Genomic DNA, 121,896 nt, shown 5'->3' with positions numbered 1-121,896 from the left:
GCCTAAACATTTGAGTCTTTTTTGGAAAGTTGTAGCGACCCCAAATTCTCATGTCGGTGAGAGCACAGTGGGGTTTCAGACTCTGTTTAACCATCTGCCAAAACGCTCTGGTTGGAGTTTAGCTACTGGTGCCATCGCTCATTGCCCAGAATGTTTAGCTGCCATGTTGCATTCTGGTCCATTGAGGCAACAGTTGGATTTCTTTCAGAGAGAGGCTGCTACACTTTAATCCTCATGGGATACTATAGTATTAACTCCTCCTTAAACTGCTTTGAACCTGAATAATGAATATGTTGATATGATTTTTTCCTCTCTGTTTGGCCAGTTGGGAATAAGACAATTGAAAAACCAAGCTAAGAGTTTGTTTTAGTTTTGTCTTTATTTTCTTACTCATTCACAGTGGAGTGCATTATGAATAATATGTTTTAGTGCTTATGTTTTGGTATATCCGCCTCTGAAACTACGGCTGCACCACCAATACAATGACATGTGGAATTTAGTGTTTTTCCCTGACTGTATTCATAGAAACGATTTCTATGTTAAATACAATTTCAATGCTTTGAGCACCATAAAGCGACAAGATACTATCAGGAATCTAATATCTTAAAACATTAGCACATACAGCTAAACAGCATCAGGAGAAACAAGTCTTATTGAAAATTTGGTGAAGTGACCCTTTAACAGTGTTGGGATTAGGGATAGCATGCCATGTGTATGAAATGACATTTTTAAGATAGACACTTCAGTTATGCTGGAATGTGACTGAGCCATCCTGTGTGGCTCCCATGAGCACTTTTCATAGTTGGACTGAGTGGGAGAAAAAAAAGGAAGCAAGAGAAACGTGTGAAGCCCATAATGCATCAGATGTGCTGACAGTCAGGCAGCGTGTTTATATTCCAACAAAGTGCACTCGCACACTGTGCATCAGCCCCAGCCGCTGTGGCCTGTCTGATGTGTCAGAAGCTCCCGGGCTCTCTCCTCTCTCCCTTCGCTCTACGCTCATTCCAGGGGAACATGTGCGCTGGAATTCTCCCCCAATTAAGACAGGGATTAGCCGGGTCCACTGTGGGAACCGGCCGAGTGTGGGAAAGCAGAGGGTCTGTCCCTCTCTCCTTCCCTCACCGACACTCAGCCTCATTTTCACTCGCTCTTGTTCATCAAGCTGCCTCCCTCCCCTGTCTTTCTCACCCTTACTGTAACTCTTCCTCCCCTCTTTTCTCACCCTAAATTCTAAACTTTTTCCCCCCTCCACACTCCATTTTTTTTTTACCTTTAGCAGTTCACTGTTCACCCACACCCCCGAGAATCAATTTTTCATTGTTTCCCCCTCTCATCTTTTATAATTATGCACACTGATCCCCTTCATTTTTTCCCCCTTCTTTTCATGCTTTTTTTCCCCTTCTCGTAGCCACCCAGAATCTCCATAGCTTTCAGGCCTAATTCTTCAAGGTTTTCTGAAGTGCACGGTTCTTCTGTGCTCCCCTCTCCTGCCCCTTCCCTCCTCCCTCTTAATGCCTCTCCAGCCTTCATGCTGAAAGCTTGTCTGGAGGGAAGCTGGGGATTCCTGCATGAATAGTCTGAGACTGTCAGACTGAAAGAGGGGGCGAAAAGACAGCTCATCAGAAAAGAAAAGACAGGTGTCTCATAAAACAGAGTTACAGACAGTTTATGTTGGCACTTTTGCATTCATTAATTAGCACCCAACATGAGAAAAAAAAGTTGACTAACCCTATAACTAGTAGAGAGCACATACCATATACAGAAAGATAGAAATGTCTTATCTTAATAATATTATGGGAGGAGCTTTGACTAAACCTCCATGGGAACGTCCTGGTTAAACCTCATGCTCACTTTTCCATTGTTACTGCATTTCTTTCTCATGATCTTGCAATACTCGGACCATCACATCAGATTCCTCTCCCACTGCCTCCACATTCCTCGTACTCAGTGTCACCTTTTCTTCCTAGTTCCCACTCTCTCTTCTCTCCTTTCCTTGTGTTCCCATAAATCCCTTCCCGGTGCACTCCTCCACACAAGGCTTGTCCGTTCCAATTATGGCAGGGCCGTCCAGCCCCCCGGCTCACACACACTCTGCACACACAGCCCGCTCTCATTAAGCCTGTATCAATTAGGCATTAACCTCCTAAAACAAAGGGCCTCTTGACGAGCGGCCCATTGCAGGCCATGTGAGGTACTTCCTCTGCATCGCTCCACCCTGCTTCCCATCCTCAGAACGACACATTCATCCAACCTTTTTCCCACTGTTCTGCTCACAAAACAAATCTGGGCCCAAAGAAACAACAAAACAGACGAGAGTGGAGAAAGCATCGAATGTGTGGTTGCAGTTGTAATGTTGATTATAGGTCAGGGTCCATAACTATTTCACATCAACCAGAATGCATGTTTTATATTGAACTGACGTCTGCCAGTGCCTTCACAGCTCAGCAATCAACTATAAAATGCTCAAAAATGGTCTTTTTTCAAATTAGACTGGATAACTGGATAACACTGCATTGTGAAATTAATATTCTTAATTGCCCAAACATACATTTGAATTTGCAAAACAGCCACTTGTTTTATTTCACATGCCAAAAAGGGATCACAAGGATAGAAAGTAGAGAAAAATGTAATTCTTTGTGAAGAGCCTGACATGAGGTCATCAACATAACTGTAAGTGAATGTTTAAGTGATGCTTTCTTGAAATAATTAGATTTAAAAATGTTTCAGTAGTTGAGATTCAATGATTTTTTGAAAAGTGCTGGATAAGAACCAGCTGTATGAGATCAAAACGTGAAATGTAAAAGTCCTGATACCGCTGAAAGTGTTTAGTTCTCATGAATCAGGAAGAGGTTGATAAATCAGACATAACAGGACAATGTTTAAAATGTTGTAGTCTGCATTCTACTCGAGGACAAAATGCAACTTAACATGTAAGATATTAAAAGCATCACTTTAACAACCATTTCATATAAACTTCATAGTAATATTTGATCTTAATGTGCTATAATCCACAATGACACAAAAGATGCACAGCTCAGATTTATGCAGCATTTTGAATGATAAAATATATTCATATAAAGAGAAAATAATTGCTGAATATATCAGTGTTTTAGATACAGTTTTTAAAAGGACTGGGGAAATACTGTTGGGGGGATGATGGTGGTATAGAAAAACTCAATAGTGTCAAACATGTGTAACACAATATTGTGACAGGTGTGTTAATCTTCCAACACTAGATTTTATGTCTATGAAAAAATGTGTGATTCATTGTCAGTGGGATGGAAACAGTAAGACATGACATGATGCTGGTGCTGCTTCACATCTGGGACAAAACACCACGTGACTGTTTCCCAAATACAGGTTAATCAGATGGTTTGGGCCTTTCAGTGTAGTGTCACAGTATTGATATTGAAAATAACCACAAAATACAAAAAAAATTACAAATTGATATTGTGTCAATAATCCACATGTGTTAATATCATGGTGGCAGATGTTAGGCTTACTATTCTATTCTTATATTGTATTTTATTCCTACTCAACAGTTGAATTCATTTGCCAAAAAAAAGAGACAAAACACACAATAAACAAAGATGAATATGACAGATAGCATTATTTTTTCCTTTAAACTTTCTATGGCTATCATGATAACATGATTATTTATCATCCATTCTTTTGGCCATGATTATAATAGTAGTGAAAATCTGATAAGGTAACAGCCCCACTTAGTTGTTTCCCTGATCTCAGTGCTGTTAACCTAGCAACTGTGCTAACAGTGCTGCTGTAATAACCCTAGATGATCTCACTAAAACCTACTTTCTTTTGGATTTTTAAAACATTATGAAAATTGTTTTTTTTTCAGTTTCACTTTTGTTTCATATTCAAATTATCATTTAGATTTTTTTTTTGTCGTCGCAATTATTGGATCAAAAAAACTTGGCAGTTTGCTTCAGACACCAGCTGTGATGCACTAGACAAACTTGTCCCACAATGCATTTGTAGTGTTACAATTTCTACCCCTATTTTTTTTTTTTGCTTTTTATTTACTACTTACTTAGAGTACATTTCATACAGGTTTGCATTGGCCTCTGCAGACATATCACCTCTCTGTCTTTGTTGGCGGAGCAGCAAAGAACAACCTGGTTTTGATTTTCCCACAGATCTGCCGGTGAGAGGAGTGGTCCCCAGCACCCAGCGCTTTGGCACAGTGACTATGTTGGCACAGACCCAAGCTGAACACCCCCCACCCCTTTTCCCAGGGTCCTGGGAGTGTAATACATTACTAACAAAATCCCACTTCCCATTCCTCTCAAACTTTCACACCCCTGCTGCCCCCCTCCCATGCCTGGCATGCCCCCTGAAAAGGGGATTGGGGTGACATGCCTATGACTCTTTCCATGTCCTCTACTTTTCCCAGCATTCCCCTGAGGACTTTTACTCAACATGCAGCGTATTTTGACATAAACTTACCGACATGTTGGATCAATAACTGCCACGTTTAGAAGGACTTGTTATTCTAAAGATCTGTCAGCTGATCCGTAGCTATGACAGGAAACCCAGCTAGAAAGAAATAAGCAGTCTGTCACCATTAAAGGGATTTAAAGGGAATAGTTGTCTATTCAATGCAACACTGGGGTTATAAATATGAACCTTCATTCTGGAAAAAGCCTGGTTTGTTTGTGCCACAGTTCTCAGCACGGCACTGAGGGAAAGTATTCACAGGCGTGTACGTGTCTGGGTAACATGTAATGACATTATTCTCACCAGGGTGACCCCTCATTGTCACCGCGCTTTCTTCTCCCGAGCTCGTGAAATTGACATAAGCTTTACAAACATTCCAGGCATTTTTTTCTCAAGGCCGGATTTCTTTGGGGGCCTTTCATAGAGAAACCACCAGTATGAGCAGCACCACCTAGTGATGGTGCAAAACCACCAGGGATTCACACATCATGTTTAAATGCTCAAAAAAGCTTATTCAGTCAGATTTATGTGGATTGTCCCTTTAAACAGGAAACAAAGATGCTAATAATAATTGATTCGTGTAAGATATCACAAAAGTAAATGTGTACAATTTCATTTTCAAATCACACATGTATGATTTATAATTTAAATCTCTAAAATCTTAGTTATTCTGGATTATATGACTGGAGTTCAGATTTTAGTTTTCCAGGTTTTAACGGCGAGATGGATTAGCACTTTGGGAACGCCCTGCTTCCTGTGTCCCCTGCAGCCTGCGGAGATGTGTGATCTCTTCTTTATACCTGCAGATAGCGGGTTAGCTCAATATAAAACTCCTCTGGAATTAAACATGGTATGACTTCAACACTAAGTGATCTCCTGACCTGCCCAGGTGGTTGTCAATGTAGTCCTGCAGCTCCAACACCTGCGCTTCTGCAACTGTAGCTCTGGTGATGAGGACAGCGTGCTCCTTCTCAAAGTTCACCTGTTTGGAGAAAGAAAAGCTTCAAATCAGCTTCATCACATGAAGGAAGGCGAGGTCTTTCATTCTGAGAAGAAGCTGAACGTTTTTCTGTACCAGTGTGGAATCTGTGATTTCCTTCAGCTGTGTCCTCACCTCCAACCAGGAATCTTCACACATCTGCTCCAGTTGTGACGACCTAATAAAGTTTTGTCCACTTTTTTTACAACACGGGCCACAACTGATGACATTTTGTCATTTGATAAATTACAAGAATGACACTCACTTCTGACAGTTTACGTTCTGAACTGTTATTTTGAGGGCAGTCACCTGGAACAGAAAGTCAGAGTGAAGGTCTTGAATGACCATAAACACATAAAAGTACAAAAACCAACTAAAGGAATATCAGAGCTGTTACATGATCTACAATCCACCTCTGCAACAATAGTCCTTTATGCTGCCGCAGCACAATGCTCACATAACAAGTATTCTCCAGCTTTAAAATAAGGGAAGTATGGACACAAAGAAGAATCCCCCACAGACCACATGCAAGCATTCATCAGACAAAACAATAGCAGGTTGATTCACTTCAAAGCAGCCATGTTTCTTTCATATTACCTGCTCCAGGGCCGCCTGCAGCTGACCCTCCAGCCTGGCTTTATCCTGACGGAGGTGCTGCAGCTCGGTCTCGGTTTCATCTCTCAGCTCGGAGGACTCCAGGTTGAAGTGGGCCTCTGGAGGTCCAGGGTCAAGATCACTCTGTGGTTTGGCCAACATCTGCTCCCTCTGAACCCTGAAATCATTATAACACCATAAATCAGTCAGGATATACTTTCTTTATTTTTCTTATTGTCAACAAATCTAAAAAAAAAAAAGTTACTTACAAGTGCTGTCTAGGTACCTGTTACCACGCTAAGTGACTGTGATGTACAGGAGCAAAAAACTGAAGCTAAATTGCACCAAAAAATAGTCCCCAACAAAACTGAGCTATTTAATCTTATTTGTATAGGGTTTTCAATATCTATGATTTCTTTTATAAAACGGAAAGTAAACATTTTTAAAATAAGATAAAAGTCTACATAAAGATTGTAGTCTTCAGCAGAAATAAATGAGTGTCACAAACATGGTAAGAAAGTCAGAAAGAATTGGAAAATCTACATGTGTGGTTTGTCGCTCTTCATGTTATGGACTAGTAAAATCATTTTTTCACTATGATTAACTGTAATGTTCTTGCTTCAGTTTGGCTATACTCAGTTTGTTCAGCTCAATATTTGCATATGCATGTGTGTATATATGTGTTAACTTTTTAAACAGACAGGAATGCAACCTGTATGCAATGAGCAGAGCATGATGGGTCCTGGTGATCTTCTGCAGTCTCTTCTTGTAGGAGCGAGCAGCAGAAGCGAGCTGCTCCTCCCTCACCCTGTAGGACGAACGCACATCCTGCAGCATGCTTTCCACAAACGTCCTCATCTTAGTTCCCTCTGCTGGAGTTTTACCACCTCCACTTCCATCCATGTAACCCTGGATTTTAAAAGAGGCACAAATGAATGATACACCCAGAAATTGTCGTATTTCACTTGTCATCATTTCACATCCCAGTGCTCTGTGTTCACTACTCACAGATATGTCCTGTATGTAGCACACCAGCCTTGTACGGTATTCCTCATTCAGCTCTTTGACTTGAAGCTGCAGCTTTGAGTTCTGCTCTTCAGCTTCCTTCACTTGGTTCTGAGAGCACATCAGGGCCTTGGGATGGAAATTACATATTTTAATGTAAAACCTTTTATTTATTTTTAACTGTTACAATTATTCAAACATTCATTCAGATGGTATCTTCAGTAACTTTAGCAACATCCTGTAAACCAGTATCTGGGGCTGTTCAAGCTCACCGCACTCAGCTCAGACAGTTTCTGCTGGCCATTATGGACAGCTCTCTTGTTCTCCTGCTGCTCTTTACCAAAAGCCACCCTGGTGACCAAACACAAGCTCAGCCACAAGAGAGTAGTGACCAAAATCCACAGACAGCCACATCACAAAGAGACCACATCAGACGCACACACAGTAAATAGAACCAGAGCAAAGAATCAAAGAGCAAACCACAGAGCAGATGCATGTGGGATGAACACTGGGACAGACATCCTGAGACGGGTTTGGCTGTTTGATGACTGGAAATGGAAAGATAATGATGTTTCATCTTAATTAGGGCTGTGCAGCCCGTAAACGACAAACATCCTTTGGCCCTCACACTTTCTCCTCCAGCTTCTTCTGCTGCTCCTCGTAACTGTTCTTCATTTTCTCCAGCGTGTCTTTGATCTCATCCTGGTTTCCAAGAAGCTGGATGACAACACATGAATAACAGGGCACAGGGAGCGGCTACTGAAACTGTAGATGTATATACTTTACTAACAGATGCAAAACATATGCGTTGGCCACAGTTCCCCAAAAATATTAATTACACTGTATTTGATGCAGAAATACTCACGGTTCTTTCCATCGTTTTTTGCTCCTTCTCCAGTGCTGCCAGATCCTCAGGCTGTTAACGCAATCATATAAAACAGAATCTTAATTCGGAAAATATTCAACTTTGAAGATAGAGTTTAATCCAAAACAAAAGCCCAATGAAAATGTTTTAGAGATTGATTTTTTTTTTTACTGCCCCCCAAAGGCATTACTTAGTGTGCTAACATGGTTTTGTTTGCAAGTAAAACACAGGAAACTCTGAGGCAAATGTTTGACTTTTGCACCCTGAGGTAAATCATTTGGCGTTGGTTGCACAGTTTGGAGAAATGTGAGTAACATGTTCTGTTTATGTTGGAGCTGTGAGAGTCTCTGCAGACTGTCAGTGAATGATTCCCTTGAATGACCACCATTAAGACAAACATTAATAGTCTGTTTCACCTTGACTCTGCTGCTTGACGTGTGGCCGATCAGAGCCTTCACCCTGTCCAGCTCTCCGTGGAGGCCCTGGGTGGTGGTCCGGACGTCCTGCTGCTGCTCCTCCAGCTGCCTGCGGAGGGCGTCCTGGGCCTGGGCCAGTGCCAGCAGCTCAGCACTCAGCTCCTCGCTCTGGGCCAGCTCTTTGTCGTGGGCCGCAGCCAGCACCAGGTACTTCTCCTTCAGAGCGGCATGCTCTTCTGTCAGGTCTTGACCGCTCCTCTCTCCCACTTTTAGACGAGCCTCAGCTGCCTGGAGCTCCCTCCAGAGCTTGTCTCGCTCCATCTCGAGTTCTGTTATCACAGCGTCTTGGTTCAGTATCTAAACATGGGAAGGAACGAGCAGCACAGACAAGCTCAGTGATTTGGGATCACAAAAAAGTATGCCAAGGATCTAGAAGAGTTGACCTGCAAAAACTCAGTTTCAGCCTGGGAAAACATTTCCCTCTCATTTGTCTTCCATGTGTCTAAAATCCCACCATAAAAAGATAAATCAAATGTGTATAGCTAAGTACATGGAGCCTGATGGGAAATATCTTTTGATGAAAAATTACAAAATTAAAATCACTGAGCAGCATTTCCTCACAAGAATTTGTTATTACATCCCTTTAAGCTTATGTCACCTTGTTTTTCAGCTCAAACGTCTCCTCTTCAAAGAGCTCTCTCATCTTGTTGGTCTGAATTTTTTCCTCCACAAACTCTTTTGATATCTGAAAGGTGAGAAAGAGAAAATCCATCTGCTGCTATAAACTGACTCAACCTTTACCTATTGCTTATCAAAGGTTGTTTTACTCTACCCTTAGTTTTTCCTCTTCACTCTGGACCAGTCTGAGGGACAGATCAGTGTTGGAGCTGGCCAGGTGGCCCAGTCTGCTCTCCAGGTAGCCCACTTTGGTGAGAAAGCGTTCACTTTTGTCTCTCAGTTGAAGCTGATGAAGGTGAGGGGACAAAGGCACTTTTAACCTTCAGTAATTTTTACTGTAAACTTTATTTCAAGTTCAGTTAAAAAACATATTTAAAAATAGTATACAAATCAGAAAGGGCTTATAAATACACTATAGTGTAGCTGGCAAGATGTTTCAAAGTGTTTTTGTGTCCCTCCACTTCTGGAAGGCCTAAAGAAAGAGTTACTAACAAATAGACTGATTAACTGATATCTGCTTACTAACTAATGCTAACCATCTATGAAATGCAAATACTGTGTTACACACACACACAGGTTTTTCATTTCCAATTACCTGATCAACTAAATACCAGGCCGAAATAAGACCTAAATATAATTTTGAGAAGTGAAAGTAAGGGTAACAACTGCACATCAACAAGACCATGAAGTTTGCTTACATTTTCCTCTGTCAGAGCTCGAAGTCTCTCCTGGAGTTCTTCTGAAGTGAACTGGTCCTGCGTGTCCATCTGTATTCAGTGGCTGCTTAAATTATGGCACTCACTGTATCTATCCACAACAATATGTTGCCATGGATCCAAAACACAAACAAAACTGGTCTGTTCGCTGATTTTTTTTCTTTTCTCCCGTCATAACCAACACCAGATATTATTAAAACAGCACCTCAAATGCTGCTGTAAACTGCACTGATGCTCATTGTGACTTTCACCACTAACATCAAACTAATCCCGTTAAGGAATCATGTCAGCAGTTGGCTTAGTTCACGTTACCCTGCCCCCAAACTGTATCTAAGAAAGACTGCATAGACCTCTAACTACAATGTTGGCATTTTCTCATGTATCATTTCAGCCTGTCTGAGAATTCAACTGCAGCTCCAGACATTTCTCTGTAAAAATGAACTAGAGACTCTGTTTGGTGAATTTCATTGACAATAACGCCCTCTTGTGATAAGAGTTAAAACAACTGCTGACTTCTGGCAATACAGTGGGCAAAATTAGTATTTGACCCCCTGCTGATTTTTACTCGATCAAATGTAAACTAATTTATATCATTCATATGATGATATTATTTCTGGATGTTTTGCCGATATTCAGTCTCTCTCTGTTAAAATAAACTTAGCATAAAAACTATAGACTAGATTTCTCAATTAGCAGGGGATCAAATGGCATGAGGACAGATGTGGACATTGTCCATCAGTGGTAGCATTGACTTCATGTCATGGTCAAATGACAATGACACAGGAGTCAGCTAATTCAACCGAGTGATAGCCTTACATGTTTGGAGAGCTACACAATATGACATGTACGGTCTACTATGAGTTAATAACAGGCCGGTACTGACTGGAGATTAAAACGTCATACAATGCTATTTCATTTCAATATTTTATTGTAGGAACTTAATGTATAGAAACAGTTTGAATGTATTAATTCATGATATCATGTGCTGGGTATAAATTGGATAAAAGTTATCAAAAATAGCAAATTCTTTTCAGAGATATGTCTTTTGACATTGTGAGGATATTTACAATAAACAGTAACTGAATAGAAAAAAATAAATCATACCAAACACCTGCATTAGAGTTTAAATCTACATAAATTGGCCACGGAGGTTAAAATGTTTTTGTTTTTTTAATTACAGAAATCCTCGCAGGCCTTTATATGGAAGTGTGGAAGCCTCAAATCCTGTAGCTTTGCTTCCCCTTTCTGTCTTCACAGTGTCTCCTCAGTGATTGCCCTGTGTGATAAAGAAGTGCCTTCTGTTTATATGTAAGAGCCAATTGTAACTCATTCTGACAAAATTATGTCAGTAGTTGGTAGCTTACACATCCTATGTTGCTGTGTTGTTCAGGACCAACTGTGCCATCATTTGCAGTCTGAGAACGTTTAGACTAGAAAGTGAATATACAGTATATTTAAAATACTTTTTTGTAAAACATTTATTAGCAAGATATTTTAAAAAATTGTCAGTAACTAGTAGACTCCGTTAACCCAAATGTAAGTCCTCCTCCACTTCATCGTCCTCCTTCAAATTGAGCTTGTGGTCACCACGATCCATAGGAACACCCATCTCTTTCTGCAGGGCCTCTAGACTGGCCGGGCTAATGTAGTACCTAATGTTCTGTGACGGCAGCAGCTTCTGGAGCTCCTCCAGCTTACGATAGGCCTGGACAAGAAGGATGGAAGGAGACAGAGACCTGAGTTTCCAGGAACTTAGAAGACATTGGAGCCATTCACCGTCTTTGACCGGACAGATATACGTTTATTTAAAAGAAAAGATAGTTACCACTTGGAAGTTGCCTTGCTGACAGTGATGTTCCACTAAGAAACCAAATGCATCTCCAATCCTGACAGCAGGGTCCAGCTCTGGCTCCTGAAGCAGAGTTTCACACAACTGCACCGCCTCACCAGCATCTTCTGCATACAACCTGCACACAGAGGACAAAATCAAAGCTCAAGTGAAAACAACACTGTTTGCTCCAAAAGAAAACAAAAATACAGAAGACAACAATATGAGTTGTATTCTTGCCTTCGTGCGTGGACAAATTTCTTGATTAGGGTGATTTTATGGTGCAGGTCGGCCACTCTTGCTTCCTGCTGTCCAGTTGAGTCCTTTACTTTAGAAAGACACTTGGCAGCCTCGGTCAGTGCATCTAGTGCCTTCTCATAGTTTTGGTAATCATCAATCTCCACCTTAGGAAAGGTAACAACCAAAAAAATTGATTAGTTCATTCATATTTCTGCCTTACATTTTTTAAGGTTTTCACAAACTTAAGAACTCTCACTAACCGAATTCTTATAAAAAAAACTCTTAACACTTTTTTTTAATATAAGATTGAAGATCATGCAACAAAAATAATACTATATACTGTGAATAGATGAAAATTTCATTTTCAGACCAGGGCCGTCAAATAAACAGATGTCTCCCAAAATATCTGTAAACCTGTAAATGAAGAGAAGAGTGCTTGGTGTGTTTGTTTTACCTGAGCACAGGCTTCATAGAAGCCAGCGAGCAGGTCTGGAGCTCGGCCTTTAGTGTAGAAACCAATGATGGTCTTCAAGATCTCTGGATTTTTTCTCCAGTCCAGTGACTGCAGATAGTTGGCAGCCATGATGAAAAGCTCCTTCTGACGGCAAACATTGGCAAAGAAGACTATTTTCTCTGTGTCGCCCGACTTCAGGAGGGCCCTCATAGCCTATTTTAAAAAAAGATACGATGAAACCTTTAAGACTAAACGTATTTCAAATAATATGCATGTATTTGTGTCTTTAAGTGTTGCAGATGTTGCTGTTGGTGTATGACAGATCAGGTGGAGTAACACTGCAGCATCACCTTGAGCTTGTTGCCCGCCTGCGTATATTTCTTGGTGGCCAGGTGGTAGTTGCCCTGACGCATGCAGCAGTCGGCGATCTTCTCCAGCACCTCCTTGCGGGCCTCCTCAGACATGTCTCTTGAATCAGTTACAGTCATTCTCTCAGCCAGCTCCTCTGTGATGGTCAAGTTCTGAGTCAAACACAGCTCCAGGGCTTGGTGGTACTGGACACACACACATGCACAAGTATGAGGACACACACACACAAACACAAGTACTCACGGATGAACTGGTATTTCCATTTATAGCCAACATTGTGGGGCAAACAGGTACCTTCTTGGCTGCTACCAGTAACTCCACAGCCTTCTCAAACTGGGAGTGTGTGATGAAGAAGTCGGAGCAGCGGGCCAGGAGGGCGGGGTCGGAGTTCTCATCCAGATCGTCAGCGATCAGCTGAAGTGCAGCGAACTGTTGGGTGGCGAAGGCCAACTCAAGAGCTTTGGAGACATAACCAGCCTGCAGTGGAGGAAGTAATACAAAAACTCAGTTTAAATACATGGCGCAACATTGCCCCCTTGTGGAATATTTTAGAATGCACCGATCCAAGCGTGATCTCGGTCATTCAGAAAAAACAGACGCTTGTTGATGAACCTTGTGGTAGAGTGCGACAGCTCGGTCCATGTGGGTGCCTTTCTCCTCATAGTAACAGGCCGCTTCCATCATGTCCTCTGGGTTACTGAGCAGAGCCAAGTTCATCAGCTGGTCGTCCAGACCATTCTCCTGTTTACAGACAATACAAGTCAAGAAGCAACTAAGAGAGACAGACTAAAAACGCACTAATAAGATGAGAGGATCAGTGTAAAGTGGGAAATATCACTTCTATGCGTCCAGTAAAAATCTGCTCTGGTGTTTATGAGGTGCACAGTGGAGAACTTTACCTTACAAAGTCGTATAGCATTGTTGTAGGCCTGGGCTCGTGTGTAGAAGTGGACAGCCTGTTTGATATCATCATGACCCTCATAGTGTCTGGCCAAGTGGTACGATGCTGCTCTGTCACCTGTGTCATTGGCTATTTCAGATGCCTGGTGTAGAAACAAGTCACATTTGTGAGTCAGGATGATTATCCTTCAAATTAAACTCAGAACAAAAGACTTAAAATTAATATAGTATATACTAACACTATAGCAAAACACTCAGATAGATGTAATTTCTCACGCAATAACAAATATTGATTGTTTAAAATGTTTCTATAAAGTTTTATAATTACTAAATGACTGATAATCCCAATGGAGTCACCTTCTGGATGTTCCCCATGTAGCAGTGGACTCGAACCAGGGAGAGGTAATCCTGAGCACATTCATAAAAACGTAGTGCTGAATCCATGTCTGACTGGCTCTCCAGGTACTGGGCCCACCACTTGTAGATGTTCCTGGATTGATTGAGTTTGGATGTAATTTTGTGCATGTATGTAGCATGAGAATCATGTGATTCTTTTCAGATGACAAGGTTTGCACTATGAAGAAAAGGTCCAGACTTACTTGTCCTTCATTTTGTTAACATAGATCTCTAGAGACGCTGTGTCGTCCTGGAGCATTCTGGGAACCTCGGCTCTGTGTGTGTCTGATTTTTCATAACTGCAACAAAAGAAACAACACTGGCAATCACACTTTTTTTTCCAGGGAAAATTTACACAGAGCAGCACAGTTATAAAACATAAAATGCTAATCTACTGTATCGTCAACACAGAACCAAGATAGATTGTGTCTCACTATGCGAGGGCCAGGGTCTTGTCGCCCATGGACTCCAGGTATTTGGCATAGCTGTAGTAGGTGGTGCGCAGATGGATGCGATCATGGGTTTCAGCTGTTTCCAGAGCTTGCCACCATTGGCCAGAAGCCTGGTAGAAATTGTTCAGCAGGTCATAGCGTTGACAGCTCTTATACAACTTCTCTGCATCTTCCTGTTAGAAGACAGGAAAAGATGATGGAAAGATAAATGCGTTAGATTTGGAAAGTCCCGAGGTCTTTGTGCGGTGAAATGCTTAGACCTAAAAAAGAGGACATGTTATTTGTAGCCAAAGGATGTGGCGTTATTTTGTACTCGCACTATGTATGGTAAGCTGAGAAAAAATATTCCCCAGCTTGATTTTATTTGCTGAAGTGAGGGGATGACCTTATCTATTTTGAAGGACACAAAAACCAAGGAACAGACATTGCTTCAATTTTTGAAGCAGTCCATTCCTGGGGCAGGGAAAATGAGCGTTGGTTGTGAATGTCCCATACGTCATTCACACTGTTCCTTATATATCCTACCAGCATGCCGAGCTGAATGGCCAACATCGCCACTTGGGCCTCTGGTTCAGGCTGAGCCTCCGCCTCCTTCAGTGCTTTAGCTGCCCTGGCATTTCCCATATTCCCAAGGCACACACGTGCAACATCCAGCCGGCAGGTTTTCACACACATCCGTGCCATGTTTTCCCATACTGTTTTACTGCAGAGAAAAAAAGAGAAACGTTGGTTTGCATGGGTCATTGTACTCATGTACTGTGTACATTTCAGGAATTTCTTATTGGAGAAAAAAAAAAAGAATCATGTTGGCAGATGTTAAAATAGTTTTCTATTCACATTAACATACAGTTTAGTTTTTGTTTATAGTTTATTTCTTAGACCCAATTTTTAAGTACTCTTAAGAACATGAAAAGGCGAATACCCTCTAGTCATGTATTGTTATTTTAACATTTATCATGATCATAACAAAAAATCCACCACAACACTGACACAAGCACAATCAAGCAAGAATATGTGTTGGACTCTTAACTCAAAACAAGAGGCGTGCTCTTCTCTCTCTTTCTTTTTTTCTTTTGTCTTGCTGACGTAAAGCACCCCCTCTACCCCCTTTTTTCTTTCTCTTCATTTCCAAATTTAAGATTCCACAGCCATCTGGTCTCTATTTGTGTCCCCTCCCTCCTCCTTGCTTTAGCTGATACAGATGTGGGCTGTTTATTAAAGTTAGGCAACAGGAAATACCCCAAATCTTTAGGGGCCCTGCTTTAAGAGGGGGAATAGAGGCCAAGTCAAGTAAAAGAAAGCAAGAGTAACAAGTGTAAGCCAAAATCTTGCTCTATATGGTCACAGAAAAAACAACTCTGAAAATGAAAAAGCGTGATACTATAAAAGACTGAGAAAAGTTGTGCCCACCGCACACAGAGCGGCAAGATCTAGAGAGCCAGAAAAGGAAAGACAAGAGAAGGAACAGGTCTACATTTGGCCTCTCTTCCCATCCTCTTTTCCTCTCAGGAAACACATCCTGTTGCAGGCGGACTGCAGTGGGCCAATATGTTTGTTGCACACGATAGAGAGGACTTTAGCGAACGCCCCCTGGGCTCCAGACAAAAGAGTACACAACAGTGACGTCTAACAGGCGTCTTTTGGACATTCTCTCACACAAACACACTGACATACAGACTCACACACACATTTAAAGTGATCATGAAGGAAGGGGCCGTCTGTTTAGAGCGTGCTGCATTCGCGAACTGATGTCTCGGAGTATAACCGACTGCAGCTCCCCCACGTCTCAACTCTGACCTCTAGGATTGCAGAGAAAAAGTGTGCGAGAGAGAGAAAAAGAAAGAGAGAGAGAGCGAGAGACAGAGAGCGAGAGAGAGAGAGGGGTAAGACCAATAGAAGCAGAGGGAGTCGGGCTTGAGGACTTCTTGTTCCAGTCAGGCAGTGGGAGCTCTTCTAGTCGAGTCGAGTCTTGGTGAGCTTAGGCAAAGCCACTGACATTTTAGCTCCTAGCAACGCTGTCAGGAGTATCTATGCTCTCTTTGCATCAATGTGAAGGCAATGGGAAGTGACTGAAGAGAAAAGAAGAACGATCCACTGCCCACACAGAGTAGCCAGCTGCACACGCAGGAGTCCGAGCAGCACAATAAGCAAAGCACTGAAGATCGCAAGAGGAACAGATAAAGTTCAAAAAGAAAAACAGAGGGGAAAGCAAAGGAGCAACAACCAAGAGTCAAGCTGCAGCCAGCCAGAGTCAGTGGAATGGACCTCGGTGCCAGCTGGATTAATCCTCGTGTACCCGCGGTGCTGTCTGAGGAGGAGGGGTGAGGATCTGCTGCAACGACAACAAACTCCTGAATGAGGATGAATGGAGATGTTCTTTAGCAAAGCCTGAAGAAAACACTCTTGCCAAGTCCATCTCTGTGTGAGCTGGGACAAGACAAGTGAACAGCTGGAGGAGGAGGAGGAGGAGGAGGTGGCGGCGGAGGAGCGGAGCCAGGGGCCCCAGAGCGCCGGCGGTGCTCCAGAGGAGACGCACAGGAGCGGGCAGGACACCGAGGACGAACAGGGTCCCGGGGACGGACAGCGGGGAGGGGGCGAGGTGGCGGGCGGCGGCGGGCGGCGCATGGCAGTGCAGAGGCTGGTGGCGGCGGCGGTGGCAGTAGCCCTGCTGTCCCTGGTCTTAAACAATGTCGCAGCCTTCACCCCCAGCTGGGTCCTGCAAGCGCTGGAGGACGGACGCAAGCGGAGCGTGGGACTTTGGAGGATGTGCCCCACTGGTGGGGAAAGGGGCCGTGAGGGGCAAGGGCCACAGCGACAGTGTGAAAGTCTTGGATGGGGGTCTGAGTTTGCAGGCTACCAAGAGTCCCGCAGCACTGTCAAATGTAAGTTGTTACTTTAATTTAGCTTAACAATTACACTGTGACATCTACTCTCCAAAAACTTAAAAGCGTCTCTTTTGACTGAATAATTTGTCTGTCTGAAATGCAGTAGTAGTTTTGTTGTTTTCCAGATGGAAATAAAGATAATAAAGAAATAACTTCTCTGCTCAGGGGCCTCTGATTAAGGGCCAAACATGATTAGTATATACTGTATGTGTATATATAAAAATAAGTGTATGACAAAAACATAACACTGACTAAAATCACACCACTAGACTTGATATGTGCACCAACAAATCAAATTTAAGTGCTTTAGTGTTTTTTTCCCTTCTAATGTATTAATGTAAACATGAGTCCATGGCAGCCGGCCAAGAATTTTTTTGTGGGCTATAATGTTGCCAACAGAGTCTGAGTATAAACTGAGTCTGGAGTAACTTTGAGGCAGAAGGAGAGTTGAGATGGGTTTATGTGCTTTCCTGAATTAAACACCAGTGAGAAATTCTCATTCAAGAACATCCACTCACCATCCTTACAGGGCACAATGGGCAGTACTGACTGGCAATGACTGACAAAGACGTGCCTCCTCCATTCATGATAATTACTAATCCCGTCCATGTCATCTTACTAAAAATAAGTCTGACTAACAGATAAGTAAAATATCCTTTTAAAGATCAAGTCTAAGGATATACTGGAGCCTCTATCCATCCTGCTGTGAATGAATTAAGATGACGTAGTGGGAAATATGACACAACTCTTCTTTTTCTCCCTCAAGTGCAGTTTGACATGATGCGAGCATGCAACCTGATGGCGACGGTGGCCCTCACTGCTGGTCAGCTGATCTTCCTTCTAGGCCTGATAGGGCTGCCTTTCATCACGCAGGAATCACAGTGGTGGGAGGAAGCAATCGCTGCACTCTTCCAGCTAGCCAGTGAGTACCTGTGTTCCTCCAGCTTGTCTGTTTCTGTTGCTTTGCAACAGCAGAAACACTGCATCCAGAGGATGACCTTACTGATGAAGAGGGAATACTAAGTATCCATGCAGCTAAAATCTTGTGCACATTATACATATAGAGAGAGAAATATGTATGCAGCAGAGCAAGGTTCACATGCTCTTTGGTAGCGTGCCAAACAAGACAGGGATTAAATCCCTGATGCAGCTAGTTGTTGATCAACCTCTGAACAAACTTTCAGATACAAGAAAAATGCTAAAATCTACTGTAGCTAAGATAATATCATTTTTAATATAAATATAAATCCGAGGCAACATGTATATAACAAAAAAACTGACTTTGATTCACCACAAATCAATAAAATAAAACATTCTAATTTCCTGAAATCACCATTTGTGATGTTCGCCAAAAATGGATAGAATAAAAAAAGTACCTAAACTCAGAGAGAGAGAGATGAAAATAGGGAAATCTGAGGAAAGCAGAAAAACTAAGAGTGTCATCCTTGTGGGACATGGGTTAAAGCAGTCACGGTAACAAAACCTCTCTTCCACACATTCATCCATCCCACTGTGCCACTTTAAAGAGTTGGCTGGCATGACCTGTCCCAGTGCCCCTGCTGAGGAAGTGTGTTGTGCTGTGTGCAGTGGTCGCTCAGCCACTTGGTATCATTGTGGCAGAGCGGAATGAAGGGGGTCTGTTCGGGGTCTAAATTTAGTCCCAGTTCAGAATCCATGGGCCAGAGCCGCAGCGAGCCAGGGAGCGACTGTCAGGCGCCAGGATATCCCTGCTCAGGACGAGGAAATGTCTGTGACTACCTGTTATGCAAACCCCCGAGCTGAAGAAGGAAAAAGAAGGGAGGGGAGAATGGACGGGAAAGACAGTTTCGACAGGGACTGTGTGTTTGTGTCTGCACTGGCAGGAGGGATTATGCACATGCATTTTTGTGCATGTTAGTGTGTGTGTGTGCGTGCTGTGGCTGTGTGTTTACAGTGTGTTTTGGTAGAGAAATGTCCTGTGGTACACATGACAGCAGGGCGGGAATTGCCTTTGTCCAGATAAGCTGGCCGAGCTTTTAAGTCTGTGTTTACAAAATGTTCAAGAGCAGCAGAAAATAAAGACTCTTCTCATTATCATCAGCATCTGCGGCATGCATTTCAGCAGGGAAGGGGACTTTTATCTAAAGACCTTGGTGAGAGGATTGAGACCCACCCAGTGTTACTGTATTTTCCAATAGCAGACAAGACCCCAAGGAGGAACAACATGACGTATTGTGGAAGATAGACTGTTACAAAACAATTACAGGACAGAACAAAATGAATAAACCTTAATTAAAATTGTACATAGTTTGAGTTATATAGAGGAAAAAATAAGCCTGATTTTGTTTTTTTATGGTTTAAAATATCTAATCTTTTAAGGGTTTTGATAAATATGAATTTAAAAGTTTGACAAAACAATCCCACCTCAAAATTCTTTCTAGCTTTTTCCAGAACTTCAAATCTATTACACTGTTTTTTTTTATCATTGGTCAGACTTTGCTTAACTGTGATGAAGCGGGACCTTCATCAAGTTGATCATCAACCTTATGCTTAGGAACTAACTTATATTTGTTAAAACAGCAGGTAAACCAAAGCAAAGGACCAAATGACTTATTAAAGTTAAAGGGACTACGAGGAGTTTCACACTACATTTCCCATGAGCCTCCGCACACGGTGAAATTCCGTGGACAGACGAAAGCGAAAACATTTGCCAAGAATGTTTTATTAATTAAGAATGAAAGTCGGAGGTTCGAAGACGATCAGATAGCGTCGTAGTTCTGACGAGAAACGGTGATCTGTTATTCCAATGACCCGCCGGGCAGCGTCCGGGAAACCGAAACTAGGAAATACTGGGCGAGCCGACCACTATATAATGATAACAACAAAATAACTATAAAGACAAAGCGATGTATTTATTGAAAATGGAACCATTAACAAGTGTGGGTAACATAGATTCATCCACATTAATATGAGACTCTATTATAACCAAAAGCAAACTCCTCTGGGTCTCTTGGAAAAGCGAAGCGTTTTCACACTACATTTATGAGCCTCCGCGCGCACCGTAAAATTCTTTGACCGGCGCAAGACAGACTCATTCAACAAGAATTAAAGTCAGAGGTTCAAAGAGGTTCACATACCATTGTAGTTCCGACCATAAACGGCGATTCGGCGGCATCATTCTCATGACTCGCCACGAAGGAAACGCTGGTCGGCTCGACCAGCATTTCCGCCACCACTAATAATAACAAAATAACGACAGAGACAGAACGATATATTTATCAAAAATCGGCCCATTAACAAGTGTGGGTAGCGGAGATTCATCCACATTAACATGAGACTTTTTTATAACGAATAGAAACTCCTCGTTGTCCCTTTAAAAGCAATTGAAAAAAAAAAGTTAATTTCAGCCATTTCGCAAGGAACAACTTTAACTTTAAGACCCCTAAGAGTGTAAAGATGCTTGAAGCTGAAATTTAGTGCCAGCATGTCAATGTGCGTACATTGACAATGGTGATGATAAAGAATGCCAATGATCTTCTTCAACCATGTTAGTTCAGTTGTTGTTGATGTTTTAACATATTTACTATCTTATATTAATATGCTAGCATGCTACCAGTTTCTAATTAGCACAATTAGTTCTGAGTGACAATATTTGGTCGTTTAAAAAATGCCAAAAAAGACCTTTACATGATGTGGCACTGTGGCATCAGATAAAAGCTCAAGGGGACTGCCAAAGTTATCGCAATTCTGAAGAAGACATTCATGTTTGGACCAAATGTCACTCAAAATCAAATGTTTGTGTCCAGCTGCTAGTGGCTGGCAAGGAAAAGCCAAGGGGTCAACGCAGATAAATACACAACTCAGAAACTGTGATTTTTTTTCTCATCTAGTATTTGTTGAGATATTTCAGTCTGGGCCAAACTGATGGACAAACCAAACAACCAATAAACAGATGGGATCCCTAGACTCACGCCTCTAACATGGTTAAAAGACATGCCAGATATTCCCTAGTTTACTCTGTCTTCTTTATTTTTGTCTGAGAGTTAACTGAATATTTTATTGCATATTTATTGATCAAAATGAACAATATTCAAATGTTATTTTTCAGGAATAAATACACAGACAATTGGTAGTTGCAACCTTATTAAAAAAATAGAAAAAGCACGCACAGCCCTAATAGTCTACTTGCCAAAAATGAGTACCCGGAAATGTTGAGTACCCCAAAGTTTTATGTTAGAAATATATAGTATGGGTCCCCAGTATTCAGAAACTGCCGGATGCTAATTTATATATATTGGGCAATTAGCACAGTTGACATAATTAGCATAAATTAGTATAGTTTCCTATATGGGCAATATTTCTGCAAAATTGACTTGGCTGATCTGGGCAATATTGGAGTGGTTTTAGGGGTTAATGATGATGCTGAATCCATTTCTGACATTTTCAAAATTCAAAATGGCTGTCTAAACCGAAGGGACCAGATTGAAATCCATCAAAATCGGCCCACTGGCGGTTTAAATCTGGTCACTACCGGTTTAGACAGCCATTTTGAATTTTGAAAATGTCAGAAATGGATTCAGCATCATCAATAACCCCTAAAACCACTCCAATATTGCCCAGATCAGCCAAGTCAATTTTGCAGAAATATTGCCCATATAGGAAACTATGCTAATTTATGCTAATTATGTCAATTGTGCTAATTGCCCAATATATATAAATTAGCATCCGGCAGTTTCTGAATACTGGGGACCCATACTATATATTTCTAACATAAAACTTTGGGGTACTCAACATTTCCGGGTTCACAATGGGGCCCTATGGGCTGGCAAGTAGACTATAAATCTAAACGCTGGGTGACTGACAAAATACATCAATGATAAGAAAAAGAAAAGTACGAACACCAACAAAAGTGATAATAAATTATTGCTCTGGAGCTTTTGCTGGTGTGCGGACTTTTCTTTTTCTTACAGTTGCAACCTTATGCCCTTTAAAAGTTAAGGCTGCAAAAAGGATGAACAGTGGCTTTCCTTACCACATTCATATTCAAATAAAAGTGTCTAATTTCCTGAGCACAAATACTTAGATTGGCCTCTACCATTCAGTAATCCATTCACCATTCCTGCTTCAGACCTCCCCCACCGACTCAGTGAATGAGCTATTTTTACCCATCACCCTCTTTCTCAGGAATGTTTTCATTTTCAGACGTGCCAAAATGCTCAGCTATTGCGAGCAGAGTGCGGAATAACAATATCCAGTTCCATTCAGTGATATCGCAGCAGCGTTGGCAGGTCCCGGCTGAAAGCACAATATTGGCCATTTCACCCCTGGAGACAACTCTGGAATGTGTTTTTTGAATGGACGTTAGTCTAATATGTCAAAAGCCACAACTACAGGTCACATGGCACTGGGGAAACAGCTCATTCTTTCAGTTTTTTCTTCTTATTTTGATGAATTGAAAATGTGGGGCTCAATTCTGGTCTGTTAAATCTGACTCAGATAGCAATCAGACCTTCCTTTAAATCTGTAGCTCAGGAGATTCCTGATAACAAAAGTCATACAGGTTTAAGGCATACTATTCATGCTTATCAATTTTGCGACCTTTGAGAATAAACCAAGACATTAGCAAATGGAAAGAAAACAAACCAGTTCAATGAATTTCCAAGACATGGCCTTTAGATAAGACGTGTTTAGATTTCTTTGACAGATCATGTCAAATGTCCAGCAAATATATTAACCTCGAAGCTTAGGGTGTGGAGAGGAGGGAAGGAAGGAAGGATGGAAAGAGGAAGAAGGGGAAGGAAGTTTGATAGATAAGTCTGTGCCAGAAAAGAGGTTCACACAGCCCACCCTGGCTGGAACCTGAACAGGAGATTATTCATTTTCTTGGATGAGGAGCCAGACAGGTTAAACATGAACAGATTAAGCAAACAGTTGCATTCTTATGTGTACACACGCAATGATACACAGATACAATTGTTCACATCCTCGCTTAAAACAATGACAGCAATCTTACTGTAGAGGTAGGGAAAGAAATATAAATTAAACCCCCCCCTGGTGCCACTGACTGCTTCAGGAAATGGACTGATTCATATCCTAAAGCACCAACATCCCTATTTCCAGTGATTATTTTTGGCCCCTGTATTTATACCACTGTGGATGGATGAGGCATGATTTCAGACATGCATTCTTGTTAAACTATTGAATGGCTCCAGACAATACTTGAATGAGGTAAAAACAAAAAAAAACAACAACAAGTGACTAAGGGATACTTTGGCATTAATGTATGTGGACTTTAATCCAAACCTCTAAAGAATGAGGAAAGGTGTGGCCTATGGAGACACTAATAATCTTGATAAAACACAGTAAAGATCTAAGAAACAGCATGAGATTCAAGGCTAACAGGAGTTCCTCGCTGCGTGCGATTAACAATTGTGTATCAAAGAAATCAGAAGACAAAAGTTCTCAAAGGCTTTTCCGAACATATACGTGCTCTGATATTTTTACAGTGCGAAGAACTTTGATCTGGAGATCTTAGAAGTTCTTCCTTGGAGGAAACGGTTTTCCGAATTCAAAGACACTACACAGGGCTCCTGCTGAACTGTGAAATACAAGGCTAACAGGGATGGATGTCTTAATGTGAGCACGTGGGATTTCAAAAAGCCTTTTTCCCCCAAAAAACATCAGACCTGAACACACTGTGTAACTTTTTAATTTAAGTGAATTGGAAATACTGAAATACATAATTAATGGTCATTCATGTTCCTCAGAACAAGAATCGCTGTTAATTATGTGAAAAAAAAAAAAGCAGACCACAAGGTTCACATTTTTTGTTTCAACTGAAATGCCTAAGAGCCCCTTGAATGGACTCGCATAAATTTGGTTCTTGCCTAAGGACAAATTGTAATATAATGGTGATGCCTTTTCTTTTTGCCTAGCGCCACGACAGAAAAGTCAAAATTATATTTTTATCCAGTACTTCAAATATTTGTAAAACTAATAACAATAACTTTGTTAGAAAGCAAACACAATAATCTACAGTAAGATGGTGAATACTGCATCACATCAGCAAATCAGCATATCATTGCCAGCGACAGCACACTGTTGAACCATGACTCCTCTTAAACTGCATACCAACCATAAATACATGTTTAGTAAATACACTCAACTGAAAACTGAATGCTAGTTCATTTTCACTGACTGAGGTCTTGTCTCTCTGTGCTCCTGTCCAGGTTTCGTGCTGGTGATCGGACTCGTGACCTTCTACAGGATCGGGCCGTACACACACCTATCCTACTCCTGCTACTTGGACATAACCGCTTGCCTGCTTGCCACTATGGCTGCGGCCATGCTTATCTGGAACATTTTACACCGCCGTGATGACTGCCTCGCACCTCGAGTTATAATCATCAGCCGCTCGTTGGCAGCACCTTTCCACCCACGACTAGACAATGACTACGTGGAGTCGCCTTGTTAAGACATGTGACCTCGCAAGCCAAGCCAATGAGGAGTTAAAAGACTGCGCCGACGGGACACTCAGCTGGTATGGTTTACTCCAGTTGGTGACTCCAAAGTGACTCAAGGGAAGAGGATATTATTGTGCCTCTACAATGGCTGGACTAACATGTACCTGCAATTGTAAAACTTTATATTTCCCAACTCCTCCCACCAGAAACAAAGATATCAGAATCATTTTGCTGCTTAGTGCACAAAAGTCACACATTTAAAATTTAGAATCAATGCATAAAGCAGTCCTACATTTCCAAACATATTCAAATACTCTAAGATGTTTTATTTTCTCATGTGTGGGTGTGTTAATTTGGACCAGGACTGTCTTGTAAGAAACATCCGTCTTATGAAAAGATCAAGCTGGAACTTGACCTATTTTGTTATATGTGCACTTATTAAATGGCCTCCTGCATAATTATAAATTGGAAATTATGAAAGATGTTGAAAATATAATACCAGAATACCTCATATTTGTTTTCAATCTTTTTTAAGGCTCATTACAATTTTAATACATTTTTTGTGTTACTGATATATTTTGCAAGTCAGTAGGTAAACTAACAAGGTAAAAGCAGAGGAGTCAGTCAACCTCAACCAACCTTTTGATTGGACTTATCCTGAACGTATCCACATTTAATTTCAAAAACAGCCAATAAGAAGCAGTTATTTTAATTGAATGAGTCATCTGAGTCATGATGACAAAACATGTTTCCTCTTGAAATAGAGAAAATAAAAGACAGTTGACTTGCCAATTGATGTATGTGAACTGATTTGGAACTGTTAAGCAGTACTTGTTAAATTGATGGTAATATGTTGAAATTACATACACATTTCAATACTTACATTCATTTTTCATGATGCTATCCATATGAAACTCTGCTCGCTTGTGGTACATACTGTATACTTTAAATTAATATAATATAGTTGTGTAAAGAATAGTGCTATCATTAGTAGTATTATTGTGACCATATCATACTTCTACAAGAACTCCAGGCTATCTGTGGGTCTTTCATGTTGCTAAACATAGGGGCACATTAAATAATAATATATCATATAATTTCAATAAATTTATTGGTAAATATTCTAACTCTGTGGTTGCTGCTGTTGCTGTTTTGGTGTCATCATTACACCTGAAAAATGGACAATACAGAACTTCATTAAACTATTTTTTCAAATATTTTATCACAGACATGTGTTTCCAATGAACATTTGTGCTTTCCCTCAAGATCTGTTGAGAGTGCCGTAAGTGTGGTGCAACAAAAGTGTGAGAAAGAGAAATAGTGCTACACATTATTTAAATTGTTGCATGCTACAGCCATAGAACCCAACGAAACAAAGGCCTATGTTCATTGTGACTTCATCAAAAGTTACAACTCAGCAATGTTACTCTCAAACGCTAACACTGACAAAACACTTTTATAAGAAGAATTTTGAATTTCATTCTAAGTAAATTGACCTAAATTTGTCAAGTTAGAGAGTACAAATACAACACTACATATAATTTGATGACGATTGTATAAAAAGATAGTGCCAGTATCTCAGCACAATCATGGAGTAAAAAGTAGTGTACTGGTTTCCTCCAGTGAATTAAATACTTTCTGATGACAAATGGCATAAACTGAGCCTGACAGTGACATGAACCACAGCCAGCTATGATAACTACCACAGTCTCTGGTTCACCCGGACCACTTCCTACAGTGTTCCTGTTCCCAATGAGAAAGGGGGAGTTTTGCTATTAAATACCAAATGGTGTGGCAAAAAGGCTTCGACTCATATGGGCAGATAACCATGCAGCATGTCACCTCAAGTCAAGGACAACATGAATGAGAGGAAGCAGCGCAGTCTGGACTAAAGACATTCCAGTCTGTATCTGACTTGCTGCTTTAAGAGGCAGAGGTGCTTTCATACTGAAAATAAAATGGACGAGCGAGGCTGATTAAAGCCCCATTGATACACAGAAACTGGGCTCTGAAGCTTCTTGTATAAAACTGTCCGATACACCCTGCTCTCATCATCACACTGAGGTAGTGGATTTTATTTATCACACATACAGAGACTTACTTACATTACATGTCTGCAATTTGTATGAACTGACCCTTTAAAGTACATGCATGAAATGGGTATACTGTCAGATATCTCATCATATCACCTCAAATAGATGTAGGCCTACTAGATGAAATAAGCTTAACTCCTGGATCGTCAGCCAGTCTATGACTTAACCTTCGTCTTGTGTTAGCTTTCTACTGCCATCTATGGTGTTCGGGTCAGTTTTGACCCGTGTTTTAAATTAGCTGTAAAATACACTAAAAACATTTTTTTTCATCCAATCTGTTTTTCTTCTCTTGGTTACATTGTTAGGCTTCCTATCCATCCTATCAATATTGGTATAAATATCTTTGGTGTGGGCCCCTGGGCCTTTTTCTGTCAGTATACCCCTTGGCTTCAATTGAACCTTCCTCTTTTCAGCTTTCCGCTACCATCTACGGTCGGTTTTGACCCGAATCTTAAATCAGCTGTAAAACACACTAAAACAATTATTTATCATCCCATTTGTTTCTCGTCTCTTGGTTACATTGTTAGGCTTCCTTATCCATAAAAAGGTTGGTTTTGCACTTATGATTTCAGTTTGAACTCTCATTATTGTTCTTATCGTTATAACCACAAATGTCATAATTTAACCAGAGCATTTTCGAATTTTGTGAAAAAAAAAGTTTTTTGTTTTATTTTGTTTAAATTGGGGTTCCTGACAAAGTCAAAAAGCCTTGATGCTATAAACAAATTTATGTGGTACTTGTATGCCTTTAAAACCTGAAAACGGGTCACTGGTGACCCGGACACCAGAGAAAGGTGAAACACAAGAGCTTTTGTAGATTCAAAGCTCTGCACCGTAGAGACACGTCCCAGAAGGTACAGGTACTGCTGGAGGAAATACATATTCCTGTGGGTGGTGATTTGCGGGAATTGAACACAATACGAATCCTTTTTTTTTTAAATGTAGCAGCAGTAAAAATAGCCATCAATGAGGAACTTAGTGAATCTGTCATCACGCCTATTAAATTCTTTGGAATATCCGGCCAGTGGGATATGCTATTTTCCCATTTGTTTGTTTTTTATGTTATTTTCCCATTTGGGTAATGTTTGTACGTGCAACGCTGAAGAATTCAGCGCTTGAGTGCTCTGAATCACGTATTCTGCTCAAGGTAATGGTACATCTTTGATGAAGTCACATACGTGTTTCACCGTGGCACACGTACATTCGGGAATGGGCATGCACATCCTTTTAGTCACTCGATGTGAAGTTCTCAAGATTGTAGAGTGAACTCCTTTTAGACCAAAGTGGCAGGAGGACATTGTGTGTGTGTGTGTGAGAGAGAGAGAGAGTCACAGTATGTTTAGAAAAGTACATCCCCTCAGCACACACCCGCACACTAACAGAAACAGTCACATATATACACATTGAAGAGTTCCTTCCCTTGGCGTAGACACAGAAAAAGTCCTTAATCATGTCCTGTGTTTGAATCTATTTCATGTACTTGCATAAACAGATAAAAAATTTGGCTTTGGTGGATATAGTTTAATGAGAACATTGTTTAAAACGTATTACTCTTTCCAAAAGGATATAAATTAGGGTGACATTTTTATTCACTGACCTGTCAAGTGTCTTATTTAAAATGTTTTATTGCCTTGAGATAGGTAAAAACTAGGTAAAAGTTAAAGTTGCAAAACTACTGTCCTAATTTGATTTCAACAGTTAAAGGTGCTGAGTGACATGAAGGGTATAAGGCAAGTGGCAACAATGGCTCATTCTCAACACAAGTAGAAAGCACTTTGTTACAGCTCTCCCACTGCAAACCATTTCAGAGCTTTCTGAGAAGAGTCAAGGGTGTAGTAACAATGCTTTCCCCGTGACCACGGCTCGGCTTTGATCTAAAGCCCGTGTGGAAGGGCTTGTTCAGGGATGTGATGACATGGGTCAAACAGAGAAATGTGCCCACGGTGGGCATGTCAGTTCACATGTCTCCTCTTTTTGCAGACACTGCTGAGTGGACACACGCAATAATAATGTCATGCACATATTAACGCCCTACCTCAGTGTTTTTCAACCTTGGGGTCGGGACCCCACGTGGGGTCGCCTGAAATGTCTAATAATTGATTAAAAAAATGACTGACAAAAATATTTTTTTAACTAATTATTATTCTTTTTAAAATATAAAGCAAGTTCAAAATATCTGAGCCGGCCCATCATTGATTGATGGTCGCCAGAAATGTATGATGTAAAAATGGGGTCACGAGCCAAAAAAGGTTGGGAACCACTGCCCTACCTCTTGATGAGCTTGATAGACTTGAAGGCTTCATCCATATCACCGATGGTCAGGTAGAAGCTGAAGTTGAGCATGGCATCACGGGTGGCCTTCTCACACTTCTCCAGGCCCACGAAGTCCCGGAGAGCTCGCCTGGACACCATGGGAGGGAACTGGGTGGGCGCGCCTTTCGATGACTGGGTCTGGTGCAGAGGTGTTGATGTTGTGGCTGAAACCTCCGGGTCCCCCTCACCGGGCTGAGGTGGGTTAGAACGTCATGATGTCAGTATGTGATTTAGAAGAAGTAATAGATGAAGTATGTTGTAAAGTGGGATGAAAAACAAATGCAAAATGCAACATCCTGGGGAAAACATGGGCATTTGGGAACAAGTAGGATACAAAGCAAACCAAACATCACTCAAAACATCACAGACTGAATCTATTCATCGACAGAAGCATTGGGAAGTGACACAGATGCACAAGCTCTCAATATTTCAGGGAAGCTCTTGTGCTGCTGATCTTGTGGAGCCAATCATTTCTTTCTTTTTTGCTTCAATGCAGCACAAGGCGTACACGATCACAGTTGCTGGACGTCAGGAGCCAAGAATACTCAAGCTTTCTGAACTGTACGGGACAGATACTTACTTCAGGTCGAAAGACACCACCCCTCCAAAACAATAGCTGGGGTGTGTTAGACCAAAAGCACACATAAGAACAGTGATGGGTCCAAACAAAACACAAGGAATGTGTTAAAAAAAAACCTTAAGATCTGAAACAGATAATCTACAACTTTCTAAAGAAAACACCCACATGCTGCCTCAGAACCCCCCACTGACGAGACTATCCTCATGCAGAACAGTGTTCACCATACTCACCTTGCAGCTAAAATAATAGTAGGGCACATCCAGTGCGAGAAGGGCCTGCAGTCCTGTTGGTTTGGGGTAGCAGTCTTGTAGTAGTAAACCGTGCTCCTGAGTACAGAAGAGTGTCACCACTGACACGTCTGCCTAAATGGAATAAAGACAACATGCTGTCAAGCAACTTAACATTTACTTAAAGTGTATTAAATCCAAGTAATAACATTCGGACTGGTTGAGTAGGATAAATTAATCATTGAGCAATGTATCTGCCTCTTGGTTCTCACGTTTACCCAAAATGGTTGCATAGTGGTGCAAGTGTATAGGTTTTAGCACAAGGGGTCCTACGGGATGTCAAAGTTAGCAGTTTAAAACATTACCTGTTCTTTCACTGTTGCTGCATCACCTGCTTTTAAACTGCTGCTGTCATAAAATCTTAAACTTGAAATGCTTTTAAAGGGTTGTTGTTACATTTTTAAACTACTGTTTTTGCATTTGAAATATTTATTGTCAAGTTTCTACTTTCTTTCTTTAAATGTAAAATTCTGCACTTTTTCAGTGGATCCTTCTGGTAGCACTGCTAGTAAGAATCAAAAAACAAATAAAAAGTAGCTCTCTGCCAAGCCGAGCTGTACTTTACCACATCCAGGTAAGTTGTTGATGATGATTCAGAGCCGATCGGCACCGTCTCACAAACAAAAAGACGAGGTTCACTCTCATCCCAGAAGATAGATACGGGACACCGACCACCGAGTTCTGTTGCCTGAAACTGCTGCCTGAAATACAGACAGGAAATGTAAGGTATAAAACAACCAGAGGAGAAAAACACTACATGGGACGAACAGAGACATTAACAAAAGCAAGAAGCCACATGTACCTTTCACCGTCTTCAGAATGTGAGATACCACTGGACGGTCTACCAATGAAGAAGTCAAAATGTGTCACAGTGTCCATCTCAACGTCATAAAAGTACACTTTGTGATCAGGCCGTCCATTAACCTGAGAGGACAGAGTTCAATTCAGATAAGAGCAATGTTCACATTAAATGGTGCCACCTTATAAAGGGATAGTTCAGCTTTTTTGAAGTGGGGTCGTATGAGGTACAAATGACCACTAAGTATAATATCTGCGGTAGAAAGGTCTCTGCTCTCCCCCACTGAGAAACACTGGTGCATCGTGCTTTACCGAGACACAGGCAGTACACGGTTGTGAATGAGGGACAATTAATCATTGTATTTTCGCCGCCTACGAGAAGTCCCGTCTCAAAATAATACACCAGTTCAAGAGTATGATATAAACCGTGGAACGTTCCTCACTGGATGAGTTTCAGGCGTACCGATTATACTGGAGCACAATTATGTAACGAGTTAAAGCAGTACTAAAGAACTTTCAGTTTTGGTTGAGTTTGGCGGCGCCAGTGGCCCAAAGCGGTAGTGTTTTGCCTGAAGGAAGACTCCATTTCCCATGAGCACTAGCGCGTAGCGCCGTAAACATCTTGATCTCCCGGTGCATGGAAATTAACAGAAGACGTCCAAACTAAGTTTCTGTTACCAGCAGATCATTTCTCAGTAAACACACATACACAATCCAATGGAAAGGTGCCATATTGCCTGCTCCCTCCTCGTCGTGACTCGCAAAAGTGAAAGTGAAACTTAAGTGAGAGCCGGTTTCCTACCATGCTCCTCAAAGTTGCTTAGTGCCAGTGAAGGCGATACAGACCATAATGATACAGACCCCCTCAGGCCATGACAGAGGTGTCATTCAACCTGTTGTAAGTCGATGTACCATCACAAAAGTTATGAAAATATTATATGAAGGTTGAAAAGTTCCTTAGTGTTGGTTTAAAAAGCCGCCGACACTGATCATTGCCCACGGATCTATAAAGTTTTACTGTAGCCTGAACGCAGCTCAAACCGACCCGGTGCCTCAGCACGGCAACCAAGCTTTGATAAACACACTGGATCCGCGCTGGTTTACAGAATCCTCCCCGTATTTTAGCCGGTCGCTACCGGAGCTTCATTTTTTTTTTTTTAAAGAAAAGCGCTGGTCACGGTGGAGCTGAGAACAGCGGAGTTTCCCCTGCTGCAGCTGAACAGCTGACATGTGGTCAAGACGTAGGTAGTCATGGTTCATTTCATTATTATAGACTTCAACCTCAGATCTCTGTGTCTTCAGACTGTCCTGACCTGTCCCTGGACATCACACAGGGACAACATGGATTGGTTACTTAGTTTTATAAATGTTTTCATCAGGCTGAGTTCAACAAATCAGTTTATGCTACTGTGATTTAAGTAGTTAAATACAGTAATCATCATAGTGTAGTGGCAGGAAAGACCATTTAATCTGTATTCTCTGTTCTCAGGTCAAGTATTTATATGCGATTAAAATGATTGATGAATGAAAATAATTTCGATTAATTAATTACAAAGCCTCTGATTAATTAAATTAATTTTTTTAATCGAGTCCCGGCCCTAGTAAAAATGAACAATGCATCAGCTGCTGATACAACCCCACTTCAAAAAAGCTGAACTATCCCTTTAAGCATCTGAAACTAAATGTAAAATAGTTGTGCCTCCAACCCATATTCAAAAAGTTGACTGTGACTGTTATATAATGTCCATTCACCTGAGAGATGAGTATGCTGACTTGGCTGCCGTTGGCATTACACTTGACTGCCCTCAGGGCTCCCAGATTGGCAATCTGGTCAGCCAAGTTCTTCGCACTGCAGTGAGCTTTGGCATCTCTTTAAAGACATACAGTGAGACAGGCATTGTTGGACGAGAAACTACTTTGAAGGGAGAGACAGTTAATGAACAGAAATTTACAATACATGGAAGCCATCTGGCCCTCTTTATAGTACTTAAAACAAAGGGAAGTGACACTGACATCCACATTAACGTCATACCTTCGGGAGAGGTCAAAGACTCTGATGTGTGCCGTGTCTGTCCCTACAATCAGGTAAGACTGGCACACGCTGAGAAGCACAGGGTTGCCCTCTGCCTTGGAAAAGGTCAGCAATTGCTTCACAGTACCCTAAAAAAGAAGATGGGTCAACACTAAACTAAATTTATTGAGACAAACACCACTTGCTTGTGTGTTTTTACTTTTTCAAATTTGATTCTAATTCAGAATAAATATCTATTCAACATGAACACCCAAACATTTTTGTTGGCCAACAGACCTGTGGGGTGCGGATCTGCACCCTGTTAGGTTCCACAGTGTAGAGGTTCTCACCATGTGCAGCTACTACATGAGAGTCACAAGGAAATGAGCCTGGAAAAATCAGCAAGAGGGGAAGGTACAGAAACAGAAAGGAAAAAAAATTAGATGTCAAAGGAAGGATAATTCAAGGACGTGGAATTCGGGGAAGTTTCACTCTGTTGCACCTGTATTGCGTAGAACTGTCCCCGAAAGCTCATACACAGTGACCTGCTTGCCACTCCATATTGTCACGGAGTCCTGTTGGTATGACAACGTTAAGTTACGGTGATATCAGTAAAATATGAACTTGTTTTCTCAGTTCAACAGTTTACATCCTCTCCACGTTTACCTTTGTCACACAAACTCCCTTGATGTGTATGTCAGACTGCAGAGCAAGGTTCACCCCTGTGGTGAAGTGAGTGATGCTGAGCTGGGTCGGGGTAAGCTGCACTGCTGCCATCTGCTGACTAAAGTGAGCTGACATCACATGCTCACACAGGATCAGCACTGTGGCTGAGTTGTTGGCTGCCAGCAGATTCAGACTGGAGCCCCACTGAAATTATATATGTAATGTTAGGAATATCACCCATTTTATTCATAGAACGTGACAAATTTTCATTCATTGTAACTGTGTATAAATGCTCGCCTGGACAGTACCTGTAACTGAGTGACATTCCCCTGTATTTCAGTGGGTGTCTGTAGCTTCCACTGGACCTTGGTATCACCTTTGCTACCGCCTGGCTGTACCACCATCTTCCAGAATGCGATGCGCCCATGGCTGGTGCCAGCTGCCAGGATTTCTGAGAAGGTGGCAATGTTATACAAAGGCAGTGAGGATTTATCAGGTTTGAAACAAGTCTGCAAGTCTTGTTGTTGTTTTTTTTGCTTGTCTTGTCTTGTCATCACCATAACTGTCTTATATTCTTAGTCTCCACACAATAAAACAAACCAAAAAATGAAACAAGTCTGCAAAGCATGTGTACCGGTATGTGTAATCAGTCAACTCAAATTTTAAGAATATGATCAAACAAAGCTTGTGTAGATTAGCAAATCCACAGGAATATGAGGAAAAAAACAGCAGACAAATGACCTTTTCCTGAACAGTATGAGACACAGTTGATCATCTCGCCCCTCTCAAAACCCAGCATCTCGTCCAGTGACAAAACATAGTTGTCATCTAGTTCCAGGTCCCACAGCCTGTGAAAACAGAGGAAAGCATCATTATTTGAGTTTCAAAAGGGTGTGTATGTGTGTACAGACCATATGTATATGCTGACCTGATAGTCTGCTCCCCTGTTGCTGTGATGAGGAGGCTGTTATCTGTCCAGACAATGTCCACATTCTGTCCAGGCTTGCTGCTCAACTTAACCTGATATGAGAAAAAAGTGCAAAAACTAAGAAATGTGTCCCTTTATAATGACGGTATGAACATTACCCTTCAAAGCTACCAGGGCTTTCAAATAAGAGAAATTGCATCTTCATTGGTCTTGGTATACCTTCATGAATTCCTGGGCTCCTCCCTCTGATCCCAACGTGTATTGTGATAGCATCATAGCCTCTGTGATCACAACGAGTGCCTCTCTCTTCTCAAGATAGAACAGTTTCTTGATTGAACCCTCCACACTGAGAAGTGTGCTTGTCTTACAGTGCTCATCCACAATATGGACCTGACCTATGAAACAAAAGACACAGGTTCCAAGATTAAAAGGGGGTGACAACTACTTCACAAAGTAAAAAAGCCAAAAGTAAAGCAACATGACAAGCTAGCTAGCTGGTTAGTATGTGTAGAAGAAAAAAGAAGCAAATCGTCAGTCAGCAGCACTGGTGTTGTTTTCAATTGCTGAAGACAGCTCTGGGTGTGTAGAGTTATACATTTTGATAATGAACTTGCAGCAGTTCATCCAGGCTGCCCCAGACTTCATGTACAGAACCCACACATAAGAAGGCAAATTTACCATCTACAGTGCTAACATAGAAAGCAAGTCCCTCCTGTGGGCCCATTTTGAGAGGCGCTCCCTTCCAGCTGAACATATCCAGGGCATTTTCATCTCCACTCACAGATGCACGCGCTAGCATTGCCACATCACTGTAACCAGAAATATGTTCTATTATCAGCAACAAAGCATTCAGATCATCAGAATAAATAAATATCACACACAATGACTTAAAAAAGTAGAATAACCAGCTACTTACTCCCCAGGTGAGGCAGGTCTGAAGATACAGCAAGTTAAAGGTTTGTTGTATTCATGCTTCACTAGATAGTTTCCTGCAAGTCTCCCTCTGGCATCTACTTTCCAAACTACCAGAGCTCCATTCTATCAACAAATTACAAGATTGTTAGGCAGTGCAACAGAAAGAAATGGGAAATTTAAGTCTTGTTGCAAATGTGGCATGTTTGTAATAAGAAAATGCATTTTATCATGTATGGGAATGAGGGCCACCCGCATATCCAGAGGCTATGAATCCACCAGTTTGTGAATGAGACATACATGTGTGTGGCAAATTGCCACTGAAATACACTCACCTGATCTCCGCTCACTAAGCGGCTACCAGAGCTGCTCCACTCCAGTAGCGTGATGCAAGCTGTGTGTGTGTTGGGAAGGGCTGTTTGATCTCCAGAGGGGTGTGTCAGCAGCACCACCTCTCCGTTCTCCCAGCCTAGTGCCAGCACTGGCTTTGTGGGATGCCATCGCAGTACTGTGGGCTGCTGTGGACGTTCTACGTGACAGGTCTCCACATGTTCTCCCTTTATATGAACAAGAAAGCACATAAACTTTGTTAAATATGACTATGTGACTCACAGACTATGAATATAGAACAGTGCTCTCACTTTAGCCGTGAAAGTGCATCTTCAAACCCAGTGTTTACCTGCTGCAGGTAGAGATCTACGATGCCTCCAGTTGCAGGGGTGGTTGAGGCCACAGCCAGAACAGGAAGAGCTGAGTGCCAGGTCGACTGAGAGGGTATGGCACTGCTGTCAAGGGCTTCAATACGGTGGTCAAAATACACCGCCATGTCCCCAGTGCACCTCTCTAAACACCAAAGAGGAGATACCAGCTAGACAGAACCTCCAGTGCAGATGGTTATAGATCACTACAGTCAGAGTTTGTCTTCATTTCTCCGTACAAGCCACCTACTGAAGCTGTCCGGCTAATTGGTGTTTTAAAAAGCTCTAACTAGTTATCTCCAGGTCGTACCTTCAATGATTCACCATCTATAATTTCACTTTAGCTTAGCTAACGTTAGTGCAGTACAGTAAAAACAACGTAGACTGTGATGAAGCCATGAATTCACCATAATGGTTAGCTCTGGCTAACATTAACGTTATGTTATGTCATTATGGGTATAATAAAGGACAAACGGTTAAGTTAGCTTTAGCTACAAACATTAGCTCAGCTAAATAACGTTAAGCTAGGCAAAGTTAGCATTCTTTGCTGACCCTCGCTGCCGAAGAGTGACGTTTACTGTTGTGTAAAACTGTCTGCAGACCCACCTCACCGTCGTTTCCTCTGGTTTAATGTCAGGTTAATTAGTTGTTTCAACTCGAAACGGTTTAAAACATCGAGCGTAACTTTCAGTGTTGCTGTGTAGCCTCTTGTAGTAGCCTCCAGTCTGGGCATAAAGCGTCTCTCCTAGTTGCCCCTGACAACCTCCGTGGATGGACCGGGGGCGGGGCTACGGAAAACAACGAACACAACCCGAGTTGTTCACGAAGTGTATGTAGGTAAAGTTACACGTTTATCTGATGGAGACTATGAGAGATGTGACGTTTTCTGCAGCAAAACCAAAAAGCCTACAGTGGTGAAAGTCATAACGGCTTCAACTGTCATTATTTAGTGTCTTTATCAAAATTTTACACAAATTATGTTATAACGGATGTGTTTGAATTAATTTTCTCATTGATCACATTTGTGTATTTTGGATCAATATGCAGATTTATTGGTTATAAAATGAGTATCCCGTTGATTGTTAAATTTGACATTGTAAATTGTAAATAATGTTTCACATCCACAAATCCAAATTGGTTGAGATGTTTTTGATTACATGCAACTTTCATTGTTTTGCTGTCAAAAAACCAAGGTTTGTCAAATGTCTCCTCTTACCTGAGTTAAAAAAGAAATCTTATGATGTTCAATACGCATGTGCCAGTTAGGAATTTAACCCAAATTTACATCGATCAGAAAAAAAACTACATAGATCTTTTATTAAGTCTTGTCAATATTAGTCCTGAAATGAGTTTTTGACAATCTTATTTTCATTTAATGAATATTTTGCATAATTTATGTGAGGATCAATCATATGATTATCTTCTGTACTAGTTGTACCCTTGCATAACACTCTTAATTATTCAAGAGGGAGTGATAACACAAAAAATGCCAGGGTGATGAGGTCAAGACCAAAACTAATAAAAACTACTGTATAAACAAGTGCATTTTTCAAAAGGTTTCATTGTTTGGGAACAGAGATGAAAACACATTTATGTCGCAAGAGGAAGTAGTAGTAGTATTTCCATTATTTGTGAATGTGGGTGCACGTGAATATTCACAGGATGTCCTTTGCAAACAAACAACCAAGGTATGGAAAGATGTGCCAGTACAGGAAAGAGGTTGAAAAGGATATCCTCATGAAATACACTTTGGACAGAAATGGCATTTCATTTTCCATTCAATTAATATTTAATGTGCTTCATACACTATTATTCACAATGCGTTCATCTACAGTTAGGTATACTGGAATGTGTATGTCTGTGTGCATGACTTAGGTATGCAGAGACATAAAAGAAACATGCACAAAGACATGTGCCCTCCTTTTCCTCTGGTTGACTGTTCCAGGATATGAAACATTTTCTGCAGCACCTGCAACAAGCGGCTCGTGAGCTGAAAGGACATCCTTCAGTGTCCACGTCCATCCATTACCACCAGGCCAGACCCTCTGCCAGCAAGTATCCGGAACATCATTTCCATCGACCTCCAAACTCTGGTCTCCAGGCTCCAGGCTCTGTGCACAACAGAGCGTAGGTGGAAGTGCAGTAAAGCCCTCCCTCCCACAGAGGGATACAGCATTTCATTGTTCATTTTTAATGCAGTGCTCATGACTCCAGACTAAGTGCTTGTGGATCTTGTAGCTGTTTCTTCAAGCTCTTATCCAGCAGCACCAGACTCTGTACTGCCAGACTACGGCAATCTGCGTCAGGGTCTCCTTCGGCCACATCTGTGAATACAAAAAATACGACTGATGCGTTAATGAGCCACATCACGTCACAGACACTCTGTGTCGTACAGGACATCCTGGTTCCTTATCTGTTTCCCAGAAATGTTCAGCCCAGCTGTGCATGGGGGGTACTGTATTTGTTTGTGTGTCCATGGATGTGTGTAGCTGAGGGGACATCCCTGACACAATTACATTGTGCAGGTGCGAGTCCATTTACAAGAAATGTGTTTTAGGGTTGATCTATTATTAGTAATATATACAGTGAGCTGTTTTCTTTTTTTGTGAATAAGTTCAAAAGCAAGTAGAGTGTGAGAAAATGCACTGCCCAACTTCCAAACCATAATTAAAGACTTGAAATATCTAAATAATGTCTATTTCTACAGTATGTCAGGGTTCTTTGAGGAAAAGGATAGATTTATATTTATGTATATATATATATTTTTTTTTTTTTTACCTGCCAGCCAAGTTCTGGTCTCAAACAGCTGATCACTGAGGTCCAGCAGCAGGTTTTGACTGGGCATGCTCAGAAAAACTGAGCAGACGGCGAAGAGGACACCTCGTCTCACCATCCTTTAACACAGACATATTCAGGTCAGATCTGACAAACAAAGCAGCGCATCTCACCTTTACACTCTGTCCAGGTCAACTGTTGTTTGGTTTTTTTATTGACTGACTATGGTAATCCTAGAATTTAATGACCAAACATGAACATCATCATAAACATGCAGTTCTCTTATTAATAGTGATGGTAAAAATCCTGCTGAATATCAGGAATTCTACACTACAGAATCGCTAATGGCAACAAGACTTGTCTGGATGAAGTGATTCACATGTACACTGAGAAGAACACGTGCATTTTACTTACTGGTCAGCATGGTAACGCACTGCCCACACAAAGTCCAGCAAAGCACGACCCATCTGTGCAGCTATCTGAATTTGAAAAAACATGTGGGTTTAGCTTACTGTAGGATCATACTTATAATATACAGGATGTATACTTAAACACAAGAGCATCTACAACTTCTCCTGCTGAAAAATGTGTACAGTATGTATGTATATTTTGGAAATGCTTGGATATCAAACAGACACACACACAGATTTATACTTGCACACATGGGCACAACAATATTAACGATATCAACATCTATAATGAGGATATTCTAGGTGGATAGAAGTACCGGTGCATTGACTGCCAAATGCATGAAGAGGCCCAAGGTGTGGATCAGCCTTCCCAGTACCAAGTGGTCACTGCCCATCAGGTCAAAGGTCACTTGAGGCCTGGCAGTGAAATGTTACATTTCATGTTTTAATATATGTGCAAAAAAAAAACACTAAATGTTGATCTCTTCAATTCATTAAAAAACAAACACACTTACTTGTCATAATTCCTGAGCAGTGGGAAAAAGAAGTGTCCGGCAACAGGTGCGTATCGGTTAGCGGTGGCCTTAGCTGGGGCTTGTGTGGTACCCTGTAGCAACAAGAGAAATCAGTACAGAGCTCAGGTCTGAGCCTTCACTCAAACACTGAAATGGCAACTGAAAATGACTGTCTACTGTAAGTACCGGTACCTTCATGAGGCGCTTGGTCTTGCTTTGAATCCGCTTCTCGACTACTTGTCTCCAGTGGACAGGGTTGTCACCAGGGTACGGAGTCAAGTCAGTGATGGCAGCTGAGTCGATGGATGGATTTCTCTTTTCAGCGATTGGTTTCGAGAGCTCCTGAGCTGCCAGAGCCAGGACCTAATAATTAGAAACAAGGGATCAAATCAGTCGATGCATTTATTTGGTGAAGGCAGAGAGCCATTATGAAAAGGAGCTGTTGTCATCACCTCTAAGATATCCAGTCGCTGACGAAGACTGTAGTTCAGGGAGTAAAACTCGTTGGTCAAATACTGAGTCACCTATTAAAATAATAAATTGGAAAAAAGAGAGAGTGGATATATGAGCACCAATTTCAAAAGGGAAATACCGTAGTACAGTGTTGAAAATGCAGAGGAGGATCATACAGGGATACAGTCAGTGACAGTGAGGGCCACCATCGTCGCCTGTCTGAGGCTCAGGAAGCCAGATATGCTGTATTTATCCTCCATGTGAAGAAGCACCTTGATCATCTGGACACTGATCTGAAAATGGCATAACACATGAAAGATGATTTGTAATAGTTGTTTTAAGAATTAGAAGATACTGGAAAGAGTAAGAGGCCATCAGTGGGAAATATGTAAAACACTCTCTACTGTTTTGGTGATGCTGTTGTACCTCTCTGGTTGCAAAGACGTTTTTCCTCACTAAACTCTCAGCAACTCTCAAACTGAGCTCCACACGCGCCGAGTCCTCTGAGGATATTAAGTCTGGATGGGTTAACAGATAATAAGATATTAGAGTTATTAGAGTCATACAACACTTTAAAACAACTGTATTGGATGTTCCCTTATCTGTGAGATCTGTGAAGTCGTACTTTCCAGACAGTCGCGTAGGTAGCGAGGTGGGGATGCTTGACTCATCTCCTGATCTCCAGACATATCATACGGAGTGAGCTCATCATCACTGGATCAATAATGGACTCAAGGTTAATAATACACCCCGGTAATCCCTCCAATTCATGAAAAAGAAAGACCCAGTACTGCAAAAAACCTCACTCATACAGTACTCACCTGTCCAGGTCAGAGTCTGGACCAGTGTTTGATGGCTGAGGTCCTGATTTATTCTGAGATGATGCACTCTGGGCAGATGGAGCCACTTCACTGGTCTCTTCAACTCTGTAGATGACAGATGCCATTACATAAAATCAACGCCTATGGATGTACAGTGGCGAGATTTTGCGGGATTTGGCAAACTGTTCAACATCGTCATTAAGTAAGGAGAATGAATATTGTCTGAAGCGCAGTATGTGTTTCTGCTCTTTGACAAAACTATAAACTAGATCATTTAGTTAAAATGGTTAATAGTTCTCCTTCAATTGACTGACAGTTTTATAGATACATAATAAACAGCAATCATCACAATGTAACTGATCAAAATTCAAAACTTGAAACAATAGTTGTAAGAGTCACGGTGAAATGTAACACCTACCTATTTACAGGCTCCGGCTCTTCACTAGAGACAGGAGTCATGAGAGAAAGCAGCTCTCGAGTTTCCTCATCTTGATCGTACTACAACACAACACAGCACAACACAATCCAAGTCTGAGAAAGGCATTTCAATTCAGTCATTAATCACATGTTATAAGGTAGGGGTGTGACGATACACTCATCTCACGAGACGAGACATAATATTGGGTTCACGAGAACGAGACGAGACGAGATTTTAAGAAAACTACAATGACAAAATATATGACTGGACCAACAGACTTTTATTTAACCAAGTTGCACATGCATTTTGAAATGTTTTATTATAACTCTTTACATGCATGATGTAAGCATGAGCTTTTAATAAACTTCTTCCACAAATTGAAACTAAAACTAAAATTTCTAAAAGTTAAAATAAAATAAATAAAATAAAATATTCCTTTCTTTTTTTCAAGTGCAAACAATATTATGTGCAGTGTTTCCTCTAGGATTTTTTTAAGTAGTGGCATTGTTTTTACTGAGGAGGAACTATGAAGAACTCAGCTGTGACTGAAAAGCACCTAAACCGAGTTGAGTAGAGTTATAACTGTGTAGTGGAAAGTGGTGCAAAGTAATCGTAACTGGTAGTGGAAACCCTGTTGTACATTGTATTAACATTATAAAAAAAAAATTTAAAAAATCTCACGAGACAGATTTTTAACGCGACGAGAAATATCGTTGAGTTTAATCTCGCGAGATCTTGTGGCACGAGATCTCGTCACACCCCTATTATAAGGATAATTGGGCTAATACACATCGGCTGCACCTCAAATTTCAGCCTGGCTCCATTGATATCCATGCGAGAGCTCAGGCACTCTCCCACCACCATACCCAGACGCCTGATGTGCACCACACTGCTGTCCAGGTGGCTCTGCATGCCACCAAGCATACACTGGAGTAACTCTAACGAAAGAGGAACACAACAGTGAGAGAATATATGATTAACAAGTGAAAACCCATCAACTCGTGTTTGGAGATGAATGGTAACACAGGTTGTCAGAACTGTACCTGAACGTAGCTCCTGCAGCTCAGTGTCTTTCAGCAGGCTCACACTCAGCAGCAGAGCCTTGCTAACATACACCTGCTGCTCTAGAGGTGTGTGTTTCACTGCGCTGGGGTTAGCCCAGGCCTGGGACACTGACCGCAACACCTGAAAACACACATGAATACCTGTCAAATGGTCAGTGCATTTAAAATGATCATCAGGCTGCTGGATATACCACACACACTCACCTGTAACAGTAATGGCCTTCGTTCTCTGTCTGCTGCAAGGTAACCCAGAACAGTTCTCAAGACCTGGGTCTATGGAAAAAAAACATGTTTTAAATATAAAACAAAAAACAAATCATGAATTACTGTCAGGCTGCAGGTCCTCTTCTTACCTCGTACTTATACTGTAGTAACAGCAGTTTATGAGTGATGACAAACTGGGCCTTTTTATTGGTTAACACTAGATTCCCAATAATCCGTCCAAAGGCCTCAGGGCTGGGGAAAAAAGAAAAAAGCAAGAGGCCTGGATCATTATAGGCAGACGGAAAACTGTCAGCTAGTGTCCAGATAAACCGTGGGCTGACTGAAACTATAACCAGCTTAGCTTACCCACTGACAGCCTGCACCAATGCAGTGAGCACGCTCTCGATCCAACGCTGTGGAACGTTTTCAAACAGTTTCCAACAAACTCTCTGCCACACCATGTCTGAGCGTGTGGAGGCGGAGAGCCGAGGAGCCAGAGTGGCCAGGACCACGTCTACAGGAGGGGAAAAGGATTGTGTCACTATGGATGCTATGGATCACTGGTGATTATTTAACTCCTTAAATACTTAATTGTTAGCTCCATTAAAATTAATTTGTTTAGTTTTCCAGAGCTGAAGTTGACACCTTATATAGAAAAAGAGGATATAGAGTATAACAAACAGTGCCGGTGCCATGAAAAAGTATTTTCCCCCTTCCTGATTTCTTACTTTTTTGCATATTTGTCACACTTAAATGTTATTATGTTAATATTAGACAAAGATAATCCAAGTAAACATAAAATGCAGTTCACAAACCTACCTGGCCTTATGTGAAAAAGTAATTGCTCCCTTCTTAAATCATGAACTAACTGTGATAAACCTAATTTTCTTTAAAGTAGAGTTTAATTTCACTGTCCACACACAGACCTGATCACTGCCAGACCTGTTGAATCAAGAAATCACTTCAGTAGAACCTGTTTGAGTGGAGTGAAGTAGTTTTTTTTTTTAAGATGAAAAAACTAAATCATTGACATCTATAAGTTTGGAAAGTGTTACAAAGCCATTTCTAAAGCTTTTGGACAACAGCGAACCACAGCGAGAGCCAATATTATGATCTTAAATATTTAAGTGTCACAAATATGCAAAATAGTAAGAAATCCAGAAGGGGGCAAATACTTTTTCACAGCTATAAAAATAACTTGAATAGAAAATTAAGAAATTAGCTGATTATCCAAATTTTGTTGATAAATAGCAGCTAGCAAATGAACTGTCTCATAAATGACACTCGTCAGTAATTAAACTCACCGCTGTGCCCCTGGATACACACTTTTCCAAGAGTCTGGGCCACAAAGGTTAAGGAGCAGTCTGTGCCATCTGTCACACACACACACACACACACACATAATAATAAGAATTGCTGTTTATCCTGACATATAATACATTGGTTATGAAATCTATTATTATTGCTAAGTGCTTAAAGATGTTCTCTGACCTTTCAGGGCGTTGCAGGTTCGCTCCAGGGCAGTGAGCATCTCTGTGGTGAGTAGCAGGTAGTACTGCTGAGGAAGAAAGACAGGCTTGTTGTTGGGATGCAACCTGTTGGCGGTGAGGTCTGGCAGCGCTACTATCCGCCCCAGCAGAGTCTCTCTGAGCTGGGGGGAGTCGGAGGGAGCCGTCTCCAGACAGTACGACCACAGCAAGTCAGCGAGGCGGCCGGTCTGAAGGAACTTCACAGTGATGCTGACCAGGAAGTCCAGATTAGTGCTGGGTCTGCAGAAAAAGACAAGACATAAGAGACATAACAATAAATGAATGGATAAATCAATAAATATACTTAATGTCCCTTTTCCATCACCCACCTTAGAGCTCCTATTCCCTCCATGAGCACCAGCAGAGCCTGCTCTGGAGGTCCGCGGAGGAACAGGACATCCCATAACTCTGCACGCTGGGCTGCTGTCAGTTTGTGCAGCCAGTCTGCCTGGATGTTACTGACCAGGAGCTGCAGGCTGCGGGTGTAGTGAGCTCTCCTGAACTCAGCCCGCTGAGCTGAAGTGGTTGCACTCTCTGCTCCTTCATCCAAGAAAGAGTGCAGCGTCTGAAGCGCATCAATGATGTCTTTATCATCTGTGGACGAAGAGAGTGTCCGGAAACACTGGGCCACGATTTGACGGACCTCAGTGTTTGGGCTGAGTGAGTCCATTTTACCTGCTGGAGAAAAAACAGAAGGGTTAAATAACATTAGTAACTTAGCCTATATTTAGAGCATTTATATTGAGCAATTAGGCTAAGCTCCAACTGTTGTTAGCATAACACAACAAAAAACCTTTCTAGACTTTCACTACTCCAACGAAGAATTACGCCTAAAAAAACTGTTCAGGTTAACTCTCCATTTAGTCATGTCACTGAGTGAAGAAGCTCATTTAAATACAAATTTAATAACGTTACAGAAGAAAATAAATACACATGCGTCTCCATTTAAATTAGCTTAAACCGTTAGTCAGTCAACACGGATACACACCCGAGCATTTTCATTAAATAAGACAACAGGAATTCACATGCCGACTGACTGAACGCATAATTTACAACCACCGTTACGATAAAACATTACTTTATGAAGTTTTCTTCTGTCAGTTCACGTTATAGCAGCCCACTCTGCTGCCGCTTCAGGTCGCGTGTGCTCCGTCAAAATATGTTCGTAGTGAGAAAGAGGGAGAAGAAAGGTTCCGGGGACAGGAATAGTATAGTGTCGCATTCAAGAAGGCAACGTGTTTTTTTTGCAACACTTTTGGGTGCATTTCAAGTCATAATAGGTGTATGATTTTACACATTGATTACTAAAATAACTAATGGTGAATTAATCAATTAAGAAAGTGCAAGGCTCACATACAGCAATGGCGTAAGATACTTATAAACACCCCTTTCATTCAATTTAAAGCAGCAGCTGAGATAAACTAAAGAATCATGGTTAGTGACTAACAAAAACTCTGAATTCATGTAGTAGTACACTATAACATCTCAATATAGTGTCTGTCACTAATATTACTTTCTGTTTTGACAATCTATTCAAGATAACTTTTTTCTTCCAGTCAGAAGCTTGAACTCACCTTCTGCACACACACACACACACACACACACACACACACACACACACACACACACACACACACACACACACACACACACACACACACACACAGTGAATGGCAGCAGCCCAGATGTTTATTACCTAGTTAGTTCATTGTGTATGAGAAGGATATGGACGGACAGGGATGCAGAGCAGGGTTTGGAATCAGGATACTGATACAGATCAGAGGCTACCTACCTGAAGAAAGCTGGCGTCCTTTGACCACCAGGGGGCGCTGCAATGAGGGAAATTTGCTATTTTGCACCATAACCTTTGATGTGCTAGCAGTAAAATTAAAAAAACTTTTACTTTTTTTTCTGATATTCTCCAAACCATCTTGACAAAATGTATTTGTTGCTTGGCAAAAGCATTCAGTCAATTTTGTCCATCCATGGCAGCCAATCATTCATCAACTGATGTGAGTGCTTACAGCCATTCAACCCTTGACATGATGACATCATGGCAACTCTGGCCTGCTTAGCCACCCACATCACTGCCTCCAGCTATGTTTTACTATTGCCTTTTCTTTCCCCCATTTACTATTATTGTTATAATTTGCCTTAGTGTAAAACCTATTTTTTTTGCTATCAACAGAGTCGTTGTTCATCTTACATATTTATGAGAAAATGCACTATAACTGTACTGAAATCCTTCAGAATATCTTTAAAACATGAGATCCTGCATGTCACAGCAAAGAAATTAGCTGTAGAGCACTGTGTAAGGTACAGTATGCATGATGTGGAAAGTTTCAAAGTTTTCAAATGTGTGCAGAATAGGCAAATACATGGTGAAATATATATACTTGCGCAATAAAAACACAGCAAACACAGGGTCCTTTTATTCCATTTATTTTTCTAATCTTACTTTCACTGCTTACCTTTAAATTTTCTCTTTTTACAATGACAGAAATTATATTTCCCCAATAACAATTAGGATTAGATCATTTGGGGATCTTCAAAAATAATATACAGCTGTAACCAATACTGTTATAATTTATACATTTATTTTTGAAAATAGGAATAAATTTAACTTTTACAATTTCTCTTTTCTACAATATTCTCTTTTTATCTTCCCATGTCACATAATGGCAAGCCATGCACTACTCCAGTAGTGATGTTTGTGCCTTGAGCAAACTTTCTTTGGACACTGGAAGTGAGCGTGAGAGAGAGAGAAAAGATAACTTCACAAAAATGACAATTCATATTTACAGTTCAGGTTTCATCGTTATAGTTTAACAAACTGACAGTCATGTGGTCAGTGCTTTTCCCAGGGCTCATCATCAGGTTAGTTTAGAGGCAAAGTTTGAGACACAGAGGCACAGTGTTAGACTAGCAGGCCGGTTTCTTTCAGGACAAAGCTGAGAGTCTGTCAATTTGTGATTTGTTAGAACAGTGCGAGTGTTACCAAAAGTGTTATCGCGGACCCTGATAGATAAAATGATCAGTTTAGGTTCAAATGTCTGTCTTTGGTCATTTGGAAAGCAGGGGTTTAAATGGAGAAATTGGATCTGGTTAAAGTGCAATCGCGTTCAGCCCTGCAAAGAGGGAATGTATCATCAGCTCTGTTGTCTCACCTGTTGTCTAGTTATTCTGTTGCCAGTCATGTAAGTCCTCAAACTATCTGTCGAGAGCTGACAGTAAGATATGAAGCAGGGAGAGAGTCAGTTCCTTCTCAGCATAAATGACTCATTAATTTAAGGAATCAAGCGTTAAATAATCTGTTGGGGTAAAGGACGCTGGACTCAGCGAGCCTGGATATGCCATTATTAGGTGTCATGTGCTGACATTACGAGGTCTCACAACCCACAACCCACTGATGGATATTATAGCATATGATTTGTCAGTCAAAACACAGGTCAAAACAACTGAATCAGAGATATACAATAAATATCAGTGTTTCCATGCAGAACCTGACTCCATCTGGGAAGACAACAGTAGAAACTGCAGACTCTGCCATTGATCTAAAAAAAAAGAAGAAAAAAAAAAAGAAAAATCGCAACCCTGAAGGGGTCAAAGCCACATCAGCATTATGGAAGAGTGTGACAACCTCGACAAACGACCAGTCTGAGCAGCTCCTGTTCAAGCTGATGGAGACTCTCCCGTGGACGAGGACAATATGCTTTTGCTTTAAACGTGTCCTAGTTCAGGTAAGTTCAACTTCTCCCACAGAATTATTGACTGTGAATTAGTGATCTCCCCTTGTGAATTCAAAAATGTACAAATATATCTTCAGCAGAACAGATCACAGAGTGTGAGTTGTTGTTTGTGTTGAATGATGAATAAATATCTGCATGTGATTGAAAATGAAAAAAAAACAAAAAAAACATACTGTACACGCTACATGCTAGAGAAGAATACAGGCAGCTGTCTCTCAGCTTAAGACAAGAAAAAGAAATGTTCTTTTCTTTTCTGGCTATAAAAATACCTAGAATCTAGAATGAGTGTAGAAAAAACTTTACATGTACAAGTCATTTACATCCAAGGCCATTTTTCCATGGAGTGGCAGGTGAAGAGCAGTGAGATAAGATTTAGAGGTGAACAGGGTGAAAAATAGGATTTCTTCTCAGCATACTGGTGCAGACCGCTGTGCTAGTTTGGACAAAAAGAAGAAAAAAGAAACACAACCTCCCCGACCTCAACTAGAAATCCATCAAGATATCAGGTGGGTTAATCCGACACGTATGTTCAGTTTCTGAGTCAGAAGGAAATGTCTAACAGCACCGAGGCTGCACAGTACCGACCAACACGGCATCAGTCCAACGAATAAGAAGAAAAAATTAAAAAATCATTCTTCAAGATGGAGATGTTACTTCAGCAGAGGAAATTAAGAGCAGGTTTGTTTCATCTGCCTTCCACCAATGTCCACTTTGTCTGCCAAGCGTTATTGCTACCAAAGTCTGCCATCCCTCTTCAATATTACACAGATCAGCTGCTGGAAAAATAAACTGGCCAATATCCGGGGAATAAGCTAAGACCAACTCCTGCTGGCTAAAAAAAAACTAATATTCTTTTTTTTTTTTTTAGTATTTTTGAATATTTCTAATTCAACATGGAATTAAGAATAGTGTGTTTTGGATGTTTTTTCCTTCATCTTAAACGTGAGAGGGATGAAACAAATCCAACGTGCTTTCATCTTCGTATGGGCTTCAAAATATCGTCAATTGTTTTTTACATCTGATCCCTTCACAATTAACAGTTTTATCAACAACAATACAGAAATCAAAAACAAACCTTAGTGCAAAGTACAACCATTTGATTCTTCACATACAACCTCCGGAGTGTCATTTTTTACTGACCTCACATCACTTTGTGCAGCAAACAGAAAAAAAAACAAACAGTTGGAAACCTGAATCAGCTTGCTCTCCGTCACTTTCACTCAGCAAGAGAACACTGGGATCAGGTGGGCTGTGCTTAGAAAAATAAAACTACAATTCCCAGAGTCACTCGTCAGTTTCCCTTCATGCTTAATTCAAGTGTCTGGAGAGTTTACAAAGTGATGATGTGATTATAGTTTGTCGGTTACAGTCAGTCAGTCTACATCGAGGTGGAAAAGTTAACGCTTGTGCCAGGGAGTGATGGGAAATGTAGTGATTTTCCACTGGAGGTGTCCAGCCCACCTGAGCACCTGGGACCCTGTTTCATTGTAAAAATAAAATGAGATGAAGCACATTGTAAGCCAGGCCGTTCCTTCAGGTGGGAGACTTAAGACTTTGAAGAACGGCCGTGTCTTCTAGTGTCACTGAGCTTTTTCAAAACCTTTAAGTAACACAGAGCAAAAGAAAAAAAAAATCAAACACCTCACATACACACACACACACACACACACACACACACACACACACACACACACACACACACACACACACACACACACACATCACCCTCCGGGCATTTCTCATCCTCCAAACCCTAGAAATGTCCCTCACTTGGGTTCCCTGGAAAGACAGTTGAACTTGGTTAAAGGACACACCACACTGTTATAGGGCCTGGTAGGCAGCACTGCAAGCTTTTAACTTATTAAAGACAAAGTCTAGTTGTCTCCTTCCCGACCCGCAGCTTCATACGGCTTCATCTTTCATGATTAAAACACGACTCAGCTTGGATCAGGAACGTCACAGCCCACCGACTGAACTGAGGCATGTTATGATATGCAGAATGAGTGTATCCTTTTGATCACCTTTCATTTAAGGCCTTTAGGTATAATTGTCTAATCGTTGTTTCTTCTCTTTTCCTTTCTTTTTTTTTTTTTAGCTCGATCAAACATTGACACTTTGATTTTTGGAAAGGGATGGGGTAGATATCTACTCCGGATGATACCGACTTCTTTCGCACATTTGACACATTCACTCACTCTCACAAGGGGGAGACTCAGGTCCCTCTAGCCAAATACATGGACGTCACCAGAACCCAAGTGTTTTCAGGAGGGCTGACACATACCACTCACAAATAAGTACACACTCAGGGGATATCTAACTGAAAATAGCTTATTTTTCACTGACAGCCATGGACTTCTAAAAAAAATCTTTAATTCTTCCTTTTTTTGTTTTGTTTTTTTGTTTTTTGAGTGGGGGTGAGGGTGGGGAGAAGGGGTAACTTGAGTGCGTTGTTGTTGTTTTTTTCCCTCTACCAAAGTGATGTCTGAATATTTTTACATCCTCTCTTGGTAGTTTTTCTTTTAGCCAAGTCTTGATATTTTTTTTAAACAGTCATCGGAGACAGAGTCACTCCAAGTGGCCCCTCTGGCTGCATGGTGTCTATTTGACCTCTAGGATGGAGGGGTTGCACTCCATGATGGCCACAATGATTTTGTCAATGTAGTCCTGGAGTCTGTAGTTGATCTCCTCCTGCTTGTGGATAGCCTCCATCAGCTGTTTTGACAGGGAGACAGAAGTCAGTGGAGGATTGAAACAGAAAGGGCAGACTGGTCCTACAGTAAATATGTTTTTAATATTTCCAACCTACCTCTGCACGAGACACAGAGTTGATCTCAGCTGCCAGGGAGTCGGAGAAGGAGGCCGACATCAGGTTCTTGGCCCCCTGGATGCTCAGGTTGATGATCTGACCGTTTAGCTCGTCGTTCTGCTCCTTCAGGCTGCGGTTGTCCTGGAGGGGGACGAGTCAAAAGTAACGCATTATAAAACACCGTCATATCAAGCGATCAGTGTTGTTTTTGGCAGGCATTTTAGATTTAGTCTTAGTCTTATTGACGAAAATACTTATTAGTTTTAGTCAATTTTAGTCATTTCTACATGTGATAGTTTTAGTCGACGAAAACTCAAAAAGGTTTTAGTCAGTTTTAGTAAAAAAAAAAAAAAGTCTTTTAACAAATTAATTCAATAAAGGAATGGTTTTACACATAATGTTTCCACCCAATGGTGAATACTTTATGGTCTAAGGATTAGGTATGCATTAGCCTACACACAGATAAAGTGGTAACAGTAGCCTAGTGCATTCAGGTTTTTTTCTGCTGGATTATATTTAAAATACGTCCATATATCTTCTCGTCGAGTGACGGCAGGTGTGTTGAGCAGAATGTGCGCTGCATGCCAGGTGGTGGGCGTGTCGTGACCACACAAGGATGGGATGCAGCAGCGTTGCAGATACTTGTTGATTTTAATTGACAGATTACACGCACAATAAGCAGAAATGTCGTGCATTTTGAACGTCTGACCACCCACCCATCAGCGGAGCGGCAGCACCGCGGTCACCGGAGCTGATCTCTGCCGCTCTAATCACAAGCACCGGGCGCACCGCGGCTCGTCTCAGCAGCGTCGTTCTATTTTTTATAAAACGTGTGAAGCTTAGAGTAATGACAATCCACAATATGAAATTTAGTGGCAATCGCAGCCCGACCACTAACATTTACGCCCGTTCTCATCTCGTCAACGAAAACTCACACGCGTCTCATCATGTTTTTGTCATCAGAGAGCCATGTTTATCTCGTCACCGTCTCGTTATCGTCATGAAAAAAAGGGGCGTCAATGAAATATTTCGTCGTCATCGTTAACGAAAACAACACTGCAAGCGATAGAATCAAATGCTACAAAAAAAATGAGTGAGGAGGCAGAGGAACGGAGAGAACTCTGAATGTTTGGTGCTACCTGTTTGAGTCGTTTGATCTCCTGCTCCAGCTCGGCTTCGCGGGTCCTCGTCTGATACTCCTGCAGCCCCGCGCCAGGCGTGCGCCCTCTCTTTGCTTCGGCCTCCAACTTGTACAGCTGTAGGTGCTCCAGCTGTTTACGTAGGTCTTCAATTAGCTGTGGTAGAAACAAATCAAGAGACGTCAGTTAGTAAAGTCAACTGGGGTCATATACACTTCTTTCAAGGTTTGTTTTGTACACAGAGAAACCAGTTGCACCTCCTGTGTGCACTCCTTCTCCTTCTGGCTCTGGTGGCGCTCGTGGCTCAGCTTGTCGCCCATTTTCCTTCTGGATTCCATCTCGTCGTTCAGCCTGTCACTCATGCCTTCTGCCTCATCCTGCAGCTTCCTTTTCTCCTGGAAAAAAAAAGAAAAAAAGAAACATGAAGACTGGAACTTCTAAAAAAAAATATTGCAATATGAGGCAGAGGAAAGAAAAACACAGTGAAGGAGGAGATACAGTATTATTGCTCTCACCTCCTCTAGTCGCTCGATGTTTGCTCGTAGACAAGGAACACAGGACCGCAGCTCGCTGTTCTCCTCGTCCATCTGCTGCAGCCTGAGGAACAAAAACAAACAAAATGTACACTGTTTAGACATTCACATTAAGAAGTTATAGTGTAACCACAAAGTAATGCATGAAACAGCTGCATTGTTTGTTAATGGTTGACAATGTTGTACCATGTTCAGTGGCAAATAAGTACCAGAGGGGGGCAGTATGGACGCACCATTTCTCCAACAAATGGTAAGTCAACCATCACAATGAAATGAACAAATGTGTTTTTAATGTGCTATTAAATTAAATTACCATAAACACAACCTTAAAATTATCAGGGGAATCACACTGGATGGTTTTTGGTGAGTTTTTGGTTATAAATTATCACAATAGTCCAGTATCAAACACATCTCAATGGCTAATTAAAACATGGTTCCTACAGCTTAAGCGAACTTAAATTTAAGACTTTTTAAGATGTTTTTAATGCCACTTGAAATTAAATTTAAGACCGATTCTCACAATAAACACAAATGCAAAAAAAAAAAGGTCCAAGGTAAAGTGACTGCTACATGAATGATTGGGGGGGGGGGGAAACTGATTTGGGAGCTGGTGGCGGTGAGAAATTTAGCAGTGACGGCCGCCACTAACTTCTCTGTCAGAATGTTACCAATTATTTTGAGATTTGAGACTAATTACAACCATAAAATCCCACTTATCAAGTGTTTTTTAAGACCTTTGAAAAATCGATTTAAGACATTTTAATGCCAATTAAGGCCTTGTTTTTAGATTAATGAATTCAATGCCTTAAGACTTTTTAAGGATCCGTAAGAACCCTGTAAAAAAAAAAGCATCGTATTTGAATTATAACACTTGGTAGACTAAAATAAATATCTTTTAGAGGCAGCTTGAAAATCTAAATACATATATCATAAAAGCAGCTGGGGCATCATGTGCTGACCTGGCCTGCAGGTTTTCCAGCTCCAGCCCCCTCTCCCTCTCCAGTTTGCTCAGGGCTTCCTTGTGTCGTCGAGTGTCTTGCTGTAGCTGCTCGTCAGCGTGGACCTCCTGCTCCTTCAGCTGCTCCTCCAGGGCGTTCGCCCGGTGCACCAGCTGAAGGTTCTCCTGGCGCAGCCGCGTGTGCTGCTCCCCTGACGCCTCCGACTCCTTCTCCAGCTCCGCCACTCGACGCTCCAGGAGGAGCACCTGGGAGAGGTAAAACCCTTCACAGTTAGCCAGGCAAAAACTTTCAATGTGTTGTTGTTACAGTTCTTTTCTTTAAAGGGATAGTTCACCCAAAATTGAAATTCATTTCATTATCTACTCACCCTCATGTGGACTAAGGGCTGGGAGAAGTTTCAGAGTCCTCCGTGGCTTCTCTGAGTTACAGGGGGTCTCGGCGTAGCAGTGCATGTCCATAACTGTTGCAAATGGATACCAACTGTCTTTGTAACAAAAAGACACACCAAAAAACATCCAAATACCTCCATGCTGCTCGTATGTAATATCCGTCTTGTATTGAAGCCCCGAAATGCGAAATTGTATAGTCAATATTTCAAGCTTGTTTGTAGCGGAAGCTCCTCTTCCCGGTTCCGTCCTCTTCCCAGTTCGTCCAAATTTGACGAACCGGGAAGAGGAGCTTCGAGAAGCTTCCACTACAAACAAGCTTGAAATATAGACTTATTTAATTTTTTTTCAGGACAATTTCGCATTTCGGGGCTTCAATACAAGACGGACATTACATACGAGCAGCATGGAGGTATTTGGATGTTTTTTGGTGTGTCTTTTTGTTACGAAGACAGTTGGTATCCATTTGCAACCGTTATATGGACATGCACTGCTACGCCGAGACCCCCTGTAACTCAGAGAAGCCACGGAGGACTCTGAAACTTCTCCCAGCCCTTAGTCCACATGAGAGTGAGCAGATAATGAGTGAAATTTCAATTTTGGGTGAACTATCCCTTTAATAACCGTGTTACAGGTGAAAACAGCTTTCACCTTGTCTGTGATGTCATTGTCGGCGAGCTCCAGGATGTCCCGCGTCAAGTCGCTCATGGTGTCCAGAGTCATGGAGCTGTTCTGGAGGAGATGTCTGCACGTGGACAGGAAAAATCAGAACATCAGAACTCCCTGGAGCCGTTTGACATTTGACAAACTGCCATTCTGTTATGCCAAACACAACGATCCATTACAATTACACAAGAAATATGAGACTTTGCCTACTGCAACTATTTCGCTTACCTTGCTACTTTCTTGCTGGACAGCCTCTTGCCAGCGCTGGATGGGGAGACAGAACAACAGGAAAAATGGTCAGGAAGAGAAAAGGGATAAAGGAAAGAGACACCATCTCCTGATGGCCCTCTCTTTGACAGGAGAATAGGCCCCATTAAAGTAAACAAGGGGCCTGATGGGGGTTTATTACTACACTTATTTTAGACAAAACTTCAGCTAGAAAATATTCACTCATCACAGCAATCTAACACAAGCACAGCAGCAAACAAAAACTATACAAATTCTGATCTAGGATTGGTTTTGCTTAATGGACCTGTAACAGACTGCATTACTAAAACTCTATTTCAATTTGGAGTTTTATAATGTCTTAATTCTTTTGAAATGAGTTATATTCTCAAGTTAAACAGTTAGAAAACAGATGAAATAGGATTTGAGAGTTAGTAATTTCTGTAATACAGCTACTGGTCAGTAATCCTGGATCAGCATGTTTGTCCTGATAAAACAAAGCAGGCTCTTTGAGAAGCTTCACTCTCCTAGCAGCATTCTGCAGCAACTTAAATGAAGCATGATGGTTATGAAATACACACCACTCACCTGTGTACCTGGGTTTTACACTTCTACAACCTCATTCAAATGGACTAAAAATGTACAATCAATCTAATCACTTAAAGCATGTTTATTGCGTATGAGTGACAAATGACAATTTGAGCAGATGGTAAGAATGGGAAGGAATCCATCTGAAAAGTGCAACATAACCAATGAAATTCCTTAAATGAGTTTCTCCATCAATAAATGCTAACATGACAAACCACACACTGTCGTCGTTGCTAGTCCAACACAGCATGCATGCAAACATCATGAGGACATGCGCGATTACTGTATCTATTCAGCACTGCAAACACATTCACACAGCTTACAGTCGGAGCGGGTGGTGAATGATGTGTTACCTAGTCATCTCTAGGAAATTGAGGCGAGTGGAGAGGTCCTCGAGACGACTTATTTGTTTGTGACACTGGCTACAGAAAAAGTCCAGCGCCTCCTCCCTGAGGAAGCTCTGAAAGCAGTCAGGGAGAGGAGCAGGTGCACTGGAAAAAGGAAAACAAGGAGGAAGAGGAGGAGGAAGTGGTGAGTGACGGACAAGAAGGTGGGACAAGAAAGGAGGGAAGGTGAGGAGGAGGAGGAGGGGGTGGTGTTGGTGTTGGTGCACTGAGGTGGGACAGGACACCTCTGAGGGTGCAGGAGGTGTTAGTGAAATTCATAGAAGAGTTTGAAAGAGTAAAAGTTTGAGAGCTTCGGTGGGAGGGGGAGGGGGGGGGCGGCGTGAAACAGACTGTGCAAGTGTGGTCGTGATTTGTTTCCTGGATAGAAACTCTACATTCTCGGAGAAAAGAATTTGTTGATCCCTCTTCGGTGCTGATAACATTTTTCCCTGCTGCCAAACATTCTTCTCTTTTCAACCTTGGTGTCTTTTACAGAGAGCCCAGACCGACCAACCAACCAACCAACAGAATCCTGAATATTTCTTTAAAAATATCACAATAAATTAAACATATGGTTGCGTGTTTTGCTGTTGGGAAGTCTGTACCCTCTCCTCTCCTCTCCTCACATCACCTCTACCAGCTGATTGTTCATTCAGGAAGCGAGTCACGTCTGAATTATGCAACCGACTGGCACAGGTTCTTGTTAATGTCGGCAGAAATGCTGCCTTTACACAGCAGATTTTTTAAAGAGAGTGTCACTTGATGGTCATATGCACCGTTACCGTCTTCTACTGACAGTGTGAGGGATTAACTTTGTTTAAAAAAATAAAAAATGCTGCAATGATGTTGTCGAAGAAGTGCTGCGATATGTAGACTGATAAACAACGGGGGTGTGTGTGTAGGCAGGACGGCAACGTGCGCCAACACTGAGCACGAACGGCTCAAAACATGGTGACGCATTCACACTGAGTGGGTGAAGTTAGTGGGATGCAGTTTGGTGTGTGTGTGTGTGCGTGTGTGTGTGTGTGCGCGCATGTGTGATATATTACTCAACATAAGAAGCAGGCAAATCTGAGCTCAACTTGTATGTGATGTAGTTTTTCACAGTTTCTCCAGTTTCAAAAAATATTATGTTACAAAATTATGTAATATAAAGATTACATAATACATTTGATTAATATATAATTTAGAGGTTTACCAGTTATTCTTAGATTTGTCCTTTTTTCTTGAATATATCAATTTACTACTTTGTGCTAACAAGACATAAATCACATAAGGATCATTATCCAAACATCATATTACATATAAGCAAGTAGTGTTTTGCTATGTTGACTACCATATAGTGATGAATACATAACAGAAGGAATATACAGAGAGACTGTAGTGTACTTCAATGATCAGCTTATTTCCATATTGTCAATGGGATAAAAAAAAACAACAACTGGGCAGTTAGCTGCTAAAAGCTTCCTGGCATGGCAAATCATGAAAATATCACCCAAGTGGGAATTACGCATTAGCCAGCTTAGTGTCTCTAATGAAAAAAGTGGAGGAGGGGGTGGAGGAGGGATGACTGGGAAAAGGCTACAGTGGGGGCTTCAATACAAAACCAAGTGTGGCATAAAGAGTAGTATGTATGTGTGTATGTCAATGGCTGTGTGTTATGGTGTTTGTCTTTTCCCTGTTAAAGTCAACCTGTGCCTGTTCTACTGAAGCTCAAAAGGCAAATCTTGTTAGGCGTTTGAACTCGACACAACAAAACCACCGCCTTCTGCCTGTCCCGGAACGCTTGGCAACAGACGCCACCCAACAGTTTGATGGAGAGACAAGACAAATCCTCTCTGGCTGCTTTAGAGGAGAATTGGTCCAAATATCTGCTATTTCAATATCTTAAGTCTGCCAGAATGAACTTTTGTTTTCACTGCATTTATCTTGTCCTTCATCAGATAGGGGTGTGAAGGACGTCTCCAGATAGCTCTTATCAGAGTCTGACCTCAGTGTCTTTGTCATAGGAAAAACATTTTCTCTGAAGAATGAACACAGTGGCATTTGGGGCTTGGACAATGTAACAGTGTCTCACCGCCTTTATCAGGAAGGGACTCATAAAAAGAGAAAGTTATGTGACAGCCTGGTGGCGACTTTGTATTAATATTCACATCACTTAAATAACCTTTGGGATGTCCAGACAAGCTCGTACCTGGGAGACAGAAGTGAGGAGCCATTGACTTGCTCGAGGGGCTGCACCAGAGAGGAGTCGGCCTCCCCCTCCGTCCCCTCCACGCTGCTCTCCAGTAGCAACTCTGAGGTATTGCTTTCACCAAAGTCCTCAAAGTGCTCCTCCTCTCCGCCGATGACCGTCACCAGGGAGTGGTTATGGTGCTCAGAGTTCAGGGAAAACCTGCGGGGATGCGTAAGAATGGATTGCTGTGTTAGTGTGTGGGCTCGCTTGTGTATACCAACAACAGTGTACAGTTAACTTTAGGTCCTGGCTGAAAATAGGGGAAAATGTGTCATGTTTAGACGGCATATAAATGGATGACCGACCGGAACAGCTATAAAAAGCTGCATAACTTCCCATTTAAGAACCCACAATTTCAGCCAAACCAAACTAAACCCATCTTCTGACTCAGTTTGAAAGATAATATAAACATAGCAACAGCGTTTGAGTTGAGGTATCTGGGTAACAAGCTCTAAAAAAGGACAACCGGTGGTGAGGTTGGGGTGTTGGACCCAGAATCCTGGAAATGATTAGAGCCTACTGTAAATCCCACACAAGTATAATTAATCCCCCCCCTCCCGCCTCAAGAAGAACAGCAATCTGGACAAGTTCAACGATCACTTGTCTTCAAAGGTAATCTGTTAATTCACATTAATCCTAAAGGCTGCTTTGGCAGAAACAAAATGTTTTGTGTCTCGCTGGTAATGCAAAACCACGATGGCAACACTTCAGACGCATCAGAGGAGCCTTCTGTGGGGTCTGAAGCGGGTCATGCCTGACGGAGCTGACTTCATCTTTAACATAACTGGCTTCTGGCTTCTTATCTTACACAACGTGAATTTGATAGTGTTACAACAGCTTAAGCCCCTTGATGTTCATTGAACAGGAAAGCCGGCCTTTCCTGTCGTCCAGCAGGATATATGCTGGACGTCTTAAGCACACACACAGGACGTGGATGTCCAAATCAGCACAAAAGTTTGCTGTCAGAGCACACGGTGACAAAGCCCATTTTGCTTGTTTACAATAAAAATGGTAACATCTGTCTAATTCAAAGCTAAAGCACTGCCTTATTTTACAGTGTGAAAACCTAAACTCGCATAAGAATCTGTCCGACAAATGACTCTGGCCACTCATCGGCCTTATTAAATCTGACAGCACCACAGTATCAGCTGCAGTAATGCCCTGAACAAACATGAGGCTCAACTCCTTACAAGTAGTACAACAAGCATTTCTGAAGCTACTTACCCTTTACTCAAGTTCTTACTACTTGGCCCCATATTGAGGTCCCTCACACAGAGTGATGGTGACGAGAGGGAACGCATCTTTAAACTCCCTCTGCTGCCCTGGCGTGAAAGCCGTGGAGCACCTGGAGTCAAAACTCCAGACAACCAGAGTGGAATCCTGAAACTTCACAGGTTACACCGATTTAAAAACAAAACCAAGACTCTCCCGCTTGGAGAAAAAAAAAAGGAGGGGGGTCCAGCCTTTTCAAAAGGCGAATTCTGTGGTGCTAATGAGCTGTCATTCTACAACGCCACATGACTGATGGTGCATCCTCAGTGCCTCCCAAAAGACTTGAGGCTGTACCAGAAAGGGTGGACTGAGTGAGTGGGTTAATCAGATTTGAGGCTAAGCAACGACCAGCAGACAGTCCTGCTGACCTTCCCAGGGCCAAATGTGTGCAGGGACACAGGGGTAAAACAGAGGGGGGTGGGGGAGGCTAATCCTGTTAGATTCTTAATCCCCAGTCCAGCGCATATTCTCCAACTCTGATTATGTCTTATGTGGCTGCAGACTGCGGCTAGGGTTCATTCGGTTAACCAGAGTGTTTTGGCAAAACCTCTGTTCAGTTACTCGCCTTTTTGTTTCACTTACTCACAGTCAACATTTAAGCACTGTAAGTAGCTAAGAGTTTTTTTTTGTGCTGGAGTACAACTTTAAAAGGTTTAGCAGTGAGAAACAGGCCCATGTGTTTAATAATGGCTCCACACCAGAGACAGCTGGAGCCAGAGGCTCATTGTTTTTGGGTCCATCCAACAAGGCGTCGGTCCCACTCTTGTAGATAATATCCATGTGACACCTCCAGAGAAAGTCTTTCAATTTGGCACAACCATTCGCTGAAACATGAACTGATTGGATTTTGGAGGTCAAAGGTCAAAGGTCAAGGGAGTGGCGACTTCACAAAACACAGTTTTGGCCCAGTGAATGTGATATTTCAGTAGTTCCTCAGAGGAACTGTCACAAAAGTCCACATAAACTCGAGGACGAACTGATTAAACTTTGGTGAAATGAAGATCACGGTAACCTCAGAAATTCAAACAATTATATCTTAAATGGTTCAGAATAAACAATTGATGTAATCTGAAATTAGTCCGAGTGGCAGAAGCAGACAACAAGGTGGTAAATCTAGTTTAAAAATTTACCTCCATTCATAGATAGTCAGGAAATAGACCAGCATAAATCAATGATAAATCAACTGTATTTGTGGAGTAAGCAATGATGACTTCCTTACTTATCAGTAAACACACTGCTGAAGTGAGAGAATATGAAGGTCACAGTCATAGGGTATTAGCGTTAGGTTCCAGTCAGCAGTAGACTTAGCGGGGCAATGGTATGAGTCGAAGGGAGAGAATCAGATTAGCCCATGCCAAAGAAAGGAGGGAAAAAAGGGAAAACAAAAAAAAGCTAACTCAACACTTCCTGGAATTCAAGGCTCAATCAGGGAATGGGAAGTCCAAACACATCCATGTCAGGCGGAGCACTACAATCCGTCATCGGGCCAGAGAGACAGGTCACACAGTCAGCAAAGGTCTTACTCTGCATTTCCTCCCTTGTGTTTGCCCTGAATACTATATCAACAAAAACACCCCTACAGACACATGGGAACTCATCTGCAGCATCTTTAACAATAAGACTTAACTGGTCCAATCACAGTGAAGAAGTCAATATCTTTAGCCAAACAAAACGAGAGAAAAGAAGATACATGTCGAAGAGAGTCTGATCTGTGTGTGAAATGTTCTACTCATCCGTACTTATCTGATAAAAAATGGACAGTGAGCTACACCCACAGTTCATTACTGCCCTTCTGATTCAAAGTGACTCACTACTACGCTCATCAATGACACACGTTACTATTATAATAATATGTGGTCCTGCTTCTTTTGCACTTAAATCATCTCCCAGTGTCTGGAGCTCTCTTTTCCAAAACAGACTAAACTAAAACAGTATTTTATTTATAGTGAAGCTGTGATAAATTAAAGAAAAGGCTCTATCCTTGCCCTTCTGTTGATCCTTTACACATCAGTAGTCAGAAACTACTGCACACTCAACCCCTAATCATGTCTATAGAGGATGATTCAAACTGATCAGAATCACAGAACCCAGTCTTTGTCTCATATTCATTAACTCATCGTCACTTTACACAAATGAATAACAGTGCAACACAAAGCCGGAGTGGATACATTAAACATTAAAAATATTTAACTTACTATAATCATTAACAACACAGGTCATAACTAGAGAATTCTGAGAAAATGAGCAGATCTCAGTCTATTTTCATCACAAACAAAACGATAAACCATTAGGACGAACTGACATTGACTGAATTATGGAGGGACTTTGTGTTCAAGGTTTCTCATGCTTGTACTTTTCAAGTTATCTCTGAATGTGCTTTCCTGTGCAGCCTCAAAGAAAACATCAACAGCGTATGTCCCTGTGGGAATGGGAAACCTTAAACTGCCTGTGACAATGCATTGTGTATGAGGACACGAGGAGCTGCATTTAAAAAAGGACAATTAAGGACAAAACAAGGAGATAAAATACAGAATAACAGTGAAGTACTGGATGTCTGACGAACACACTGGTGCATCTAAAGGAATTCAAGACACTAGGTCAATAAAGTTGTGGCTGTCTATCGCTGTGGTTTAATCTGCCTGTCTGGTGACCCAAATAGAACCTGAGTGATCCAGCACTGGGCACACAAGACTGGTAAACCACGTGATGTGTGTGAAAGGTCAGCGCAGGGCAGCTAACCCTTAGTAGGAGATTTGACACACATTTAACGGTAAATGTAGCCAGCGGCGAATCTGAACAGCATTATGACCTTGATCTGGTTTCCATGACAAGTGGATTAAAAAAATGATGATGCGTGACAAGTCACTCGGGGGCACAACCTGGCTTCTCGTTACGTAACGTGGACTTGTGCGTCTTGGTGAATGCGGCCGGGGGGTGAAATCTACACCGACCTGTTTCCGCCATCCTCCGGGTCGTGCAGCGTGGCCTCGATGCCGCTGTCCGTCTCCACATCCTCGTGCATCTCCGGCGGTACGAGCGCCCCCGTGTCCTCATCGGTGAAGGTCTCGCACTCGCTGTACGTGCTCTCGGAGCCCAGGTATGCACTGTCCGTCACCTCATTTTGCTGCAGTAATGGAAACAGAACAATGATAAGCAAATCTCACTAGTACAGTACCCCCACAGTTGTAAATATCCATAGTACAGATAGGAATAATTCACCAGGGTAAAAACAGTGCATGAATGTGAATGTATGAAAAGTACACTGTATTTATTTCCTTTGCTCCAATACAGGAGCACAAACAAAGAAGCAGTGTTCAACAAGCTGCTACTGTAACATCATTCTTGTTGTATGCTTCTGTAACAACCAAATTTCCCATGTGTGGCATCAATAAATAGTCTTATGTTTAATGTCTTCATACAAACAAACTATGTATCTTGTATCATTTCAACACGCTCTACAGAATAAAGAGTAAAATCAGCACTATCAAGTCGACTATGGGTTGATCAAAGCCTTGCAAAAAAACAAAACAGCAGCTATTTCAAAGATGGTCTGTTTTGAATCCACAGGTCTGGCCAGTTGGTAGTGATGCCAATTACTCCAACAACCAAACAAAGCACAGAGCATAAACAGCCTTCAGAGACCAGAGAGTCTGCTGTGAGTCAGATGGCTGTTCCAAGCAAAACCTGCTGCATCAACACCTCCAAGCAATGAGTTCAAATAAAACGAGTCAGCCCGAGGCTTTCCCAGCACTAAACACCAAATGCTCAACACTAAACCACACGTGCCAAAAAAACAACATCTGACATTACCGGCGACTACAGACACATTATCAGGTATCAGCACTATAAAAAGGAGCCATGAAGAAAAAGACAGGCGAGTCACGTTGGAAAGCATAAACATACCATTATAAATGCAGTGCCAGGGGACACGGGGCCCAGAGGGCTGTCCACCATGCCCAGGACCATTCTCTCCGTCCGGTCTCAGTGACAGGAAAGCTGGCCTGCCATGAGAGCTTCCTAATAACTCCGACTTACGCTTCCTCACAGTCACTCTCAGGGAGAGTGAGCGAGAGTATGTTGGAAAGATGGAAAATACTGTAACACCTCGTTCAGCTCTGCTGGGTGGTCAGAGGGGTGGAGACAAGAGACAAAGTCCAAAGAGCAACAGAAGTCAGCTGTAGCACCCAGTCGACTGCTCCGAGTTAAAACAGCACACGATCAGCTGAATAACTGTTTAATCTTTGCTGGCTCCCGGGAGCTTCACTTCCCAGCCCAGTGTCACAGTATAAATCATTAAGCCATGTTCTACATGTCTCAGGCAGCAGGGTGAATGACAGTCATACTGTACTGTACATCACAGCAACCTGCCATAACGACGTGACTGTGTGCCAATACAAAACTAACATGCTGTTAAGCTGTAAACTTCTAAGAGGCAGAGTTTAATAACTGTAAATGCCGCTTTTACTGCTGTTATGTTTCTATTTATGATTTCAAATGTGAGATGGAAATGTGAAAGTTAGCAACGGAAGAAAATATTAAGTAAAGGAAAAAATGGGGCGGACGGGGCATTGCTCTTCTCTTATGCCCGGCCTCAGCTCTACAGCTTTACCTTGCCTGTTTTGAAAGCAAACAGAGTTCGAACAGCACAGCCATTGAGAGAGGGGAACCCTTTTCTGCCAACAACCCAAGAGAAAAACAAGGCAATGGACACAGGTGTGGCAACTACTTCAAACATGCACAAACTTCCCCAAAACTCTGCCTACGGGTTCCAGTAAACAGCAGCTACACCTATGAGAATATTTTCTGCGGAAAAAAAGCTTAATGTATAAATAACAGGGTATTTTGCCCCCTTGGTTCAGACTGACGGCTAATTTTCCGTTGTGGAATAAACCGACGTATGTTTGTGGCCACTTTCTGATACATTTGTTTCAGCTTAACTGCACAACAGATAAAAACAAAAATATTTCAAGAAATAAAAACACCGAGCAAACTGCAACACAAAAGTGTAGCGCAGAAGCCCACACAAAACAGTTTAGCAAATGGTCATATGTGACAAACATAGCATAAATTAGACCTCAACTAAAAACCACTACCCTGCTACTATTAATATTAGTGTTAACATCTCAAGAAACTCAACTGTTCAAATCAGGTCTTTCAGCTCTATCACACATCATTTATGCACCGTTAGGAAACTCCAAAAAGGAAGATCTGTCTCTTGATTAACTCATTTAGACACATGCAATTTAACATCCAGACCATTTAGCATCTGTGGTGACTCCAATTATCTAAATTTCACCCTCAACTTGATGGTGCGCCATCAATTATAATACATGAATGGCCTGTTGCAACAAGGCTGCTTTTATGTGTTGCGTGATCAACTCATGCAGCCAGTAAAATGGATTTAAGTGGAGGGAATTCATTTGCACTCTTGACTGAAGTAGATGAGTTTGCACTAAACATTACCAAGAGAGGGTGCTAATGCTGTGCAACACAGCGCTGTAACAACAGCCGCAGGCCTACAGTGCTTGAAGTGCACACAATAGCAGAAAAATTTCAATTTTTGCGGAGGCAGGCAACAATGATGGTTAAATATACAAGTTGCGTGCACAAGAGGAGACAGGAATTCCACATATGCTCACCACAACTGTAAAAACACAGAGCTACACGCATGTAAAAACTCTCGCACATTCCAGCTAATCCAATATTTGTCAAAGAATACTCCGAAGCCTAGCCTGCCAGATGCTATTTAGTGTCAGCCAAACCAGGGTGTTCAGTCTGTGGAACGTTCACAGAGTGGTAATGATAGCTCTGCAAGCCACTCGGTGAATTACAGTGGGACGAGTGAGAGTGCACGGGGAGGTCAGCATGTGACCTTCACACTGTCCTGTTGTGTGCGCCAGTGGGAACTGAAGGCAAAACAACTGGGCCACATGCACAGCTAGAGAGAGAGAGAAGCTAAAAAAGAATCTTGATCGGTGCCTCACCTCGTCGTATTCCTCCGGACAGCCCACAGCTCCATCCCCCGGACTGTAGCTCTCGCCGTAGAGTTGTGGCTCCGGTCCTGCACATACAAGAGGAAGAGGACCGGTTTAATGTGTGCAGAATAAACACATCAAGTCAAACAGCGAAGGAGGCTCAACAAACACAAGGCCGGAGTGTACAGTACCAACGTCCATGAGCAAACAAGCAGCCATGATGCAGAAGATAAGAACAGGAGGTGACTGTAGGTATATCAAACAGTAGAAGTCAGAAAATTAAGTGAATGCTTTATACATTAAAATAAGGATATCATCTGAAATTATGCTCCTCATGTGTGGAATTCTTACACAGATTAGTTCCACACTTCATCATGCATCATTTAACTGAAAATAAAACGCTAATAATTGAATATGCATGATAAAAAATTCATATGCATTTTTCATTATCAAATACGCATGTGTTGTCAGCAAGTACAAATCACAACCATAACATTTTCTTTTCTTTAATAGATTAAATGACCATGAGAGAGCATGGATATATATTAAATCATGAGCTGTATTACTTTATCTAATGTTCAGTTACATGTCTATTAAATTAAGAGTGCCCATTAGATTAATGATCTTAGTTTAATATACGAGTTAAATATACGGTAGGCTAAATTAATTTTCATAATTTGGTAATAATTAAATGTTTTATTTTTCCACCTTAAAGAACTTTAAGGTGTTTTTACATTTCTTAAATTAACATTTGCTTTAAAAAACAATGTCAATTGGATTATTTAACTCAATATTCAAATCTGACCTGATAGGAGTTCTGGAGCTCTTTTTTTTTTTTTTTTTTTTACATGAACAAGAAATGCTGTTATATCTTTAGTTTTTTCTCCCCTGATGAAAAAAAAGATTCCATTAACAAGTTGACTGTAAATAATACCAATGTTTGATAAACTAATATTTCTGCCTCCAAGTCAATTATATAATCAGCACATTTATAGCTTTGTGTCCTACCTGTTGTACCCATATTTACAGTCAGCAATCTGAGCATGATGTGATAGTAAACCTTATGTAACTTTTACACTCCGTATTACAAGGGCTAGACCATGTACAGTAATACTAGACGGATATGGGCAAAATAAAACAATAAAAAAGGACAAGAAGTACCTCATATCCAATTTAAAAACTGTCAATACAGGCCTCTGTTTAAAGGGCCGGCAGAAAAGTAGTGTAACCTGAGACAGACCAACAAGATGGAGTCCCATCAGCCTCTATGGCTCCTGTATCTAGTAAACAGAGCTGTGAATAGCACCCTACTGAGAGAACAAAACGCAAACAGTGCTCTCGAAGGCTGCCAGTAACCCCGAGGGTTTTGGTTCCCCTTGGTCTTATTCAACCCGTTGCTCTTCGAGACTCGTACACATTGCGGGCTATTCGTGTGAAATGAGCCTGTGTTGGACGGGGCTGTTTGAGCGAAGGTAGGCTCTGTTTCAGCGACACACCGGCAGTCTCCTGGCATATCCTCAAAATATCAGACACAGATATTTTCTAGACCAACTTTTTTATTTTTTGTTCCAGACATGCCAGAGCCACTACAGGGGACCAGGCATTTCCATAGCTGGCAGGCCTGTCTTTATTAAAACACACCCTTTCCAAAATGAGGAAAGTGAAGACATTAATTTACTGTTTGGGTGGCTGATCATTTCAGATGCCTATGTTGTGAAATAGCCATCACATTAAGGCTTTTGGCAACATATAGTAAAGAGCTTCTTTCACAGACTCTGTTGAAACCAGTACCAGTGTTTCATCAATCTGAAAACACTGAGTTGCAACTAGTGACCAGAGGGAGGGAAACAGAGAAGGCAAGGCAGAGAGAAGGGGGTAGTAAATAATTTAGGTGAATAGGACTCTGTCCAACCCCATCTCTCTGCTACTCCTGTCGTGCTCTGAAACCTCGCCAATCAGCCCATGTGTCTGTGTATCTCATGCGGTGCATCCACGGTGCATGACTTATTCATGGTCTGAGTAACCAGAGCTGTGCAACCCAGAAAGCCCTGGGAAAGAGTTCCTCAAATCAATATGCAGGGTGGATCAAGGCAAACAGTGCACTACTGAGGTGACATCACCACAACCTGTGCAGTATGTCAACACAGCCAGGGTGTGTGTAAACTGCTGATCTGTCATGTACACTTCACCTACTGTTGTGACCAAGGGACAAAAGTTCAAATTTATATATTTGCGGCTATAACTGTCGGTCTGATCCAAATCATGAACTAAGAGTAAAGAAAAGCACATTTTAAGGGTAAAATACTATACGTGCCCTTATACCTTGGAGCAGTTTTTTAATATAATGTGGAACAGGAGGGCACCAACTGGTTAAAGAAAGAATAACAGCACTTTGATTCCAGTTACAAAGAATTTGGGTCAGTCTTCTGCCTTTCCTCTTAAAATCCCTCACCTCAGCTGAACGATGGATGTGAACATACCGTGTTGATAACAATATTTGGCTCCATGGGGAATACAGAGCGGTGGAACCAGATGCTGGAGACTAAACGTAGGTGCAAGAATCTGCTGCTGAGGCACTCTTGACAGGAGAATTAGTTTCACGGCAGGTTGGCCAATATAAGGAAGAAACAGAAAAGCCTATATGATCTTACAACAGATAACTTGTAGCCTTCAAAATGTATTTAATGCCGAGAATCTCCAGAGTCTCAGACAACATGGCAGTTGAGTCCATATAGGGGATATTTAGTTAAGAGTTTACACGGAAAATAAGTAAATGAGGTGGTTGGCTTACATGGCATACCAGGTTGAGAAATATATAGAATTTCAATAGCTGTGGAGACACAGAGACACACACACATGCAGTTTCAAATAAATGAAACCGATGACTCACCTCCATTGCTAATTGCAGAGATTCCACGGTGGAAGTCTTCAAAGCTGATCACTCCCAGGCCACTGGGATCCAAAAACTTGGTCAGATCCTTCACCTGAAAGATAAAAGTCACACAACATTCAGATCTAATTTCATCTTGGTAATTGAAAAAGAAACGTTCCACCATAGCCCTATCATTTGGGTTGCGTAGATGATGTAATACATGATGTAAGGGGGAAGTTTTCCAGGGAAAATGACTGACTCGTTGCAATGTTTGATTACTGACTTCAGTGGAGAAGCACAACACAGGCAGAAGAACAAAGTGCTTTAGCTACATAAAAACTACTGAGACCTAATTCCCAAGTTCACTTCATTCACATGACACTTTTCATTACGGGAGCAAAAAGTCAGCAATAAAATACTTCTGAGCTCAAGAAGCAAAAGCAGCTTTTGCAGATGTCAAGTGTTTCTGAGTTTACTGGATTCAGAGCATTAGTGGGTTTACACGGACTTTAAAGTGTACATAAGGTGCCGACTCTCTGTATATCACAAGAAAACAAAAAGAAAAAAAAAAAAAACGTTTTTTTTTTTTAAACAAATCCCACTTTTTTTTTTTTTTTACACCACTCTTGAATTCATGTACATTTTTAATATGAACTAATATAGCTTTTTCTGCTGCTGCACTCATGTGTTAAATGGGTTACGTAAGTGCACCTACATACTGTATGCTCCTACAGTCAGTTACCTGGCAACAAGAGAAAGTGTGCCTTGTAACTAAAGGGCCTCAGAGGATACAAAAAAAACACAACAGTGAACCTTGGATCAACAATTTCCTAAGATTGACAATTAATTAACTGTATTGAAATTAAATCTAATCTGATCTGTACTGAGAGCGCCGTCACCTGTATGAATACCTTGGCACATTGCACCAGTAATGTTGGCTGTCTTATTATGAGCTGGTTTCCAAGACCTGACCCTGGAACTAGATATGTGGCTATATATCTGCAGAGTCACCGGTGGCGCCTTGCAATCGAAACCTATTTACACAAATAATAGACTAAGTCAAATTTCGTCCAGCGCAAATTTACGCTAACCCATTATTACAGGATAATTTCAGGCATGTATCGCTGACAAAATTAGCTGGGAGGGAGCGTGAGAGTATGTCGGGTGTGGTTTCTGTGGTTTTTCCTCGCTTATTCCTCGAGAAATGAAGCACACAATGCGAACATGGTCATTTCACCGAGACTTTCATTCTGTGTGCGGCCTCGCTCTCCCACACTTTTTTTATATCAGTTACACAGTAAAAAAAAAAAAAAGAAACGAGTTGATCTGCTTAGCAACGCTGAGCTTCGACTCAGGAGGCTGAGAGGGCTGAAAAACTCCTAATAAACTGACTCTGACAACCCCTGTGGCTTATGATCTGGGTTCCTTGAATTCAACCCAGCTGTATTTAGTGAGAGGAGGGGAGGTGCCTGGTCTCCCTGAATGGTGGTACAGTAAGCACCGCAGTGTTAAGTTTAGCATGTGGAATCGAAGTACATCCCACTCCAATCACTGCTATGGTAAAAACCTTCCCATGCTAAAGAATTTGATCTGAAGAAAAGGCTGGGTCTTTCACTGATTGAATTTGTTTTAAGAAATGTGTGGGTGTGCCGTTTAAATAAAGCTCCTGAGTTTTTGATTTCGCTATGAAGCATCACAGGAAACGATCTTGTTCCAGGCGGTTATTCAGAAACACCTCTGCTGAGTGAGGTGAGAAAACTGAGGTATGACTGAGGAGTCAACTCGGCGTCTGTGTTCCAGATGACTTTTTTTACATAACGGTTTAATACGAAGTGAGTAAGTACTAGTTATATCTTGTGCAGTTAAAAAACTGATGGGACGATTAACTGCCTATAAAGACTTTATCAGTCGCAGCAATGAGAGCAGTGTAAATTCTCTTCTCTGTGGAGGCTATCCATGGCCTATATCTGAGTGGTTCAGTCTGTACAGCAGTGCCAGGCCCCTCAGGTCTTGTGAGCAGAGCCTGTTGGCTATTCCTAGGTCTAACCTAAAAACTAAAAGGTGACTTTGATTTCAGTTCAGTCATTATTTGCCCCCTGAGATCCTGGGAAAGCCTCAACACAGCTGTTCAACTGGCAAACAATACAACTCTATACAACACCTATTTATCTGGATATGTATTTGTTTTTGTGCCTTTTGTTGCTCATTTTTTGAGTCCTTGGTTTTCCAGATACTAAATAATTCATTCAAAATAACATCCTTTGTTTTTAAAAATGTAATTCACAGGATTATCATTAATTTTTCATTATGTAATACTGCGCACCTAACAGGCACAGAGGCAGCGATGAGGCCGAGATAAAAGCTAAATTCAAATGCAACTCTGCCAGTTTCACTGCTTAGCGGAGCAGTGAAGGCACTGTGGTTTTTCTGTTTCCTCTATTTGTGTCTAATCAGTGCCGGGGCACGCCTGACCGCCTCCACACAGACCACTGTTGTGCATAACCCCATAGAGAAGAATACCCTTTGGTGGGAGTCTTGCCCGGAGGGGATTTCACAATAGTTCTGACACAAAACTCTGATAACCATGATCATAAGCCTGGCGGGTGAGCAGTGGAGGAAGAAGAAGGCAGCCTGATTTTTTTTTGAATATAAATCATTAAAAACCACACGCACACTAAAAGTGAACTCAAGAGAGGGGACGTTTCAGGGCATGGGACATTCCATTGTGGATTAGGGGGGCAGTACATAAAAGCAGCGGGTGAGGGGTGGGAGGCTGGCTAAAGCAGGGCTGGGAGTGACGACTGACAGGGGAGACCCGACCACAATACGCTTCAGAATGGCTTTTGTGAATCGGGGTCAAAATCAGAAGTGGTTGGAAAGGGCTTTTCAGTGGCTGAATTAACAGATTTGGGCCATGCCTGTAGGACATTTCACTTTTTTTCCTCTGTTACTCATCAAAACATCTTAGTGGATAGTTCCTGCACAGATAACAGCAGGTCAACAGTTCGTAGTGTTTCCAATGCAGTTGGGAAATATCCAATACTATTTGACATCTAGATGACACAAATAAACTTCCCGTTTGTAAAATATATCTGTCAACTTATGGAACAGATTTACAGAGAAAGTGCTTGTCAATTGAAGTTTGCATGAGGTGTTAAGTTGAAGTTCTCCCTAAAGATTCAACATGATGTGGTCACCTCCAGATGACATGTGTGCATGCACATACAGTAGTCACTATCATTTCCTGGAATAATTCTGGAGAAAACATTTGCATGCTTAGCATACAAGTATCAGCTGACCGTGCATGCAAATACCTCATGAATACCTTCCTGCTGCGTCTAGCAGACTCTTGGAACATTTGCAAAGAGGTACACATCACACAATGCATGCTCCTAGCCCTCCTAACCAAATTGGGATGATACAAGTACAAACACAAAGGTTACTGGAACACTCGGCCAAAAGAGAATACACAAAACATCTATGGAGGTTGCAGACACAATAAAAAAAATAATCAGTATATCATATTGCTTGCTGCGCTCTCAAATAATTCCAGCTAATAAACCTCCATATAACATCCTGACCTTAGCCCCAAACCCCACCTCCACTTGGCTTACGTCACTACTGGCCATGTGTTATTTATGAATGTCCTTTTGAATCAGTATAACTTATTTTCTCAACCACGCTGCCAATATGCGTGCGTTTCCACCACGGTCCACAGTGAAACTTCACTAATCAGAGCCGTCCAGGCGTGGAGCTTATTCAAACCACTTTTATCTCCAGATGACAGTAACACAAGGATATGTCAGGGTAAAGCTTATCCAAATATGAAAAGCACATTAGCACATGTATTCCAAACTGATACGGGAAGAGAGACGCACTTTCTACCTCTGCTAAAAAAAAAAAAAACACAATCGTAATGTGTGTGTGTTGAGCTTGTTAGATCAGACCTGGAGTTCAGCTAATGGATGCCAAATCCACTTAAAGGTTACGGGCATTATATAACATTCCAAAAATTCTGAAGATAAGTCTGTCTGCTGCCTCTTTGCTTATTAGAAATGAAAAAAAAAAGGCAAAACATGCCGAGCCCCTGTCTGTCTCTGATCATGGAAGGACAGAAATCTGAGAGGAGTTTCCTTTAAGGGCCCGTATTGGCGCCTGCAGATATCCGATAGCTAAACATGAACAAAGACGCAATTTATCAATCTGAACAATCTGGTTAGAGGTCCAAGGAAACCTTTGAGAAGCTGAGATCCAAAGGAAGTGGCCGGGATCTCAATACTTGGGAGGAGAAGTCCACCAGAAACCAAACATCATGGAATAACAGTAAAAACAGACCACACCTGTGAAATAAAAAAACACCACCCAGTGTCATGTTAATGCAACACCTTGTAGCGCTGCCTGGTTGCACAACAGGTGGAACTGATTTACATTAGACTAACATGACAAAGAACCCGCTTTGTCCCTCAAAACAAGGTCATGGGCAGTTTGGTGGACAGCACCCAAACCATGAAGTCCCTCTGACTCAGGAAAATACATTTTACTCTTAATCCTTCACAATTCCCTGCCTGGGGAGCCACAGATATCTACGGCTAGACACGGGACAGATCAGGGGCAATAGAGGCGCTTTGAACTGGGAGAGAAGGGATTAAAAAGCATTAGTGAGCCAGCCCCACGCTCTGTGTGTGGAGGACCCATGCTCACCCAAAAGCCATGTTCAAAGTTCATCAAAAAATAGTTCAAATTAAGCTGGTTAATATTCTTGAATGCATTACATTGCCTGAATCTACCTAATATCAACATTTCCAAACCACAAGGGGCATATTTATTTTAATGGATTACTAAAGGCTGTAAGTGACAAGATGGATATTATGGCCTTTTAAACAAAAAGAGCCACACCTAGTTGAAAAAGACGTATGCATGTTCACTGGGGCAATGCAAAAGGTGTGATCACTTGTTAAAGCCAAGTGTGATTCTTGTAAACAGCTGAGCAGGCCTGCAACAAACACATCTGACAGGAAAAGAAACTGAAGTCATTACTTTACTCAGGAGTGTATGAGATGAGATCTGAGCCAAATGTTTGTACTTTCAATTCAACTTTCGGTTGAAGACGAGACAACCACACAAACCCATCGTGCTCAAAGGATTTGAGTTTAGTAGCTTTCACTTACTGATGTGTGAATACCTAAAATGTTATCTCACACAAATAAAATGTAAAGGGGATTGGTCCAAAAGGGTGAGACGCAACAAATGGGCGGGTGTCATGGGTGGGGAGAGAAAACATCAGCCATTTCACAAGAGATTATCCCCAAACCACAGGATATGCAAATGGGAAGATGAGTGCTTGTCATATGACATATGGAGGAGTTCCAGGCCTGACAGAATTCATTACAGCCAATATGCTTGACAGACTTATCTCCATGATAACCCAAATCCTCACTCTTGAACACTCACCAAATATAGACAACGAACTAATCCGGCCATGGTTTTGACAATACGCAGTGGTATTGGCCAAATCTATTACAGTGTCTGTTGAGAGCTGCTTTGTGGAGCAACACAACGACGACACCCAAGCAGGGGTCGAGTTACCTCTGCTTTATTATGTGTCAGGGCCAACACACACCTGATGCAGTGCAATGAAAAAAACTCATTTAAACTAAGTTATACAGTGATGATCCATATAAATTCCTCATAGAGAACTATCAGGCAATATTTCTAGAATTGGCTGCATTACTCAGTTCACATTAAATGACAAAAAAAATAGTTGGTTGTGACATCACAGAAAACTCAGTCAAGTGACATCCGCCAGATGGATTTCATTTGAGTGACTAAAACAGCGCTGTTTGCGGGAAGCTCTTCCAGCTTCAGCAGAAAATCAATAATAAATCATTTACGTATATGGAGGTTTATATGGTTTTACACAGAACTGCACTCAGCATGCATTACCACGCGCTTGCCTCCTTATGATAGGGGGGAAACGACAGAAAAACAAGGGAGCTCACCTGATCGGCTCCATAGGCAGCAGCAAACTCCATAAACTCCTCAATGCGAACAAAGCCATCTCCATCTTGGTCTAGAGCGTCGAAGACGGCTTTTAGTGGGGAGACATCTTCCTCCCTTGTGTTCACAGCTGAAACTATTGGCAGTGAGTCATCTACCACCATCTTAGAGAGGGAAATAGTGTCTCCAGTTTGCTCACTAGTCCATCCAGCCTCAGGAGAAGAAGTGTTCAAGTCCTGAACGGAAAAATCAAAGTCCTCATGACAATCTGATCCCTCCAGCTGGTTAGTGCCCATCACCGTCTCCTCTTCCCTCTGTTCGGCCGGTGGATCGGGAACACTTCCACCCTGCGCGCTCTCCTGTGGTTTCAAGTCCCATGTTTCCTCATCGTGGACCTCGTCAGCAGTCAAGCACAGATCCAAAGCCATAGCCTCATTCCCCTGACTTTTGGCTTCAGAACTAATTTTCTCTTCCATCAAATCTTGAGACACATTCTCCACAGAGTAACTCTCGCTGGTGAAACCACCCTCCACGAAGGCAGCATCTTCACCCGCAGGCGCCGTCAGCGACGAAGTTTCAGCTGACAAACCCAGAGAAAATGAGTCATTCTCACCTTGCTCCTCTGAAGTCAGATTTCTAATTACAGCAGCAGCTCCTGCTTGTTCCACCTCCGACTCCTCTGTTGATAAATGTAACAGTGCACCTGTGCAGGCGACAGAGACGGGACTGGCTGGACACAGGCTCAGGCTGCTGTCACAATCTGGAACTTCTAAATCCAACAAAGGCACAGATCCTTCAAAACACTCCAGTGGCGTGCTGATGTGGTTTTGTGAGGGGCAGTTCTCAGGCAAACCTCCCAGAGCAGTGCTACTGGTAACAGGCAGCTCAGTCACTTGATCAGGGAATAAACCTTTGTCTCCAGTTTCAGGTGACAAAGTCTCCCTGAGACCCGCCTGCTCCTCTTGTGACAGGTCTACCAGCTCCTCACTGACACCCTGTGGGCTGAACTCACCTGAAGACTCTGGGGGGAGACACAGGGAGTCATTTGAGAGGAGATCTACCAACATAAATGGATCCCTTGTGTTGGCCTCTGAATTCCTCGTGGAAATCTTTGATGGAGAGACAGGTTCACTGAGGCTTATTAGCTCAGCCTGACTACCGAGGCCATCCGAGTCCTCAAAAGGGGCCTCCTGTGTCAGATTCAGTTCCTCACAGGCAAAGTTTTTTCCAACCACATCAGTGAGGTTGGGAGGAAAAAGCCAAGATAAAGCACAGTCACTGATTTCATCAGGTCCCTCGGTTTTTTCTGTGAAAGAAAATTCCTCTAGATGAGCACTGTGGAGCGAGGCTTTGGAGTTTATGGACTGGGCAGCCTCAAAATCAAAATCTCCACAAGTAAAACCAGAGATATTTATGAGGTTGTCCAGCTCTACAGGCTTGTCCTGGAAAGCCTCGTCTTCTTCACTTTGCAGGGATGTTTGATCATGGTCACTGTCTCTGAAATCCAAACCTGTTTGGTCACTCTTGTTTTGACAGAGCACACCTCCATTGTCTGAATCCAGTGTGTGAAATCCAAGAGGAAATGGCTGGTCTGACTCCCACTGTGTGTGCCCCAAAGGGCCAGACAGAACCGTCGGTTCCATTTATATTTGCTGTTCCCCCCCCTTTTGCTAACTTGTGAAAGCTGCTGACGTCTTATCTCACTGCTGTCGTCAAGATCCAGGTCTTCAATTTTAATGCCATGTTTATTTTAAATGGCACCACACATTTTCAGTGAATAAACGTGTGGTTTTCCTACAACCATTGTCTCGCTCTGATGTTTAAAAAATATTGGCAGTTTTGGATTCATACAGATTCATCAAAACTGATCATTTCAAGTTGATTAGTTGGTTAACGAGACAATATCAGATGGACCTTTTTTTGTTTAAGTTGTTGCCACATCAGTTTTCTTGTTTTGTTTTGTTTTTTGCCTCCCACACCTCGATAACAATGTTACCTACACTCAACACTCATATTCATTTCTTATCGTTACTGATGTAAGTGTGTTTTCACTCACTATTCCCCTCTCTGTCATGGCAGGTCCGCTCCTGGTTGTTGCCAAATGCTCCTGCTTCAGCACATCCAACGTCAACATGCTTCACCTCGGCCTGAGCTGACAGCTACTAAGTTAAATCCCCGAAATGATAATAATAAGAAAAGAAAAAAAAGTCTCAGAGCTGAACTGTCAAACACACCTGGCAGCAGCTCCTGGCAACGAGGCCGGTTGAAAGAAAAACAAATTAAACGCAGCGTTAAGTCGCCGGTGTTTGTCAACATTAGCTTTTCTTAGCCGATTATCTGTTATTCTCCATCGCAAAGCTAATTTACCGAGGAGCAGCACAGCGCTGCGAGAGGACGACGGGACCACCAGCGTTATACCCTTATCGTTTAGCTGTTCATTTAACGTTAAAGCTCTCATTCACAACGCGGTTTACAACGTGTATCGCTGATGAGGCTCTTTCCTCAAATGAATTTATGCTAGCAACTCACGGTAACTCCTCCTTCGAGCATCCCACTTCTTCCGTGCCATTGGCCCAGGGAAGCTGCTAACTGACCAGCTAGCGAAATTAGCCTATTAGCCAGCTAACTAAACCTAACGGTTCACCCCCCTCAGTGGAAATAAACCCAATGTTTCCGTTTCTGTATTCCTCCGCTTGACAGGAAACCACACAGGTTGTCGCCTCTGTGATGGTCCAATATTATGTCTTCATTTCGATTCCGTTTTTCCCCCTCAGCAGCAGCAAAATCCACCTGTGTCAGTCAGAAGACAGGCCAGACGAGTGACGAGACGAAACCCAGAATTCCTCTATTATTCTCGTGTCGTAAACACATCAGTGTCAGCGGTTCTGGTATGAAAAGGAGAAAAAAAGCCCACGGGGAAACGAAAAGGAGTGTTAAATCGGACCAATAAGCTCCATCACGTAGCGGTCAGTCCGCCGATGTTGATCACAGACACCGAAAGCTCTCGCATCAGCATCAGCAGTGTCCCATCCTCCTCCGCCTCCTCCTCCTCCTCCTCCTCCAGCCGCATACACACCACTGACGTTTCACGCAAGCGTACAAAACACCCCGCAGTATCATCGGGTTTTATGGCAGGCACCAGCTATCGCCTCATAATTAGTGTTTATATGCACAAGTATCGTGGGAAACATACATAACATTAACATGCGCACACATGTCAAAGCATGACATGTGGTTGAAGGGAAGGAGAGGTCAAAGTCCAGGGTCAGTCAGAGGCCCCTCAGCTGACGGGTTGGGGTGTTTTACTCAGTTAAACAGTTGTTTCTCTAAGAAACAACAACTCCTAACATAACATTATCCAATATAATGTTATTGGACAACTCATGTGGACACAGGATATTTTTCATTTTGAGGAAATTGTTTAATTGGTGCAACTGTAATGTTTTGGCGCCCCCATCTGACTTGAAGCGGTATGGATTGTCCTCAGAAATACATTTGCAGTTACCTCATCGTGTTAGCCTTTTAATTCAGTGGCTCTCAACAAACTTGTTGGCTTGTATTCCCTTTGGTCTAATCATTATGTACTTACAACCACAAGTTACAGGTGGACGTGAGCTGAAGTCAAAAACAAGTGTTTTTCTTCACCTAAAATCTATAAGCTAATGTAAATCACAAGAAAAAGGTCAAATTAAACTAAAAAGTAAGTTTGTGAGATCATATATTTGGTGAGTGTGTGTGTTTCCTTTACTTTGCTTGTGACACGTGGAGCCCGTTCCATCCTATTGATATAATCCAAACTTCAACAGCCAGGGAGGATGAATCTTTTTACCAAACAAAGAAAAATGGCAGGAAATTCAAACTGTAGTCATTATTAACTAATAATAAAAGTTTTATTAACAACTGAAAGGTTCTGAGAAACCACATGAAATGACATGTGACAAACAGGACTGTACATGGAATGCATGATGATGACACACAACACTTTAATGGGTGAAAAAATCCCTGAAATGTTGTCAAGTTGATTCACTTCTAAGATTTTAACATATTTTACAGTAAGTATAGTATGTTAGTGTTCGATTCCTCCAGACACTTGGATGAGACACACCACAAACACTGCACATGGAGCATCAATTCTGCAGGTGGCCACTATAACACTTGTTTGTTTTTCCGTATTTACTTGTCTCTTTTCTTTTCAGATGACCAATAACCTGGAAGAAAAAAAAAAAGAGAAATATATGGATTAAAATATTCTTGTCATTTAAACAATCTCTTTCACCTTGATAAGACACATTCATTTTATTCTCAGTCATACTGTCTCTCAACATGGACCTCAAGCTGCACCTCCTCCTACACACCTGGGTCAGGAGGAGGGCAGGAGAGCCCGTATTCAGAGTTTAGAGGCGGATTTAGAGGAGGCTATACCCAACAGCATGGAGAGGTCATTGGCGGAGGTCAACCAGGCTCCACCATCAGCCACCAGGATGGCTCCAGACACATAGGATGATGCACGGCTGGCCAAGAAAAGACAGCAGTGGGCCATCTCTGTTTTGTTGCCTGCTCTCTGCAAAGGAACGGACTGGAAGGCACCAGCAGCCTCCCCCCTGGGACCACCTGAGGGATTTAACAGGGGAAAAAGCATGCTCAGAAACTCCTAAAGATCAGAGGTTAGCAATGATTTCTGTCCTACGTTCTCCCACAGCCACTTAATCAGCACCTTCACCATCATGTCCTATGCATTTTCTAATGGCTGGATTATAAACCGAATGTTATTTAGCATCAATAATAAATATTTTTGTTTGATTATATTTTTTCAGTTTTGAAGCAGAAGTAAGCGCAATGTTTGTGTTAATACAAGTCTTAAATAGTTATATCTTCCGACGGCAATCACTTTTATAGAGTGTTTGGTCTGAAACACGGGTCTGTCAGTCACTCTGCTCTGCTGTAAGCCGAGGAGAAAACTTTCCTTGTATCCTACAACCTTTATCCAATGAGGAGAGAGAACGGCATAAAGGGGCGGTCCTCTCTGTGTGTGCAGCCAAGGGATGTGCGTGAATGTAGTGACGTGTAAGGACGAGGGCGGGGACTGCTAACTCCATTGGCTGACAAGAAGTTAGCCAAAACAACCGGATCGCTTACTTCTGCTTTAAATATATTTGAGTAGACTTCAGCCTTTCAATTTCTTCATACTAATCTTCAACAATTCAAGTAATTTCCAACCATTTCATAGCCTCCGTCTTACATGTTCTACTTTTACTCTTCAGATATTGTTTCATCTATATTAGTAATGGTTCAACAATGTTTTCAAACTGTCAGATTTTACATATATTTGAATTTATTCAGATCTTTCAGCTTTCAGCATTCACCCGTATTTCCTTCAGGAAATGCATTCTCTAGTTCATATTAATGTCAGATGACATCTTAACTGACAATTTATCACATTTAGCAAACCATTTTACTTTTATCATTTACTGCAAATCAATGTGCATCACATTATTACATTACAGTACATCACTTTTATTTAGTTGAGTTAATGGGTTGAGTTTCCACACATCCCCGTTGGCAACTACAGAGGACCCACTGGGGTACAAGCACCCAGCTGGGGATATTTTGCTAGGAATTCTAAGATAATCTTTGTGATGAAACATGTTGTAATGAGGCTTTTTCGAGTGGTTTGTCCTCTTTGATTAGTAATTTCTGACATTCTTTATGCCACTTGAATCCCAATTGGGGCAAGAAAATAAGACACAAACAAATTATTTGAGTGCACATAATGATATTACAGGAATCATACCACAAATATGTTAATTTGGTATCATTTATCAATAACAATTGCCCAGTGATGCACGTTTCCATACAAGCTCCCACCTGTGTCTGAAGGTTATGCATGAAGTTGTTGAGATCAAACCACTGCTTATAAAAAAAGGTCTGTTTTTTTTATTATACAAGCATAAAATGAGTTATTTCGTGAACATTGCGTTTACCCAGTCTGCGGTATCCCTCTGTGCCAGAGATAGGACCTGGAGCCACAGTATTGACTCTCACCCCACTGGGCCCCCACTCCACAGCCAGGTGCTTAGTCATGGCATCTGGGGAAGGCAGAGGGAACACAGAGTCGTTAGATTCTCATTTGCAAACCGTTATGTAACACTACAAAAACGCTCTTACCATTTGCTGCCTTAGCCGAGCCAGCGTGCACCTGCAGGGCCTGCCCCTTGTATCCCAGTGTCGCAGAGATGTTCACTATGTTGCCACCATGATCCTGCACACAGCAACGATAGGAAACTTAAAACCAGTGCAATACGTAAATATAGCAGAGACTGCTGTTTTAATCCCATTTGGCTATAAGGAGGCATTCAGTTATCTGTGAGCTTTACTGTCCTCTTTTGGTGATCAGGGGAATTGCAAAAGGGAAATCTTGATGAATGTTACTGATCAATAACCCTAATAAAGTCCTATAGAAACAGCATTATCATATACTGCACTGTGGGCCAGTAAACTGATTACATACTGTATAGCTCTTCAACTTGGAGTAAAGAAATACTATGTCACACAGAAAGATAAAAATGTATTGTACCTTGAACCACTTCTCAAAAACCACCTTGCTGGTGTTGAATGTACCCATAGTGTCGATCTCCATGACAGTCTTGAAGGCATTAAAGGAGAGTGCAGAAGCCGGGCAGAGGAAGTTTCCAGCAGCATCTGTCAAAAATAAAAAAATAAAAACGCACAGCAGCCAAGGACAAAATTATGACACACCACTAGTATGACAAAGTGGTTGAATTTTTCATTACAGCTTTATAAAAGCTTCATTAAAGCTTCTTAGGGAGGTACATTAATTAAACAGGGATCACTTTGCCAAGGTGATCTGAATGTGATTTGACAGCTAATCTCGTATTGATGTAACAGTTTATAACAGGGAGTAGGGTGCAAAGATAGAAGACAGATGCAGCAGCAGAAAAGTTGATTATTAAACCAAAACCTTTCACACTTGACCTTAGTTCAAAGTACATTTGCACTTATTTCACCACACAGACACCTTAAAATGTATTTGTACCTAAAACATAGTCTTAAACATGTGCATAAGAGGTCACATACTGTTTATAAGGATGTCAATACGGCCCAACTCTTTCAGCGTCTCATCCACAGCTGCAGCGATGCTCTCAGGCTGCCTCACGTCTATACACAAAGGGAGACAGCGGCGTCCTGATGCATCAGACAACTTCTTAGCTGCCTAGGGAGACACACAGTGACATCACTTGAAGCCAACATAATTAGTTACGGTTTAACATCTTCAATATCTTTTACATCTTGTAGGATTGTGGAAGTGGTGCAAGAAGAGGGACCTCTTTGAGCTTGTCCAAGTTCCTGCTGGCAATCACTGTGTCGCAGCCGTGCCTGTAGGAAAGAAGAGGGTGAAATATGATATGAACATGAATAACTGCATAACAGAGACAGATGGGGTAACATATGACAAAACAAATGGGGTAAAGGTGAGAACAGGAAAGAGGGGACCCAAGGCCACATAGGAAAGAACACTTAGGGTGAGCCATAAGTCTATAACACTCAAAGTTACAAGATGAGGTATTGATTTTGTTCAATAAGTTATTCCTGCAACTATTTCAACTTTGTCACACATGCACAGGCAAAATTATGAAACTGACTGATCAGATAACACAACTCAAGGGTTTAAAGTGCACCAATATGGTATCTCCCTGACTCCCTCACACGTTTTTCTATGTAAGACTAATAATGACATAATTATGATGCAGAATCGACTCTTTATGTTATATTTATTTCATGCTTTCACAAGTGAATGTAAGAGGCATGTTAAGGATAAATAAGCAGGCGCTTCCTCTCACTCACCTCATGAAGATTTCAGCTATTCTGAGTCCAATTCCAGATCCTCCACCTGTGATGAAAGCAACCTGATCCCTGAAAAATACAGTGCAAATCCTTAAATCACCCAATGCGGTTATCAAAGTGGCAAGCAATTTAACACAAAATAATGCATTATGCATAAGGCCAACTACAGCAAAACACAGTAAATCAGTCAATAAAGGTGATGGGAAATCCACCCCAAAAGCACATATTTTCATCCTTACTTTAATAAATCTGGACTGTAGATGTGTGTGTATGAAGTCAGGCAGTCGTCTGTACCAACATCCTCGGGCAGTTGTTCACCCTTTCTCTGCGGACCTGCCATGCTGATAAATAATGCATGTCAAATAGATGCAGCCACACTGGCACTGGCACTACCACCAGCATCTAAATCTAGAAATTGAGTTGCCCTGGAGCTGGAGAGGTAATTCCATCTCACACATCTCAACAATTGATCCAATATAATATAATACTACTGTTTACCATACACTCAGACAAAACCACACACATGAAAAGTTCTGTAAGAGAATAACATGTTTAAACTATTTCTTTAACCAAATCACACATTTAGGGCAATATACCACATCTCAATTTACCGGCTCCTTTTTAAAACTAATTTAACTCCTTGTTGGCATTATTTGAAGCCCCCTAAATAAGACCCTCCTCCCACGTAGATTACTATTTGGATTTGGGATTGTTTTTAATTATTATGCAGGTTTCTTTTGCTGCCTTTTAGTGGTTTTTCATAAGAATTCACAATCACAGTGCTGGCTTTACGCTGGAAACCTCCATACAGTTACCAAGCCCCATTGGATTAACACATACATTGACATAATAAATATGGAGCTTTCAGTGGCAAGAATGCACGGTGCTGGAGCTGATACTATTCTAGCATGGCAAACAATGGCAGATAAGATCCAGGAATTGTTGTAAGAACTATTTTTGTTGTTAAAACATGGTCTCTCATGCCCTGTAAGAGTTTTATAGAGATCCAAGTTGGGGGGGTGGGGGGGTCGCCGCCTGGTCCCTTTTTATTTTTATCTTTTCCTGTCTTTTTTTTATTATTCTTTTATTTATCTTTTTATTTTTACTAGGTTGCAATGTAGCCTACCTTTTACCTTTATCGGATTAATGTACTTGTTTCCCTTTAAAAGCAATAAAAAAGTTGTTCACAAAAAAAAAAGAATTCACAATCGCAGCACATCCTTACAAAAGTAATATGAAACTGAATGCCAATTAGCAGTATGTCAGTCATCAATAATCAATAAATGAGCTGTTATGTTACTCACAGAGGTTATACGCATACATCAACTTATGCAGCTGTAAGTATCAAGGTGAGAGGTCACAAAATGATGATGCAAAACTAAGATAAACTGCACTGAGACACACAGACCGTCACTGAAAGGCATTTTGATTCGTATTCACTTCACAGTACAAAAAGCACTGTTACTGACTCGTTAAATCTGCTGCAGACTTAAGATAAGTTAGGTTAGCCCACCACTTAAACAACGAACAGTTATCCCGACATTGCAGCTCTGTCCTGTCACCGACATGTAGCCTAGAGCTGCTGCTGCTGTCGTCGTGTTTGTTACCTGCTAGTGAAAGGTTTAGTGAAGCCTCCAACTCTTCTTGACACACGACCTGCACACGGAACACGAGCCTTTACATTACTCCTCCTCACCCGTAAGACGTTTTGTTTTCCAGCAGGAACTATTTGTACTTTGGACGTTTACTTTTCCCCCATGTCCTTCAGTGATGCATTATGGGCAATGAAGTCCGTTTGGTGAGCGTTTGTGTATATTCAAGACCACGCATGTTTCGCTGTGAAGACGCGTTTTCATTTGTCAAGCATAGGCCTTGACGGATAAAGATATCATTTTTGATAGCTAAATATCCATATTAAATAATAATAATAATAATAATTATTATTATTATTATTATAATTATAATTATAATAATAACAAAAACGCATACAAATATTGTGAGTCCAAAACTTTAGAGGTCAGAACTGATTTGATTTGATTCATGCCAGAGAGAAACCATACTGCTCAGGGGACTGTAAAGGTCTTCTCAGTCCAGGGAGCAAAGGAAAATCCTGTGATTCTATAGCTTTTCTCCAATACCCATCATCTGCTCAGATGGCACCAGCAAGGGTCCTCTCTAGTAAACTGACACTGAAATGAACGATCCAGGGTATATAATTTCAGGTTTGAGGCTGATCAGTGTGCACCGGAGCAGAGAGCAGCCAATATTGATCGGTACTTTGGGATTTACTGTTGGAAAAAGCCCTATGCAATGGATCCCTCTAAGACTTTTGGAAAGGATATTATCCTCTGCACTCACTGGGAGTGTATGACTGCCTGAGAGGATCAGAAATGTAAGATGAGAGCTTTGGTAACTTTATTTCAATTTCAAGGGATCTTGCCAATATTTTCTACTTTTAGATTTAATGCAAAGCTTACTCTGCTGTTTTATTTTTTAATGTCTACCTTCGTTCTTAACATTGCATGATACTATGGCGATCCATTTGCAGTCAGTTTTTTTTTTTATTGTTTTCAAGGTTATAAGGATTTAATATCATTGCTGGCTACAGCCATTCTAAGTGCAGACTGAAGTACAGTGTCTGCATCGGGTTACTATGCAATAAGAAAAATGAGTTTTCTGTGATGGATTACTTATGTAAAGTCACAAATTGATTTTCTACCATATAGCAAAAATAAATCAATGGCTTCAAAGATGGGAAAACCATTCAAAACTCTAAAACAATCTGCTTGTTTTCAGTACTGCCTTTTATGACTTGCATGTTTTATTCTGCTGCTTTTGAAAAACACTTTCTAAATACATGATGATGATGATTATAATTATCATTTGCACCAAAAGTAAGATCATACTGTTGAATGTTTAATTTAGACCAGCTCCCAGGCACTTGTACTTTCATGCTCAGCACGGCAGCCAGATGGCACTGTAAGTCAGCATTTCTGCTTGACTCCATAAAGATAAAAAAAGAAAGAAAGAAAATCAGCAGTCTAAATATGAACCTACACCGAAGAAGACGATGAATGCCTCCTACTATAAATACATGAGTACGTCAAATTTACTGAGACAGAATTGACACATTGTGAGAATAAACAAAACCATCTGTGCATCTGTGAGATGTCATATTTAGGAGAGAAAAGCTCCAGAAGGCCTGAAAACAAAGCAAGGTTTCAGAATAAGGTGTTGTTCAGATGAAAAAAAAAAGTTTTGATGTCAATTTGTGATTATGGTCAAGATTTTTAATTGATTTTTTTGTTTGTTTGTGTATTTTCAGATGAGATGGGCCCATTTCAGTTTTAACCCTAACCACCATGCAATTACCAATAAACAAATACCTGTCTTTGCTAGTACTGTATTTTAGTGTTTCAATGGATGAAATCAAGTGAGACTATGTAACATATTTGCTGATGGAGTCTGTATCAAGAAGTCAACTAAATAAATGAGTAAAATCTGAACAATCTCCAATGTCAATTTTAAGGTGATTAATGTTGGCTCACATAATCACTATAAGAGACTCATTATACCAGATCAAGTAAGACTAAATCAGCAAATTCCCTGAGTGTACTGAAGTCAGCAAAGGTCTGTCTGTCAACTCAACATTTCATTTGTAAGAGAAAGATACAGTTTTTTTTTTAAAGGAAAGGAGTCAAGGCTGCTTGTTAAACGTGTTTTAAAGAAAATATCCTGATGCAGGAACATAAAGCTATGTGTAAAAGACTGCCATCATACAGGCGAGCAGAATCACAGACTCAGACAGATACAGTAATTGTTGCAGTGAGCCTTGCACAGCTGAAGTCATAGTTGTCCATTATCCAGCACTGGTCCAGAGACCAGACCGGAGCAGAGCAGACCTACGGCCCTGCAGCACTGACAGCTGGTCCTTGGCTCTGTCCATGTTTTTGCTCTGGATCTGTCTGTGCAGCTTTGCTCTGGCCTTGTGCTGGGGGGTTTGTTTGACCGGTCTCGGTCTGTCCCTCCAGACCCACCAGCCTGCTGCTGACCTCCCACAGCCTGCGTGCTGCCTCCTCGTCCAGGGCCTGGGGCGCTGGTTCCTTTTCTGTCATCACATCATAGTAGCGTCCCGTCACACCCTCCAGATCCTCCGACACTGCCAGGTAGACACTCGGCTGGGCCCCCAGTTCTGGGCTCTTCACCAACAGGGAGAAAAAGGGACCTATGGGATGGGGGGGTGAGGGTGTGGGAGTCCACAGACAGATTTGACTGTTAAATCAAATCACCAGCATGACGCAGAATTGAAGCACTTACTGAAACCATCTTGAACATATAACCAAATAAAATGTGTGTGAAATCCATGTGTTTACTGGCAAACGGTACGTGGTTTTTATTTGATCCTCTTCTCCCCTGGCCCTGACTGTAAATGATCTCAGCACTGAACACGTTCCTCCTCACAGTGGAGGATGTTTATTACCCCAGAGTGTATCATGTAATTAAAAATATAATCATTGCAGAGGAAAGCACAAAAAAAAAAAAAGAATAGGAAACTCATTCCACCAATTCCCAGCATGAACACAGAGACGCTTTTACAGCAACGGCATTGAGATCACTGATGAATCAGGGAGTTCAGTTTGTAGAGGTTTTTTTAAACTAAAAAATATTATTTTTCTAAGTTATGGTTTAGTTATGTAACTGTGAGGTCAAACTTTCACTACCAGAATTTCCTCTTTCAATTTACACAAAGCGTTTATTTCATGACTTTAGTTGAATATACAGTACCTAAAACATTTGAGGTTTTACATGATGAGTTTATAAATGACTACACATTGTCTTAAAGGGACAACGAGGAGTTTCTATTCGGTTATAAAAAAGTATCACGTTAATGTGGATGAATCTACGTTACCCACACTTGTTAATGGGCCCATTTTCGATAAATATATCGTTCTGTCTCTATCGTTATTTTGTTATTATTAGTGGTGGCGGAGATGCTGGTCGAGCCGACCAGCGTTTTTTACTTTCGGTTTCGCAACGAGTCATGAGAATAACGCAGCTGAATCGCCGTTTATGGTTGGAACTACGACGGTATGTGAACCTCTTTGAACCTCTGACTTTAATTATTGATGAATGAAAACATGAGTCCGTCTTGCGCCGGTCAAAAGAATTTTACGGTCGCGGAGGCTCATAAATGTAGTGTGAAAACGCTTCGCTTTTCCAAAACTCCTCGTTGTCCCTTTAAATGAAATTACCCTTCAGTTTATGACAGTTTAAAGGGATAGTTCAACATTTTTGAAAATTGGCCCATCGCCATGATCCCCCTAGTAATAGCAGTAGGTTCGTTACCTTTAATTGTTGGTCCAAGCTGCTTTTAGATCGGGGGAGAAGAATACCGAGCGGCGCAGCTACACTACGGAGGCTAATGGAATTTCTTGGTTTTGCTCATCAAACTCAGCAAATACACAACCAAAAAACTCAAAAACGCTGTGGTGGACAAGTTGTGACCTGCACATTTACCACGCTATGAGATAATAGCGGAAAGTTAAGAGAAGTGAAGCAAATACTCGGAACTACTTTCTTCAGTGAACCACTGGTCGGAGGGACACAGTGTGCGCACCTCAGCCAGTGCCGTAGTATACGGACGTATCTGCAGTAAACAGGCGCTTTTGAAATCACTCCGCCGAGCAGCCGTCTAGAGTGTAAAGTCCGACTTTGCCTCTAAAACAACTCCATCTCGCAACTTTCCGCTATTATCTCATAGCGTGGTGAATGTGCAGGTCACAACTTGTCCACCACAGCGTTTTTGAGTTTTTTGGTTGTGTATTTGCTGAGTTTGATGAGCAAAACCAAGAAATTCCATTAGCCTCCGTAGTGTAGCTGCGCCGCTCGGTATTCTTCTCCCCCGATCTAAAAGCAGCTTGGACCAACAATTAAAGGTAACAAACCTACTGCTATTACTAGGGGGATCATGGCGATGGGCCAATTTTCAAAAATGTTGAACTATCCCTTTAAGCTCCACTGCGCCCAACTAAAACAGTTAAAGGCTTATTGGAATTATTTATGCATTATTAATAATAAACCAGCAATAAAATATATAGTACTGTCTAACAGTCACTTGTAGTATTGACATTTTGTGTATTCTATTATTAATACTTATGTACTTTTAAATAAGTACTATTTTCAGGACTCTTTTTGCAGTGTGGATGTGAATTCTTCTTCCGCCAAAACCAACACAATAGCCTACAGTCAAATAGTACACTCACAAAGTTTAAAGGGATAGTTCACCCAAAATTCAAATTTCACTCATTATCTACTCACCCGCATGTCGACTAAGAGCTGTGAGGATTTTCAGAGTCCTTCGTTCCTTCTCTGAGTTACGGGGGGGTCCGCGCAGCAGTATTTGTCCATATAATGGTTGTGAATGGATACCAACTTTCTTCGTCCAAAAAGACAAACCAAAAAACTTCCAAATACCTCCATACTGCTCGTCTGTAATGTCCCTCTTGTATTGAAGCCCCGACATGAGAAATTGTTCGGAAAAAAATTAAATAAGTCGATATTTTAAGCTTGTTTGTAGCGGAAGCTCCCAGTGTCTTGGTTCACTGCTCGCACTGACCGGCGGAACAATTTCTCATGTCGGGGCTTCAATACAAGAGGGACATTACAGACGAGCAGTATGGAGGTATTTGGAAGTTTTTTGGTGTGTCTTTTTGGACCAAGAAAGTTGGTATCCATTCACAACCATTATATAGACAAATACTGCTGTGCGGACCCCCCGTAACTCAGAGAAGGAACGAAGGACTCTGAAAATCCTCACAGCTCTTAGTTGACATGAGGGTGAGTAGATAATGAGTGAAATTTGAATTTTGGGTGAACTATCGCTTTAAGTTATTTTTAACGTTCTCCTTATTTATACACAACAAAAAAAGAGAGGAGTAGAAAGTTTGCTGAGACACTGTCACCTATCAGAGTGTGAACAGCCTGAGCTCAACGTTGCATATGCATTAGGTAAGCAGAAACTGACTGGAGTTATTGATTACTCTAAATGCAGAATCCAATGAGGGAGCAGGATACTCACTGAGCACAGAGCTCGAGAACTGCGATTGGTGCAGGCCGGTGTGCCTCCCGAGCTCCGTGGCAACAACGCCTGGGTGTACAGCGTTCACTGTGACTCCTGTGCCTGTTACAAACACACACACACACACACAAAGCATTGTTTAAAAATATATATATATCCAATGGCCAATTACAAACAAGAACCTGGGCCGAACTCCCTCCCACACAAGCCCACATATGCAGCAGCCAGTAGACTTTGCCTTGTAATCGCTTGGCGAGCTCTCTGGTGAACAGAACATTGGCAAGCTTGCTCTGACAGTACGCCTGCTTGGTATCAAACTTCTTCTTCTCCCAGTTCAAGTCCTCGAAGTCGATCTTTCCAACGATGTGGGCGAGCGAGGCCAGGTTGATCACTCTGCTGGGGGCGGACTCTTTCAACTTATCCAGCAGAAGATTTGTCAACAAGAAGTGGCCTGGAGGAAGAGAGAAACTATCCAAATCAGGTAGCGATGGGGAGAAGGCAGAGTTTGAACAATGTAAAGACAATGAATGTACAGACGCCACTGTCTGTCTGAATTGGACTGCATTTTTTCATTCTAGTACCTAAATAATTAACTCCAAACTGCACGTCGAAGCCATCTTCTGTCTTCCCTGCTGGACATCTCATGACCCCTGCGTTGTTTACCAGCAAATCCACTCTCTGCTCCTCTACAAGACAGTTAGAGATCATATTCAACCAACTGTGACTCAGCTTTTCTGTCTGTTATTGAGTGCATGATACAGTACGTTTTGCTTTCTCACCTTCCTTGACTCTCTTCGCAAACTCCCGGATGGATTTCATGGAGGCCAGGTCGAGGTGACACGCGTAAACGTGCGGATTCAGGGTGTTCCCTCGTATTTCCTTTGCAGCTTCCTCGCACTTCTCCATGTCCCGGCATCCCATAATGATCCGGCCGCCTGACAATGTGGTAATGGGAAAAGGAGTGAAAAATATCTGCCTCAGATTTTATTTTATTTTTTTGATATTGTGTCTTTTTGCAACCAAAGGAGTGAAATCACATCTTGTGCACACCTCTCCTGGCCAGCTCCTGGGCCGTCTCCTTCCCAATCCCAGTGTTAGCTCCTGTTATCACCACAGTCTTTCCAGGGATTGTGGCCTTACTTGGACACCGGCCTCCAGTCACATGGTTCCTTAAGGGACGAATTAAAACAAAGTGCAGTTCTGTGTTATTTAGTCACAAGAGATTATAACACCTCCTACTGCAGCATTTAGGTGTATGCAGCTTAATATCAACATATTAGATGCTCTGCACAGTTTTCAATAACTGGCTGATTAAACCTCCAATCAGGATGATGTCACCAAATTGCACATGAGCAAAAATGTCTGAGAACTGTGTGTGTAGAGAAAGAGAGAGAGAATTAGAGAAAATAATTTTTGTGTGAAAATCTAGTTTTAAAACCTTCATTATTTCATTTTTTGAGTATTATAGTGCATTATTTTCTATATTTATGTGTTCACCAAACAGCAAACTTTAGGTTAATCAATAATCCATCAAAATAAATATTGTACATTGCACAACAATTGGATGAACAGGGTGCAAAAAGATTATATCCCCCCCCCCCCCCATAGATTAATGCAGTCAGTTTTAAAAACAGATTTGAAACATTTGGTCCTATTTGGTCCTTCAACAACAAAGTAAACAAAAGCAGCTGATTGTGTCACATGAATCACTTTCACACTGTTTTATTTCCCAGTAAGTGAGATAGCATACAGCCTTTTTTTTTTTAAGTTATTTTATTATTTTTTTTTTTTTTTTAGCATACAGCCTTATTAAGCCTTGTTAAATGTGAATGGGTGGACAGAAATTCAGTCCATGTAGTCCACACAAAGACATCAGGCCTATCTACATGAGCTGAGCCACCAATAAGACTGTGTTTTGTGTCGCAGTTGTTGTCATCTTACCACATAGGAGACATAAATACTACAAGGTTAATAACCACATAGCCTACTTAGACTGATTGCCAACATAGGCCTACAGCAATTCAGTGCAATACAACAACAGCCACGTTTTAATTGAGTTAATTATATGTTATGGGTCACATAGGGGAGACCGGGGACAGTAGCAACAGGGGATGGTTGCAACATGTCATTTTTCTCCAATCATGAACAAGCTAGAGTGATGATACTCACGCTGCACATGCTTAGTTGGATTCCCCCCCTTGCAGAGAAAAATCATTTGAATTCAAAAGATGCTACAGGTTTTATTGCAAAAAAAAACTGTTTTTGAGGTATGAAAGTATTTTTTTCTTGAGCTTTGTTTTTGTTAAAACTGTTGTCACTCTTTTTGTGATTCTGCTCAAACTTATATGGTTTAAAGGAGTGACATGTTAACTTTAAGGTGATATGATTAGCAAGTATCAAGAGCACTTTGTTTAGCTAGCACATGGAGTTTAATCATGGCTGACCGGGTGCAATATATGAATATAAAAACAGACCACAAAACAGTATTTTGACATTAATTTTTTTTTTTTTTACTGTTGTATTGCTAATATTAAAATGATGAGAGAATAAATGACAATGGCAAATATAAAAGTTATTCCCTCACAAATTGTTCCATTCATCCTATGTCACTGAAAGTCTTTTTTTTTTTTCAATTTGAATATTTGACATCTGCACATGCAGTAATTCCTCCTCATCTAGACAAATCTATAGCCTACTGTAATTGCCATCTGATCAAAGCTGATGAATAAATAACACTATAGAACTTACATTTTTGATAATAATCCTTTTACTAGACATGAAATAGCCTATATTGTATTTGTAGCATGTTGCAACTGTCCCCGGGCCCGGGGTCAGTTGCAACATTTGACTCCTTACACTCAAATGCAAATTGTGAAGAATGTGGATTCTGTAATCATCTATTAGCCTAATTGTGTTGACTATTAACAGACAAATGTAAGTTTATTGTATAAAAATGTGGTTTGCCTAATCCAAACCGTCTCTGAGTAAGAGAGCCAAATGCAAAAAGTGTTGCAACTGTCCCCGGTCTCCCCTACAAAAGTCTGTTGTCTGCATTACATCAGATGTTCAACACATTGACTCAAGTCTCAACTTTACTGTAGCCTATATTTCTATCAGCACGTATACAGTGTCAAAAATACAGTTACATCTTCTACAGTGGTCTTATGTGTCACGTTGTGAGAAGAGCTACTCACTTCAGTAAAACAGCGCATCCAAACGCTGTCCCAAAGACTGACACTGGTAAGATATATTTGCTCATGGCTCCGGATCAATGTGGACAACGACCTGAACCATCGAAGTGATTTTAACGCTGTTTCCACAGCTGATCTGACAGGACTCCTGTCGTGCAGCACAAGGTTACGCGCGCATGGTTTCACCGTCATCACACAGTTCTGACCAACTGCAGAGAGCGAAAAACCCAATGGCATTATGGGAAATGTAGTCCGGTTTTTAAAATGGGCTTCCAGGTTTTACTTGTGTGTAAAACAACTAATTCAGCAGGGAACAGCTCAGGCCTGTTACACAGAGAATGTGTAAGCGACTGTAAGTAATCCAAAAGCCACATGAGCAAAAACCACAAATGAGCCCACCATCTCAAAACATAACAATGATTAAAGAGAAGAGAATAAATGTGAAAAATGTGCTTGACTAGGCTACTATCGGTGGTGTCTTCACAGGTCAGGTACAAAATCAAGCAGAAAGCTGCTATTCATCCTGAGCGCTGCTGTCACAGTCCTCACCAACACCATGAAAGTAGAGCACATCACAGCAGTGCTTAAATCACTGCCCTGCCCTCCTGTGTATGAAAGGGTAGAATCGTTTTGCTTGTCTATAAAGCACTTAATGGTCACAGGCCTAAAGACATTTCTTGTTAATTTGTATATAACAAAGCACTGGGACCCCTCAGCTCATGTTCCCCGGATCAAAACCAAGCACTTTATTTTCTATGCCTCGCAAACACCTGTGGAACAAGCTTCCTAAATCTGTCAGCACATTTAGGTCAGGGCTTAAAGCACCATAGTTAGCCTACCTCCAGCTCTCCAATAAGTTATTGAAAATATATTAGGCCTAGCCAATATGCTTTTTTCTGTTTTTGGTGTCTGTCTAATATCTTCCTATCTTTTATGTTTCTGTAAAGCAGTTTGTGTCGAAATGGTGTTATAAGAATAAACTTGTCTTGCCTTGAAAAAGGATAAACAACAGTAGCCTAAACTTTGAATGCTATCAAGAGTAATTCATTTGAACAAAATCTCTTTCAGTAAATCAGTAGTGATTTGTGTGTTTCTGAATTCATTCTGACAGTTGGTTTTAGTTTTGACATAGACAGAGAATACTGAACATCTAGGCTATTATAGCTTATTTTCTTTAAATATTGAGATGGATATCATTCTGAAATATACAGTATGTGCTTTAAAAAAAAAACATAACATGAGAACCGAATGAACCAGGAGCCAGGGATGAGATATCGGGGGTGTTACAGGAGGAGTCTGCAGAGGAGGAGATGACTATATACAGTGGGAGAGGGTGATGTGGCTGTGAGTTGCTTTTTCTGTTTTTGGATTGTTTAAAAAAAAAAAAAAAAGATGCAAAATGACTGTTGTTCAGATTGAAGTCTATGGAGCCAGGTGAGACTGTGAGAGTGAACGCAGCAGAGGGAGGAGAGAGCTAAAGAAAGACAGAAAGAGGCTGTTATAGACCAGTGCCTGGAGGTGTGAAGGTGGGGTGTATCTTTGTACATGAGCTTTTGAATTCAATACTTTCTTCCTGTCTGAATGCTAAATGTTGCTCCACATGTTCTCCTAAGTGAGCAACCTCTCCTTCTGTTCAAAGTAGAACGTTCCAGATTTAGTTGGATTGTAGACAAGGAAATATTTCTAATATGAGGCACATTTTCATACTCTTTTTTTAGAGGGGCAGCTGAGAATGATATACCTCATCTTTCATCCCTAACAATGAAATCAACACACTGGGGTGGATGTCATGCTCTGTATCAAACCTGTTGCGTGCCCATGATGCAGCAACAATTTCATTTTGTCTGTACAGGAAGAAAAACTGAGGGAAAACACCCTTTTTCTCATTTCCTCCATTTGATCTCAGAAATAAACAGATGCTGTATCATATCATGTTGTTGAGCAGTTTTTAATCACTTGATGATGTTGCAAATTTTGTCCAAAGTGTACAACAGGATAGGTGGAGGCCATAAATGTCCCTCTAACTATGACACTGCAGTTTACAAAGCAGCCAGGACACAAAGTAACTCTATGCAAACTCGTCATGAGGAGAAACTTGAGAACAGTGACAAAACAAGGCCACCCCCTTGCAACAAGAGGTGGAAAACTTGAGGTGACACATAAAAAGTAGAAACTAGGACGTGAGTCTGGGTGTCTGAAAAAGAAGTGAGGACGAGGAGGAGGAAGAGGAGAGGAGAGGAGGAGCAGGAGGAGCAGCAGCTCTGCTCTATTTGTTCACAGCTCAGGGGTGCGTCCCCCCGGTGTGTTTGACCCTCGGTGCTCTCTGCTGTCAGCCCACAGTGCTTGACCCTTCCTATGATTTACGATAGCTCAGTTCCCCCCGATAACCCCCGAGGAAGCTCTCCGCCTCACGTGCTGTGTGTGGCACCTGAATGTCTTAGAGGTGAAGATTCAGCTATTTAATGTCCGCCATCTCCTCTACAAGGGTAAAAACACCTCTGGTCGGACGATTTTGTTTCTGAAAACAAAATGATCATATTCCCCTGTATTTGCTTTTTTTTCCCTATTCATGCATCATCTCTTTGTGATCCTGGACGGATCAAAAAACAGTTTATATTACAGCTTTGTCTAGTTTCAGCTTCCTAGGTTATATGGTCACTTGCACCTTGCAGAATATAGGAAAAATAGGAAAATGTAGAAAGAATGATACCAAACAAATTACTTTAATAATGGCAATGCAGGAGATGCATCTTATATATCATGAGAAAGTAACAAAAATGCAGAAGCAAATGCATCAGTCCTAATCACTGCAATTTCCCTGAGAAAAAAACAGCCTCCAATCATTTCACCTCTTCAAACCTTCACTATTTCCACTCCATCAGTGGTCCTTGATGATGAAGATGCTCTGAGGTTATCCTTGTTATGTCGATGCTGTTTTCTCAGTCCAATCTGTTCTGGTTGGCAAACACGCCTGGCAGGAGGCCTGTTGTTGAACATGTACAGTAAAGGGGAGCTGCCAGGGCAGTGAATTAATTGCAAGTTTGACTTCAATGTTACCTAATAGCCTAAGGACAGTTGGCAAAGTCACCGTGTGAAGTACTTGAGGCCATAAGCTGTTGAATTATGCAAGAGTTGGGGCAGTTTGCTCCTTCAGTTAGTGAATCAAAAGTGAAAAAGCTCATGGAGGCATTGGTGGAGGGCGCATGCTGGATGGATGGATGGATGGACGGATGGATGAATGGATGGATGGGAGAGTCCCGGCGCTAGGACCCGGGACACGTGAGCGTATTAGTTTGCCAGAGGGTGGAGACGGTGAACAATGAAGGAGCTGACTGGTAGGACCAGCAGAGGAGCAACATCTGAGACCAACCCCCCCACCTCAACCCCATAGTCCCGTTGGACCGACGGACAGAGCAGACTGACCGGCCGACAGTGACTGCAGGACGCGGAGCTGAGTTTAGAGGGAGTCGGGGGGGAACATGTAGATTGGTCCGTGCAGACTGCAGAAAGCAGAGCTTTGCTGAAGCCTCTGTGTGGATGTGAATGAATGGGTTCGCCTCGGTGTGTGTGGTGCTGAACTGGGTCATGCGGACCACTGGAGGAGCGAAAGATAAACACGCACCCTCCTCCCGCTGCTTGGCAGGTTGAGATGGTGGGCGCTCAGAGGAGGGATCCCAGCCCGTGTGCTCATCTCAGCATTCAGCATCAGATGATGCTTTGAATCCATCCGCCTCCAAAGAAAGTCAAACAAACTGCAGAGCATCTCCAGAAACCGGGCAGGAAACAACAACATCATCATCATCTTGGGTGGGCAGCGAGCAAAGCGCAGCGACGGACCTCATCCAGGTTTGGTCAGATGAGAAGCTGAAAGCTGCGGAGCTTATTTTGTTTTTTTAATAAGGACATGTGCGGTTTTCACCTATAACTGATCGATCCTTCAAACGAGGAGAGCCGTTGGTCAGTTTCCTTTCGACCCCAGCGGATCAGTGATCAGAGCGCAGCAGCTCTGCTCGCCGAGCGGATGCAGGACCATGGAGGAGAGAGACAGGTCGCCAGCAGGTGAGTGTGTAACACCTAGATGCACCCTGGGGTGCCTGAAACCGGGTCAGCCAACATGATACTGTAACCTGCACAAAAGAGCCAATATGACCTGTATATTGCCTAAGAAAATGTGGTGTGTGAACTTTGACCTCTTTATGGGCACAGCTCACCTGCACAATAAATTCAGTAAAAGCCCACTGCACAGTGATAAAACCACTGTCAGCAGTTATTATAAGCCCCATAGCTTTATTAATCATTTGCCCATGATTAACTCTAACTAATGGTTGAGCTGCGCCTTAATTTGTATTTTCACCCACATTACTCGTGATATCCGCACCTATTTGTTTCCCACTCTGCTTTGGTGATTCAGTCTGTGCTAGATGAATGCGAGAGCATCCAGGGCACTTCAGTTTTAATGGCCCTTTTATACTTTGTCCAGAGCAGACAGGTGATAGCTCATCGTCAATGCCGTCTAATGCATTTAAATGAGCAGCTGACTTGATCGAGCAAAAAAAAAAAGAGAAAGAAAGAAAGCCTAGGGGCTGGTAATGGTCTCTAAAAGAAAAACAACAGCAGCCAAAACACATGGATTTCATTTTGTCACAAACAATGTATTGGTGGGAGGAAGCAGCAGGAATGGCTGGGGTCTTTGCCTTGGCAGCAGCTGTGTCTTAAAGGAAGTGCTCATACAAAAATCAAGTAAAAGTCAGAGTCAGAGTTGCTCCACCTGAATCAGGTGATGTGTAATGTCAACAATGTGAAATACAGACAGTATGCTGTGTAAACGATAGCAATTATGATATGCATGTAAGTTTGTCCTAATATCAGGAAATGATCATCATTAATCATAATCAGCAATGAGCAAATAAATCCTCCCTGAATGATGAATACATACAAGCATGTGCTGTTTAATGAAAGTGAGACTCAGGAGCGTGCCTGAAATGCTTCACCTTGAATTTAATGAAAACATCGTAAATGTCCCAAGAACTAGGACAGTGTTTGCTCTTGCTACAAACAGCTGCAGTATAAAGGTTTTATATGACCTACTCCAACAGCTGGTGCACTCCCACTGACTCAACCCATCTTTGCCCTTCACACGGTCACAAAACTCAAAAGAAATGGACATGACTAATGCGCAGTTTTACAGTGAGCACTGGCAAAAAAAAACTAAAGGGAAACAGGCTCAGACGCCACTGTCTGGCCGCAGATGACTGTATTTGCCACAGGAAAACAGAGAGGATGCAAACAGTCAGTGAGGACACAAGGAGGAGAAGACGCGTCATGTTTTTACTCTCTTGTTTGAGATTCTGTGTCCTGCTGGGCAGATATAAAGAAACAACAATGACATGCTATCCTGTCATCATCTCAGAGAGAAAACAGCAGCCTAATAACACCACTGTCACTCATGGATGTGTATAGAATGACTAGTTTATACTGGGATTATTTGCATCCTTGTGTTTATGGCATCTCATGTATGTTTTCAATTTGACCTGGTACAGTTATTAATGGTTATTTATTATTTGGTTAATTGAGCGTTTGGTTTTCATAGACTATGCACTATGTTTTACATTTAATGATCTCATATTTTACAGTGTCTCACACGGCTAATGCAGTGATTGCTGATACCCTTTCATGCAATTAAAACATAGTTGAATTTGAATTGGATTGAGAGAGGTGAGTGGGGGTGGGCGAGCGAATGCAGCCTCAGCAATCAGCATTAGAGCACTGATTGTGTTTAGAGGCTATCCTGTGTGTGTGTGTGTGTGAGTAGGATCGGAACTCATCATATCCACATATCCATGCTCTGTCAGCTTGAAGAGGAGGGTGAAATGGTCCTAAAAAAACAATGTACCCCTAAGCAGTGCTGTTACATCATTTAGCCACGCCCCCATTTAGACCCCATTTTACTGAGCTCATATTAGAGCCACATTTCCCCATGTATTTGACATCAAAGGGACACAGTCTATAGCATGCGGTACAAAGGGAGGGAGGCTTCAGTTCAGTCTCATTGGATTTCCCCCAATCCTTCTCTCTCTCTCTATCTTGCCCTCCCTCTTCCACACATCACATGAAGCATCCCTACTGGAACTTGAGGCTACTGGATTGTGATAGAGTGGGGGGTTAGGTACAGTATGTTCCCTGGATAGCTTATTGCAGTGATATTTCACCACCAAATGATTTTCTGCACGACATGATTACAATGAGGGTGAAGATGACATTTATGATTGTCCTTTACAATCAAATGCTCCAGAGCCTAATATCAAAGCCCTAATCCTAATGCTGATGCCGTGCAGTGCTTTGCTTCCGTTTTATTTATCATTGTGTGTATTTTTTTTCTTTGATAGTCATTTATAATCAACATTAAGCTAAACGTCCCTGTAGTTTCACCTCCCAGAAAAGAAATCTCCACTCTAAGTCATTTAAATGTATAGTTCACCCAAAATTCAAATTTCACTCATTATCTACTCACTCTCATGTCGACTTAGAGCTGTGAGAATTTTCAGAGTCCTCTGTGCCTTCTCTGAGTTACGGGGGGGTCCGTGCAGCAGTATTTGTCCATATAATGGTTGTGAATGGATACCAACTTTCTTCGTCCAAAAAGTCACACCAAAAAACATCCAAATACCTCCATACTGCTCGTCTGTAATGTCCCTCTTGTATTGAAGCCCCGACATGAGAAATTGTTCCGAAAAAAATTAAATAAGTTAAGCTTGTTTGTAGCGGAAGCTCCCAGTGTCTCGGTTCGCTGCTCTTCCTGTGTCCGGCGGAACAATTTCTCATGTCGGGGCTTCAATACAAGAGGGACATTACAGACGAGCAGTATGGAGGTATTTGGATGTTTTTTGGTGTGTCTTTTTGGACGAAGAAAGTTGGTATCCATTGACAACCATTACATGCTGACAAATACTGCTGCGCGGACCCCCCCGTAACTCAGAGAAGGCACGGAGGACTCTGAAAATTCTCACAGCTCTTAGTCGACATGAGGGTGAGTAGATAATGAGTGAAATTTGAATTTTGGGTGAACTATCCCTTTAACCTTGGTTTATCCCTACCCCGGGTCAGAGGTCCTCCCAGCAGGAGGCCAGAGGCTGGCAATGCCAGGATCCTGCAGTATATGCTCTAACATTGAGTATGTGACATACAGTGGAGAGAGAGAAAGAGATGGATGATAGGAGGGAGAAAGGAGGTAAGATAAATCAAGGATGGGTTACACAGCACTGGGTCCCAGCAGGGATGGTCCATGTGGACAGCCGGACACAGCTGAGAGCAGGTGATTTGTCAAAGTGAGTGTCCGTGGCCTGAGCTGCAGGTTCACCTATCACAACACAGCGGGAGCTTTCTGCAGCCATGTGTTGACAGAGGCACGAAAACCACCGACTCACTGGCACCGATGATCTCTGCCGCTGAGGAAGGTGATTCAGTTTTTTTTTTAACACTTGTGTTGGGAACAGTGTGTCCTGAACGCACCTGGCGGACACGGTGAAGTCCATTTCTGATCGAATGATAGATTATTTTGGAGCACAGCGCGGTTTGTTTTTGATTCAACCTGTCCACACCGAGACAACCAGAAGATTGACAGAGAGAGAGAAAGAGAGAGAGAGAGAGAACATGCACATCCTCCGCTGTATGTGTGTTTCCGTGCATGCGGCTGGTTTATTTTGAGAGCCACGGTGAAAGAAACCCTGTCAGTCACATCACATTTCACTCACTGGTTTCACTCTGACCTGGAGGCAAGACACGTCGGGCATTTTGACAGTAAATTGGACACAGGAGATCAGTCTTCACCCATAATGACTCTTCTGCCGAGAGCAAAGCAACTAGTCCATTAGTAATGGAGAGAGGTAGAGGCGTGAAGCAGGCTCAGCAATCTATTTATTTCTTTCATTAGTCCCTTGTTTACATTTTCAGCAACAGACGGGAGAGAAAGAGGAGAGGAGGAAAGCGGGAGGGATGGACTCAAAAGAACAAAGACAAAGTGTGAACCTGCTGACTCTCATCCTCCTCTGTCTTTATTATTACATGTTTTATGCACATGCAAATTCAGTTGTTACACATGGAGGTGTAACAACTCAAACAGCCATATTTTCATAACCGGTTTCCTGCATGTGAATCTGTATTCGAGGTTGACGATTGCGTCTATAAAGTATTTATGTGGTAATCAATGTCATGTCACAGTTCATTGCAACTGTATCACATAGTTTATGGCGGGAGAGCGAACAGCTCACTGAATTCACAATTATTGTCCCTGATGAGTCACATGACACTGTGAAAGATAAGATTTGACCACTTGCACTCTGCAGTTTCCGCTGGCACTGAGCTCCTGTTAGTCTTTGCAGAGCAAAACCTTGGATGGATTCAGACATGTAAACAAACCTAACAAAAGAGCTTTGTGCAAAGTGCTGGTCAAAAGTTTACCGTTTTAATCTTTCTAGTTTAGCCCCAAAAAAAAAGGCCTGCTATCATTTGTTAATCAGCACTAAATACAAAGTGTAGCTAAGGCCGATGGAATTTGGTTATAAACCAAAAAGGGGAAATTGAGGTTTTGGTCTAAAAGAGCTAGACAAAGGAGATTAGAGTTATTACAGAGGTCAGAGTTCATGGCAATCTATCCAACTTCTGGGACAGATTTCACTCAAAAGCACAACGTATTATCTCTGTATGGTGGCCCAAGTGGGTCAACACATTGCAATACAAAACTAATATTAAACTTTTCAGTCAAAACTGTAACATAAGATGTGAGTGTCCTGATTGCTGGGTGGATTGGATGCAGTATAACTTTCCGGGTTGACTCTCTTCTGGCTGGACTACACTTTTGCATTGTTGGTAGCACTAGAAGAAATCTATGTTGTTTGGATGCAGAAGATGTTAATTTTTAGGGTTTACCTTTAGGGAGCACGAGTGCCTGTACCAAAGTTCACAGCAGTCTATCCAATAGTTGCAGTGAAACAACCAACATGGCCATCAGAAGAAGAACCAGGTCATTACTGTAGAATGACCAGAAATGAAACCTGAAACATCCGAGCAGTCCCACCTGACCAGACTCACACTCACAAGTGTAGCCCTCAGGAGTTCAGGGGCGAGGAACACACAGGATGACGGGCAGAGCAAGAGCACGGCCTGAGGCTGTAAAGAGACAGCCTGGTGCAGGAGGAGTGGTTGGTTGGTTCATCTCTGGTCTCATTTCTCACTAAGTGTTTGGAGAAGAAAAGGTCAACTGCTTTTGCGGTTTAATCTCATGTGGGGACACGTGCAGTCATTTCAGTCACAACAGGTTTCCAGATTGTCAAAGTGGTTATTTGGATACAGAACTGGATGTTTCGGAGCAACGTGGTTTTTTAAGAGGGTTAGACTGTGAATGCACTCATCTCACTTTGAGCAATTGCTAAATGGAGCAGGATTGTCTGTATTTGAGAGGAAATTAGTGGCCGGAAAACACATTGTTGCTGCTGATAGAAAACCCTGTATCTCCCTTTTTTCTTTTTTTTAGGAAAAGGGAAAACAGCCTCATTTTCAGTCAGTCATTGTTTATGCGGTGCATGTTTGAGTTTATCTAACATTTATCTACTCTATTTTCAAATGATCTTCAGATAATCAGATGCCAGTTGAATCCACTGGTATTTGACAAGCAGATAATCACAATTAATGCATGAATATCTCAAATATTGAAGATGCAATGTCTTACCACAACAGGAGCAATACAAAAAAAAAACAATACAGGAATTAGCGGGCAGCCCAGGGATCTGTTTTTAAAGGGCTTACAGGTGATTAACAATGAGTTGGACTGGCTCAACAAACCCACGGACATTAAAATGTGTCTCAAGCCAAATCCTCATCTGTATGTGGACCATGTTCATGTTACCTTGTCTTTAAACCACCTTAGAGGACAGGAGAGGAGCGGAGGGCAGCGGGGGAGATCAGTGGGGCATGTGCCTGTGGTCGAGTACGAGTGCTGAGTCGTGCAAGGCTCACAGCTGCTCCCTCTCAGAGGTGGGAACACAAAGGGCCTTTGATAGAGTGTCACTATGCGACTGATACACCATACTCCCCCTGTCCTCCTCCTCCTCCCTCCCTCCCAAACACTCATATAAACACTCATGGACAATCATTAGACCAGAAACCAGATAACTTCATGTCCACACCTCTGAGGCAGCGTATACTGCAGCTTCTGGTTCACATTTTCAGCGTCACTGCAGCTGCGGAGTGCACCGTCTTCCCAACCACTCATCACATTTCAGGATTCTTAATCCAGTTCTGCAAAGGAAATGAGTGCAAAGCATCCTGCGCTGCTGGGTGATTTTGATGGGGGGGGGGGGGCTGCTTTTGTCTTTGTGGGAGCTGAGTAATGTGATTAAGATCCATGCCGGAGTGCTGCACACTCTGCCCGTGGAGCTGACTGGAAGGAGCGCCAGTAAACAAGCGCTCCCTCCGTTCTCGCTGATAGAGGCCATGGGGCCACGCGAGGTGGGCGGTCAGAGGAAATGTGCTTCCAGTCTGTCTGTCTGTCTGTCCGTTTTAAATGTTTAATCACCAAACCTGGACCACAGACCGCTTTGGATAGTGATCAACTTTTGTGCCGACTCGCTGAAGGCTATACAGTGGGCACGCTCAGCATGAGTAGGCTACAATATTCATAATCTCTTATATAACCAACTCCGAGCTTGTGATAAAAATCAAGAAGCAAAGTGTGATCTGCAGAGATACATACAGGACGCGGCACTCTTTCTGTTTGGAGTGTTGTTGTGTGTTTTTTTCTCCCTTTTTCTTCGACAAAGAGTGCTGAGCCAAGAACACAAGGCTGCAAATGGTCTTATCCTATTTTAGTTTTCGCTGTCTAATAGCTATATTTATCACACTCTTCCCACAAGATAAGAACCTCAACACCTTCAGTTTCTGAACAAAACTTCCTGTTCTATGTTTTCATCAACTATACATAAGGTACTGTGCATTAATTCAGCTTTGTCCCCCCAGTCCACACACACAGACACACACACACACATATTTGTGATGCTCTTGTAAGAGCAAAGCAGTTGCCGTTGAATGATGGATGAAGGGGGCCATCAGCAAAATTGTTTGTGCTGATTTGATGCCTATTAGAGTGTATGTGTGTGCATGTGGTGCATGATTGGATGATTACATTTGATTGTGTGTGTGTAAGGAGGAGGTGGGGGGGGGGGGGGCTGCAGAGACAATGGGTGGGATCATTAGCGTGATGCGCTTCATTTCATCAAAGAGGTCAGTTTTGTGCTGTTTTAGTTTCCTTTCACTTTACTTAACGTTCGCTCAAACACTCGCAGCCGCTCAACTCCGCTGTTTAATTTGTTGTCAGTTGTTACAGTTACTGTGCTTGACTCCATCTGAACTTGCAATTAAAACAGCTCGTTTTTTCCCTCTATTTCTGCCTCCTAGGATCAGTTTGACCTATTTCAAACTTGGCACTTCTGAAAATCAGCAATAACTTTTCTGTTGCAGTATTTCTTCTTTTTTTTCCCAGCTTCAGCAACATGACTGATGTACTCAGAGCAAAAGCAGGCAGAACTAAGCGACCCTCTTTCTCTCAGCTGGACTGATTGTCTTTAGTGCATGGAAAATGTATAGATCATATGTATGGTATATGATTATTGACTTGCCTTTCCAGCCTATACACCTTGAAGCTGTCAGCTCCTTCCATTTATTTCCTTTTGTTAGCCCTTCTACCTGGTCGTATTGATTTTCCCATTGCTGTCTGCCAGTAAGTGCTGTCTGAGACCATATCTGAAAGCTGGCCAGAGTGATCTAGAGGGACAGCAGGAAGTCCAATACATTTACTGAAAGCACTCCCCCTGTTGATGCTTTTCCCTGAATTGATTGTATGGAAATGGAAGTCTGTTAAAGCCTCTCTGATTTAACCCCCCACTGATATATTCTTGTCTGTGTACGGACAAGAATATATGGACACGTGGCGCAAACATCAAGATATTGAAAAGCACTCCCACACGCATCCATGCATAATATGTAAATCACCTCTTCAGCATCATACCTGCCTCTAAAAGAAGTCTTGTCTTCCTTCAGTCTGCCCCACAGCGTCAAGGCGAGCCTGTCTCTATCTCCATCCGGGCCGGGCCGGGTGGGCAGCGGCGGGGGCTCCCCTACGTCCAAGATGGGCTACTGCGGAGGGGTGCCGGTGGAGGACATGCAGGCCCTGGCCATTACTTCCCTATCGGCAGCAGATGTAGCCAAACAGTATGAGCACATCCGCGAGCTGGGGAAGGGCACGTACGGCAAGGTGGACCTGGTGGCTCACAGAACACAGGGTGAGTCTGTCTAGTTTGTCCTGATACCCTTAACTATCTTTTATTATTTATCAACCAAGCATGAATACAGGAAGGAGATTTAATAAAAAAACAGATTGTTCTGATCTCAGTATCCACATTGTGCCGGCATGCCTCACAGCTGATGATAACAAGTTAAAGCTGATCAGCGTGGTATAAAGTCTCAAGGCATTGTGCCAAGAAATTAATTTCAGCACAGTTAAAGGGGGTTTTGTTAGGGATTTTTTTTTATTTTTTAGGAGTACCGTTTAATCCTCAGTTTTAAGAAAATCAAGGTTAGAGAGCAGGCTGGCTCAGTGTGAAAGCCATATAACTAAGCATTATAAAGTAGTGCAGAGGGAGGCTGAGGGGCTGAGAGGCCATTAGAGATTAAGAGCGCTGTGTGCACGATAAAGAGCCTCTGTATTTCTGCAACTATAACCGTGAGCAGCTGGTCGTACAGTACGTGTGTAACGGAGGTGTGTACGTATTTCCATGAATGAAGCCATCAGCTGGTACAGTACAAGACAGGGTTGGGTAGTTCCCATAGAGCATCAGGCAACACTTTAAAGTGCTTTTTCTTTATGCCACATAAAGTATTCTGAGTAGTGAAATATTTACAGTGCTTGTTATGATTTGATATCATATGCAGGTTTAATACGCCAAAGCTTAATTGTGTCTGCTCTTGTGTTTGTGTGATTTTGTGTAGGCACCAAAATGGCGCTGAAGTTTGTTACCAAGAACAAGACAAAGCTGAAGAGTTTCCTGCGGGAGTACAGTCTAACAGGCTCACTTAGCTGCAGCCCTTTCATCATCAAAGTCCTGGACGTGCTTTTTGAGACGGAGGACAGCTATGTGTTTGGACAAGAATATGCCCCCGCTGGGGACCTTTTCGACATCATCCCCCCACAGGTAGCGCTATCATCCTCCCTTCCACCAATCACTGTCCTCGCTCAGCCCGAGCTGCTCCAATCAGTTGCCGTGTTCAGACACGGCGGTTTTAACAAGCTCTCGTGGGATTGGAGCCTTGTCTTTGTCCTGCTTTTCTGTGCGCGCAGAGCTCTCACTTTGCTTTAGTGCTATTCCAGTTGATGTGCTGGGAGTGTTCGACTTCAAGGTTCTTCTGAAGACTCATTAAATATGCTAGCAAAATTGGAGGAGTGAGACTCTTTTGTTTCAGTTTTCCTTTCTGGAGAAGCTTATCACTTCTCACCCTGTACAACCATTCCTCTTCTTGATATAACATTCACCTCTTATATTTGAACACTACTGTGACCTCACCATCATATTCTTGTATCGCCTCCTATAGTTTCACCTCCTACTCACTGAACTGTGTCTATTATATTGTATTAATCAAGATCTCCATTCTCTCTCTTTCTCTCTCCAACGCTTCAGGTCGGTCTGCCTGAGGAAATGGTCAAACGCTGCATGCAGCAGCTGGGCTTAGCGCTGGACTTCATGCACAGTAAAAACTTGGTGCATCGGGATGTCAAACCTGAGAACGTGCTCTTGTTTGACCGCGAGTGTCGCCGCATCAAGCTGGCAGACTTCGGCATGACCCGGCGCGTGGGCTGCCGCGTGAAAAGGGTGAGTGGCACCATTCCGTACACGGCGCCCGAGGTGTGCCGCGCCAGTCGAGCTGAAGGCTTCCTCGTGACCACCAGTCTGGACGTGTGGGCGTTCGGCGTGCTGATCTTCTGCATGCTGACGGGCAACTTCCCCTGGGAAGCGGCGCTCCCGGCCGACGCCTTCTACGAGGAGTTCCGGCGCTGGCAGAAAGCCGGCTGCCCCGTGGGAACCTACCCGTCTCAGTGGCGCCGGTTCACCGACGACGCCTTGCGCATGTTCCAGAGGCTGCTCTCGGCCGAGCCGGAAAAACGCTGCGGGGTCAAGGACGTCTTCTGCTTCGTCAAGTACGAGCTGGTCAGCGAGCTCCGACGCAGGGCCTCCTGCCGAGCCAAGAGGGGGGAAAGGTCCAGCTCGGGGGTGTGCACCGGCAGTTGCACTTCATCGTCGTCCACCTCCACTTCGTCGCGTTCCTCTCACCGACACCCCGAACCCTCCACCCCCCCGGGAACGTCCTGCCTGCGCCCGGCGCCGCTCAAACGTAGCGTCCTCTCTGACCCGCTGTCTCCCAGAGAGGAGCCCGGACAGCACCAGTCCCCAGGCCGGGACAAGAACAAAAGCCAGATGGTGATGGCGACGGCCATTGAGATCTGTGTGTGACAACACTAACGTTGGAGACTTCGATAGCTTTTTCGCAGTAATAAGCGACTGCGAAGAGGTGTTAATGACTACCACAGAGACTCCGGTGAAGGAGACGTACTTTGACCATGAAAGAGAAGCTCAGGATCAACATCTGCTGCTGTGTAAATGGACGTCATCAATCAGCGGGACGCGCTCGGACAGATTACCATTGGCACATGCCGCTTAGGTTTTGATTTGTGACCAAAGACTTCTTCCCAAGCTGTGCAGCGTTTTAACAGTCCGCTGCTGATGATGATGCTCCTCTCAGCAGCTCATTCTGCCATCCAGACATTTGTGTTTTTCTGCTCATACACTGTGGTGGTGCTAATGATTCTATAATTAGATACTCCATGAAAACATAGTCTCTCTCTCTTCTCGCTCATCCATCCACGTCTCTTTACTTTACTCTTTTATTGAAAAGTGTGAGCTCCAGGGAGGCCGAAAAACATCGCCCGGTCGGGTGATGCTGTTCAGTCAGAAGGCCGGTGATCTGCGGGCGAGCTACGCAACGACATCCGTCCGCCATCTTTCAGAATTCCTGCCGACTTCCAATGCATTTAAATCTGTCCTTGACATTTTTGAGTGTTCTAAAGAAAAAAAGACAAAAAAAAGAGAGAAAGCTTAATGTAGCAGTTTGTGTGAGACGTCGTCTTTTCACGCAGGTGTCTCTGCTGAGATACAGATCATCAGTGACAGACACCATCTCAGGACACTTCCTCTCTGATCATTAATGGGAAAACCACTGGCTGGCTGGAAGACACATCTGCCACTTCCGAACTGCTCTCCATGAGATTCATTTTCCAATGTAACGCAGTAGAATACAGGGATTGTACATTATCTGAATGGAAAGGGTGATGGAACAAAAGATTATTGTTTCTTTTCTACCTGCCGTGTGTGTTTGGACATGTGTGTGTGTGTGTGTTTCAGAAGCTAAAGCACAAGATTTTTGTAAAGGAGGGGATAACTACAACTGTTTATTGTAAATAATTTGATATTTCTAGGAGTGCACCGTAATATCAGGTAGTTCAACCATGTAGCTGTACTAATTTTCTACGACAGGGAGAGGGTTTTAGGGTTTTACATGTACTGTCGGGGCAACGCACTGTATGTAGCAACAAAATATGACAGAATGTACAGTTTATCACAAGAAGTGAAATATATAGAGATGTGATCTAAAAACCTGTCATGATGTAAAACATGGTAGCAGTTGCTCTTCTATGTGTTCTTTTACTGCTTTGGGTTTTATCTGAACTGGACCAAGTTTTCTTGACCCAAATGAATAGACATCACTCATTTCTGCATTGTAACCTTATCATCATGAGCAACATCCATTTTCAGCATCATGCGCCTTTGCTGTCCATCAGTACCGACCACTTTGTCTTCATTCAATCAGTAAAAGCTTTGCAAGTCGACACCATGCAAATTAATTTCCCCCCATCATCACAAAGCATGGTCCAAAATTTGATTATCGAGATGCAACAATAAACACGCAATCCCGCTTGCTCAGAATATGTATGCGCCCCTCGGTGCTCACCGTTAATTTAATCTTCCTGCCTGTCTCTGGGAAGCCATCCAAGTGTCACTCCAATAAGAGGACCCAGGTGTTTTTGTCTGCAGGACTGACCCCCGTGTCAACCATTAGTGTTCTGCGAGCTGCTGATTGATCCCGACCGGTGCACGGCCCCCCCAGCTTCAGCTTCCAAAGAGATACCACTAATTATCAAAGTGTCTAAAAAGCACAGTGTGTTCAGTGCGTCTGGTTCAATGCATGCCCATTACCGTTATTTTTCTTGCTTGAATTGCTTTACAGTTATGTCATTCAGGTGTGTGTGTTTTTCTTCACTTCCCTTATAGACCCACTCCTCCCATGACAGCCCATCCGCTCTGTCGCTATAGTGACAGTACCAATGCTCCTCTGGTTCGTCTCCTGTCCTCTTCTTGAACGTCAAGACTAATTGAGCCCAAATGATATAACTGGTCACTAAACCCCCTCCCAGTCACCCATAGCTACTGGCAACAGCTGCTGAGCTTATTATACTGGAGGACTCATTTCTGCAGATCCACATTTTCTCACATTTTATGAGCCAGTTCACAGACTGGTCTTTATCCATTCTCATCTCACATAATCAAAGCTTTTGATGGTCCCTATCATTTCCCTTGTCTCTTTCCAGCCCCTCTCTTGATTTTGCAAAGGTGACCTGATTGAGGCTGAAGCCTTGTCAGAGGAGTGTATTGTGTGTGTGCCGAGATGCTGGCTGCCTCGTAGCATTTGTCAAAAGGTAATCCATCAGAGTGAAGAGGGGTGCGAAACAGCACTGCCTTACAAAGAAAAGACAGGGATTAGACGCACATTCACATTGCGTGCTTAAGGTAACACAATGTGATAAATGGATGAAACAATGAAAAGTAATGAAACAGAAAGATAAGTGGCATCATAACATGTTGCATCAAAACATGACATGACATACATAATATGCTGTATGTCATGACGCATCATAACATGACATATCACTGCATATTAAAACATGATGCATCATAATATGAGCCAGTGTAACAAGACACATCATAACACAGCAAAACACATCATAACATGACACATCATAACATGACATACCATAACATGATGTATATCAACATGACACATCACCACATATCACAACATGATGCAAAATAATATGGCTCATCATGATGCATCATAACATAAGCCAATGTAACATGACACATCATAATGTGACACATTATTACATGATGTGTCATAACGTGAACCCATCTTAACTAAACGTATGTAAACATGTAGCCCCTAATTGGACAAAGATAATCAGTCCTCTGAAGTGTGCAGCTGTGGGTTTTGTTATACATTGAAGCCATTGTCATCATTAGACTGCTAGCAGTGTGCACAGTTGTTCCTCATGGACTGTTAAAACAGGAATTGTCCAATTTAATGATGAGGTGTCAAATTAGATCAAGTTTTACTGGAGCTCTATAGAGTAGCCTTCCTCTTACCCATCTTATCCGTATCAGATTATCAAACTGTTTCCTGCCAGCAAGTGTTGTTGTAGAATCTAATGTAAATATTATATGTACTGTGTCTTTAACAAAAACAAAAAAGAGAAAAGAAAATGTTAATATATGTTGAAATAAATTTATGCACCATGTCGTGGCTCCTGGGTATTTCTCTGGGTTGTCAGAAATCCTGTGGTGGAATTTTTTTCTGCCAGTGTTGGCAAAGCTAATTCGGCCCAGCTTTGTACGGTCCCCAGACTGCACATTAGATGAAGGTCAGCTTGAATCACATGTGATTTCCCATGGCATTGGTCTGCTTCACCAGCGAGCCTCCAGACTACTTTAATATGCTGACTTCCTTCCGAAAGCCCAATTAACACATCTGTAGATAGGAATTATCTGCTGCCCTCCAAGTGCAAATGAGTTCAAGGGCGGTTAGAATATGGCACTGAAGATGAGAACAGTTATCGGCCCACCACCCCTTCTCACTGCGTCTCAGCTGTTGTGTCAGAGTGGAGGAGTTTGCTCAAGTTGTTATCAGACCCAGTTTGGACAGTGGCGGTAAGCTGTGGTGTATCTGCCACTGAGAAAAGCTAATCACTTCAGACAGTGTAAGAGAAAGGAAAGGTCAGCCATGACACGCAGGGCTTGTGTAGCGAGTGGAAGCTTGTCCTTTGTGATAGCTTGTTCTCTGCCCTTAAAGGGCTACAGCAGCCTAGTGGCAGTGTAAGAGTCTTAATTGTGTTAGCTCCAGCGCTCAGCTCATAGGATGGAAGATGCTGAACTCATGCTGAGGCAGTAAGTGGATGCATTAAACGCAGACCACATTTGAATTTTAAGCATCAGGTCATTCCCTCATTAATCCAAATGGTATCTACTGTTTTCTGCTTGAAGCAACACATTACACTGAGCAGCAACTTGTCTCTCCATAAGCAGGATCATTCACACACACATGTGGCTTTAAAAATCTACATGCATAGATACCAGTAGGGTTAAGTAGGAAAATATGTTTGTTTTTTTTCTCGATTGGGCTGCACTGACCCTGCAAAGATTCAGCAATGCTGGATTATTCCTCAGCTGCAGCTTTTAAAAGACCGTCAGCTAAACCAAATTGATTCCCAGGACTGAAGAAAGCTGGATGTTAAGCCTTCAGTAAGTGGTCCAGGAGCATGGGCAGCTAGGAAAGTGATCTCCCTGGATGCAGCTGTCTCCATGAGATCGAGTGTTAAATCCTTCCATGGTTACGCTCTCCTCAGGGAGGCCCATCGCTGGGGCAACATGAGGTGACTGTGCGACAGACGGAGAGAGACCGCTCGCCGCCCCGATTCATGTCGCCACCTCAAACGTCAATTGTCAGGTCTCTCGGTGAGATCGACGCTGTGTGACGCTTGGATCAGATTTCATGAAAGGACGCGGCCTAACAGAGAAAAGTCACACTCACACTCTCGACTTGATGTTATCACACCATGAAATATTTGGCAGAAAAAAAAAGAGGTTGTCATGTCCTTGTAGCTTTTGCCGGGGTTTATGAATGAAAGTGAACTCCAAGGACAATAAATAATTCAGGAGTACTTGAAACACATATTTCATTTTACAGAATGAGCTCATCTCCAACTAGATCTGGCTTTGCATGTGACTCACAAACCTCCAAACAAAAATTCTGCCCAGTAAGCAGGGCCGTTGCTAGGAATTCTGGGCCCCCGGAAAGAATACTAAAGTGGGCCCCTGACTTTTCCACTTTTTTCTTAGACTACGTATGTATTATCATTTTGTATTTAGCCTACTTTGTTTTGATGCCAATGCAGCATTACTATGAGTATTAGTCAGGGTCTAAGCAGAATAATTCAGTCATAGACTAGACTACTGGGTTTTTTGTGGGTCCTACAGGGCGCTGGGCCCCTAGAATTATCATCACTTTTCTCCCCTATACAACGGCCCTGCTGGTAAGAGTTGAAAATGTTGTACAGTGTTTCCAAAGCTGCTGCACATATGAAGATGTGGACAGATTTGTGCAAACAACAGTCACAGGCATGTAATTACTGAGCATTTCTGCCTAGCTGGTGAACAGTAAAGACATGCAGCTGTTGTGTCTTTTTTACATAAAACCACCTACTGTGGTTTTCCTCGGTGGAAATTAAGCTGGGTAAGAGGACAAACAAGCACAGGCGAAGCATTCTTCTAGAGGATGTATGCATAGTAAACAAAGAAGGCTGGTATTTTTAAGTGCTCCAAGTTGCAGACTGCAGAGTAATATTATTTTCTGCTCATTCTAACACCACAGGGAACATACTGTATGGTATTAAACCTCCTGCGTCACCTCAGCTTCCTGCCTCTGCACCTACAGATGAATCACCCTGAAACCGTCAGATGCACCGTGGACTGTTCTTCTCTCGCCAGTGCATTCTGCAAAACAGCTGCAAGCATGACGCTGGAAATGCTGCCGGGGATTCTAAAGTAGGAAACTCAGATAGTGATAGTGATCTCAGCAGGGGTCGTCTGTGAAGGGATGTTTCCCCCCGTTCCCTCAGATCTAGACCGAGGCGTCATGCGAAATAGTGTCTGATCACAGCTGGAAAGCTGGGGCAGGGAAAGAGAAAGGAGAGGAGAAGAGTGTCAGAGCAGGAAAAAAAAAGAGACAAAGTGAGTGTGCACCAAATCTAGTGCAGAGGAGTCGTTGGAAAATAACCTTGTTTATCCAAAATGTGTGTAGCTGCAAACCTGTACTGTGTCACTAACCTATTTATATGTACTGTATGTTGCCTGTGGTATGCCACTAAAAATTTTGTCAGTGTCAGACATAAACTCTCAGACAGTGTGTGGTCGTCTGCCACCATTGCTATAGCAACTGAGAAGGTCTCGGTTTAGAAAAAAGCTCTGAAATTTTGTTCTTGTTTTAGAAACCTGCGCCACATTCCTTGCAGTGGGGGTACGGCACAAACACTTGCTGTGTTTGCTTGTGTATTTTTGTTTAGGTTTATCAAACTGAGGCATTTTGTTCTCTATGTAAAAGTGGGTATTCAGTCTACAGCACGGAGGGCTCATTAAGCTGGAGGATGTCTGTTTGTGCTGCATATTTACCATATCTCTACTTCAGCACACTGCTGCTTTCCTCTACGTACTGTAGAAAATATCCACTATCATTCGCACAACAGGCTACAATGCACAGCACTGTATGTGCATGTTATGCACTGTGAATCCTGACTGTAGGGCAGACCACCATGAGAAATTGCATCTGATCCCCAGTGTATGATACTGTACATAATAAATCTAAAGACCCACTGACTGTCTCTCTAGCACAGATCTGCTGTTGATATTCATATTCCATAGAGAGTGAATCATGTTTTTTTGTGACCTCTTGGTCTTTCCTCTCACACGAAGATTGCCAGAAACATTTACAGATAGTGATCCACCCTCATTCAGACCAATATGTCAATTTTATACACATAAAATATTACAATCTGCGATAATCTAATAGGTGGTTTAGAGATTGTGTGTGTGTGTAACAGCGTTTCAGATGGATTTTCGATGCACCATGGAAGCATACTGCAGTGTAATTAAAGGAAACCTGAAATAAGCTCAACCTGAAATTAAAAATGTTTCTGGACGGCAGGTGTTTATGTGAGCCAGGAGACAAAACACGATAAAGATGTAAGCATCATTTTGGGAGGCATGTCTGTTTAATTAATTAGTTATATGCTAAGGTGGCCACACTAAAAAGAAAAACTCTGAGTCCTGTTTTTGAATATATTCAGATTCAATCATCCAAAATCCTCTTGTGAAGACTGTGAAGACTCTTGTCGCTCTAAATGAAAACCATGAGCTTCATGTTTTCATTCATATTCATACTATCACCACTCAGGGCAGAGATTCTCCCTGTGTTTTGAAGCCTGAATGTGCACTGTGTGTCTGCTGCCACGAGACCTGCGTGCGCCACCCACCAACATCTGTCATCTCCCATGCTTCAGTTCTTCCAGCTCTTCACCCCCGGCCGAAAACCACAAATCCACCATGTTGACATGTATCCAAAATCTGTGATGCACTGCGTCAACCGAGGCTGCTTAATGATGTTTTTCTATATGCCAGACAACCTTTAAATGCACAGCTGGAACGTTATGTTGAATGCCACTGACAGGCAAATAAAAATATAAAAGTAGAGAAATGACAGAGGTTTGCAGCACCTGAGCTCGGCTTTTATCTTTCATTCGAAAACATTCAAAAACAACTGACAAATTTATGCCATTGCAAGTGGTAGACAACAAAGTATTTTCTATTCTATTCTAACATTAGAAAAGAAAAGAATATTGATCACAAACAAGATATTTTTTGTGTTATTTGTGGTCTGTTTTCACCATCTCTGTGTGAGTTGAGGGGCTGCTATCTGAAAAAAACCCAACTGCAAATAGATTTATAAGTTTTTCCAATAAAATCTCAGGACATCAAATAAAAAGATTCATAAAGCTTTGTGAACTCTTATCATTGTAATCCTTTGCTGTCAGTCTGATGAGTCAGTCAATTTACTATAGGGCATAATATACAGTGAGGTCAATGCAAATACATAACATAACATAACATAACATAACGCATTGTAAAAACTACTTTTAACAAATTGTAGACTGTAGCTGTACAATAACCAAAATTTCAGCAAGACAGCAAATGTTCTGTATGTCAAACTATTCCTTTAAGGATTCAAGCTACATGTGCTTGAAAGTTTGACTTTATATCAAAATGAACCCTGAGCTATCTAATTCTCTTAAGAGCATCAATTATCTTAAGGAGGATTGTTCTTAGTTTTTTCCCCCTTAACCACTGGTTCCCAATCAACGGTAGTGGAGGCAAACTCGAAGGTCAATATTATGATATGGGCACAGAAACACAACATAGTCATTAATCATAAACCAGAACTATTATTTTTTTCCCATCCTGTAAACAGCACAACTCCCTTACGGATCGTGGTAGACAATAGCGTCGTCAGCATGTCATTGCCAGCTTGTAAATTGCAGAGACCCCAGGGATGCTGCTCAAGCGCTTCTCATAATCAGTGTCGTTACTTTCAATTATCTGCTAATGACTTTCGGTAACTGGGGAAACAAGAGATGCAGCTGTGACAGAGGAATTACTGCTAGCGGCTTGGCAAAGATGATTCACGTCCAGCAGAATTTAACTGATAGCAGGATGGCAAACCATCGTCTCCGACTGGACCGTACAGGAGAGATGATTTCCTGTATTGTCTGGACTGGATCATTTAATGGCCTCGTATTTGGCCAAGATAAGCAGAGATGAATTATTGCCCCTGATTGCAAACGGACCTGAGCAGGACCAAGCAAGCTGGTCCTTGGAACTGCTCACTTTAATAACTGGGACATTCAACAACAGTCTGTATAGTAGGGAGCACTTTCCATCAATGCTTTCATTGACTATCCTCCAGTCAGACTCTCAATTAGTTTGAAGTGTATTTCAGGCGCCTGCTGGGACATGGATTTTGTATTACTGAGAAAAAAGCACTTCAGCACTGTGATGCTGTGAATGCACCTGTTTGGAGCAAACGCTGTAGTAGTAGTCTGCCGCTCCATCATCATCCTCAGCCTAATTGTAGATCGTTTTTTGAAGCATACTGCAAAAGGTTTCTCTAATAAATTCAAAATCACATTCATAGCCTCTGTGTTTATTGCTTTGTGTGCCATGTATTAAGTCAAGTGCTCATACTTCAGCATTGCATTTCCATACAGTGTAGAGGAAACAGATTACAAAATCAGTGCAGCAGAGTCCAATTTTAAGTCCTTATCTATGAAAACCCAGAAACAATTACTTCCATTATCAGTTGGTAAATCTGCAGAAAATTAATCAGCAACTATTTTGATTATCACCACAGTAATAGTTCAAGCACTAAATCCATTGGTTCCAGCTCTTCAAAAGAGAGGACTCTGTACGTGTTTTGGCATTTGTGATATATAAATATCCTCTGTTTTGAGACTGTTAGACAAAATAAGCATTCTGAGGACACCGCTAGAAGATAATTGTTCTATGATCATGAAAATAAGTAGTCCAAGCATTACTCCCTAAAATGCAGCTACACCTTCCAAGACTGCTAAATGTCAAACATCAAACATTTGAGCAATTACCTCAAACTTGACAACTTTGCTCCAGGGCCAAGACGTTATAAAGGTTTTAATTCTGCCTAGATTATGATTTGTAAAACCTGTGGATTTCCATTTTAACCAAGCTTTCCTCCCACAGTATTTAATAGATGGTCATTTATCTGCCATCTTTGCTCAACGCCATACTCCACTTTATATGTTAAAATGAATTAGAAAGTCCACGTTAAAGTCTCCAGTTTTAAGTGTCAAAATATGAGTTTTGGTCTCTAGGTGATGTGAACATTTTCAACTCTATGGGAAGACTTGTCTGTGGGTGTATGAACTAAACATAGCAGCCAAGGCTTTAGACCTGGACTGAGGAACTGTTAGTGTGAAGGAGTGACCAGAACACATTGATCTGTTAATAATATAACCTGTGAGGATCTCATTTATATAGTCTCAACTCTAAATCTTACAGGCAGCCAGTGGAGAGATTTTGGTAGGGAACCTGGCTACAGATCTTTGATCAGGTTCTTTGTGAGTCTAGGGAAAAGAGATCAACACTAATCATGAATATGGTCTCACTGTCATCCCATGAAAGGAATGGCATGACTTTCATGATGTCTTTCATTTTAGTGACATGTAGTTTAAGCTTTAAAATTGTAATATCTAATTGCTGTCAAAGGTTACCTCCAGGTTTATAGCCACAGAGAATACGACATGAAGATGTTTGGCCTGTTCTCCACTAATGAGTAGCCTATCTCTGTTTTCTTCAATTAACTTAAAGCAGAAGTAAGTGGTCCGGTCGTTTTCGCTAATGCTGCGTTCCAGGCAGGCTTTTGAAATCGTAAATTACAGCTTCAAGTCACAACTTACGACTTTGTAGCGTTCCAGGCAACCCACTCGTGTTCTTTCCGACCTGTTTTACCGGTGAAAGTCACTATAACGGCCACTCGTAACTTCCGACCGGTGAACTCGTACCAGATCGAACTGGAGTTTCCTTGAACGCACCATAACAGTCCTCGTCCCTACGTCGCCACATTCACGGCGTCCCTTAGCTGCACACACAGCCCTGCATGCCGTTCTCTCTCCTCATTGGATAAAAACTGTAGGATACGATAAATGTTTTCTCCTCGGCTCAGAGCAGAGCAGAGGGACTGGGAGACCCGTGTTTCGGTCCAAACACTCTATGTAAGTGATTGCTGTTGGAAGATATAACTATTTAAGACTTATATTAACACAAATATATCACTTACTTCTGCTTTAAGACAAATATTGCTGAGTCACTTGATATCTGAGATGCAATTTACAAGATTACTGCAGAGATGAAGTAATTAGGACAACAGATGCATATGTCTGTGGCAGAATACAGTAAACAAACAAAATAATAGGGCCCAGGATTGAACCTTGGGGCACACCACACAACCTGTTTACTCTTGAACAATACTCACCAAAAGAGATGGTATCGGGTATGATGTAAGCCAGTCTAGAACTGTGCCAAAGGGCCAACCAACATTTCAAATCACCCTCTCACTGAGAAAATCACAATCAACTTAACCTATGTCTGATATTTTCCGCTATCAGACTCCAGTGTGGCTTCTGTTTCAGTTACCCCATCATTTCATGCAAGCTTATTCAGGTTGGAAATGTTTTTGTATCTAAAGCCATGCCAAAGACTTTAAAAAGCAGCAGGAAAACCACCCATCTTTAATGAGAAGTTGATATTGTGCAACAGCTTAAAAAAATATAAGCAAGAGGTGCAGGGAACAAACAGAGGAAAGAGGAAAGAAGATAGTATTTTTGTTGAGCGAATTCTACAAAAGTCTTGTGCTGTTGCTGGTCGGTGGAGGCAGAGTTCTGACTTCAATGGGCCTCAGTAGTACCGACCTGATGCTGCTTATTTCATCTTGGAAAAAAGCTGCAAATGCATATTTGAATACAGACAAAAGACCAGAATCTGTGAATTGGCGAGAATTCAATAGCATTTCCTGTGAAATGTCGAGGCGCCCTTGTAATTTTGTTTTCATCCTTTTCCATTCAGCCTCCATGCAAAGTGCACCTTTGTTTGTACAGATCTGTCTCGAACTGTTGTTATTTTAAAGGCTGCAACTGAATCAGTGCTGGTACTTTTCTGCAAAACACAAGCTGTTAATTATCATGGACACGGGTCAAGGAAGGCGTTGAATTCTCATTAAAAATGGACATGAAACGCTTTGCAGCATCAGAGTCAAGAAAACAGCCAAAAATATAACAAAAATGATCAAAGATGGCGACATCAGTGACAGACGTTGATCAAGTGTGTGGTCTGGTTAAGAGCAGGGATGCTCTGACTCATGGGTGGCATACAAAAAACAACATGCAATGCCAGGATCTGTTGTGACATGAATACAAGTGTTAAAACCACCCAATACATCATACCTGCAGTTCTGAGAAAAATGCCAGAGAATTCATCAAAGAAAACAGGACTGTGCTTGTAAGCCAAAACAGCAGAACCGAACTGTCGTGTTGCATTTCAGTAACCCACCATCACATTCAAAAGAAGAAAAAAACAACATGAAAAAAAGAGGAAAGGAGGAGAATAGAGTGCCAGCCCTGTCTGTCCATTTGTTCCAAGGTCATAGCTAGAAAATAAATGAGGTTATTTATGATAAAATACTAATTTGAGAGATTTCTCTGCTGCTCTAGCAGCAGAATAACCAACAATTAAAGAATTAGGTTAATGTGACTTGTGAGTGGTGGTGTTTAAACCTGGATTACTGACAGTCCTCATGTTCTGCCTGTGCAGCCATTAACCTGGTTTTTAGTTTTACGGTCTGTTTTGCAGTGGAATAAGCAGAATAGGAAAATTGCTTTGATTCAGTGGCTGTCTCTGCTTGTTATCAGCATGCTGTGTGAACTTTGCGTGTATGCACTGAACTGATTTGGTTTGTTAGCCTAAAAAAAAAAAAATATATCCATCATATGCAACTTACTGAAGGAAAAAAACATTTTTGTGGCAGTTGCATAAAGCGTTCAGTTAGACTCTGTTATTTTTATGGACAATGTTACAATTCTCCCAATGTAATGTGATTGCCTCAAAGGTGCTGACAATTAACTGTGCACCTGTGGACCCAAGCACCCATGTAATTGGTGCCTGTGACCTTGAGCAAGTATTAAATATGTTTTTATTTGTCCTGAGCCCTGAAGCTGCAGTAAGTAATCCTCCTCAGTATCAACATACAGTAGACTGACCTCTTTTTCTCACCCTGTATTAAATATCTGGGCGATACTGTGGATCTCATCCCAGCAGCTGCTTTTTTAAAAACATTAGAGGCTGCCTGATGAAACCTAGTGCCCCGCTGCACCGACAACTAATGAAGAAGGCTCAGCTTTGACGTCATACACTAGTCTTACTCACCTCATGGCGCTGCCACCAGCTAAGGAAGAGTGTGCACTGGAGCCACTCTGGGAATTTACTCTCCCCTGTCTGCGGCAGATAATTCAACCAGCGGTGACCCAGTGCATCCTGCAGCCCCTGCCAGTGAAAGAATAAATCTATTTCAGTTACTGTGTAACACTCTTATGGAAGAGGATTAGAGTCAGGGGAGACAGCACTGGTATTTTGTGAATTTGAATTTGTCACAGTTATATTGAGCAGCTGAATCTAAACAAAAGCAGGTATGGAGCTAGTTACATGGCTGGACCGTGTATGGGTGTGACCCGTGGCCTTCGGGCTATGCCCTTTGTTACAGGCTGCCAGGCAGTCGCTCAGCCACACTGACCTCTGGCTGCTGCAGAGGAGTGCAGTCGCACTTTGAATTTGCTGAGCGTCGCCTCCATTATGGCAAACAAACTATATTTATTACACGTACCCTTGATGCCAACAAGAGAGGAGAGAGGAGCCATCAGTGGCTGTAAACTAAAGAAACCAGCAGGTCTTTATAGAATGCAAACAAGAGAGACAGCAGCTCCTGGAGGTGGCACAACACACTGACTGCAGCAGCAATAAAAGCTCTGCAAGGACATGAAAGGTTTGTTCCCACTGAATCTGAAATGTCTGGAAACCCTGAGAGGGCATTCCTTCATGTTCTCAGGATAACAGGATCGTTTTCTTGAGATCTAGAGAAAATAAACTTTGCTTTTTTTTGGGCTAATGACATAATTAATTAGAGATGTGCATGAGATTTCTGTCCCACAGTAGGTGGCGGTATGTTAATAGGCATCTCTCGGTCATCATCTGGTATCCACGGAGACACCCAGGGGCTCGAAGCTGGTCAGCTGTGTAGTTAACAAGACATCAGGCTCACTAAGATAGCGCTTGCGATAAAGCTGAAGCCTCTTTTACTATCTTATTAAATGAGGCACACTAATGTTGTTTTGATACCTCAAGATCTCCAATTAATTACACTGTTATCTTGGGAAAACAACGTCTTTTTTCCCCGAGATCTTGAGAAAATGATCACGTTATCTCGGCCGCTGTGGGCTTCTTTAAATGGTTACAAAACGTGTTGAGTTTGTATAAGCACATGATGTAGCGACTTTAACAGGAATAGCATTACGACAGAGTATACATATCAAACAGAGGGAGTTCAAAATAAAGGCCTGGCGGGCTGCGTTCAAAACTTTGGCTCTGAATGCCAATGTCCTATTTTCCCATTTTTGGATTAGCTGGAATTGTGCAGAATTGGGTACTGGCAAGGTGGCGGCAGCAAAGCCCACTCTGATCTTAAAAACCACTGGTGGCCAGTGATGGGAATAACGCCGTTATAAAATAACAGTGTCACTAACGGTGCTACTTTTTCCATGTAATTTGACATATTTGAGCATTTAAAGGATAATTACCGTTTTTTTTACAATCTGGACCTTATTTCTAGCATAAAATACGATCATTTAGCCTACTCACCCAGATAACTTTGGTGTCATTACAAGTTGTTCCGACGAAATTAGATCCAGCCCATTTCACCAATATTTTCTTATGATACACTAGTGCTATTCCCCTCTGAGTCCGGGGTTAGCTGTTATCAACATCCGGGGTCTGTAGGTTGACCTACTAACCTCTGACCTGGATGATGTCATATCCGACCGCTGCCCGGCTCATTCTGATAATAATCATTCCGCTTCGGCATTTGGGTCCATTTTTAGTGCAACTTGCCAGAGCTTTAGTGAGTCCAGGTTGAGGAGAGGAAGCCTGTGGAAGCTGAACTTCATCAGCTGCTCATTTTGTTCTGACAAGTCAGAAACACACAGAAACGAACCGTAGCATTAGCGATAGCAACAAGCCGCGCCGCACCGCGGTCGGAGATGACATCATCCAGGTCAGAGGTCAGTAGGTCAACCTACAGACCACGGATGTTGATAACAGGTCAGCCCGGACTCAGAGGGGAATAGCACTAGCGTATCATAACTAAATATTGGTGAAATGAACGAGTTTCGCAGCGGATAATGTGTTATTTAGAGGCTGCATTGCGTGCCCCGACTGCCCCGTGTACTCGCATCATACGGATATACGCGGCTCTCGGCTGGATCTAATTTCGTCGGAACGACTTGTAATGACACCAAAGTTATCTGGGAGAGTAAATGATCGTATTTTATGCTAGAAATAAGGTCCAGATTGTAAAAAAAAACGGTAATTATCCTTTCATAAAAAAGTAATGCAATAGTTACTTGGTGATTAGTTACTGCTGTGGGTCAAATGGGGGAGGGTGCCAGCATGTTGTTAGAAAAGGTTGGGAGCCGTTGGTTTATCTTAGTGAGTAATGTTGTTGTTTGAACTAATAATAACACAATAATGAATTCTAACATTAATGATATAATTTTCTGCGCATTGTGCTGAGCTGCTGCATTGATATTGTGGGGCACCAGGCAGATTCAGAGGCGTACGCAGCTGAAAATAGCTCAGAGCAGAAAAAGAAGTTAGACGTATGTTGATATGCAACAGGTTGAGACCTAAGTGAGTCATTCTCTACACCTCTGTGACTGTGCTGAAGGAGTGAATCATAGCTGATTTCACTCCCAACAGCTTCACGCCACTCTGGCTCCCCTGTCACAACCTGTGATCGCGTTCCCTGTTTTCCATGAAATGGAGACAAAGTTTGATTGGGGCGACAGCAAACACCACCGGTTTCCTAGAGGTGATTAAAAACAAGTCCCCTGAAGTGGCTGCTTTGCATCTGCTGGAAACACACACGCCT

At 42.0% G+C, this 121,896-nt stretch overlaps 8 protein-coding genes across 14 annotated transcripts; 2 read left to right on the top strand and 6 right to left on the bottom strand.

Annotated features, from left to right (window-relative positions):
- Positions 1-5,170: 5,170 nt before the first annotated feature.
- ccdc78 (coiled-coil domain containing 78) lies at positions 5,171-9,762 on the bottom strand (the record flags this gene model as incomplete). Its single annotated transcript, XM_083993912.1, has 14 exons — positions 5,171-5,258; positions 5,340-5,440; positions 5,534-5,615; positions 5,703-5,746; positions 6,035-6,209; positions 6,744-6,940; positions 7,040-7,165; positions 7,309-7,387; positions 7,665-7,753; positions 7,902-7,952; positions 8,318-8,674; positions 8,976-9,062; positions 9,150-9,281; positions 9,694-9,762. The coding sequence occupies 14 exons, from the start codon at positions 9,760-9,762 to the stop codon at positions 5,171-5,173; spliced, it is 1,677 nt and encodes a 558-aa protein (XP_083850038.1).
- A 1,218-nt stretch (positions 9,763-10,980) lies between these two features.
- Positions 10,981-36,674, bottom strand: ift140 (intraflagellar transport 140 homolog (Chlamydomonas)). The gene is made up of 31 exons (XM_083994105.1): positions 36,570-36,674; positions 35,945-36,108; positions 35,601-35,822; positions 35,270-35,391; positions 35,032-35,162; positions 34,573-34,748; positions 34,354-34,445; positions 34,167-34,273; positions 33,734-33,876; positions 33,426-33,629; positions 33,262-33,334; positions 33,057-33,148; positions 32,781-32,908; positions 32,501-32,618; positions 30,753-30,874; positions 30,516-30,651; positions 29,894-30,025; positions 29,664-29,699; positions 29,040-29,275; positions 14,876-15,053; positions 14,333-14,523; positions 14,102-14,197; positions 13,860-13,992; positions 13,502-13,645; positions 13,215-13,343; positions 12,897-13,079; positions 12,584-12,787; positions 12,234-12,446; positions 11,780-11,943; positions 11,537-11,678; positions 10,981-11,416 (listed from the first exon to the last, which is right to left on the bottom strand). The coding sequence occupies exons 2-31, from the start codon at positions 36,089-36,091 to the stop codon at positions 11,237-11,239; spliced, it is 4,374 nt and encodes a 1,457-aa protein (XP_083850231.1). The 5' UTR covers positions 36,092-36,108; positions 36,570-36,674; the 3' UTR covers positions 10,981-11,236.
- tmem204 (transmembrane protein 204) lies at positions 16,763-25,906 on the top strand. The gene is made up of 3 exons (XM_083994106.1): positions 16,763-17,232; positions 18,002-18,157; positions 24,444-25,906. Exons 1-3 carry the CDS (start codon positions 16,974-16,976, stop codon positions 24,686-24,688), a joined length of 660 nt encoding a protein of 219 aa, XP_083850232.1. The 5' UTR covers positions 16,763-16,973; the 3' UTR covers positions 24,689-25,906.
- Positions 36,675-37,696: 1,022 nt separating the features above from the next.
- Positions 37,697-45,295, bottom strand: telo2 (TEL2, telomere maintenance 2, homolog). Of its 2 annotated transcripts, none has more exons than XM_083993585.1 (21): positions 45,231-45,295; positions 44,482-44,830; positions 44,115-44,392; positions 43,928-43,996; positions 42,990-43,137; positions 42,773-42,875; positions 42,624-42,692; positions 42,399-42,540; positions 42,157-42,293; positions 41,356-41,435; positions 40,938-41,042; positions 40,742-40,830; positions 40,543-40,634; positions 40,293-40,409; positions 40,116-40,187; positions 39,856-40,026; positions 39,664-39,755; positions 39,466-39,565; positions 39,153-39,217; positions 38,742-38,857; positions 37,697-38,287 (listed from the first exon to the last, which is right to left on the bottom strand). In XM_083993585.1, the coding sequence occupies exons 2-21, from the start codon at positions 44,820-44,822 to the stop codon at positions 38,166-38,168; spliced, it is 2,508 nt and encodes an 835-aa protein (XP_083849711.1). In that variant the 5' UTR covers positions 44,823-44,830; positions 45,231-45,295; the 3' UTR covers positions 37,697-38,165. The 2 variants fall into 2 exon arrangements, with proteins under 2 accessions (XP_083849711.1, XP_083849712.1); XM_083993586.1 differs by having other exon boundaries at positions 44,482-44,827.
- A 1,329-nt stretch (positions 45,296-46,624) lies between these two features.
- rab11fip3 (RAB11 family interacting protein 3 (class II)) lies at positions 46,625-74,598 on the bottom strand. Of its 5 annotated transcripts, none has more exons than XM_083993965.1 (14): positions 73,944-74,598; positions 67,963-68,056; positions 65,082-65,158; positions 62,049-62,221; positions 57,784-57,984; positions 54,619-54,654; positions 54,376-54,469; positions 53,339-53,583; positions 52,362-52,443; positions 52,104-52,241; positions 51,847-52,002; positions 50,708-50,848; positions 49,590-50,613; positions 46,625-49,542 (listed from the first exon to the last, which is right to left on the bottom strand). In XM_083993965.1, exons 1-13 carry the CDS (start codon positions 74,415-74,417, stop codon positions 50,500-50,502), a joined length of 2,025 nt encoding a protein of 674 aa, XP_083850091.1. In that variant the 5' UTR covers positions 74,418-74,598; the 3' UTR covers positions 46,625-49,542; positions 49,590-50,499. The 5 variants fall into 5 exon arrangements, with proteins under 5 accessions (XP_083850091.1, XP_083850093.1, XP_083850092.1 ...); XM_083993967.1 differs by having other exon boundaries at positions 49,594-50,613; XM_083993966.1 differs by having other exon boundaries at positions 49,598-50,613.
- A 3,211-nt stretch (positions 74,599-77,809) lies between these two features.
- Positions 77,810-83,572, bottom strand: decr2 (2,4-dienoyl CoA reductase 2, peroxisomal). 2 transcript variants are annotated; one of them, XM_083993700.1, is made up of 10 exons: positions 83,412-83,572; positions 82,044-82,145; positions 81,805-81,873; positions 81,285-81,336; positions 81,037-81,172; positions 80,516-80,640; positions 80,107-80,200; positions 79,923-80,027; positions 78,297-78,552; positions 77,810-78,149 (listed from the first exon to the last, which is right to left on the bottom strand). In XM_083993700.1, exons 2-9 carry the CDS (start codon positions 82,142-82,144, stop codon positions 78,329-78,331), a joined length of 906 nt encoding a protein of 301 aa, XP_083849826.1. In that variant the 5' UTR covers position 82,145; positions 83,412-83,572; the 3' UTR covers positions 77,810-78,149; positions 78,297-78,328. The 2 variants fall into 2 exon arrangements, with proteins under 2 accessions (XP_083849826.1, XP_083849827.1); XM_083993701.1 differs by having other exon boundaries at positions 78,364-78,552.
- A 1,912-nt stretch (positions 83,573-85,484) lies between these two features.
- LOC311002374 (retinol dehydrogenase 13-like) lies at positions 85,485-92,213 on the bottom strand. The gene is made up of 7 exons (XM_083993725.1): positions 92,077-92,213; positions 89,933-90,051; positions 89,662-89,817; positions 89,464-89,568; positions 89,121-89,333; positions 88,883-88,984; positions 85,485-86,029 (listed from the first exon to the last, which is right to left on the bottom strand). Exons 1-7 carry the CDS (start codon positions 92,139-92,141, stop codon positions 85,707-85,709), a joined length of 1,083 nt encoding a protein of 360 aa, XP_083849851.1. The 5' UTR covers positions 92,142-92,213; the 3' UTR covers positions 85,485-85,706.
- Positions 92,214-96,094: 3,881 nt separating this feature from the next.
- On the top strand, positions 96,095-106,628 carry sbk1 (SH3 domain binding kinase 1; the record flags this gene model as incomplete). The annotated part of the gene is made up of 4 exons (XM_083993869.1): positions 96,095-96,132; positions 104,164-104,405; positions 105,112-105,314; positions 105,798-106,628. The coding sequence occupies 4 exons, from the start codon at positions 96,095-96,097 to the stop codon at positions 106,626-106,628; spliced, it is 1,314 nt and encodes a 437-aa protein (XP_083849995.1).
- Positions 106,629-121,896: the final 15,268 nt, after the last annotated feature.

The sequence above is a fragment of the Trachurus trachurus genome, assembly GCF_905171665.1.
Source record: "Trachurus trachurus genome assembly, chromosome: 19".
NCBI classification, from domain to species: domain Eukaryota; kingdom Metazoa; phylum Chordata; class Actinopteri; order Carangiformes; family Carangidae; genus Trachurus; species Trachurus trachurus.
This window is presented reverse-complemented; position numbering and strand designations above follow the sequence as displayed.

Coding starts and splice junctions, on each gene's coding strand:
- ift140 (XM_083994105.1), bottom strand. CDS start 36,091: ATGGCGGTGTATTTTGACCACCGTATTGAAGCCCTTGACAGCAGTGCC. Junction 30,026..30,515: donor CAACAACTTACCTGGATGTG/GTAAAGTACAGC, acceptor TATTCCATTTAG/GCAGACGTGTCAGTGGTGAC. Junction 13,080..13,214: donor CTGTCGCACTCTACCACAAG/GTTCATCAACAA, acceptor CCTCCACTGCAG/GCTGGTTATGTCTCCAAAGC.
- telo2 (XM_083993585.1), bottom strand. CDS start 44,822: ATGGACTCACTCAGCCCAAACACTGAGGTCCGTCAAATCGTGGCCCAG. Junction 42,876..42,989: donor TTGGTGCAGGCTGTCAGTGG/GTAAGCTAAGCT, acceptor TTTTTTCCCCAG/CCCTGAGGCCTTTGGACGGA. Junction 40,188..40,292: donor CTGTCACTGACTGTATCCCT/GTATGATCCTCC, acceptor TTATTTTAATAG/GTGACTCAGTATTTGACCAA.
- LOC311002374 (XM_083993725.1), bottom strand. CDS start 92,141: ATGAGCAAATATATCTTACCAGTGTCAGTCTTTGGGACAGCGTTTGGA. Junction 89,818..89,932: donor CCAGGAGCTGGCCAGGAGAG/GTGTGCACAAGA, acceptor CCACATTGTCAG/GCGGCCGGATCATTATGGGA. Junction 86,030..88,882: donor GTTCTCGAGCTCTGTGCTCA/GTGAGTATCCTG, acceptor CCCATCCCATAG/GTCCCTTTTTCTCCCTGTTG.
- decr2 (XM_083993700.1), bottom strand. CDS start 82,144: ATGGCAGGTCCGCAGAGAAAGGGTGAACAACTGCCCGAGGATGTTGGT. Junction 80,201..80,515: donor TTTTTGAGAAGTGGTTCAAG/GTACAATACATT, acceptor TGCTGTGTGCAG/GATCATGGTGGCAACATAGT. Junction 80,028..80,106: donor CTCGGCTAAGGCAGCAAATG/GTAAGAGCGTTT, acceptor TGCCTTCCCCAG/ATGCCATGACTAAGCACCTG.
- rab11fip3 (XM_083993965.1), bottom strand. CDS start 74,417: ATGGAAGAGAAAATTAGTTCTGAAGCCAAAAGTCAGGGGAATGAGGCT. Junction 62,222..65,081: donor GTCCGGAGGAATACGACGAG/GTGAGGCACCGA, acceptor CCATTACTGCAG/CAAAATGAGGTGACGGACAG. Junction 50,849..51,846: donor AGATCAAACGACTCAAACAG/GTAGCACCAAAC, acceptor GTCCCCCTCCAG/GACAACCGCAGCCTGAAGGA.
- tmem204 (XM_083994106.1), top strand. CDS start 16,974: ATGGCAGTGCAGAGGCTGGTGGCGGCGGCGGTGGCAGTAGCCCTGCTG. Junction 17,233..18,001: donor GTCCCGCAGCACTGTCAAAT/GTAAGTTGTTAC, acceptor TTCTCCCTCAAG/TGCAGTTTGACATGATGCGA. Junction 18,158..24,443: donor TGCACTCTTCCAGCTAGCCA/GTGAGTACCTGT, acceptor GCTCCTGTCCAG/GTTTCGTGCTGGTGATCGGA.